This window comes from Schistocerca piceifrons, chromosome 8 (genome assembly GCF_021461385.2).
Source record: "Schistocerca piceifrons isolate TAMUIC-IGC-003096 chromosome 8, iqSchPice1.1, whole genome shotgun sequence".
NCBI lineage: Eukaryota > Metazoa > Arthropoda > Insecta > Orthoptera > Acrididae > Schistocerca > Schistocerca piceifrons.
The window spans coordinates 330,173,959-330,318,137 of NC_060145.1; the positions used below are offsets into that span (position 1 = coordinate 330,173,959).

The 144,179-nt window shown below is 41.3% G+C and overlaps 1 protein-coding gene across 1 annotated transcript; it reads left to right on the top strand.

Moving 5' to 3' along the window:
• The first annotated feature begins 13,185 nt into the window (after window positions 1-13,185).
• Window positions 13,186-121,569, top strand: LOC124712007 (CUE domain-containing protein 2). Its single transcript, XM_047242295.1, has 8 exons — window positions 13,186-13,305; window positions 13,385-13,513; window positions 15,584-15,789; window positions 21,227-21,423; window positions 40,273-40,452; window positions 82,544-82,669; window positions 99,730-99,910; window positions 120,445-121,569. Exons 2-7 carry the CDS (start codon window positions 13,422-13,424, stop codon window positions 99,874-99,876), a joined length of 948 nt encoding a protein of 315 aa, XP_047098251.1. The 5' UTR covers window positions 13,186-13,305; window positions 13,385-13,421; the 3' UTR covers window positions 99,877-99,910; window positions 120,445-121,569.
• The last annotated feature ends 22,610 nt before the right edge of the window (window positions 121,570-144,179 follow it).

Here is a 144,179-nt window from a genome sequence, read left to right on the forward strand (position 1 = left end):
TCTGTTAAATCTGAGCTCAAGAGGGTAATCAATAAGCCAAAAACTGATTATTTTAGGACACTCCTCAGACACATTCAGTGGAGTGATGTTTACAGTGCTCATGGCATGAATGAAAAATATAACATTTTTGTGAATAAAGTGCTTACCTTATTTGAACACTGTTTTCCCTCAAACTAACCAAGGTTAGAGCAAAGTCTACAAAGAAGCCATGGATTACTCAAGGAATAGAGGTATCTTGTAAAACAAAAAGAAAACTATATCTGTCAATCCGAAACAGTTCTGATGTTGATGCTATAGCACATTGCAAGAAATACTGCAAAATATTAAAGACTGTAATATGGTTATCAAAGCAAATATATTACAAGGAAAAGGTAGTCATATCAGATAACAAAATAAAGACAATAAGGGATATAGTGAAGGAGGAGACCAGTAGAACCAGACATGAAGAGGGACAAATAGCGTTAAGAGTAAATGATACATTGGTGACAGATGTGTATAGTGTTGTGGAACTTTTTAATAAACATTTTATAACTGTTACTGAAAAGATGGGATTGTCATGTTCTGTAGATGTTGCTATGGAATACCTCAGACCAGACATTTCAAGAAACTTCCATAATATGAATTTGACCCTTACTACCCCAACAGAAATAATGTCCATCATAAAATCTCTAAAATCAAAAACATCTAGTGGGTATAATGAAATATCAACAAATTTAATTAAAGAATGTGATTCTGAGATAAGTACATCTACATCTACATCTACATTTATACTCCGCAAGCCACCCAACGGTGTGTGGCGGAGGGCACTTTACGTGCCACTGTCATTACCTCCCTTTTCTGTTCCAGTTGCGTATGGTTTGCGGGAAAAACGACTGTCTGAAAGCCTCCGTGCGCGCTCGAATCTCTCTAATTTTACATTCGTGATCTCCTCGGGAGGTATAAGTAGGGGGAAGCAATATATTCTATACCTCATCCAAAAACGCACCCTTTCGAAACCTGGCGAGCAAGCTACACCGCGATACAGAGCACCTCTCTTGCAGAGTCTGCCACTTAAGTTTGCTAAACATTTCTGTAACGCTATCACGGTTACCAAATAACCCTGTGACGAAACGCGCCGCTCTTCTTTGGATCTTCTCTATCTCCTCCGTCAACCCAATTTGCTATGGATCCCACACTGATGAGCAATACTCAAGTATAGGTCGAACAAGTGTTTTGTAAGTCACCTCCTTTGTTGATGGACCACATTTTCTAAGGACTCTCCCAATGAATCTCAACCTGGTACCCACCTTACCAACAATTAATTTTATATGAACATATTAAGCTACCTGTGTAAACAGTCGTTTCAGTGGAATATTTCCTGAATGGTTGAAATATGCCACTGTTTAAGAAGGGAGTAAAGAAATAGCATCAAATTTCCGTCCAGTTTCACTGTTGCCAGCATTCTCAAAAATTTTAGAAAAAGTAATGTACAGTCGGCTTTATAACTATCTTATCTCAAATAACATACGGTCAAAGTCACAGTTTGGATTTCTAAAAGGTTCTGATATTGAGAAGGCTATCTACACTTACAGTGTAAATGTGCTTAATTCATTAGACAAAAAATTGCAGGCAGCTAGTATATTTTTTGATCTCTCAAAGGCATTTGACTGTGTAAATCACAATATCCTTTTAAGTAAATTAGAATATTATAGTGTAACAGGAAATGCTACAAAATGGTTCAAATCTTATATCTCTGACAGGAAACAAAGGGTGTTATTAGGAAAGAGACATGTATCAAGCTATCAGGCATCATCCAACTGGGAACTAATTACATGTGGGTCCCACAAGGTTCCATTTTGGGGCCCTTGCTTTTTCATGTGTATATCAATGACCTTTCATCAGTAACATTACCAGATGCAAGTTCGTTTTGTTTGCCGATGATACAAACATTGCAATAAATAGCAAATCAAGTGTAGTCTTAGAAAGATCAGCTAATAAAATATTTGTGGACATTAATCACTGGTTCCCAGCCAATTCTTTGTCACTAAACTTTGAAAAAACACACTACATGCAGATCAGAACTTGTAAGGGGCGTCCCACGAGTATATGTCTAACATACGATGACAAGAAGATAGAAGAAGTGGACAGTGTTAAATTCTTGGGATTACAGCTTGATAATAAATTCAACTGGGAAAAGCACACCACAGAACTGTTGAAGCGTCTTAACAAATCCCTACTTGCAATGCGAATTGTCATAGGTGATATAAAAATGAAAAAGCTGGCATACTATGTGTACTTTCATTCCATAATGTCATATGGGATTATTTTTGGGGGTAATTCATCAAGCCAAGCTAAAGTTTTCCAGGCAGTGAACTAATACTCAGCATGCATTGCGCTATCTCTGTGATCGCGTGTGTTGCATGTATTCTCTGTGGAAAATAGTGTTTCAACGTCAATCAGTGCCGAGTGTTGGTGGTGGACGTATTGATAACATCCGAATTCCTATCACTCCAATCATCCTTAGGTGCCCTCCATGGCTGGGATGGTGCACTCTGGCAAACACACACGTCCAGGACTGCTTCTACAGTCGCAGCACCTGTTTTCTCTGGCCTCTGAGCGTTTGCGCTGGCGGTGTACAAGGGGACGGGCGTGGTGCGTGTGGTCATCTTGGTGGTGAGTGCGTTGTATGTATGGGTGTTCAGGCATCTAGCCAGGACAACTACTAGGACTGTGGTATAGTGCTTCTCAACACACTGCAGCGCACTCTGTCTTGCAGTAGTATTTGTTTTGTTACTATCCTATCATGTGGCAGACCTTTTCCTCCTTCTTCGTCCTGACATAGTAGAGAGAACAAACTTAGGAATTCTATAGTGCTTGATAAAATAAACTTAGCAGACCTGTAATAGTCGGGAATTACACAACAGTGGCAGTATAAATTCACGCCAAACTTTTAAATTCCAATTATCACTTTATATAGCACCACTTCCAATCGACAAGCCAAATTCCCGATGCGTCAATTTATTGTTTCCAGTAATGGTACTGCGAACACACACATCAGTCCAACTCCACAGGTAATTTAAGGACATAGCACGCAATTTGAAATTGCATGACAATGTATAACCCCTCACAATGCCAATAGGATGGAGGCTTTGCTTCAGCAGTTTGTTTGGGGCACACTGCGACATCCTCCGTACAGCCTGGATCTTTCAGTATGTGATTTTGACTTCTTTGCGACGTGAAGAAAGATGTACATGGATGTCGGTTTCAATCTCACGAGGAAGTACAAGAGTTGATGTGGCGGGGCATCCGACAGTAGCTGACAGCATGCTACAAAACAGGAACTGAGTGTCTCGTTTCTCAATGAGATAAATGTCGTAACGTGCGTGGTGATTACTTTTGAACAGAACCATTCAATGGTCCTGTTGTGGCAGGTGTTCGGTTTTCATTTGACTGGCCCTTATAAATAATAGTGTAGTAAATAATACTCAGTACATAGATGACTCCATGGAAAGGAAACATATGGTACATGTATAACCGGTACGTCATCAATTACTATTTTAAACTTGAGTCATAGTCTTTCTACCACGTTCTGCCCAGAGGTAGTTGTAAAGAGTTCCCCTGTAAGGTATGACATTACTCCTTACTTCTCTAGTTTACTAAACAAATAAAAATTTCTATTTGTTTTAGCTGTCGTTTGTACTTTGATAATCATAGTTGCTGCAACTGTCTTATGATCACCACTATCAGTTCCAATGTGGAAATTCTCAAGTAGGATGGGTCTATCTTTATTTTCATCATTTGTGGGCTTCTGAACTATCTATCTCGCTAGTTTTTGCTGAAAGCCTTAAGTACTGTTTCAAAGGATATCTTGTCTGTCATCAGTCTTCTGACTGGTTTGATGCAGCCTACCACGAATTGCTCTCCTGTGTCAAGCTCTCCGTCTCATATCAGCACTTGCAACCTACATCCTCAATTATTTGCTGGATATATTCCAATCCGCTACAGCTTTTACCCCCTGCAGCTCCCTCTAGTACCATGGAAATTATTCCCTGGTAATACAACAGATGTCCTATCACCCTGTCCCTTCTTCTTGTCAGTGTTTTCCATACATTCCTTTCCTCTGTGTTTCTATGCAGAACCTCCTCATTCCTTACTATATCAGTCCATCAAACGCTTCGATTCTCTTCCAGTTTTCCCACAATCAATGTTTCACTACCGTACAATCTACGCTCAAAACGTACATTCTCAGAAATTTCTTCCTCAAATGAAGGCCTATGTTTGATACAAGTAGGCTTTTCTTGACCAGGAATGCCCTTTTTCCCATTGCTAGTCTCTTTTGATGTCCTCTTTCCTCTGGCCGTCACGTGTTGTTTTGCTGCCGAGGTAGCAGAATTCTATAATTTCATCTACTTCGTGACCACCGTCTTTCTCCAGTTTACTCTCAATCCATATTCTGTACTGAGACTTCCTGGCAGATTAAAATTGTGTGCTGAACCGTAACTCGAACTCGGGATCTTTGCCTTTCGCGGACAAGTGCCCGCCAGGAAGTTTCAAAACCAGCGCACACTCGGCTGCAGAGCGAAAATTTCATTCTGGGAACATCCCCCAGGCTATGGCTAAGCAATGTCTCACAACATCCTTTCTTCCAGTAGTGCTAGTCCTGCAGTTTCGCAAGAGAACTTCTGTGAAGTTTGGTAGGTAGGAGACGAGGTACTGGCGGAAGTAAACTTGTGAGGACGAGTCGTTAGTCGTGCTTGGGTAGCTCAGTTGCTCTCTGTAACAAACTCTCTGAGAACCTAAATGGATGTCACTGGACGTCCGCCCCGAACAAGTCCAACGAACAAAATGAGATCAACCAATTAAAAATAAATAAATAAATAAATAAAAGTTCGTAGAGCACTAGCCGGCGAAAGGCAAAGATCCGGAGTTCGAGTCTCGGTCCAGCACACAATTTTAATCTGCCAGGAAGTTTCAAAACCAGCGCACACTCCGCTGCAGAGTGCAAATTTCATTCTTATTCTGTACTTATTAGACTGCTCATTCCATTCATCAGAGCCTGCAGTTCTTCCTCACTTTCACTGAGGATAGTATTGTCGTCAGCGAATCTTATTATTGATATCGTTTCACCTTAAATTTTGATTCCACTCCTGAACCTTTAATTTATTTCCGTCCTTTAAACTTTACTTTCACTCTTGAGCCTTTCTTTTATTTCCATCATTGCTTCTTCGATGTATAGATTGATTAGTAAGTGCGAATTACTGCATCCCTATCTTACACCATTTTTAATCCAAGCACTTCGTTCTGGCCTTCCATTCTTATTGCTCCCTCTTGGCTCTTGCACATGTTGTATATTATCCACCTCTCCCTATAGCTTACCCCTATTTTCCTCAGAATTTCGAACTTCTTGCACCATTTGACATTGTCGAATGCTTTTTCCACGTCGACAAATACGGACTACTGAATAAAGGGATCCAATCCATCACTATGACCAATGACGTGAGAAGTTACCAGAGATGATATATTGCACAGATTTAACAGCACAGTCTATTTTTGAGACACAATGGGAAGCAGGACAGAGAAAACGGATAGTAGACATACATCACATAAATTTGTGTTTTGAACATAATGTTAAGTATATCGCTTCTTTGAGTCCTAGTATCCCATTCTTCAGTTAACCTGTATAGCTAAACTGCAGAATGGAGTATTAGTGCGAAAAAGAAAAGAAAAAAGGGGGACTGAAGTAACGTTAGCACGGAAGACCTCAGTTGACGTCTACGAATTGTTTCCCGAACTTCAATTGGTCTATATAGGTCAACTGCAGTATGGAATACAAATTTAATGTATGTCGACTTTTTCGCCTCCGTCAGCACTAGTATCCTATTGTTCAGTTGACTTGTGAAGATCAACTGACGTTTGGGATACAAATTTTACAGGTGTTCCTTTTTTCGCATCCGCTACTACTCGTATTCTATTCAATTGATATTAGTACTAGCGAAGGCGAAAAGAACGACGTACGTAAAATTTGTATCCCATACTTTACAGACCTATATAGGTCAACAGAATATGACACTAATGCTAGTGAAGATGGGAAACAATTTTTTTCATCTCCAACACTAATAGTATCAAGTCAAAGTTATCGTAATAGTACTAGCGACGGCGAAGGAACCTACAACAGCAAAATTTGTATCCCATACTTCAGCTGACCTATATAAGTCAGCTGAAGAATAGGATACTAGTGTTAACGAAGGCGAAAACTCGACATGCGTGCCAATGTACGTACATTGTGTCGTTTTTTCATCTTTTTGCTAGTACTAGTATCTGGTACTTCAGTTGACCTATATAGGTGAACTGAAGTACGCGATACTAATTTTCCATACGTCGGTCTTTTCGCCTTCGATAGTGCTAATACCGAGTGAAAAATATCGTAGTAATATCAGTGCCAGTGAAGGCGAAAAAAAGTGGCAACTGTAAAATTTGTATTCCCTACTATTGATGAATGTTGTTTCAAGTCTTCCATATTCATAGGAATAGATAAAATCATACCTACAAACGATACTCAAACTATCCAGGACGAAAAACAATTATTCCAAAATATCTGACTCACTAAGAATTAAAGTGAGTACCGAATGATTCTGAATGAACAAATGATTTAAATTAACACAAGCGACGAAAATCGTACACGATGTCTAGCGTTGTCATCTAAAAACACACTGATTTATTTCAATTTACAATGATGACGCCTCGCCACAGAGCATAACCGATTTATCCATGTTTCGAAAATGAAGACATTAATACCTACAAGTAAACTATGAAATAGTCAAAGCCGATGGGTTGTATCCCAGTTTTCAGTTGCCGCGACAGATCCTATTAATGTGTCTTTATTTTTCTTTAGTCTTGCTTCCATTATTAGCCGCAATGTCAGAACTGCCTCTCTGGTGCCTTTACCTTTCCTAAAGCCAGACTGACCATCTAACACAACCAAGCGAAGTGGCGCAGTCGTTGGCACACTGGACTTGCATTTGGGAGGACGACGGTTCAAACCTGTGTCCAGCCATCCTGATTTCGGCCTCCCCTGATTTCCCTAAATCGCTTCAGGCAAATGCCTGGATGGTTCCTTTGAAATGAAACGGCCGACTTCCTTCCCCATCCTTCCCTAATCCAATGGGACCGCTGATCTCGCTGTTTGTTCCTCTTCTGCAAATCAATCAATCTAACACATCCTCATTTTTCTTTTCCATTCTTCTTGTGTATATCAATGACCTTGCATCAGTAACATTACCAGATGCCAAGCTCGTTTTCTTTGCCGATGATACAAACATTGCGATAAATAGCAAATCAAGTGTAGTCCTAGAAAGATCAGCTAATAAAATATTGGTGGACATTAATCACTGGTTCCTAGCTGTCACTAAACTTTGAAAAAAAACACACTACATGCAGTTCACAACTTGTAAGGGGTGTCCCACGATTATATGCCTAACATATGATGACAAGCAGATAGAAGTAGAGGACAGTGTTAAATTTTTGGGATTACAGCTTGATAATAAATTCAACTGGGAAAAGCACACCACAGAACTGCGGAAGCGTCTTAACAAATCTCTATTTGCAATGCGAATTGTCAGACATAGGGGATATAAAAGTGAAAAAGCTGGCATACTATGCTTACTTTCATTCCATAATGTCATATGGGATTATTTTTGGGGCAATTCATCAAGCCAAGCTAAAGTTTTCCAGGCACAAAAATGTGCAGTAAGAGTTATGTGGTGTGAACTCAAGAACATCCTGCAGAAACCTGTTTAGGGAACTAGGGATACTAACTACTGCTTCCCAATATATTTATTCTTTAATGAAATTTGCCATTAAAAATATATCAGTTTTTCAAACCAACAGCTCAATTAATGGAATCAGTACTAGAAATAAGAATAATCTTCACAAGGATTTAAAGTCACTTAGTCTTGTACAAAAAGGTGTGCATTATTCAGGAACACACATTTTCAATAACTTGCCAGCAGCCATAAAAAGCTTAACAACCAATGAAATTCAGTTTAAAAGTGCAGTAATGTGTTCATCGTAAATGTGTGTGTGTGTGTGTGTGTGTGTGTGTGTGTGTGTGTGTGTGTGTGTGTGTGTACAATCTAACTTCTACACCATTTCAGTGCAGTAATGTGTTCATTGTAAATATTTTAGTAGTTGTATTACACGTTTATTACATTATAAATAAATAAAAACTTTTGTTATTTTAAATTCTGTACATTAGTATTTGTAAAATGATTTTTTCATAGTGTCCATTAAAAAATGACGATCATTCCATTTGGGACCTGTGAAATGATACATTATCTTATTTGTTTGAGTTGTAAATATTTGTCATGTATTGTTGTTTTTCTGACATGTTCTACATCCTGGAGGACCTCCTCACTACGGATCAATTGGAATGAAAGTAAATCTAATCTAATCTGTAGTATTCTTGTCAGCAGCTTGATGCATGAGCCGCTAAGTGGATTGTCTGCCAATTCTCACATGTCAGCTCTTGCAGTCTTCGGAATCGTGTGGATGATGTTTTTCCGAAAGTAGCATCGTATATCGTCACTCATACATTCTACACACCAACGTGAACAGTCGTTTTGTTGCCACTTCCCTCAACGATTTTAGAAATTCTGATGGAATGTTATTTATCCCTACTGTCTTATCCGAAGCATTCCTAGCTATTCCAAAGCACTTCTAAATTCTAACATTGGATCCTGTATCTCTTCTATATCGACTCCTGTTTCTTCTTCTGTCACGTCAGACAAATCTTTGTCCTCGTAGAGGCTTTCAATGATGTAATCTTTCCACCTATCCGCTCTCTCCCCTGCATTTAACAGTGGAATTCCCGTTGCACTCTTAATGTTACCACCCTAGCTTTTAATTTCACAGAAAGTAGTTTTGACTTCTTTATTTTTTGAGTCAGTCGTTCTGACAATCATTTCTGTTTCAGTTTCTTTCCACCTTAGCTTCCCTCCCCTTCCTATTTATTTCATTCCTCATTCTGTATTCCTGAATTTCCGTGATTATTTTTTATTTCCTTCTTTCATCAATCAACTGAAGTATTTCTTCTTTTACCCATAGTTACTTTTCAATTACCTTCTTTGAACCTATATTTTTCTTTTCAACTTCTGTGATTGCTCTCTTTAGAGATGTCCATTTCTCTTCAACTGCCTTCTGCGCTATTCCTTATCGCAGTGTCTATAGCCTTAGAGAACGTCAAGCATGTCTCCTCGTTCCTTAGTACTTACATATTCCGCTTCTTTGCATGTTCATTCGTCCTGACTAATCTCTTAAATCTCAGCCTTCTCTTCATCACTACTAAATTGTGATCTGAGTCTATATCTGCTCCTGGGTACACCTTACAAACCAACATCTGATTTCAGAATCTCTGCCTGACCACGATGTAATCGAACTGAAATCTTCCCATGTCTCCTAGCCTTTTCCAACTACACTTCCTCCTCTTGTGGTTCTTGAGCAGAGTATTCGCTATTACTGGAGAATTCAGTCAGTCTTTCTGCTCTTTATTCCTAGTTCCAAGCCCATATTCTCCTGTAATCCTTTCTTCTACTCCTTCCCTTACAACTGCATTCTAATCCCAGATGACTGTTAGATTTTTCATCTACTTTTACGTACTGAGTTACACATTCTGTGTCCTGAAATACTTTCTTTATCTCTTCATTATTGGCTTCTGATGTCAGCATGCACACCTGAACTCTCGTTGTCAGTGATGGTTGCTTTCGCTTCTGTTCGCAGCAACTCACTCTCTGCCCTACCTTCCTATTCATAACGAATTCTACTCCTGTTGTACTACACTCATGCTCATAAATTAAGGATAATGCAGATACATGGTGAAACAACTATCTGGTGGGCGGTTTGCGGGTTTAACTCACCTCGGGATCTGACGATGCGGCGCATTTGACCTGTGGTCGTCGACGGAGCTGGCAGCAGTCCACATACGAAGAGGTCTGTTGGTGCATGTCAGAGTACGGTGCAGCGAGTAAGTGTGCAGACGTTTTCTGACGTGCTAATTGTGACTGTGTGTTGAAAATTGCTAAAAGAACACATATTGATGACGTTATGAAGGGTATAATTCTAGGGCGACTGGAGGCTGGTCAAACACAGAAGGTCATAGCACGGGCCCTCCGTGTGCCACAAAGTGTGATCTCAAGATTATGGAAACGATTCCAGCAGACAGGAAACGTGTCCAGGCGCTACAGTACGGGACGTCCATAGTGTACAACACTACAAGAAGACCAATGGCCAGGCGCTACAGTATGGGACATCCACAGTGTACAACACCACAAGAAGACCGATGGCCATTGAATACTGCAGATAGCCTTGCTCGGGAACTTACCACAGCCACTGGAACAGTTGTCTCCAGACACACAGTCAACAGACAACTGGACAGACATGGGTTATTCGTCCAAAGACCTGCAAGGTGCATCCCACTGACCCCTGGTCACAGGAGACCCCATAAAGCCTAGTGTCAAGAACACAGTACATGGTCATTGGAACAATGGTCCCAGTTTATGTTCATGGACGACTCCGGGTATAGTCTGAACAGTGATTCTCGCCGGGTTTTCATCTGGCGTGAACCAGGAACCAGATACCAACCCCTTAATGTCCATGAAAGGAACCTGTATGGAGGTTGTGGTTTGATGGTGTGGGGTGGGATTATGATTGGTGCACGTACACCCCTGCATGTCTTTGACAGAGGAGCTGTAATGCGTCAGATGTACCGGCACGTCATTTTGCACCAATATGTCCACCTTTTCAGGGGTGCAGTGGGACCCACCTTCCTCATGATGGATGATAATGCATGGCCCCACCGAGCTGCCATCGTGGAGTACCTTGAAACAGAAGATATCAGGCGAATGGAGTGGCCTGCCTGTTTTCCAGACCTAAACCCCATTGAGAACGTTTGGGATGCTCTTGGTCGACGTATCGCTGCACGTCTTCAAACCCCTACAACACTTCAGGAGCCCCGACAGGCACTAGTGCAAGAATGGGAGGCTATACCCCAGAAACTGCTCGACCACCTGATCCAGAGTATGCCAGTCCATTGTGCGGCCTGTGTACGTGTGCATGGTGATCATATCCCATATTGATGTCGGGGTACATGCGCAGGAAACAGTGGCGTTTTGTAGCACCTGTGTTTCGGGACGGTTTTCTCAACTTATCGCCAATACCATGGACTTACAGATCTGTGTCGTGTGTGTTCCCTATGTGCCTATGCTATTAGCACCAGTTTTGTGTAGTGCCACGTTGTGTGGCACCACATTCGGCAATTATCGTTAATTGATGAGCAGGAGTGTAGTTTCTGCTGCTGTTCATATTACTCAACTGACCAGAAATCCTTGTCTTCGCTCCATTTCACTTCACTGACCCCATTATTTCTCGACTGAGCAGTAGCATTTCTCTTTTCAGATTTTATCACTTCCCTATAACATTCAATCTTCTGACATTTCATGCTCCGACTTGTAGAACGTTACCCTCTCGTTGGTTCTTCAATATTTTTCCCATGGGTAACATACATAATAGTTATCTGAGGTTTTCTTAAAGTTTTTGGTTATATCTGGTGTTGAGTCTGGTTGTCTTCAGAAGGACTCATTTATAAGTTCTTGCTCGTCCTTGATACCGAATCTTGTCCAAACAATCTTACATGCAGCTTCTTTAGTTCCTTGTCTACTGCAACAAATACGCCTCCATTTCCCATTACCTTATCTTTTGATGCATAGTTAGATTCTTCCCCCGCAGTCAGTTTCAGGTATTTGTCAACTTTCTGCACTTAATATCGTATGAGCCCTCTGATTTGATTTTTTCAAATTCAGAGAATTTGTTGCGAGTGCTTTAGCAGCTGGTCACTAGTATTTTTATTGTTCCATCCCTGGGTCCATATTTTTGGATTTTACTCTAGTACTCTGTTGTCTCTGGCAGCCAACATTATCTAGATTGGATTTCTAAGTTAAGAAATCGCTTAGCATTCCACTCATAGGTATCCCTCTGGGCACCTTTGATATGCATTGCGCCTCTGAACTACTGCTCTACGATTCCCAGCCCTATGGCGCAAATCTAGGAAGTCACAACCTAGCTTGTAACAGAACCTCCTAAGTCTCTGGTTCAAGCATTCCACCTGGCATAGAACCAGAGCGTCTCATTAAGTTCTGGGAACAATGCTGCAGGCTGTAACTTCTGTCAACACTTCGTGGACAAGGCTGATTTTTAATACCTTTTCTGTCAGTCGTCGGAGTGATCCAGGTATTACTGCGGATCCCAGACGAAAGGCATTTTTTTTTCCAAATTGCGCTACAACACCACCAATCCCTTTTGCACTTGCTTCTCCCTGACAGTGGGCAGGACACTGCTAGCTGCCCAGCAGGCGAAGATTGTCTCACTGGCTCAATCAGTTATGAATGTAATGATGTGGAACAAGTGATTTTACATTCGCATTCGCATTAAATATGGTTACGTGCTACCGTTTTTAGCGGAAGACAACATTTCACTACTCAACTGGATGTGCGCTATTCTGAAACTTGTTTTTGTTGTCGTCTTCAGTCCGAGGACTTTTACAATGCAGATCTCCACGCTAGTCTATCCTGTGTGATCATATCTGAATAACCACTACAACCTATTTTCACTTCAAAGTGCTTCTTGTTCATCATTTCTCCGTTAATTAAGGCTAGCTCTGCGCTGTGACCATTCCCCACGAAGGGATGGGGTTGGGTTTGAGTTCCGGTCCGGAGCATACTTGTTATTCTAGGAAATGTCGACTGGAAAATTATACGACTAAAATGTTACAATATTAGGCTATTTTTGCATTTATTTCGCAGTCATTGCGTTTTTATAAAGAATTATCTTTGTGTAATAAACACCTTCACTATATTATTTTTTAGTGAATATAGTGTCTTCCAATATTGCTTTGTAGGTCTTTCTGGTTAATCGCTGATAATTGTTTTCGTCTTGTTCGGAGCTTTTTTCGTGGACGTTGACCCTAGCAATAACATAAGCAAGAAACTGTATTTGCATAAGTATATTCCCATAACTGAACGAAAGTTCGTTTCACGAGTTCGCACGAATTCCATGTATAACAAGAAGTTTATTTCAATAATATGAATGTATTGATTGATTGCTACTTTGAGTCTAGTGCCAGTTCTTCCTCACAGATGTAGCAACTGTCGTCTGTCATTGTCAGCGAGTTGTTGTTTACCCCCGTTGTAAGTCAGTTCGCTTGTGTTAAATAAGGAGACGCCGGAAGCTTTTTATTGTTGAATTTGTACATATATTTGAGGAGCTTGTGGAGGGAAGGTGTGTTTGGATACTGTGAGCGATTGAGTTGAAAGATCTATTGTTTCTGGCTTAACCGTACGGGTGTAAACAATTTTAGGTACAGCGACCCCAGGCACTGAATTCCTACAGATAGCATGAATCGTCCGACGATTGCAGAGCAAGAAGATCTTGTTAAAGAATCCCTTTTTAAGTTCCTGAGGAAGCACATACCAAGTGCTCAGTTAAGGTATTCATAATGCAATAATGTTAAATAGCGTTAGCGATTTTGCTGCGGAAAAATTATTTATCGCTGCTGGATAAGCGGTCTGAGAAAGACATAAAAACAAAGAGGAAGTTTTCATCTCATATATTCGTTTCGTAGCTTGAATCGAAAAACTTATCCTACCATTATTATTGTTGTAAGCTGTGTGGATTCATATTTTCATTTACTAGGCTTAATTTTCCATAAAAATTACATAGATGCCAGTCTTTCGAATGATGCAGACACTTTTTTTATGATTAACATTGGTAACTAAGTGTGAGTGCTAATCTATTTTCGGTCAGTAGTCGCGTTTGATGTTTCAGTGTACTAGGTAAGGTAAGAGGGGCTGTAGTTAGTGTAGTGCCGAAATATAGGCGCACCAAATAGCCCATTTTGTTATCACAAGAGTTAGAACGTTATGAGAAAAGTAGTGTTTGAGAAGAAATTTAAGGTACAAAGGAGTGTTTAGGCCTACTCAGAATGATCATAAATATCACATTAAAGGAGCAGAAAGAGCATATCAGCTGTGTATCACAATGTAACTGCAGGAAGGTGGTGAAATCTAGTACAAGGATCTATATTGACTGACTATGCCGTAATCTGCCTCAAGATGGTATGAGTACTATCTGACTCTATTTCTCTGTTTTATTTATTGTGTTGAGTATTGTATATAAAAGAGAAGTTGAAGTAGTTAGCATCAGCATAACTCCAAAATCATTAGTAGGAAATACAGCAGTGGATTCAGTGAACCAAATCTATTGGAATCAGGTTTTCTACCATACCTTCCTGTAGTGCAAATTTGTTGCATTTTGTAAGCCACTAAGTTTTTTTTCCTGATCTGTTGCCAACAGCATGCTACTATAACCCTATGCAATGCTCTTTGTTCTTGCATTTAAACACAATCATAGAACAGGGTGTAGTTTTCAGTAGTAAATGAGAAACCCTTATTGGATATAGCTTGTTTTCTAGAATATAGCCTACCTCAAAAGTTCTTTTTCAAGGTAGTAAGTAGCATACTCTCTGATTTTTTTAGAAGTTTACAAAAAAAAGGGTGTTGTCTAGTAATAGAAATTTTTATCTCGTGAGGGTATCATTTGAGCATGCGATTGCAAGGGTGATTGGAAAGGCCCATCGTAGGTCCTATTCCATGTATGGAGATTATCACATACACAGGGAACTGAATCGTGTACCATCTGAGCCACTGTGAAACATTATATTTTAATGACAAGAAATACCTGTTGCAGGAATCGGAACCAGATTCTGATGCAGCTCTTACAATTTGCGTACCGAATGATTCATTCAGTGAAGTCAATGCCATAACAACAGTAATAATCACCCTAAAATACATTTGTAACAAAAGTAATTAGCCTTCATATTTTTTGTTGTTTGAAACTTTCACCTGAAGGTATAAGTTGTTACCAGTGTAGTCTTTATATTTGTTTGCTAGAATTAAAACAAGAATTCATTTATTACGCATTATTTTCATTTTTGGATCTAATCTGGCAGTATTCTGTTTTGGCAATGTGTCTTCCTGTATTTCATCTGTTTCCTTTCACTGTAAAGGAATTTCCTCAGAACCACATTTAATATCATCTGTGTAGCAGCATTACTAGTGCTTGATCAGTGAAATATCTTCTCATCTAAGGCATATAAATGTATTAGATTTTGCACAAAATATTTTGTTAAAGACTGTGATACTCTTTCTGAAGTAATGGGGCATTGTCTGGGAAGAGATTTTTTTTTTTTTTTCCCCAATCATGTACATTCTTTTGCTGGCTGAAATTTCTGTTAAGTGTTTTGAGTGTAGCGTACTAATAGAAAGTCTGTCAGTCTCATGAAGGTGATGCACTATGTTGACATTATCTATAGTCCTCATATCTCCAGTACCATTTCCGTAGTGAACAGTAAATGATCCATTGTAAGCAAAGCTATGTATATCCAATTGTGCTGTTCCTTTAGAAGATAATTTACTGTATAGGAGGTAAGATAAATTTTACGTGCAAAACAATCCTTTATAAAGTACTTGTTAATAATGAGATTTTTTTTTTACCGCAGTTCTATTGATGAGATTGTTTTGAGATATGTAGTAAGTATACTTGAAGACCTCGGCACAGAAGCAAGTGTGGAAGAAGCTTTTGATGTTGAAGGTTTTTGTGAGATGATGGCAGCGTATTTCCCCGAATTTTCCACAATACATCACACAGATGTCTGTCAATGGATGTTCGAGTTGGAGGCAACATTAAGCCAAAAGAAGAGAAAGGGTAATTGACACCGATTTATGCATGTATTAGATGTAGGGTACGCTCCCCTTATGAATTTTGAAAAAGTGTATGAAATTGTGTGATATGTATAGCATCAAGTTTGTGCATATTTTGATGTACTGTTGTTAATAGTTATAACCTCCAATTTTGTTTTGTCAGAAAGAGTTGGTTGTTTTATACTAAAAGATTTTGTTTGTTTTGGACACCCCCTGGATAAGGATAAGGAGGTGAACTTGGAAATGGCCCAGCCAACCATTTGTAGATCTATTATAGTTAGTGTTTGATAGATATATTATAACAATCCCACATTGGGAAGGAAATAAACAGAAATACTAGATACATTCACACCAGCTTCCATGCATGTTAGATTGATGTGGTAGCTGCCACCATCAGTTGCGAGCTCAGTGCATCTTAGCCAATGTGAGACTGGAAAAGATATTTGTTATTTGAAGTAGTAGGGGTCACATTTGTTCAATCATCTAAGAATGAGTGATAGCCTCTTCTCCTTTTGTATTTTTATGAAGAAAGTAGTCACTTGTAAGGAGGTATATTCAGTATTTCTTGACTTCTGAAAAGCATTTGACCAAGTATCACAATACTTATTAAGGAAAGTGTGGATCATGTGAGGTATCAAAAGAAATTTGTGACTGGGTGGAGGATTTACTGGTAGGGAGGATGCAGCATGTTATTTTGGATGGAGAGTTATCAACAGATGTAGACATAAATTCCAGCATTACCCTGGGAAATGTTTTGGGATCCTTGGCACTCATATTGCATGGTAGTGACCTGGTAGCAACTCCAATCATTTGCAGATGATACTTTTGTCTCTGACAAAGCACTGTTCTGAGAAAAGCTGCATAGTTATGCAGTTAGATCTTTGTAGGATTTCAAAGTGATGCAAAAACTGGCAACCTACTTTAGATGCTCATAAATGTAAAATCGTGCATTTTATATAATACAAAAATATAGTATCTAATGACTACAATATCATTGAGTCCCAACTGGTATCAGTCAGCTCATACAAATACCAGGTTGTAACACTTTGTGGGTATAGTGAAGGGAATGATCATATAAGCTCATACACAGGTAAACTAGTGAGGGATATACTACAATCTCCTACTTATTCCTTGTATAGGACCCACAAAGGCAAAATTGGAGTAATTAAAGGTTTTTAAACAGTTGTTCTGTCAAGGCTCTATGTTGTGGTCTTCATTCCAAACACTTATTTGATGCAGCTCTCCATGCTAATCTGTCCTGTACAAGCTTCTACAACCTGCATCCACTTGAACTTGCTTACTGTATTCAAGCCTTGGTCTCCCTCTACAATTTTTACTGATGTGCAGTTTTGCTCAGAGCCAGAAACCTGTTCCATAGTGGAACAACAAAATAATTATAAAAAACACTGGTATGGGCTCGAGTAACATAAACAACATGTATCAAGAATACATTTATCACTCTCAAGGCTCAGCTGCCCTGTCTAAAGGAGGAGTGTTGGGAAAATTTGTAATCACTATTTGGATTCATTTCCTCCTCTCAAGTAACATACACAGTATTTATAGGCACCAATTATCCTCTAGTATCCTGAGCATCTATCAGTACGGTGCCATATAATCTGACCCCATTATATTTGCTGAGTAACTAGCAACACACTTTGACCAAGCCCCAAAATCTGACAATTACCATCCTGCCTTCCATATCCAGAGAAGATGAGAGGAGATTATCTGTCCTTGATTCTCAACTCTGAGCACCTCAAAGCCTTGGCACTGTGCCTCAAGAATGAACCAGGCCCTGATTGCATATATAAGTAGATGCTTTGTCATTTACTCTTAGAATACAAATGTTGTATTCTTGCAGTTCTTAACCACTTTTGGCAAGAGGATGAGTACCCTTCCCTCCTCTACCCTCCCCCCCCCCCCTCCCCCCCACCCTCCTCTCCCTGATGCCTGCACAATGAAATAACAGCATTGTTTTCCCTATTTTAAAACTGGGAAAGAACCATCAAGTGGACAGTATCACCTCAATTCTCTTACAAGCACTTTTTGCAAATGGTTCAAGTGGCTCAAATGGATAGTGAGCTGATCTGGACTTCAAAGATGGACTGATGTCGAAATTATGTTATGGATTTCTGACAAGGCAAGTCTACTTGTGTCTTAGGAATCTGGTATCATAATGGCCAACACCTGGTAGCCATTTTTTCTACCTGTGAAGAGCCTGTGATACACATAGTGGCATCATTCTTACTGTTCTACTCTGATAGGTCTTTCAAGATTCTCTCCCAGTTTTTATTCAAAAATTGTATCTCAGTGGTCTGTCTGAGTTAAAAAAGATGCTTCTGACAGTCTTAAATCCTGGGCTCCATTTAGAGTGTAACCATTTTCCAAACAAGAGGCTGTGAGGTCTGCAGTCTAACAGTGTCCGTACTGTATGTTGATGACTTGCATCTACCACACTGCTTGAAACCTTAGTATTACAGGGCACCATAAGAAAAGCCTCATCTATGCCAACCATCTGTGCACTCAAAATACTTCTAAAATACGCGCCATAGTTAGTTTACCCAAATCTAGATCATAACGAGTTTCTTAATGGATTAGAGACATACTGCTTTCTAGGACAAGTGTTTGATGCTGAGCTAACTTGGTTACCTCATATACACCAACTTAAATAGAAGTACCAGGTAAAACTTCATACTCAATGTGACTTCTTCATCCTTCTAAGACTTCCTACATCGACTGCAGAAACCTGGCTTATAGATCAGCAGCCTCTCTAGTGCTACACCTTTTAGACCATAAAAAGCAATGACGGACCATCTATGTGGAATTTCTTGAGTGTTAAAAGGCAAATTTTTTTTGCCAGACTTTGGACATCATATATGATGGGTTCATCACTTCAAACTAGAAACAAAACAAAACTGCAATCCATGGAGTGGCACCACACCATCTTTCCTCTAAAGAAAATGTTGAGACACCCTCAGCCAGTAGAGTTATGGTGATGGTCTTCTCAGTCTCTGAAGGGATTATTCTGTTTAATGTCCTCCCTCTTGATGCAATGATCAACTCTCAAGTGAATTGTTCTGCTTTCCACAACAATGAAGAAATGAATTCAGCATGTTCCTCACAAAAATACAAATGAACTTCTCCTTCTTCATGACAACACATTATCTCACACAAGTCTGTGCACCGAAGAGGAGCTCACAAAACTTCATTGGACTGTTCTTCCTCATCTACTCTATAGCCCAATCTCAATGCTCCAGCTTCCATCTGTGTGGCCCAATGAGGGGTGCTTTCTGCAGGAAGCATTATGGGGATGATGGGGATGTTAGTGATGCAGTAAGATGTTGGCTCCAATGTCAGTCTGTAGAGTGGTGTTGAGGCCCTCCCAGTGAGGCTGTCGCGTGGAATGGAGATTATGTTGAAAAATAGGTTTTTGTAACCAAAAGAGTGGGGAATAATATGATGTATTGGAATCCTGATTAAAACCAACCTGCTTCCAGAAAAGTGTTGGATTACTTATTGAACGCACTTTGGGAATCTATTTACGTTTTTCTGTGACTGTTCTTATTGATCCAGAGTTAAGTCAACTGTAATCTTGATTCCACATGGCAGTGGTTTGGTTTAGATCACTTGGTGGCTATTTTAAATCATGGTACTCTCTCTTCTTTTATTTTGAAATATTTATTTTGCGGAAACCATTTCTCTCTCTCATAGGCTACTCATGTCTCTACGTACACTGGTATACATTTGAATCTTATAGGCTGTATTTCATTTGAATTTAATTGAAATTTGCTTGTTGGATATCGTGCAGTACTCACTGGAAGCATTTTACTTAACGTTACATGCAATTTTGTAAAGGAGTATGACATCGCTTTAACTAATGTGATATCTATTGTTGACATTAGTTACAATAACTTTCCTTATTAATGTTTGTTTACCAGAAACACTACAATAAACTCTTGATATCAGGTCTACAATTTCAGATATCACAACTGAACGGATATATTTGATAGCTGAAGAGATTCTTTGTTGTTTCCTGTGATGTCCTCTTCATTGTCATTGTGCTATTTCCTAGACAGCACACTCCAGTTCATCAGGCTGGAATGCAGCGGCATGAAATAACTGCTAAGCCAGCAAGTACCACAATGTATAGTAAAACTGCCATCACCAGTCTACCTCCAAGATGCAGTGCGTATGTCCATACCAGTGTACAGCCACAAACAATAACAAAAACTTCCAAACAGTGTATGATCCAACATTGCTTAACTAATAAAACTCTTCAACTGTTGCGATCATCATTCATCAGTTAGGTACTAAACGTTGTGGAAAACATCATTCTTCCGAAAGTGATATGTTGCATTATATCTGCATGATTTTTTCTGTCTGGATTTTCTCCCTGAGCTGAAAAGCCCCAGGTAATGCACTGGGAACTTGACTTTCACCCTCTTCCATCTGCTATACTTCTAATGGAGTAGTGCATTGCCCAGGGTATACATGGTTCTCACCATTGTGTTTAAATTGAAAAATGTTTTACGAACTTATCAAATGGTTGTATGTGTAGCTAAAACAAAAGTAATGGCAATGGAGGAGAAGCATAGGTAAATTCATTTAAACATCTCAAGACAGAAATATCAATATACAAAACTAATCCAGATATGGTTCAGAATATACAGAGATATAATGCTATAAATGGTTATACAAGCAAATATCTTGGTAGAACTATAGAGGAAAAGATAACACTAAGAATGTGGTGGATAAATTGTCATTTATGATAATGGCAAACTGGATCGTAAGATAAGGAGATGAACAAAGAATTGAAGCAGCTGAGATGAGGTTTGTGACATCACTTCTTGGACCAACACTAAGAGAGAGAGTGCAGAGTGAACATATGAGACAGCTAGATGTAAAAACAATAGTGACAGAAGAGATTAGATACTGCCAAGTAAAAATGTGACCTGACATCAAAAGGATGACACTTGAATTACATTTCAAACAAACTGGGAAATGGGTCAACAACCAATCTTTGGAATAGAAGAAAAAAATTCATTATTGTAGTAAACAACAGATTGACAGGACAGATATGGGTGAGTGTTGTATGTCATGAAGCACTTTGAGTATTTCCTTGCTAGGTTTGACTTTGAGCTTATGAGTATGATTTGGTAGGTTTTTGGATGGCTCACTCCACATTGTCCAGTAAACTTCAGCAAAGTTATGAAAGTGACTGCACAGCACATTTATAGAAAAAAAGTAAATTAGAATGAAATAAGTTTAAAATTTCATAAAACTGTTAACGTATTTAATTGGGACATTACATTGTAAGAGTAAAAAATAGCACCACTTGTGTGTAAGTGTGTAATATTTAGTGACATTTTTGTCCACAGATGAGTGCAACAACAGTGATTCCTTTAAAAAGGATATACCTGTGCTAGTGACTTTTTTGTCCACAGATGAGTGCAACAGCGGTGATTCCTTTGCAAAGGATATACCTGTGCTAACTCTGCAGACACTTGTACCTACTCGTAACCATGGTGACAGTGAGAGTAGTGGTGGTGGCAGTGGTGACACCACAAAACGTGTACACCAGCTCTCTGAAAACAGCGATGGAAGCTCAGACAGCAGTGGCGACTATTATTTGGGACAGGAGGTAATCTACATATTATCCTTCCATGTAATTCATGTGACTGTAGGGGGTTGAGTTCCTGTCAGGTATGCAGCTGGATCATGCAGTTATCTCAATACAGTATTTCCACATTCCATGTGGCAGCCATCTTGAGGTGACCCCCCTGCGGGTCCGGGGTAAGAATAGGCCCGAGGTATTCCTGCCTGTCGTACGAGGCGACTAAAAGGAGTTTCAACCGTTTTGGCCTTCCATGTGTTGGTCCCCCTTGGGGTTTGACCTCCATTTTTCAAAATTCTACAGAAGTACGAGCCTTTTGGGGAAGGACACCTTACGTGGTGTACCACTGGTCCTAAGTGCACTAAGACCTTGGCACTCAGTATTGTACCGGCGTTGTAACCATACCCACTATTCCTCAAATTGGGCCTAAACGCCTGATGGGTTGTCCAAGTTATGCCCATAGTGCATCTCCATCTGCCCCAGCGATCATGATGGACTTTCCATGGCACCAGAAATCCAGCACGGTAGCCAGCCCGTTGTGGTGGGGTCGTCATGTACCCTCTAGGTTGTAGCCCCCTGACAACACAGGGATCGTATTGCCGATACCTGAGCTGCACGCTCCCCACGTCGGCCAAGGAGTAGATGCCCGTCTCCTTGGGGCATCAGGACTCCCGGCAATGGTCATCCTGCAAGGTGGCCCTTGCTGCGGCTGGGTGGCGCCCGTGGGGAGAGCCCCTGGTCGGAGTGGGTGGTATCGGGGCGGACGTTTCGCAGATGAAACGTCAACACGTATCAGGTCGCTCTGCGGCAGAGTCTTTCAAAAGAAAAGGTACCGTTTCTAGTCCTGGTTCTCCTGCCCTTTCCCCCTTGGCCACTCTATGGGAGGAGGGACAGGCCCGCCGGCTTGGGGCGAAGTACTTCCCCCGCTATTTGGTCTGTTCTCGAACCGATGGGGGGACATTCGCCACCTCCAAGCCCATGTTCTTTGTTCAGCACATTGAGGACATCTTCGGGGAAATCGAGGCTCTCAGCAAGATGCGTTCAGGGTCCGTACTTATCAAGACCACCTCCGCCACACAGTCGGCGGCGCTCCAGGCGTGCGACCGCCTAGGGGACATCCCAGTATCCATTGTCCCACATCTGGCACTAAATAGGACGCACGGGGTTATTTTTCATCGTGACCTCCTGCTACAATCTGATGAGGAGCTCAGGGCCAACCTGGAGCGCCGAGGCGTGTATTTCGTCCGGCGAGTCCAGCGCGGCCCCAAAGACCGTCGCATCGACACCGGGGCCTTCATCCTCGCCTTCGAGGGGGACGTTGTCCCGGAGAAGGTAAAGGTGATGTGCTACCGGTGTGACGTGCGACCGTACGTCCCGCCTCCTATGTGCTGTTTTAGGTGTTTGCGCTTTGGGCACATGTCGTCATGGTGTGAGGCTGAGCACCTTTGTGACGATTGTGGACGTCCTCTTCGTGAGGAACATACATGCACCCCACCACCTCGGTGCATTAATTGTCCTGGCGTCCACTCGCCTAGATCCTCAGACTGCCCCGCCTATCAGAAGGAGAAGAAGATACAAGAAATCAGAACTTTGGATCGGCTCTCTTATTCTGAGGCCAGGAAGAAGTATGACCGCCTTCATCCCGTGCCATTGGCCACTTCGTTTGCCTCAGTTGTGTCCACTCCTTCCGCGGTATCCTCACCCCTATCCTGTCCCCCCTCCGCCCATCAGGGGGCTCTGCCACCGCCTCCCAAATCCCTCCCTTCCAAATCCTCCTCCCCCGTGGCCCCCACCCCCTCTGCCCCAGGGGCCACCCTTCCTCCTCCTCCTCCTCCTCCTCCTCCTCCCCCCCCCACGCCACCTGAGAAGCGATCCTCTTCTCAGGCGTCCATCAGGGAAACGTTCCGGACCCCAGCTTCCGATGTCCGGCGTTCCAAAACGGACCCCGCGCGTGAGGACCTTCTTCGGGTCCAGCCCACCATCCCTGTGCCTCCTCGGCCTTCCAAGAAGAAGTCTCTATCCCCCTCTCCACCCCGGCACGTTTCGTCTGACGCTTCATCCGTGAGTCGCTGCTCCCGGCCGTCCTCAGTTTCGCCGGGACGCTCTGCTGCCAGGCGCTCCGCCGGCCTTTCGTCGGCAAATGATGCGGCCCCTTCTACACAACCAGGGACAGTGGCCGCAGCTGGCGACGAGTCGATGGAACCGGATCCGCCTCCCGTCGGTTGTAGCGTTGTTCCCTCGCAACCTGGCCCTCCGCGGCCGTCGAGGTGACCAGCTCTTCCCCCGTCTCGTTCCCCCAACTTTTTGACTAGCGATGGCGTTGTTTCATTGGAACATAAGAGGTATTCGATCTAATCGGGAGGAATTACAACTGCTCCTCCGCCTGCACTGTCCGCTCGTCCTTGGTCTCCAGGAAACCAAGTTGCGCCCGACTGACCGTATTGCCTTTACCCACTATACCTCGGAGCGGTATGACCTCACCGCTGTGGACGGTATCCCAGCTCATGGTGGGGTCATGTTGCTCGTTCGGGACGATGTCTATTACCGTCCCATCCCATTGACCACCCCCCTCCAAGCAATAGCTGTCCGCATTACTCTTTCTGCTTTTACTTTTTCAGTTTGTACCATCTACACTCCACCGTCATCTGCTGTTAGTCGGGCTGACATGATGCACCTGATCGTTCAGCTTCCCCCGCCGTTCTTATTGTTTGGCTACTTCAATGCCCATCATCCCCTTTGGGGCTCTCCTGCATCCTGTCAAAGAGGCTCACTCTTGGCGGATGTCTTCAACCATCTCAATCTTGTCTGCCTCAATACCGGCGCCCCGACTTTTCTCTCGGACTCTACTCATACCTACTCCCACTTGGACCTCTCGATCTGTTCTACCACTCTTGCCCGTCGGTTCGAGTGGTATGTCCTTTCTGACACCTATTCGAGCGACCACTTCCCCTGTGTCGTTCATCTCCTGCACCGCACCCCATCCCCATGTCCTTCGAGCTGGAACATACTGAAAGCTGACTGGGGACTTTACTCCTCCCTGGCGACCTTTCCGGACCACGATTTTCCCAGTTGTGACAGTCAGGTTGAATACCTCACGGCTGTTATCATCAATGCTGCCGAACGTTCCATTCCTCGTACTACTTCTTCTTCACGTCGCGTTTCCGTCCCCTGGTGGAACGAGGCTTGTAGGGACGCTATCCGTGCTCGACGACGTGCTTTACGCACCTTTCGCCGCCATCCTACATTGGCGAATTGTATTGAATACAAACGTCTCCGAGCGCAATGCCGTAGAATCATCAAAGACAGCAAAAAAGCTTGTTGGGCCTCTTTCACCAGCTCCTTTAACAGTTTTACTCCCTCTTCCGTCGTTTGGGGTAGCCTGCGCCGGCTGTCGGGCATTAAGGCCCACTCCTCGGTACCTGGCCTGACCTCAAGTAATGAGGTCCTCGTTGATCCTGTGGCTGTCTCCAACGCCTTTGGCCGCTTTTTCACGGAGGTTTCAAGCTCCGCCCATTACCACCCTGCCTTCCTTCCCAGGAAAGAGGCAGAAGAGGCTCGGCGACCTTCCTTCCACTCGCTGAATCTGGAAACTTATAATGCCCCCTTTACTATGCGGGAACTCGAATGCGCGCTTACACTGTCCCAATCCTCTGCTCCGGGACCAGATGCCATTCACGTTCAGATGCTGGCACACCTTTCTCCGGCGGGCAAAAGCTTCCTTCTTCGTACCTACAATCGCGTCTGGACCAAAGGTCAAGTCCCCAGGCGTTGGCGTGACGCCGTTGTTGTTCCTATACCCAAACCCGGGAAGGATAGACACCTTCCTTCTAGTTACTGCCCCATTTCTCTTACAAGCTGTGTCTGTAAGGTGATGGAGCGCATGGTTAATGCTCGGTTAGTCTGGATTCTTGAATCTTGACGACTACTTACTAATGTCCAATGCGGCTTTCGTCGCCGCCGCTCCGCTGTTGACCACCTTGTGACCTTGTCGACATTCATCATGAACAACTTTTTGCGAAGGCGCCAAACGGTGGCCGTGTTCTTCGACTTGGAGAAGGCTTATGATACCTGTTGGAGAGGAGGTATCCTCCGCACTATGCACAGGTGGGGCCTACGCGGTCGCCTGCCCCTTTTTATTGATTCCTTTTTAACGGATCGAAAGTTTAGGGTACGTGTGGGTTCCGTATTGTCCGACGTCTTCCTCCAGGAGAACGGAGTGCCTCAGGGCTCCGTCTTGAGCGTAGCCCTTTTTGCCATCGCGATCAATCCAATTATGGATTGCATTCCACCTAATGTCTCAGGCTCTCTCTTTGTCGATGACTTCGCGATCTACTGCAGTGCCCGGCGAACATGCCTCCTGGAGCGCTGCCTTCAGCGTTGTCTAGACAGCCTCTACTCATGGAGCGTGGCAAATGGCTTCCGGTTCTCTGAAGAGAAGACTGTTTGTATCAACTTTTGGCGATATAAAGCGTTCCTCCCGCCATCCTTACATCTCGGTCCCGTTGTTCTCCCATTCGTGGAAACAACTAAGTTTCTAGGGCTCACGTTGGACAGGAAACTGTGTTGGTCTCCACATGTCTCTTATTTGGCTGCCCGTTGTACACGTTCCCTTAATGTCCTACGAGTTCTTAGCGGTTCATCTTGGGGAGCGGATCGCACTGTCCTGCTTCGCTTGTATCGGTCCATAGTCCGATCGAAGCTGGATTATGGGAGCTTCGTCTACTCGTCCGCTCGGCCATCCCTCTTACGCCGGCTCAACTCCATCCACCATCGGGGGATACGTCTTGCGACCGGAGCCTTCTACACTAGTCCTGTCGAGAGTCTTTATGCTGAAGCTGCAGAGTTACCATTGACCTACCGGCGCGACGTACTGCTGTGTCGGTATGCCTGCCGGCTGTTGTCTATGCCCGACCACCCCTCTTACCAGTCCTTCTTCGCCGATTCTCTCGACCGTCAGTACGGGTTGTATGTGTCTGCCCTGCTGCCCCCCGGAGTCCGCTTCCGTCGCCTGCTTCGACAATTGGATTTTGCCCTCCCTACCACCTTCAGAGAGGGTGAGAGCCAGACACCACCTTGGTTCCAGGCTCCGGTTCATATTTATCTCGACCTCAGCTCACTCCCGAAGGAGGGTACTCCGGCTGCAGTGTATTGCTCACGGTTTGTCGAACTTCGTGCTCGCCTTGCCGGTCACACCTTTATTTACACTGATGGCTCCAAAACTGACGATGGTGTCGGCTGTGCCTTTGTCGTCGGGGCCGCCACCTTTAAATACCGGCTCCTCGACCAATGTTCCAGCTTTACGGCCGAGCTTTTTGCTCTCCATCAGGCCGTTCAGTATGCCCGCCGCCACCGCCATTCATCGTAGGTACTCTGCTCTGACTCACTCAGTGCTCTTCAGAGCCTTGGAGCTCCCTATCCGGTCCATCCCTTGATTCAACGGATACAGCAGTCCCTCCATTCTTTCGCTGATGATGGTGGTTCTGTCAGCTTTCTGTGGGTTCCCGGACATGTAGGAGTGCCTGGGAATGAGGCTGCGGATGCTGCAGCCAAGGCTGCAGTCCTCCTGCCTCGGCCAGCCTCCCATTGTGTCCCGTCATCTGACGTTCGTGGGGATGTATGTAAGAGGCTTGTGTCGTTGTGGTGGGATGCTTGGTCATCCCTCCAAGGAAACAAGCTCCGGGCAGTAAAACCGCTTCCAACTGTATGGACATCATCCTCCCGACCATCTCGTACGAGGAGGTCCTTCTGACCAGGTTGTGGATTGGGCATTGCCGGTTTAGCCACCGCTACCTGCTCTCCGGTGACCCAGCCCCGCAGTGCCCTTGTGGTCAGGCATTAACAGTGCGCCATGTTTTATTGTCGTGTCCCCGTTTTAGTCAATTTCGTGTTGTCCTGTCCCTGTCATCTACTTTACCGGATGTTTTAGCTGATGATGCTCGAGCAGCTGCTCGTATTCTGCGTTTTATAACTTTAACTGGCTTGTCCAAAGACATTTAACCTTTTTACTTATTTTATCTGCATCTTTGTCAGGTTCTTCTGGTGTCCCCCCCCCATCCCCTTGAGTTGTAACAGATTCCATGTGCTCTAACAACAGTGACTGGGCGCTAATGACCTCAGCAGTTGAGCGCCCTTAAACCCAACCAAAAAAAAAAAAAAATCTTGAGGTGAGAAGACTATAGGCCTATGCTAATCTCATCAGAACTGATCCATACTGTAGATGACAGCCCTTTTATACGCCACAGAAGGTTAACAGTGCATGTGCCAGAAATCGTGTCTCCTGCCCTGTAGCACTAGCGAAGTTACATTGCCACCAGTGTGAAAGCTGGCAGAAAAGATGAATCTCTATCGAGTATGACTGTCGGTATATTCTGCCGGCATAAGCAATATCAGATAGAACAGGGTTCCAAATCTAACTTAATGGGTAACTCTTGTCTATATTTATAATGTTGTCCACCAGTATAATTTCAATGTATTCTTTTCAGACACATTCTATAAAGTGAGACACAGGAAATCATTTGTGTTTTATCTGTTGAGAATGGCATGGCTAATGGTCGGTATCTATGGGCCTTCATGGCCTGTTCGGGAGGAGTTTACTTTTAGTTTTTTATAACATTGTGTGTCTATTGATGCGAATAGTTTGTCCATAGATGTTTTTACCAAAATGGCAAGGGAGTTTTCTCAACTAGGTGTATAATATACACTTTAGGTATTATATCTTCTAAAAATCCATCCTACATTTGAAAATATGTGCCCCACCATATGGTAGGAAAGCCACTGATCTACATGCGTCATTGACTGTTTTCAACAAAGGTCCAAACTTGAAGGCAAAAGGAGTCTGTTTGTCTGTGTAGCCTTTCTGCTTGAACATGAGCTTAAGGCATTCCAGCTCTTGTTTCAAGCTTTGTGCATCTGAGAAAGTGTAAGCACTCTTTGCCATTGTCTGCAGGAGCTCTGTGCATTGGTACAGTGAATAACTCCTCAGTGTGTTTAAATACCAATCTGCATGTGTAGGCTTATGCTAAATACTGTGTTCAAAAGTCCAGTTGTCCTTCCTGTAGACAAATACATCTAGTAATGGAAGTTTTCCACCCCTTTTTACCTCCATTTTGAACTTTATGCTGGAATGAAGACAATTAATATGATTCTATTTTGTGTGGCCACATCGTAAGCATATTGTTTTTGGTCTGAATCAGTTCTGGTGAGAATAGCATACAGCACTTGCACCTGAAGATGATGGCCAGATCAATTTTGGGAGTATTGTGTTCCGATGATAGCACGATCTGACTGCAGACCCAACAAGAATATTTTTGTTTGTGTGTAAAAGCCAGCCTTTAATTAGGAAGATTAACAATGTAAAAAAGACAAGATTACTACTTGCCACAGAGAAGACATGTTAAGTTGCAGACATTCACAATTAAGACACTACATAAAGCTTTTGCCCACATCCTTCCATCAGTACAAAACACACACACACACACACACACACACACACACACACACACACACACACACACACATATTCGAGCACACTATCAAGCACACCTCATGCACACATGACCACCAACTCCAGCATCTTGGGCCAAAATGCCCCCCATGGGGCACACAGCTATTTCCTGGGTACATGTGTGACAAGCATGGGTCCCTGAGCTATTTCAGCCTTTATTCTTTTCCAGGCTGCTTTATCTTCCCCTTCCTGTTTTTCTTTATTCCTTTCACTTTGCCCTGCCTTTGTTTGGTTTGTTTGATTCTGCTCCTCTTTTTGGCTTTTCGTTTTTGGTCCTCCTCATGGATTTGACCTCCACCTCTAAATTTGAAATCTCTGGTATGAGCCAGATGGGGAACAACTCCCTCCCTAGCATCTTTGGCATCGATTCCTCTCCCCTACTTCTCCTCTCTCCCTCTTCCTTTTCTTCCTTCCCCTCCTTCCCCACCACAGCCTTTTTGTCTCCTCCCTAGGTTACCAACTCCGTAGCCAGTCCAGGTAGTGGGGCTATTATGTACCTATCTGGCTGCGCCCCCTGACACCATGGGGATTGCACTGCTGGTAACTGCACTGTGAACACCTCAAGCCTATGAGTGCTTGCCCATCTTATCGGGGCATCGGAACTACTGGCAATGACTGTCCTGCCAGGTGGCCGTTGCTATGGCTGGATGGTACAGCAAGGTGAGTCCCTGTTTGGTGTGGGTGGTACCAGGGCGGACATTTGGCACATGAAATGGTTAAACTCTCTGATTGCTCTTCCCCAGCCACAAGGCTTTTGCCACCACCAGAGCCTTTTTCTTTGTGGAACACATTGAGGACAAGTTTGATGAAGTTGAGTCCATAAGCAAGATGAGATCTGGCTCCCTTCTTATGAGGACAACTTCCACCAGCCATTCGGCCTCCCTCTGTGCCTGCGGCTATTTAGGAGAGGCCACAGTGAATATCACTCCTCAGAAGTCTCTCAATATGACACAGTTGTAATTTTCCATAGGAATCCTCTCCTCCAGACTGATGACGAACCTGGGGCTAATCTGGAACAACATGGCGTTCATTTTGTCCGGCATTTCCAGAGAGGCCCCAAGGGCCATCATGTAGACACTGGCACTTTCATCCTGGCATTTGAGAGGATAATCTGCCTGAGAAGGTCAATTTAATGGTATATATAATCCGTTCATCATAAGAATAAATCTGATGTAAACATTGCACTATGTATTCTTCCGCATTTGCTGGAACCTCTTCAGATTTCTGTTTCATGTGCGACTGTTGAGTACAATATAAGGGTACATTTTGTGCTGTGCGTTATGCGCCCATTGACTTAGTGTTAATATGGGGCAACAGCTTTACCGGCGCATTTACCTTGGACAGCCCTGGCCAGTCAGCTGGTACAGCTAACCTGCAGTGATGTGTCCAGCTGCAGTTCGTGCATAAAAAGAGGTGAGCAGAGGAGCAATACAGCTTTGAATGTCGTTTAATTTTCATGCAGAATGAAGTAATACACTGCAAATTCCCACAATATGCTCCTTAGATGACTAGACAAAAACTGCAACATGCTATCGTTTTTAGCTAACGTACTATTGTAATTAAAAACAAGAATGATGTAAATTCCTGACTTAACCACAGGATAATTTTTCTGCATAAGCTGTGAGTAACATAAGAGAGTTGTAGGATTTCGCTGTATAGTTAAATATTGAAGCCACTGTAGGTATTACTTAGTCAATTGCCTGTTAATCTCTTAGCTCCTTCCTTATCCAAATTCGGGAAATACATTGCAGTTCTCGAAGTGGCACCTGCTACGTTGATAACGAGCCTATCAACACCAGAATCCACGAAGCCGACCAGGCGCAGTATTTTCTCTTCTTCTTTTATGACGAGCCATTCTATATCCCACTAGCGTTCGGCAGTGACATGTGAAAAAGTTGCGTGCTTTAGTTCCAGTACATCTGACAGCTCAACAGCCTTGTTACTTCTCAGGCCAAATCCCACAGCTTGGCTCCAGATCAGCTCTGTTGGGTAGCAAATGTAAAAATTCATCATTTGTGTGATAATGTGCTCAATGCTGTGAAAATGGTTGTTTGTCACATTTATATGATACATATTTACCTCTGTGGTATAAATGATGGACATAGTCCAAATAAAGAGGATTTGGTTTTCCATTTGTGCCTTGAAAAATTAAATTGTTGTTTTTTTCTTAATTTAAACAACTTTTGTGAACAGTCTTTCATAAAACATTGATAATTAAGAATTTGTATTTGAAATGGAAACAGGAATTTCACGTCCAATATGTAATTAGAAACAAAAAGACGTGCATTATTCATAAAAAATGATGATGAGTTTTATACTTATGAGATGTAGGTATTTCAAATTGAATGAGAAGAAAAAAATGATAATGGGGAGATTTTAGCCAACGCACGAATAACCGCATTTGGTTCGCATTCCATTACGCTACCGACTGCGCTACACGTTCAGTGTGGGTTTGTTTATCCGCTGCATTATATACAACCCTGGGAAAACTACAAAGCCAATTATCTCTGTAAATTTATAAAAAAACATTCGGAACAGCTTATTTCTTGGCACTTTTTAATAGTGTTCCACGACCGTGTTTCGCTACGCGACGATCAGAGAACAACACTGCAGAGGCTGTGACTGTACATGATTTTTGAAATAAAAACTATGTGGCTAAAGTGTGAATAAGAAAAATGTTGATGGCTGTTAATACATTTGAATATCTTAGTTTCATGTAGTGTAACTTAGTGGGGTGGAGATGGTGGAGGGTTGGTGAAGGTACTTGTTGGTGCCTTTGACATGGGAGGCTAGATTATGGGAAATTGGTTGGAGATATTGATCAGTGAGGACCAAAATTCTTTCAATGGGGGCACAATAACTATCCATAATGGGTCATCCAGGATTGTTGTGTTTGTAGATTTTGGGGCATGTAGAAGGTGGGAGTGCGGGGTGTCGTAGGGGTGTGGAGGGAAATGGACTCGGGAAATATACTGGGAAGGGCCTAATGCTTTAAGCATGGATTGGAGGTTGTTTTGTACTTCGGGTATGGGGTCACTCTGGCAAAGTTTATAGGTGGAGGAGTCGGATAACTGGCAGAGGCCTTCTGTCTGGTAGACCATAATTAGCCTCATGAGTAAAGACATAGACAATGCCATGCTGTCAGTTTTGGAGAAAAGTGTAAATTTTACTCCTATACTCTGGATTCTTCCCAGCCAAGAATTTATTTTCTCAGTGGAGCATGTACTATCCAGCTTTCCTGAGGACCAAGCAGAAGATATCGGGCAAAGGTTTCCCTTCTGTTACATCAGGCTCCGGGCTCATCAAGTAATATCTCCACTGCCAGAATGGCAACAATCCGGTTCATTAGAGAAGATCCAGTTTCATATATCATACCAGCAGACAAAGGCAACACAATGGTTCTTCTTTCACAGGATGATTATGTGGGCAAAATGGATTATTTACTTAACAGCATGACATATTGAAGTTGCAGAATGGTCCTACTGAATGAATAAAGTGGGAGATGCTTTCACTTCTGAAGAAGAGTTAGTTATAATATGATGTGCTGAAAAACCTTTGTCCTTTTACTGCCAGACTCACTGCCCACAAGAAGAACGATAGGACTTCGGGATATACTGTTTATCGAAAGCTGATGCACGTGGATTAGTACCTACATTTTAGCTGTCATTCTCTATACCAATGCACAGGGGTCTTGCAAACATTGGCAAAGCGCTTGCCACAAGACCTGGAACACCTTAAGCTCATATTCAAGATGAATGGCTACACAGACAAACAGAACTGTTGAACCTTCGAGCTTGGACCTTCAGCAGAACCAGTAGAAGATATACCTGCATCTACACCCATTCTCAGCAAACCACAGTGAAGTGCATGGCTGAGGGTATGTCCCATTGTACCAGTTATTAGGGTTTCTTCCTGTTCCATTCATGTATGGAACGCAGGAAGAATCATTGTTTGAATGAATGCCTGTGTGCATCTGTAATTATGCTAATTTTGTCATCACAATCCCTATGTGAGCGATACATACGGAGTTCTGCATGTAGCTCAGTGTTTTTCATACCACGTGCTGCAGAGTATCTTAAATGGTAGGACAGCTTTTGAAAAGATATAATATCTAAAGTGTATTTTGTCTGCAAGCTAAGATAGAGAACTCCTTGTCTCAGTAAAAGGTTAGCTAAGATTGAGGAAGCCTGTCATTTATTGACTCCCTGCCATTGTGGTAAAACATGTACATGGTGAAACTGTTCGCACCAGTAGACACAGAATTTTAACTGATAAATCACTCCCCTGCCTCTCGCTTTTGCATTTGTGCTACGTCAGGTCAATTTTCTCGAGATTGGTGACAGATTGAGACTGCCACCCAAGTCTAAAGATTCAATATGTTACCTAAATTTCATATGCTGCAACATATTATGTAATATGCACCAAATGTAAAATCGTAGTGACCTTCATTTTTTATTGCAAACTTTATTCAAATTTTGTGCAGTGTCTTACTTCCACATAAATATCATAACATCTATGGCCATTAACAAAATGATGGGTATGCCATCATGAACTTGATGTATAAAGCTGTAAGTAAAGCAAAAATGATTTTTTACTGAATAGTTTCTGTAAAATTAATTGAGAAAGATTGCAGGGTGTGCGCCTCGATTCTGTCATAACCGACTGCCCAAAAGGCTTCAGACATTGTCAGCCTGCACTTCTGAACAAACGAATGAACTCACCCAGCACTTTGGATGAAAATTGGTCACTGCACATTGGCCACAGTATCCTGTGAGGACTGTACTTGCTAACGTATTTGCATAAGGACAGCAAGTTTACTTTTCTAAATTTCTTATTAATCTCTGGAACTTGCTACAGTCGTGTTGTAAGGAGCAAGTGGAAGTAGAAAATGTTGTGCTTGAAACTCGGAGCTGTGGCTGTTGTTATCTTATAGTTTTTATTAAAGAAAAACCTTGACAAAAATAAAAAGTTAAGAAATGGATGCAGAAGTATGCGTATATAAGTTTTCAGGAAATAATTTAGTAATTTCTTGTCAGCAGTTTATGGATTTTTCATATTTTGGCAGATGTTGTCTCAAAATCTGCTGCAATACTTTCTAGTGTGTTGTGCTTTATAACAGCATTCTTGAAAGCTACATCTTTGGTGGCCCACAGGAAAAGAAAGATCTCCACTTTCTGAATTAACAACTGTGCTCTTTTCCTCCCACAAGCATTTCTCACCATTTGACACTGAAATTTTCAAGGGAAAAAAATGTTTTTCAGTCTACAGTCGCAATTTGTTTATTCTGCCCACTGTCTACTAGTTTTGGTACACAGTACCATCCTCAGATTTTCCTGTGATCAAAATAGCCCAATACACAATTAAAGTAATATGAGAAACACTTACAAAATGTTTTCTCTCTGTGGTAGGAAAACTATGGTTTAGAGTGCAACCTTAAAATATATTAGTATTCACTTACCTCTTGCACACATTCTTCGCTCTTGCTTCCAAAATAGGTGTGTCAGATACCAAAAATAAAGGTCAGTGAGTCTTTAAACAGATAAATAGATGCAAACTGTGGCCAGCTGTGATAAGTGTGTCCTCTGTGTAACAAGGTTTTTCTCCCCCCCCCCCCCCCCCCCCAAATCTTAAATAAAAATATTTAAAGAATGAAAATAGCATAAAATATAAAATTTATGAAATTGCATAATAAAACAAAGAATTAAACAATCCCTACTGTAATAAAACATGAAAAGCAAAATAGCAAATGTAGATAGGCATGTTTACTTTCACATTTTGTGTACAGTTTGTTGTTATAAAAAATTGATGTCACTATGAATTATTTAATCAAGCAAGTGTCATAATAATAGCATTATACATGAAAACTGGAAATTATTTTTATTTGGAAGATATCCAGCAACCAGAGGAAATAGTGTAGTGTCCCTAAGTATTAGCCAGCAACTATCTGTTGACAATCTTTGGCCACAATTTCCCTTTCATGTTTGTCCCAACTGTGTTGATATGTAGCTTGGGCTCTCGGCAGCAGTGCACCGTGCTTGCTGTGTCACAATTAATCAACCATCCACAGCCATGGTAACAACTCTCATATGTACTGTGCATTTATGAGAATTTGGATTGAAGGGCTTCAGTATTAGGGGATGGCAATAATGCTTATTCATTCATCCATGTCATGCTGCAGATGTTATCCTGTTGAGACACTTTAACCCAGTACACAAGAACATGTGTCTAGGTGGGACCGGGTGTAATCCAGATTACCAAAAATCTAGATAATCCGAACATATTCTACTAAACATGAAAATTCTAATATGTGCTACAATATTCAAACCTTTCCTTTTGGCACTAAAAAGAAACACTCTTTTGGCACTTAAACATGAGTAGAATACAGTGTCTGTACAGTTCATTTTCATAAGTAGCCTGTAAGTTTATTTTTAAGCAGAAATCTGAAATTTCTTTTTAGTTCTTCTTCCAGCACAACACAGTTGATGTCCCTACAATATCTCCTGGAGCGATGTTTCTCAGCAATTCTCCTTTGCCTGTTCTGTTGAGTGCTTCCAACTTGTTGACCATCAAAACATCCACTTTCTTTTGACTTGAAACCATTTCACTCACACATGCTCAAAACACCGAAAGAAAAGAACAATACTGATCTGTCTTCTTAACTCTGTAAGGAATGGTGGCTGGAAGCATAGGACTGACTACCTCTATGCTACGTGCAGTGCCAACATAACTGTATATATATACAAGAGTGTGATTTGGGGGGGGGGGGGGGGGGGGTAGGTGAACAGGAAGTTCAAAGTAAAAGGCATAGGGGAAGGAGAAGCTGATAAAACTATGCAAATAATGTCAAAATTTTGAAACTGGGGGGGGGGGGGGGGGGGGGGGAGGGGAGATTATCAAGATCAGTAAGTTATGGATAAAAATTGTATCTAGTACTCAACCTAATGAATTGCTTATCTCTAAGCTCTCTTTGGTTATTGAGTGACTTACCCACTCCTCTTTGCATGTGCCTGTAGACCTCCACATCTTTTTTAACCCTTTCAGACCTCTGGCTATAATTGTTTACATGCAATTTTACTGTCTTAGTTGCAACAGAAGTATTTTTTTTTCCCCATGGAAACCTGAGGTACACATTTGTGAATGTTCAACTTTTTCACCACGTGCAAGTACTGCCAACTGTTGGGCAACACTGTGAAAATGTCACAAAGTCAATGTAGCAATGCGCAGCAGCTCATGACCACCAGAATAAAAGGACGTGGTTTGTTCGCTATATTCCACTTGTAATCTTACCCTCCCACACATCACCATTAAAATTCTCATTCCTTGCACAAATTTTGAAAGCTTCGAGAGGCGTAAGATATACAAAAGAATAACTTTTTACTTATCTTTATTATCTCGTTATTGTTGTCAATGGCTCAGTCTTGTGTAGGGGTCCATTCTTGCAGCTGAAATTTCAATTTTTTTTTTAGTTTCTTGTTGACTAAATAACTGATGAAGATTTGCCTGTATTGTTCTTGACTTTTATTCTTTTTCACATCTTACAACATCACACCATTTTTACATTTTCCACATTAAAAAAAAAAGAAAAAAACTACATATTGACATTGTTGGTGACAAACTTAGGAAACATCTACTTCCGTCAGATGCTTGCCCACCACTCCTTACCTTCTGCAGTATTCACAGTACTCAGAGAGTTTATAAAAGCAAAAGAGTTTACAAACTTCCTCGACAGGAGAATTATTTTATAAATAAATCCAAAAATAAATTTAGTCATTAGATTGTACAATTAATGATAAGAATTTTAAGTATACCGGAAATTTTATAATTTCAAATATTTTTAAAAGAAGAGTAATTTTAACTGTCAGTAAATATCGATTGTCACACATTAATTTCTTTTTTTATACATTTTAGCCTGAAATGTAATAGATTGTATACAAAATCATATGAATTCTTTTAATTAAATAGCTGAGATAATTTTAACCTATGCAAGAATTGATAGTATACATAGTATACATGGTATCAGGGTGGTTCATTATACACTTTATAATTGAATATCACAATTATTGAATGATCATTTTCATGTTTACTACTAAAGACAGTATTTTGTAATTACGTATTTTATCCGTTAAATGAAGCCAAATGTACAAAGTATATCTTGAAAATGGGTACATATTTTTGTATAAATCTTTGCCTCTAAACTCATTTTAAAAAAAGGATATCACTGTTTTGGTCCCTTTTTTGTACTGCTCGCAATATAAATACTTCATTCAGTATATAGATGAAACTTTCATAAGACATCACAAAATAAATTTCTTCATGTAAGAATAATAAAATATGCGAACTCAATTATTGCTTTTTAATCTTCAAAATGATGTCAGTGTGGGTTATTAAATGACACAGATTACATCAATGTGTGTGTGTGTGTGTGTGTGTGTGTGTGTGTGTGTGTGTGTGTGTTATAATAGAGGGAAACATTCCACGTAGGAAAAATATATCTAAAAACAAAGATGTAGTGACTTACCAAATGAAAGTGCTGGCAGGTCGACAGACACACAAACATACACACAAAATTCAAGCTTTCGCAACAAACTGTTGCCTCATCAGGAAAGAGGGAAGGAGAGGGAAAGACGAAAGGATGTGGGTTTTTAAGGGAGAGGGTAAGGAGTCATTCCAATCCCGGGAGCGGAAAGACTTACCTTGGGGGGAAAAAAGGACGGGTATACACTTGTGCGCGCGCCCACACACACACACACACACACACACACACACACACACACACACACACACACACACACACATCCATCCACATATGTCTGCTTGTGTCTGTATATGTGTGGATGGATATGTGTGTGTGTGTGTGCGCGAGTGTATACCCGTCCTTTTTTCCCCCTAAGGTAAGTCTTTCCGCTCCCAGGATTGGAATGACTCTTTACCCTCTCCCTGAAAACCCACATCCTTTCGTCTTTCCCTCTCCTTCCCTCTATATATATGTATATATATATATATATAGTGTGTGTGTGTGTGTGTGTACTATATTGTGGGCATAATGTAACTAATTATAACAGTGATATTCAGTGATTCGTAGATATTCATGTATTTACTAATGACACTGCATTAGATTTTGTATAGCCTTGGACTGTTGCAATAGATGGCTGTTGACCTGGCGAAGACTTGATGCGTACCAAATGAAGTAAAACTGTCAGCACATACTCGATCTTTGTAACAAGGAAAACATAAAATAACCACTTTGTAATTTAACATTAGATACTTACTACTGCAGAAATAATTAAAATTTATATATAACACTTTACTGGTGTATGGAATACTTTTCAAATGTCAAGGGAGCGAAAAAATGTGCAGTGGTTTTGTGCAGGCTTGTCACTACACTGGTGTTGTGCAATTTTACCCTGTGAAGAAAATTAATATATCAATAAGATGAGCTTTCACCAGGGAGGATGCTCGGAGTATCGTGCTGACTTGCAGCTGAAGACTTAAGTTCAAGCAATGCGTGTGCGGTGACAATCAGGATTACTACTGATGCACCAACAAGACTGCACTGAAATATTGTGGCAGCAAGTTGGACCTATACAGTTCACCTGAAATTTCATGTAACAGTCTGTCTCCTGAGAAAGTTCTAAATTTCACAGAAACACTCCTGTTGGTTTTGGTGTAGTGATGATACTTTTGTCTTATTGTCACATGGAGGAAAAAACTCAGAATTTCTTAATTTTGTGAATGATATTAATTCTAATATAAAGTTCATATGCAAAAAATGAAACAGTCCAAATTTCATTTTTAGCTGCACAGGTACATAGTATTACCTGATGGGACTTTAGAGCACACAGTTTGCAGAAAGCCCATTCACATGGATGGATACCTTTCCTAACATCCCAGTTACCAGCACACGTATAAAAGAGTAGTGATTAAATTTTAGGTAGGCCAGACGAAAAGAATTTGTAGGCCACAGTACTTGAAGGAAGAACTTTATCACGTAATAATTACTTTCAGAAGAATCGGTGAAGCTGGCAAAAACTAAATAGGGAAAATATCTGGAACTTCTACTGAAGAAGTTAGAGGAAGTTTTCCTCCTGTTCATAAAAAAGCTACAAATTGTATCAGCAAAGTGCTAAGAGGAACACAGTATTGACATAGCATTTAAACCAGCAAGAAAGGTATGGTAACATTTGAATGCTGCTAAGTATCTGCACTCACCAGCTGCTGCACCAGGAGTATAAAAAGTTCCTTGCACATGCAGTCAAATGTACATAGAAACTACAGAAAGAAGTAATAACATCTGGCTTAAAGAACACAAGAGTAATTTCTATCTGGGCAACATGGGCGAATCAGCAGTAGATCATCATATTCTGGGACCAAGGAACCACCAAATTTGTTTCTCTGATATAATTTTATCGAGATCCAGGCATTACAGAGAGGTCATAGAAATTCAAAAGCATAAAAACAACTTTAACAGAAAAGAAGGCCTGAAACTAGACAAGTTGTGTGCCTTAGTGCAAAACAAAGCAGACAGCACCATCTCTCCCCTACTACAAGCTCTGTAACACACATTGGTGTGACTCCACACTCTTAGGCAGTGGTCTGATGATATCACGACCCAACCGTTGTGTAGATACAAACATCTGAGCTGGTTTGTGTTTGAAACTAATATCTGACTCTTTATAGCTTCTAATGATATCTGCAACATTAGGAGGCAATACATTGTGATAGAAACACACCTTGTACTAGGATGTGATGCCCATATAAGAAAAATCCTCAGGGATACAAATACTGGCAATAGAAAGATCAGATAAATGTGTCTAATGTTCCTAGTTCTGAATGATTGATTGTTGTTCTAGTGATTAATTACACTCATTGTGAAATCAAATTGGTGAATTGTGGTACTGGAATTGTGAACACCATGGTAATTGTTTTGGAAATGAAGTCATTCTTTTAAACTTGTGACATAGCAAACTGAATGTCATTATACAGTGGAACTCCATTAGAGTAACAAAGTTGATACAGTTTCATTCTTTTTGCTGTGTCAGATGAATTTTTTAAGTGAGTGGATGGTGTGTTGCTTCTTCGATTTTGTTTTATGAAGCCCAGTTTCTGTATGCATGTGCAGGTATATACAGGGCCAATTACAAGAGCAGAAATTGTACCCAGGAACATGTGCAGGATGTCTTAATGAGTATAAAACAACTCAAACATGTAGTCCTACTTCTAACTATCAGTAATGTACGTTTAGTTTGAAACCGGTCTTATACCTGAAATAAAATTAAAAATTGCGGCAAAATTGTTTAAGATTGTGTTGTTTAATACGATTGATGTTCATGCTCAGTGTGTTGGAATTGTAAGTTTATCTTCCTTTATTGCAGGAGCCACAGTACGACGCAGCTCAAGTGCAGCTCCTACAGGAGATGTTCCCCAGCGCGTGCACTATCGAGGTGCGTCACTGCTTGGCCATTGCCGAGGGTGATGTCGGCCGTGCTGCTCAGTTGGTACTGCACCGCCAGGAGGCGGGCCAGAGCCTCACCAGCCACTCTCCGGCTATGACTGTAAGTTGCTTCTGGAGACTGACCTAGGAATAGTCTAGCTTCAGTTTTGATAGCAGCTGTAGTGTACTATTTCTTTAGGTGAATATTGGGTGAAACTGTTGTTCGTACTAGCCACCAGCTATTTTCAAGTTGTTCCCGATTTACATGGCCCCTGTAGATATCAGTTGACCCAGTTAATACTTTGATTAAAATAATTTTGTGGTTGACATTTCAGCAGGTGAAGCAGAAGCGACCAGTGGCCACGTGATTACAGTTCTTCCTAGAGCACTGAGTGCTAGTTGTGTTGCTTGTTTTCCAGGTACATGCAGAGCTTTGTCAAGTGTGGCTGGCTGCACAGGGCAGAGGGGAGAGAGCGCAGTATTGGGGGAGCTGTGATCTGTTGCACCTCTCTAAAAATATTTTCACGTAAATAAAGAAAAGCTAGATCTGTTTCTGGAGACAGTTTCACCTTTTTCGAACATTTCCTTTCTGCATAAAAATTTGAAAATTAGTATTTATAGATTCTCGTGCTTTCTTCCACATAACAGCCCTTATTTGGTACTCTTTTAAGGTCGTTTGGTTCAAAAAATTGATTTTTTTTGTACCTTACATTCTTACATTTCAGCTTTTAATGGATTAGCCAAATTTTGTCTTTAGAATAAAGCCTTGGAATTAAACTGTTGATTATGGATTTAAGGAGACAAAACATCTAAGGTCATCAGTCCCCCTCTCAGCATGATACCAGTGTGCCCCATGTATCTGCTTCTAAAATAGTCTATATGTAAGTGATAGTTTTCAAAATGAGAATTTTTCACTCTGCAACAGAATGTGTGCTGTATAAAACTTCATGGCAGATTAAAGCTGTGTGTCAGACCGAGACTCAAGTCAGGACCTGTATCATTCGCAAGCAAGTGCTCTACTGACTCAACTACCCAAGCATGACTCGTGGCCCATTCTCACAGTTTTACTTCTGCCAGTACCTCATCTCCCGCATTCCAAACCTCACAAAAGCTGTCCTGTAAAACTTGCAGGACTAGCACTCGTGGAAGAAAGGATATTGTGGAGATCTGGTGTACCCACCACTTGGAGTATGTTTCCAGAATGATATTTTCTCTCTGCAGTGGACTGTGCATGGATATTAAACTTCCTGGAAGATTGGAATTGTGCTGGATCGAGACGTGAACCTGTGCCTTTTGTGGGCAAGTGCTCTACTGACAGAGCTATGTAAGCATGACTCTCAACCTGTTCTCTCACCTTTACTTCTGCGAGTACGTAGTCTCATTCTGGAAACATCCCCCAGGCTGTAGCTAAGCCAAGTCTCCACTAGTCCTGAAAGTTTCATGGGAGAGATGCTATGAAATTTGGAAGGGAAGATGAGGTACTGGCAGAAGTAAACCTGTGAGAACAGGTCGTGAGTCATGATTTGGTTGCTCAGTCGGTAGGGCACTTGCCCGCAAAAGTTAAAGTTCCCAAGTTCAAGTCTTGGTGCGGCACGCAGTTTTAATCTGCCATGTAGTTTGTTTTCTAAATGTATGTGTTATGTATATCTGAGATAGAACATGAGTATCAACTTGGCATTCACATAGTGGGACGTGCAAAACTGCCTAAAAACCACATACAGGCTGGCCAGTATGTTGTCTTTTTTGTTAACTGCCAGGCGAATTCGAAGCTTAACTCGCACAGCTATCAAGGGGCACCTTAGAATTGAATAACCTAAAACACTTAACTTGGAGAATTTAAAGAGAGATCCATGATTGTTGGATACTTTGCTTTAAGTATACTTCAGATCTTATGTTGATGTGCATGAAGTATTGGTAATACATCAAAATTGTCGTTAAAGCAAAAATTAATTAAAATTAAACTGCCAGAAAATTAAACTGATTTTTATGTAGTGAATTCTGATTGGTTCTCTCTATAGTAATTCTTGAAAGTATTCTACAGTTGTACAACAAGTGAAGTAGAACTGACAGCTGCAGCCAAATGCATTCATTCAGACAAATGTTTTACTATAGACACTATTATGAAAAGGCTAGCTTCTACTCACCATATAAAGGAGACGCTGAGTCTCCTATGTGTGACTCAGCATCTCCGCTACATGGTGAGTAGCAGCTAGCCTTTTCATGAAGTTGTCATTATTCCAACCTGGATTTTTCATTGTTTTATTTTACTGCAGATACACACCCAAAGCTCTTTTTGTTCCCAATGCAAGCCCTGGCATGCTTAAAGGTGACTGGACTCCAGCAAAGCTGCCAAGTGTTTCGGTGGTCAGGCAGCAATAGGAGGTTCGAGGCACAGTGACAGATGGCAGCTGCATCATTGATATGACTTCTTGATGGCAGCAACTGGCCCAGACTGAGCATTATGGCATAGCCCAGCTATCCCGAATCCTGACTAGCTGGTCGCAGAGGATATAAGTGCTAATTTCTGGAACAGAATAGACAGAAGTTGCATCATTGCCACATACCTCAGTGTCATCAAACTCTCCTGCTGGAAGCTTCACAAAGGGTGGCCAGTCTTCTGAACAATCATTTACTCACAGCAGTAGGTTGGTATGATTGGCAAAAGGTGCTTCTGTCAGCATAAGTTACTGACTTGCAACGGTCATTTCCCAGAAGTTTGCATTCTGGCTACTGGCACTGCTTGATCCATTACTCTCGTCTGTCCTTAACTAAATTCAGTTCCTGAATTTCTGTTCAAAAAATGGTTACAACAGAGCACTTGAAGTAGTTACATTTAGTACACTTTGTGTCTATGACTTGAATTTTGTGAGTGCACTTCATTTACAGTCTCACTATCTCCATTGTCACACTTTAGCTAAGCATACACAGTTTTTTTTGCTTGCAATTTGCACTTTATGTCAGCCAGATCTTCTTGGGTGCCAGTACCACTGGTGTGAACCCATAGGTTGGAGGTCGGTATGGGTGGTATTTGGTCAACTCTATGCTTGGAACTGGTAGTAAGCAATATCTGTGATGGCTAGAATTATGTAGGTTGCTGAGGCTGTGGTTCCTATGGTCAAAAGATTGCGATTATGTTCTGCACAATATCTTTTCATGTTGTTTATTAGGTGTTCCATTGATATGCGGCAATTTTGTACAACTAAAATCTGATATATAGATGCAAGAAGGATCAGGTTTAACATGTTAGTCAAGTAGGTCAGGTTTACAGTGGATACAATCTCAAAGCACAAGGCAGGTAGGTAGGCAAGTTAATATATGGGTGAGATTTAGGGTTGTGGTTCAAGTGATGGTTGTGGGTAATCTGAAGGTTGGTCCAGAAATTTTACACCAGGTGCCATTGATCAGTAAACCTTGTAGCTCTGTGCTGTTTGCCACTATTATAGTGGGTACAAATGATGACCACCGGGTTTCCGCAGAAAACAACCAGTGCAGTCCAATTCTTTGGAAAAATTCTGTTTTTTTTTTGTGATTGTATCTTTAAGATAAGTCCTTACAGATTTCTGAGTGTAACAGAATGAAATTACATGGCCAGGGGATGGCGTGCACATGTTGTTTGTGGGAGGGTATAACACTCAACTCTACACCCGACAAATTAATGATATTTGCCTGATCTTACCTTTCTTTTCCTTTTTTCCATTCACCCTCCTGCTTCTCTCTTTGCTCCTTCGAAAGGTGGTGCAGCAGTGGAGGCATTGCATTTGGGGTTCCTTTAAGTGAATGAGCACACCATATGTGCACTACTGTGGTGCGCACTGGTAATTGTAATTTAACATTAGCAGGTGATGTCATTTCTACTACTTAGGAATGTGTATCAGACTTGTTGGACTTGTCTTTTGGTGCACATGGATTGGTTGGCATCACCCATCATTTCACGTGATACTTTGGTAACGTTGCTTCTTTATTATGAGTACCTTACTGTATTTCCAAGGCCTAAGTGTTCATCTTTTTAACAAGGTGCCAAATATTTTTTAACCTTTTAAAAAAATTTCTAACTGTCAACATATCTTTTTCTGGATTGACTTTCATAGCTCAAAAGGAAAGGGCATCTTTTGACTGAAAACCACCTCATACTGGGACAAGCCTGTACTCTCGTGGACTTTGGAGTTATACACCACTAATCCATAAGGGAGAAGGACTTACCTCGTTATGGTGGGTATTGATGTTGTAGCTCACAATTTTCCTGTTGCCCTGTGGGCTGTATCATTCCATCCATCTGCCTATGATTGTAATATACTTGTCGTAAGCTTTATAGTGCATAATAAGTGACACAACTGCTTTATTACATCTGAAATAAAATTTTTGGCTCAGCCTGTTATCACTATCTCAAAAACTTCATTATCCATTGAGTAACCATTGCTTCTGCCACAGTTTCTGCCTGCTGGTTTGGTATGATGATCATGGACATGAAACATGAAAAATAATAAATTATTGTTAGTATGTAAAAGTTCTCTGTTGGTGTTTGAGTGAAGGATCTGAATATGTCCATGCCACTCATTTGCTACGATCTATTTGCCTCTGGTAAAGCCCACTCTTCGTGCACATGGAATACAATTTTTTACATAACGTGTGACATCCTGTTTGTGTGTCTCAGCATTCTGTGACTGGCAGCTACTGTCCAGGTACAACTGAATCCTGAGCCTGCATCAACAACAACTCATTTCATAATTTTGCTGGTACCACTAGTCGCAAACCACATCTTGGCTTTCAGTACAGCACTCGGTCTAAACTACACTAAAGCAAACTAAACTAAACTCCATCCAAACAGGGCTTGGAATGCCCAATGGTACCGACCATTAGCCATGCCATTCTCAACCGATAGGTGTCACTGGATGCAGATATGAAGGGACATGTAGTCAGTACTCTGCACTCAAAGCCATTGTCAGTTTTAGAGACCGGAGCCACTACCTCACAGCCAGGTAGGTCCTCAGTTGGCCTCACAAGGGCTGAGTTTGTCTTGGTTGCCACTAGCACTCGGGAGACATGAATGGTCACCCAACCAAGTGCTATCCAAGCTCGACAGCGCTTAACTTTGTTGATCTGACAGGAATGAAGCAACCACCATTCAGCAGTGTAGATGGTGTGCTGTGCCAACAGCCTTGCTGCAGTGGTAACACTGACAGAAACCAGTATTACCACTGTGGCGAGGCCATTTGCACAGTAATCAGTCTACACTGCTGAATTGCAGTTGCTTTGAAAAATGCTGACAATTTGGGTCAACACCTTGTGCTTTCTGCCATTCTTGTATGTCTACACCAGCGCATTCCATGGCACGTATTTTCCTGCTTAGTCATTCTGCATTCCTATGTGATTTTCCCAGTCGATATACAACTTCAAAATCAAATTCATTTAGTCTTAGTTAAATTACTGGCTTCTTTTTGTCCCAGTAATCATTTCAATGCCACAAGATCAGTTATTACCTTGCAATATCATCCCTTAAAATAAAAGCAGAAATAAGTGAGGTCTTAGATTAGTGCTAGCATTTCCTTTCCTGTGGTTGAATAATTTTTCTGCCTTATTGTCTTCAAGCATATGCTATCTGATGTTCACTTCCGTCTGCCTTCTGGCTTAAGATGTGACCCGACTTTACAAACTCTGTTCCGCAGTCCAGAGATATCGAAATTTTGCTCCTTATGTTGATATGGTGTGAGGGGTATTGAGATTTCACTGAATTTTATAATGAATTTTCTATGAAAATTAGCTAAGACTAAATGCAAGTGCAATTCTTTTTCCATAATGGACTTTGGGCAGGTTCTCATGATTTCAACAAATCATGGCTTAGCATATACATCCTCCTGGCCAATAATATGCATGTAATACGAAATGCCAGTTTTCCAAGCTGAGTGCTTTTTGTGCTGCATGTAAATTATCAGAATTATCAGATAAATGTATTACATGCTCCTGGCCGTCCTTGGGAATGCAGTGATGTTGTCTAAGTAAACCACGCATCGTTTTTGTTGCAGTCCTCATAATACTCCATCTGATAGCAGCGATTTTAATCCAAATCGCATATGATGGTACAGATAATGGCCAGATGGTTTGTAGCTGAATGTGGTTTGTAGCTAATCTTCCAGTGATACTTCTCATTGATGATTACCACTTTGTAGGTACATAGTTGTGAAATAACAACATTGGCCTATATTATCTAAGGTCTCTGTTACATTGATATGGGGTAGCCATCTGCGAGTATCCATAGGTTCAAATACCGATAGTTGCAACGAAACCTACACTGCTTACTGCCATTTAATGACTTTTTTGGTACTGTTATTACCAATGCGCCCTAAGGGCTCGTCCTCTGAGGTGATTAGTCAGACATTTTTATATTTTTTTTATAATTGACATCTTAATGTGTTTGTTTTTCTTGCTTTGAGCATGAGAATGATGAATTTTATTTCTCTTGCGGCAGAAGCATTGCTCACCAGGTAAGTAAGTTTCATGTGACTAGGGCCTCCTGTTGGGTAGACCGTTCCCCGGGTGCAAGTCTTTCGATCTGGCACCACTTCGGCGACTTGCGCGTCGATGGGGATGAAATGATGATGATTAAGACAACACAACACCCAGTCCCTGAGCGGAGAAAATCTCCGACCCAGCCGCGAATCGAACCCGGGCGCTTAGGATTGACATTCTGTCGCACTGACCACTCAGCTACCGGGGAGGACGGTCGCTTACTAGATGAAATTCTGACAAGAAGGGGGCAGATGGGGGTAGGAAATGAATTGCAAGAAACATGAGTGAGAAGTAAATTAAAATATTTTTACCTGAAGAAAGAAAGCAAAGTAGAGTTGGGAAGGTAGAGAAATACATGGTTTGCCTAGAGTTTGCAGTAAAGGGAGGAAATGTATGTAACTGAAAAGCCTCTCCATATTCCTTCCTTGCCCCTTCTCCTCCCCAACCTGTACTAACAGCTTAAAGTATAAACATGGGAAATAATGTTCCACATTGGGAAGAGATTAATGCTCTGCTAAAAATGATACAAGATCTTGTGCCAAGTTCTGCACAAATTAGTTTCCTTACCTCTCATCTCTCTTGGTATTATGAGAAAGAAGCCTCTTTTTTTTTTTCTTTTGTGCCGTTTGAAATCTGAAACCCTTCGCATATTTAGGCAAATGCAATACTTCTTTCATGCTTTAGACATTTGGAGTTAGAGCACCCAATTAAACATAGTGACCACTTGTCATATAGATATGTTGCCTGTTGATTTTCATTTTGGCTCTTCAGCAGACATTTGCTTAGTGTCAGCTGACATTTGTTTAGTGATTTTCTGACTTTTTGCCAGCTCAAATGGCTGACATTGTCAAAGATTTACCCTTCATTGCTGCTGCATTCTGCCACCAGAAATAGAGGGTTAGTCTTTGACAATTACAGTCACTTGTGCTGGCAAAAAGTCAGAAAAATTATTAAACAAATGTTAGCTGAAGATCCCAGTACAAAAACTTTCACAAGTTGCAATGAAACTGCCAGCAATTTTTTATGTCATATGATTTGTTTCTATTGGTGAACCTTTGATGGTAATCAAACAAATGTAACATGCATACAGTGGTATTTTGAAAAAGTATTGCTAATTGCTGAGATACGAACATTGACGGTAGCTGTATTTGCCATAGGAAGGCAGAGCAACAGTGCCTGCCAGTTTATGTTCAGTAACTTTATGTATTGGTCACAGTCAACTATTTTGTTTAATGCTTGAAACAGCTTTGGCAGAAACTTCTTCTCCAGATAATGTCTCAGTATCTGGAATATACATTTCTGTTGAAAAGTCATAGCAATGTGATTGTGGTAGATAATTAAAGTTGTTGTAAAATTTTGCTGTGGAACTAAAGAATACTGCTAATTTGAACCATGTGTTTGATGATGAAATCATTTGTGTGTGTGTGCTGTGATTCACTCAAGATATACCACCTTTCTGCTGCAACTGGAGCTTAGTGATAAGTTGTTTGAAGTAATGTGGTAATCGCCTGGATACCAAACCATGGTGATATTCCAGCAGTCTTTCAGTTCAGTGCTTGGTTCTCTGTCACTTCAGTGTGCTGCTTATGAAGTGAAAAGTCTATCATTTGGCATTATTGATTTATATGTGACAGACTGTTTTTAAAGTTCTATAAACATTTGCCCAAGCAAACACTAATGTAGTCATTTAAATAATGAATTTTTTATGTAATTCCATGAAATTACTTCAGAATAAAAAATTGATACCAAACTGTATTTCTTTTTACATTTTTGTATCATTTATTTGAGAAGTGATTTAAGAATTAACTGTAGAAATAAAACTAATTACATTTGTATAATAGATTTTTTTTAGCCTATATGGCTGTAAAAGATGAGACCACAAATTCCACACCTCTGGTGTTAAAGACAAGGAAATAACATTAGTGCTGAATATAAAATGCGCTGACTAAGCAGCTGAGAGTAGAAAAGAAGTGTATAACTGAGAAGTTAAAGTAATAAATAATGTACTGTGTTACACTTCTGCAGATGATGCACATTCACATTCAGCCAAACCATAACATTTCTGTTGTTATGTTGTGTTCTTTGATGTCGTACAACTTCTTCAACTACTAGTTGCCTGAAACGCCAGTTTAGAGTTGACTCTTATGGACTGGCAGTTTTAAAAGGAGTGTCAAACATATGATTTTGCACTACGTCACTTATATATGTGGAAGTTATGTTAAGTATCATTGAAGTTTGTGCCATTCAAGGGTCAGAAATTCAGATGTTTGAAGTACTACTCAAAATTGTGTGCTGACAGGATTGTGGGCCATCACAAATACCTAACAGATTCTTCTAAATGATCTGTTGTATGTTAAGTTTATAATTATTTGTACTGTTCAAAAAAAGGTTTTACACTGCCTGCAATTGGTGAATGTATGCGGGCTTAGACTGAAAGGGAGCTGGGTATGAAGGAATTGGCCTTTTGAAATTAACTTTACTGTAAAATAAAAACAAAGTGATAACCAAAATTGTCTATCTGCTGTATCAAAATCTGCTGCTGAGTAACATTCAGTACCACATACTTCTACTATATTGCTCTACACTCAGCAAGTTTAAACTTGTCCCAAGCATGCTCAATCTTGTTAATTACAGCAGATACTGCAGGACATACCAGAAGTCAAATCAAAAACAGCTGCAAACATTAGAAACTTGGATGCCAGTATCCTCAGTGCAGCAAAGCAATTTGTATTGCACAATAAAGACAAGTCTTCTGGACAGATTTTATGCCAGTTAGGTCTTTTTCAGAGTATGCTGATACATTAGCTCTACATATAGAAATCATAAAACTGCTCACTCAGTGAAGAAAGACCTGCATCTAAAGAGTGGAAAGTTGCATAGGTCACACCAATACACAAGAAAGGAAATGAAAGTAACCCTCTGAATTACAAACATGTACCCCCTGACAATACTTTGCAGTAGGATTTTGGAACATATCTGTGTACAAATATTAGACCTGAAGAAAACTAGCTACTGACACAGTCAGCACAGATTCAGAAAATATTGTTCTGGTAAAACACAACTAGCTCTTTATTCATACAAAATCTCCCTCAGAGTGATTCCATTTCTAGATTTCCAGAAGACTTTTGGCACTGTTCCTGACAAATGCTGTCTTGTCTCATTGCCTATGAATTGTAGTCATCTAGTAAAACAGAAGTGATATTTGGTTTTCTTCAAGGAAGTGTTTAGGCCGTCTACTCTTTCTAGTCGATATAGATGATTTAAGAGACGATCTGGGCAGCCCTCTTAGATTGTTTGCAGATGCTGTTTGTTTACTTCTAGTTAAGTTATCAGAAGTTTAAAACTATTTGCAAAATGATTTAGACAAGATAGTGTTGGGTGCGCAAAATGGCAATGGACTCTAAATGATGAAAAATGTGGAGTCATCCACAGGATTACTAAAAGGAATCCATTAAATTTCGATGATGTGATAAATCACACAAATCCTGAAGGCTGCCAGTTCAACTAAATACCCAGGAATTACAATTACAAATTACTTAATTTAGAACAATCACATAGATAATGTGGAGAAGGCAATGACAAAAGACTTAGAAGATGCAGCAGATCTGCTAAAGAGACTACCTAAACTATGCTTGTCCATCCCCTTGTCAAGTACTGCTGTGCAGTGTGGCATCCTCGCCAGTTAGGTTTGGCAGAGGACATAAAAACATTCGAAAAAGGCAGTTCATTTTGAGAGCATAGCAAAGACATAATATACAAATTTGGGTGGCAATCACTAAAATATCAGTGTTTTTCATTTTGATGGGATCTCATCGTAAAATTTCAATCACCAGCAGTCTCCTCCAGATGTGAATTTGGAACTTGGACAGAAAGTTTTAAGCATTCATTTTTCCTGTGCACAGTTTGGAAGTGGAGTAGTAGAGAAGTAGCTTGAAGGTAGTTCCATGAAACCTGTCCCAGGCAATTGCGAATTGTGTAGTAGCCGTGTAAATGTAAAGTGTAAATTGTTCAGTTCTTACCTTCTGGAATAAAATATTCATGCTGTGGGTGTAATATGATCATGCATTATCATCTTAAAAGACAAACCCATCAACAAAATTTTGACTGTAGGGCTGGGCAGTAAGCTTGAGGGTGCTGTCCTGCTACTGCACAGTGATGAGAGGCATCTGATATTTTTTAAGGAGGTCACTCACCAAAACTTAGAACTTGTAAAACAAGGTATAGTGTCACTATCAATAAAACTAGTGCATAACCAATGTATCAACTGTCACCTTGGCTCAAAATGCATTACAGGGATGTAGTTTCTAGCTGACAAGGGGGATTGGTGTGTAAACATTGCCTCCAGCTGTAATTCATTATTATTATTATTATTATTGTTATTATTATTATTATTATTATTATTTAACCGTCCCAGAAAATAACTGTCACACCCCCTTGCTGAACCCATGGGCCGCTTGACTGAATTGTGCATGGGAACATAGGATTTGTCTGACACCTGACGAGACAGCTAACACCTGTCAGCAGAGAGAATCCGTTGGTTTCTGTACCACTCCAGATGTTTGCTTGCTCACAATCTTTGTGAACCACGGTGCTGAGGGTTTGTACTGTCATTTGTAATGGATGCCTAGAGTTCAAATTGGTTGTGTGGGGATGGTTTCTTATTCTCTGAGTCATTACAGCTATCCCAGTTGTCCCCAAACTGGCAGATGAAGTTACTTTGCATTCTCGCTGTGGGTACCTGCAAGCCATAACTTGTACGTTGCTCTCGTCATGTGATGGTGATATAGGAGGTGCCCATTGTCAGGTAGATTTTTGATGTTTTTTGTCTCACAATAGCGGTTGAATGTTCAAATGACATTTCTGTGGAGTACACAACTTTGGGGTGCAACTTTGTTCTCTTTTTACTCCATGAAGTGAGAATATGCTCATATTCATATCTTGTAATGATCCTTGAAGTCTTGGTGATAGACCCATTCCCAACTGGAGAACACTGAATTCTACTGAACTGCATGAAGAATATTGGTTTACCTTTGCTTGACGACACAGGTAGCTGTAGTAAGTGATTTCATCTGGTCAAAACAGTAGTTTACATTGCTTAATAATGACTCTGAGCACAGTGTTGTGTAATGTGAATGGCACACGTTAGGCACTTTCTGGTGGGATGATCTCCTCCCTACTGCCTTTCAAGAATACTGTCAGTCAAGCCTTACGTGACACGATAATGTTCAGATGGTTCCTTCAATAAGACCATGGCCAGTTCTGTTGTTATACTTTCAGTCCATGCTGATTCTAATATTCGAGAAATGTGAAACATCTTCTCCTCGTCTGTGCTGGTGCTGCAACAAAAAAATAGCCAGCAGACAAGTTTGTTGAACTTCTAAAAGTGCAGTCACAGTAGTTTAGTGATGTAAGAATTTAGATTCAGGCTGGACTGCCAAAAAATAGGAATGTAAATGATATTCTTGTCGCAATCACTCCATTGAAATGTATGTTAACAAGAGAATAACATTTCTGATGGAAGAAACTGTTAACAGTACCTGAGTAAATCAATAAGCAGTTTAGATTTTCAAACTGTTTCAGTTGAGAATCCTGCTTTGTGTGTGTCAGTCTGTTATGTGCTTGCTCTCTCTCTCTCTCTCTCTCTCTCTCTCTCTCTCTCTCTCTCTCTCTCTCTCCCTCCCTCCCCCCCCCCCTCCCCCCTCTCCCCCCCCCCCCTCTCCCCCCAGGGGGTCCACAACTCTTTTGTGGATACGTGCGTGGCGAGCACGGGGCCCCGAGCCATTGCAGCCTTCTTTCTCTCCCAGGCTGCATTTCCTTTCCCTTCCCCTCCTTTCCCCTCCATACCCCTTTCCCCTCGCCCTCTCCTCTCCCTCTATTGGTCTCCTTGCTTACGTTGGCCCCCGCTATCCTCCTGGTTCTGTTGGTTTTACACTCCGGCTTTGTTGCGTAATCATCTCCTCCTTTTGGCATTCCTTGGTCCCCCTCTGGGGTTTGACCTCCATTCCAAAATTTCTCTTCCATAGTGTGAGCCATTTGGGGAAGAGCACCTTACCTAGTGTCTCCGACGTGTGCCCTCCTAGTACATTCCACCTTTTCTTTTACGTCATTTTCTGATGCTAGGGTGCATAGCCAGCACGGTAGCCAGCCCGTGTGGTGAGGTCGCTATGTACCCTTTTGGTTGAGCCCCCTGAACACACAGGGATCACACTTCTGATACCTGAGCTGTGACCTCCTCATGCATGCCTTGGAGTGGTTGCTCGTCATCCTGGAGCATCGGAACTCCCGGCAATGGCCGCCGTGCCAGACGGCCCTTGCTGTGGCTGGGTGGCGCCCGTGAGGAGAGCCCCTGATCGGAGTGGGTGGTATCAGGGCGGACGCTATGCAGATGAAACGCATACGGGTCCAAAACTCTGGCCGCTCTTCTGCGGCCGTCTCTCTGCGTGGTACTGATTCCTCAAGTGCTGCTTCTCTTGCCCCTTCGGCCTTCCCTTCCATGGCTACCCCCTGGGAGGAGGGTCAGGCCCGTCGTCTAGGGGCAAAACCTTTCCCCCGTTATCTAGTTTGCACCAGGACTGTTGGAGATACTTTCACCAGTGTCAAACCTTTATTCTTTGTGGAACACATTGAAGACAAGTTCGGCGAAGTGGACTCCCTGAGCAAGATGCGGTCGGGTTCGTTGCTGATAAAAACTGCTTCGGCTGCGCAATCTGCGGCCCTTCGTGCCTGTACCCATCTTGGCACAATTCCCGTGTCCATTACCCCTCACCAGTCTCTAAATATGGTACAAGGTGTGATTTTTCACAGAGACCTCGTCCTTCAAACTGATGAGGAACTTCGGGAAAATCTCGGACGGCGGGGTGTTCACTTTGTTCGGCGTGTTCAGAAGGGTCCTAAAGATAATCGTATTGATACTGGTGCCTTTATCCTGGCCTTTGAAGGGGATACCCTTCCTGAGAAAGTTAAGTATAGGTCTATCGCTGTGATGTGAAGCCGTACATCCCACCTCCTATGCGGTGTTTTAAGTGCTTGCGTTTTGGCCACATGTCTTCTCGCTGTTCCCAGGACCCTCTCTGTGGTGACTGTGGACGTCCACTCCATGAGGGGAGTCCCTGTATTCCCCCTCCTGTATGTGTCAATTGTCATGGTAGTCATTCTCCGCGTTCAGCAGATTGCCCAGTCTATAAGAAAGAAAAAAATATACAGGAATATAAGTCCCTTGATCGTTTAAGCTACACAGAGGCCCGTAAGAAATATGCACGATTGCACCCTGTGTCCATGACATCTAGTTACGCCTTGGTTACATCTTCATCCCTTCCTCCCCCTTCCTTACCCCCATCCTGGACCCCTCTCCTTCCCCCCTCCCCTGCGGCTCCCACACCTTCTCCTCTGGGCGCTGCTCCCCCTCCCCAGCCGGAGAAGTGTCCCACTCCTTCGGCGTCTGCCGGGCAAGGGCGCCTCTCCCGGGATGCCCCTTCCCGGCACCTTCCAGGTCAAAGGTCTGCTGCAGCGCGGCGACCGCGAGAGCCGCGGTCTCTCGGCCCCCAGGTTGCCCGGTCTCTTTCTGTTCCTGATCTTGCTGCATCTTGCTGCAGCTGGCTCCTTTATGCCACACAGCCCTCCTCGATCTCAGCCTGAAAAGAAGAAGAAACATAAGTACCGGGACAAAGAGCCTCTGGTGTCACCGGAGGTCCCTTCCCCGACTTCACAACCGGATTCTGACCTGTCATTTATGGATGTCGCCCCCTCCTTGTCGGTGACGGGTGGGGACCCAGCGGTATGACTGGATTTAGCGTGTTCAGCCCTCATTTAAACCATCGTTCTGTGGTTCTCCAATGGAATTGTAATGGCTACTATCGTCACCTTCAGGAATTGAAATCCCTTCTTTCGTCCTACTCAGCAGCTTGTGTGGTTCTCCAGGAATCTCATTTTACTGATGCTCACTCACCGACCCTCCGTGGGTTTCGTGTTTTCTGTCGAAATCGGGTCGGACCCTTGCGGGCTTCTGGTGGCGTTTGTATGTTGGTCCGTACAGACATTGCTAGCACGTGGATTCCTCTCCAAACTACATTGGAAGCGGTTGCTGTTAGGGTCTACTTAGACTCTGCAGTCACAGTTTGCAATCTTTATCTCCCTCCTGACAGGACTCTTACACCTGCTGCCTTAACCACCCTTCTTCAGCAACTTCCTCCTCCCTTCCTCCTCCTTGGGGATTTTAATGCTCATCATCCTTTGTGGGGCAGTGCCTTTCCATCTAGACGAGGTCTTCTTATAGACCAATTTATTGCAGACCACGACCTGTGCCTTCTTAATGATGGCTCCCCTACTCATTTCAGTGCTGGTCATGGTACCTTTTCTGCCATTGATCTTTCTCTTTCTTCTCCCTCTCTCCTCCCTTCATTACACTGGTCGCCACACGACGACCTTTGTGATAGTGACCATTTCCCGTTGATTATCACGCTCCCTTCCCGCTCCCCGATGGACAGGTTACCTCGTTGGTCTTTCCACCGCGCCGATTGGCCTCTATACACTGCACAGGTCGAGTTTTCTCCCTCTTTGTCGGGTTGTATTGATGACATCCTACGTGACGTGTCTGACGCGATTGTTCGCGATGCTAACCTTGCTGTTCCGCACTCATCTGGACAATTTCGTCGTCGGCAAGTCCCGTGGTGGAGTACGGCCATTGCCATTGCCATCCGTGATCGCCGTCGAGCTTTGCAACACTTTAAGAGGCACCCATCTGTAGCCAGCCTTTCTACCTTTAAGCGCCTTCGCACTAAAGCCCGTTATTTAATCAAACAGAGCAAGTGGATATGTTGGGAACGATTCGTTTCTTCCCTTGGTTCCACTGTCCCTCTGTCACGGGTATGGGCTACACTTCGCTCTCTCCAAGGTTGCCATCGGCAGTCCACCCTCCCAGGCCTTCACCTCCCAGATGGCATTTGTACGGACCCATTAGTTCTCGCAGAACATCTTGCGACCCATTTTGCAGTGGCATCAGCGTCGGCCTCCTATCCAGCTGCTTTCCTTCATCAAAAACAGCAGGCTGAAGTTGTCACCTTATGTTTCACCACTTGTGAGTCAGAATCTTACAACGAACCTTTCACTGAATGGGAATTTCTTTCTCCTCTATCTTCTTCTCATGATACGGCCCCTGGCCCAGATTCCATTCATAACCAGCTGCTTCAACATCTCAGTGCTCCACAACGGCACCATCTTCTTCGGGTGTTTAACCGTATCTGGCTCCAGGGTGACTTCCCTTCACAGTGGAGGGATAGCATTGTGGTTCCTGTCCTTAAGCCTGGTCAGAACCCCCTATCTGTTGACAGCTATCGGCCAATTAGTTTGACCAATGTTGGTTGTAAGTTACTTGAACGGCTGGTAGCCTGTCGGCTCACTTGGGTCCTCGAATCTCGGGATCTATTGTCCCCTTACCAGTGTGGCTTTCGAGAGGGACGATCTCCAATCGATCATTTACTTCGCTTGGAATCCGCAGTTCGGCAGGCTTTTTCCCAGCGCCGCCATTTGGTTGCAGTGTTTTTGACCTTCGCAAGGCCTATGACACGGCCTGGCGCCATCACATCTTACTAACCCTTCATCAGTGGGGTCTTCGGGGCCCACTCCCGATTTTTATCCGCCAGTTCCTGATCCATCGGTCATTCAGAGTTCGAGTTGGTACTGCTTTTAGTTCTCCACGGACCCAGGAGACGGGCATCCCACAGGGTTCTGTCTTGAGTGTCCTTCTTTTCCTCATTGCTATCGATGGACTTGTGGCCTCTGTCGGTCCCTTGGTCGCCCCTGCCCTGTATGTGGATGATTTCTGCATTTGGGTTAGTTCCTCCTCGATGCCATCTGCAGAACGGCAGCTCCAGGTGGCTATACGGCGTGCCTCTGCATGGACCCTCTCACACGGGTTTCAATTCTCTCCTTTAAAATCGCGGGTGGTCCACTTCTGTCGCCGTACTACGGTCCACCCTGATCCAGAGCTCTATCTCGCTGCACAAAGATTGCCTGTGGTTCTACAGTTTCGTTTCCTGGGTCTTCTTTTCGACAACAAGCTCACTTGGCTGCCCCATATCAGACTCCTGAAGGTAGGATGTTTCCGTAAACTCAATGTCCTTCGCTTCCTTGCCCACTCCTCTTGGGGTGCGGACCGTTCCCTCCTCCTCCGTCTTTATCGTGCTCTAGTTCTGTCACGTTTGGACTATGGTTGTCAAGTTTATGGTTCAGCTGCTCCTTCCACACTGCACGTGCTGGATCCAGTCCACCATCGTGGTATCCGTTTGGCCACCGGTGCCTTCCCTACTAGCCCTGTTGATAGTCTCCTGGTTGAAGCTGGGATCCCCCCCTTTCTGTTCGGCGGTCCCAGCTTCTGGTGTCTTATGCCCTTACTATCCGTTCTTTTCCCGCTCATCCTTCCTATTCTATCCTATTCCCAGACCATGGACGTCGCCCGCCCGACTCCCGCCCTCGGGCGGGTTTACCGGTTGGGCTGCGCCTTGCGTCTCTTAACCGTGATTTTCAGCTTCCTTCTTTGTTCTGTCTTCCTCGCTCCCTCCCCTCCACCCCTCCTTGGTTAGTTCCTCGGCCTCGAATTCGGATGGATCTCCGCCGCGGTCCGAAAGATTCCATCCCCCCCTCGGTGGTGTTCCGTTCCTTTTTCCGCCAAATTTTATGGGAGTTTCGGGATGCTGTTGTTTTTTACACTGATGGCTCTAAATCTGCTGATCATGTTGGGTATGCCTTCACGTCCTTTGTTGGAACGGAAAATCATCTGCTGCCACCCTCATGTGGGGTGTTTACTGCGGAATTGATGGCAATTTCCCGGGCCCTTACCTTTATTAAACAATCCCAACACAACCGCGTTTTGTTATGTACGGACTCGATGAGTGGCCTTCTTGCTATTGACCGGTGTTTTTCGCGCCATCCCTTGGTCTCTGCCATCCATGACCATCTCGCTGATCTTCACCGTGCTGCTTGTTCCATTGACTTCCTATGGGTCCCGGGCCATGTGGGTATCCCGGGTAATGAGCTCGCTGATCATTTGGCTGGGGGAGCAGTTACTTACCCCCCGTTTTCTGTAACCCCTCCTGCAGCGGATTTACGGCTTCACATCAAATCCCACTTTGCACAGTCATGGGCCAATTCTTGGGAGGCTACTCCACTGTCTAATAAACTTCGTGCAATTAAGGTGAATCCAGGCCCATGGCGTTCTTCCTTTCGCCTCTCCCGCAAGGACTCGACCACACTGTGTCGTCTCCGCATTGGCCATACCAGGCTGACCCATGGTTTCCTTTTGCGTGATGAGCCACCCTCGCTATGTGGTTGTGGAGCCTTCCAGTCAGTGGCCCACATTTTGGTTGAATGCCCCCTTCTTTTGGCTCTGCGTGCTAAGTACAGACTCCCCCACACTTTACCTTTGATGTTGGCTGACGATTCCCGGATGGTCTCTCTGGTTCTAGGTTTCCTCTGGGAGAGTGGTTTTTATTCTGAGTTTTAAAGTTTTTAATCTCCCTCTGGTGTTGGGGCAGGGCGGTGAGTGTTTGGGTGTCTCCCACTGTAGGCAGTGTTCAGAGATTCCCGATTCACCTCCCTGACCGGAATCCTGTTTTCTTCCCCTTTTACTCTGTTTTTACCCCTTCTTTTTAAGGCTTGGTTAGTTTTTCTATTCCCATACGTACTTTCTGCATTATAGCAGTTATACCTTTTAAGTCACAGGTGGTGTTGCCTATGCTGCTTCAGCATAGTGTTGGGTTCGTTCTCTTGCCAACGTCCCTCATTTGTTTTTACTAATGACAACGTGACTGCCCTTTTACGTTTCCCCTTTTTCCGTTTTATTGTTCTGACTTTTCTGAGATGTCCCGTTAGCAGAATAGTCTATTTGAAACAAGGGACTGATGACCTTGCTGTTTGGTCCCTTTAACCTCAAACAACCAACCAACCAACCAACCAACCCCCCCCCCCCCCTCTCTCTCACTCTCTCTCACACACACACACACACACACACACACACACACACACACACACACACACACACACACACACCACCACTAACCAATGTGTGACTGCTGAAAAAGTTTTCTGTTGCACCACTACAGTGTAGCCAGTTTTGAAAGAGCAACTTTGTTGAGTTCATCCACATATTGTGATTGTGCATCTGTCATGCTCTTTCAAATGTTAGGTGGTTTGTACTCGCATGCAAAAAAAAAAAATAAACCCAGCAGCTGAATGCAAAAAAGGAATGACACAGTTTTCAGGTTACCTAGTATAGATTCATTGCAGTGGATCTGCCATTTTGTGTGCATCAGTGTCTCATTATTCAATGTCTGGAACTTTTATTTGTTTTTATCTTAACTGCTATTTACAATTCATAACCATCTCCTACATTAGATGAAAGTGCTCAGTTTTGCTGATGTTGAACAAAGAATAGTGAGGAGATGATGTTGAATAAAAGTAATTCATTTCCACCGAATTGAGATTTCATTGCTGGGAATATCCTCTCACGGTGATATTTCACAGTTGTTGATTTTCAGTTATGACATCACAGCAAGTACAAAGTTAATTAAAAGTTCAGAATTTTGTATATTATATTTAAGGTAAGTGTTGGAAGGAGTAAAAGTAACAATTGACTGTGCAGTCGAGACATCGAGCTGTTGACAGGCATGTAAACAACACTAAAAATTTTGCTAAATTTTGAAACAGCATGCTTCTTTATGCACATCCCACACTCACTCCCATTCCTGTTCTCGTGCCTCCCTGCTTCATTCATTCTGCATTCTCGCCTCTTCAATTCTCCCTCTCCATCAGTGCTACAGCCCCCAGTCCAACCCAATTCCTTGAAATTTTAGTTCTTTTTCTCATTTTATCTTTTTATTAACATCTAATTTATATTTGTACTCGATATTTCTCATTGAGTGTGGCGAGGTTGTTAAAATGGGATATGAAGAGTGCATATTGTATTTACACTATCTCTCTCCACTTTAAACTTAATATTGTATTGCATTCTTCATAACCACACTGCAAAGGCGAATTGTAACTTGAAATAAAAATGTACCTCTGATGCTAAAAATACATCAAGGCAACACAAATCACAGGAGTTTTTGCAGAACCTGAATTACACCAGGCTCGTGTAAATGGAAGATTATGACGAAATTTAAATACATTGTCAAATAATTTCACTAAAATTATTTTGGGCACATCACCAAATGATAGTGTAAGTAAAACATATTAATAAAGGAAATAAATTTCCTATGCGAGTCCATGATCATTGTGAATATTTCGCAGATAAAACCGTCTGTCACTTAATAAATATCTTTGTTTATTATGTTGTTTCTGACTGTCACCACCACATCAGCATTTAAAATTAGAGAAACACAAAGAGTGAGAGATGTTTGTTATACATTAACAACCTACAAAAGATGAAAAACTAAAAAGTTAAAATATTTAAGTAGTTCACTCACTAAAATTTAGTGTTTCTAAAACTAGGTCTTGTGTCATTATCAATAAAACCTGTGACTAACCATGGTGTCAACTATCAACTCAGTTCTAAAAAGGTATCACAAAGATGGAAATTCTGGCCAACAAGTGCACTAGTGTGGGGTATGTTACTTTGAGTGTTAATTTATTATTATTACTAGCCTTTTCTCCGTGGTTTCACCTGCATGTGCATTAGACACAATATTGCTCACACTGACTGCCCCCTGGTTCTGCCTCTGCCTGTGTCACCTTGTCCTCCCATCTCTGTCCATCCCCTCCTCACCCCTTTTTTCTGTCCATCTCCCCTGCCCTCTCTCTGTGGTGTTCATCTCCTCCACCTCCTTCAGACTCTGTCTCCTTCTCCCCCACTGTCTGCCCTTCTCCTCCCCTGTCTGCCCCTACCGCCCTTCCCCCTTCTCTCTATCCATCCCCTCCTGCCTCTCTATCTTCCTATCCATCCTTCCATCCGCGCTTGATACTACTCCAACACAACACACCTGTCATGCAGGGCAGCCTACATGTCTGGGGGGGTTGGAAATCCATTTCTTGCTCCTTACATATAGGCTGTATGCAAAACAGGTTGACAAGGCAGGCTGATACTACTCCAATACAGCACGCCTGTTGTGCAGGGCAGCCTACATGTTGGAGGTTGAAAAGCCATTCCTTGATCCTGACATGTAGGCTGCCCTGCAAAGCAGATCAGGCAGCCAGTACTCTCCTACACGTGTCTGTCATGTAGGGCAGCCTATACACCAGGAACTGGAAAAAACATGTTTCTATTTGTACCCCCGCTCTTATTGGAGCTAGGAGGTAATAAACCAGTGCTGATACTTGCGAGGCATGCTGTTTCTGTGCCAAATCTGGTTGAAATTGATCCAAGGGTTTGGGAAGAGATTCAAGACCATACACACATACTCTGAATATATACACACTACTGGCCATTAAAATTGCTGCACCACAAAGATTACGTGCTACAGATGCGAAATTTAACCGACAGGAAGAAGATGCTGTGATATGCAAATGATTATCTTTTCAGAGCATTCACACAAGGTTGGTGCCGGTGGCGACACATTCAACATGCTGACATGAGGAAAGTTTCCAACCAATTTCTCATACACAAACAACAGTTGACCGGCGTTGCCTGGTGAAACGTTGTGATGCCTCGTGTAAGGAGGAGAAATGCATACCATCACGTTTCTGACTTTGATAAAGGTCGAATTGTAGCCTATCACTATTGCGGTTTATCGTATCGCGACATTGCTGCTCGCTTTGGTAGAGATCCAATGACTGTTAGCAGCATATGGAATCGGTGGGTTCAGGAGGGTAATACGGAACACCGTGCTGGATCCCAACGGCCTCATGTCACTAGCAGTCGAGATGACAGGCATCTTATCCACATGGCTGTAACGGATCGTGCAGCCACGTCTCGATCCCTGAGTCAACAGATGGGGATGTTTGCAAGACAACAACCATCTGCACGAACAGTTTGACGACATTTGCAGCAGCATGGACTATCATCTTGGAGACCATGGCTGCGGTTAACCTTGACGCTGCATCAGACAGGAGTGCCTGCGATGATGTACTCAACGACGAACCTGTGTGCGCGAATGGCAAAACGTCATTTTTTCGAATGAATCCAGGTTCTGTTTACATCATGATGGTCGCATCTGTGTTTGGCGACATCGCGGTGTACGCACATTGGAAGCGTGTATTCCTCATCGCCATACTGGCGTATCGCCTGGCGTGATGGTATGGGGTGCCATTGGTTACACGTTTCGGTCACCTCTTGTTCGCATTGACGGCACTTTGAACAATGGACGCTACATTTCAGATGTGTTACGACCCTTGGCTCTACCCTTCATTTGATCCCTGTGAAACCCTACATTTCAGCAGGATAATGCACGACTGCATGTTGCAGGTCCTGTACGGGCCTTTCTGGATACAGAAAATGTTTGACTGCCACCCTGGCCAGCACATTCTCCAGATCTCTCACCAATTGAAAATGTCTGGTCAATGGTGGCTGAGCAACTGGCTCGTCACAATATGCCAGTCACTACTCTTGATGAACTGTCGTACCGTGTTGAAGCGGCATGGGCAGCTGTACCTGTACACGCCATCCAAGCTGTGTTTGACTCAATGCCCAGGAGTATCAAGGCCGTTATTATGGCCGGAGGTGGTTGTTCTGGGTACTTATTTTTCAGGATCTGTGCACCCAAATTGCGTGAAAATGTAATCATATGTCAGTTCTAGTATAATATATTTGTCCAACGAATACCCGTTCATCATCTGCATTTCTTCTTGGTGTAGCAATTTTAATGGTCAGTTGTGTGTGTGTGTGTGTGTGTGTGTGTGTGTGTGTGTGTGTGTGTGTGTGTGTGTGTAAAGTATTTATGAAGTGACAGTTTTTAAGTTACAAACATTCAAAGTCAAATTATAAAACATGATTTAATGAGTACAATTGCATATTCATGATGGCAGCAGTTAATCCATGTGGAGTTCACCTAAATTTGACAAGTATTCACCAGATCTGCTTTGCAATAATCATTACAACAACCACATATACTTTAGTAATAAACACACCTGGCTTAACATACTGGTGAGATTATAAAAGTTGTATTTGGTCTTATAATTTCATGTGTCTTATAACTAGCAAATCAACAGTTGAGTATGATTGAATTGCTTTCATGAAAATTTTTTCATCAATTGCAGAACCTTGTGTGTGTGACAAGGGAATTCCAATGAGAACCAAGCATGATGTACTTTTTAAAATGTTCCCCTGCTGATTACTGTTGGAATGCTGTGTAATTAAGAAGGCATATTTGAGCATACCAACACGCAAAATAAAGTTTCTGTGGTCAACCTTGCAGAATACTAGCAGAGAGAAAATTAGGAATGAAGACATCAGAGGAGGAATGCAAGTGGATCTGTCAGTGACTGAGAGACTGAGTACTGCATGCATCAAGTGGTTTCGACACGTAAAGGTGTTGAAGGATAACAGCCTGGCAGAAAAATACTTCTGTAGAAATGCGGAGGGGGAGAAGACCAATAGGATGACCCAGAACAAGATGGCTGGACAAGAGTAAAGATGTGGAGACTAGAGGAGAAAACTGCGGAACACTGTCAAGACAAGAAGTATATCAAGATAGATCGAAATGGAGGCAAATTTTTTATAAACACGCTACCCGACTCACCGGAATAATATGGAGATGATAATGAGGACTAAAAACTATGCCCCATGAACGAACACTTAACCAAACATTGCACGAAATTGTGTAGACATGTAAAACAGATTACGAAACTCAAAAAAATCTTATTATTAAATTGACAGCAGTATGACGAAAAGGATAGGTTGCTACTTATCATATAGAGTAACAGACAGGCACAACAAGAAGACTGCTATACATTTAAGCTTTTGTTCAAAAGGATTACTTTCAAAATAGAAAACACCCACTTTCACACAAGTACAATTCACACGTACATGATCTTTGTCTCCAGCCACTGTGGCTCGACTGTGGATTGCAACAGTGGCCAGAGACATTGGTTGTTTTCTATTTTGGAAGAAGGCCTCTTGGCCAAAGGTTTAAATGTATAACAGTATTTTCATTGTGACTGTCTGCAACGAAGTATCTCCGCTATACTACGAGAAATAACTATCCTTTTCATACTATTGCTGTTTCATCTTGGACTGCTCATAGTTTTATGATTATATTGAAATATTTTGAAAGACAACTCTCTCTTGCTAACATTTTAACTATATCAGAACATAGTCACACACACACACACACCCAGTAAAATTTTCCTGAAATGGACTCTGGTGCAAACGCCTTTTTTCGTATATACTACAACTACATAAAGACTACTACAATAGTTTTTATAAATGAAGGGAAAATTACAAAACAAGAACTCAGGATGGTGTTTGTCAAATATAATGAAATATAGAACTCGTGTCATAAATTAAACGTATAAAATTCATAGTACATGCAGAGAATATGTTCACATATAAAAAATGTGGAAAATAAATGAGTATGATGTGGTTTGAGTAATGTACTGGTTGAGTGTTATTAGTTAATCGTCCAGAGCAACAGTGCAGCACATGCAGCTATGTATGATGATCCAGTAAAGCTGTCCATGAAATCACTGGAAAATTAATGCCATTTTTCTTGCAATACTGCTCCTGGGATGTGGAGAAGAGTACTGCAAGCACCAAAATGTGCTATTTAAGATTCTGTTAATCAAGAGCCAGTCACATTCTGAGGCTAAAGTGCTACTTGAAACTATAGAGAATGTGATATGTGCAATTGAACGAGTTACACCTTATGGACAACCAGCATGAGGGTACACTCTAGAAATGCACCAGAAAACATGCTATCAGAGTCTTGGTATTTTGAACCAAGAAAGGCATCTGAGATGGTGATGAACAGAACAGTTGAGAACTACATGTATTTTTGAGTACTTACTGTGATATGTAGGTAACTCAGCAGGTTAGTTGGCAGAATTGACTGTGACCATGTTTTAGAAATCTCTGGTTGAAATCTCATTTTATGCAAATTTTGGCTTTTCTGCATGAAGTTGTTTTATCAGTCTGCTTGGGGTTTCGCCCCCCACCCCAGGGGACTCAACTCTTTTGTGAGTACATGTTCTGCACATGTGGGTCTCCTGCCCTTGGAGTGCTCCTTCCTTTCCCGTGCTGCATGTCTATCCTCATCCTATTCTTTCTCCCCTCCCTTGGGGATCTTATCACGTGTAGAATAAGGAAAACAAAACTTATGAAAGTATGGGAAGACTTAGGGGGATTTTGTTTGTCTTTCTCTCTTTTCTTGTTCTGACTTCTCTATCCTTCCTCCACTTCCCAGCATCTGGGCCAACAGGCAGGGCTCATGTGTACCCTCTGGTAAAGGCCAGACCCAGGGAGGGATGATTGCCTGAGCTGTTGCCTTCCCAAATGCTGATCGGTCCCTCTGCCTTAATTCAGGAGGTATGAACAATCACCTAAGGCAGGTGTGCTGCTGTCTGTGGGGGCCCCCAGAAGGAACGAGCATGCCATCGGAGATACTGGCAATCGGGGAGGGGGATTCACCCATGATGGGCACTCGACACCATCAATGCAACCTCTGTATAGTAAACAGAAATGGAATGAGGCCAAAGGCATGGTGTATATTCCAGTTGCACACTACTACCTTGTGGTATCACACTCATCTCCTTTTCCCCACTGCATCAACTACAGTGACTACTATGCCACATCATATTGGAAATGCCCTGTGTACCTTGATGAGCGAACTATTCAGGGGACCCAAGTGAAAGGAAAGGTGCCCCTCAATGGTGGTTGCAAAATGTTAACTGGATTAAAGCCTTGCATACCACTATCTGGCAATTACAGTACCATCATGAGCCACGAAAGATATGGCCACATAGACCTGTGTGACCTCCAGTTCAGTGCTGAAGTTGTGAAATCGCATAGTACCCCCGCCCAAATTTAAAAAGGAATAATCCCACGATGACTTTTTGCCCACCTTGTCAGCAAACATCTGGGTCCATGTCTGACAAAATGCAAAGGTAGTAAAGAGGTCGTCCGCAGCTCGTGGTCTTGCGGTAGCGTTCTTGCTTCCTGTGCACGGGCTTCCGGGATCGATTCCCAGCAGAGTCAGGGATTTTTCCTGCCTCGAGATGACTGGGCGTTGTTGTGTCGTCTTCATCATCATCATCATCATCATTCACCCCCATTACGGTCGGAGGAAGGCAATGGCAAACCACCTCCACTAGGACCTTGCCTAGTACAGAGGTGCGGGTCTCCCGCATCGTCCCCTACACTCCTCGGATTATGGGACCACATCATAATCATCAGTAAGAGGTCAAATAAAGACAAATGTTCTTCCCCTTCTCCAACTCTGAGATCTTCTACAGCAGTGATACCTCTGTCTTATTGACTTCCATTTCACCACTGCAAATCATCAACCAATTCTCCAGCCAGGACTCAGTGGACCAACACAGGCAAGTTAATAGTACATCTGAAGAAATAATGGAACATGATTTTCCAGCCTTAGAACCCAGTATTAATATGCAGCCAAAATCTGGCATTTGACAACCATGGGAGTAATCACCTCTTATAAGAAACATTTCTGTTATCTGATGCGACTGTTCTCCAATGGAACACTTGTGGCATCAGATCACACAGGGCAGACTTACAGTTGCTTTTTGTGATCGCAAAGCTCAATTGTTTTATGCCTCCAAGGAATAAAACTATGTGCTCAAGACAGCTTTACCTCTTACAGTTTTTTCCAATATGTTTCAACCTTCCTTCCGAGGAAGGCACTCCAGCCCACGGGGGAATCATAATGCTCATTCAGGATGACATCTATAGCTAGACCATATGTTGAACACCCAGGTACAAACCGATGCTGTCTGGCTTTTTCGCCCCAGTTGTACATTTTATTACCCCCCCCACCCCCACCCCCCCCCACCCCCCGCCACCTCCTTCCTCCGTCATCTGATCTTACCAGGCCAGACATACTGCACCTTACTGCTCGGCCCCCTCAACTCTTTTTGCTACTTGGCCCCAATCCCTTTTGGGGCTCTCTGAGAACCTGCCCGAGATGCATTGTCTGGCAGATATTCTCAACCAGCTTATTCACAGTTGTGTTAATGCTGGTGAAGCCAACTTTCTTTCGGAGTCCACACATAATTTCTTGCACCTGGATCACTCATCCTGTAACACACAGCTTACCCACCGTCTAGAGTGGTCCGCCCTCATCTGTGGAGAAGACCGCCTGGCAGCTTTCTAAAGCTGACTGGGGTTTCTACTCTTTACTGGCAACATTCGCAGTGGTTAGACACTGGACTCGCATTCGGGAGGGCGACGGTTCAATCCCGCGTCCGGCCATCCTGATTTAGGTTTTCCGTGATTTCCCTAAATCGCTCCAGGCAAATGCCGGGATGGTTCCTTTCAAAGGGCACAGCCGACTTCCTTCCCCGTCCTTCCCTAATCCGATGAGACCGATGACCTCGCTGTCTGGTCTCCTTCCCCCAAAAACCACAACCACCACCACCACCACTGGCAACATTTGATGAACAACATTTCCACAGCAGTGACGATCAGGTAGAGTACCTTACAAATGTTACCTGTACTGTTACAAAATGTCCCATACCCCGAACGTCCTCCCTACCACGACATGTCCCAGTACCGTGGTGGACTGAGGAATGCAGCGACCCAATCTGTGCATGAGGTTGTGCTCTCCGTGTCTTTGAATGCCTTCCCACAAAGGATAACTATTCATTATAAACAGTCGCACGCAAATTGTCATTGCATATCAGAGACAGGGAAAAAGCTAGTTGGATTTCTTTTACTCATTTTACTCCCATTTCTGTTGTTTGGGCTAACATGTCTGATTTCTGGAAACAAGGTACATCTCCTAATTCCTGGCCTGGCTGTTGCAGATGACATTGTGCACCCTATTGATATTTCCAACATCCTAGATTGAGAGTTTGCAGAGATCTTGAGTCCTGCCCATTACCATCCTACCTCGGAAATGAGCGGCAGAGGCTTGGGAGATATCTTTTCCCCTCTCAGAATCACAAATGCTACAATACCATTTTTATTACAAGGGAGCTCAAACATGGTCTCACCTCAGCACAATCCTCCAATCCAGGGCCGGACAATATTCTCATTCAGATATTGCAGCACCTATCTCTTGACGGCAAGCACTTCCTCCTTTGTACATATAATTGCATCTGGACTGATAGCACGTTTCCCAGATGTTGGGGTGAAGCCACTGTAATCCCCTTACTCAAGCCTGGTAATGACAAACATCTTGTATCCACCTGCCATCCAATTTCTGTCACCAGCAGTGTCAACTAGATGATGGAACGCATGGTCAGTGGTAAGCTGGTATGGTGGCTTGAGTCTTAGAATTTGCTGACAAATGCACAATGTGGATTTCATAGTCAGTGCTCTGCAGTTGATCATCTTGTCACGCCATCAATCCATATTAAAAACAATTTTCTGTGGAAATGCAAGACCGTAGCTGTATATTCAGAGAAGGCTTACGATATCTGCTTGAGGACAGGCATCCTCCACACAATGCACATGTGATGCTTCTGAAGCCGCTACCCCCTTTTTATTTCGGAGTTTTTTAAGTTATGTGAGGGTTTGGCTTTGTCAGACAGTTTTATTCAGGTGAATGGGGTACGTCAGGGCTCTGTGCCGAGTGTAGCCCTATTTGCCATAGCAGTTGACCCTACTGTGGACTGTCCTCTGCCAGGCATCTCAGGCTCTCTTTTTGTGTGGGACTATGTGATCTACTGCAGCTCTCAACATGATGCTTCAACTGTCTTTGCTTGAGGAGCATCATCTATGACTTTGTTTTCCACTGAAAACGCTGAATGTCTGAACTTCCAGTGGCGTACAAAATTTCTTCCATCGTCCTTGCATCTCAGTCCTGTTGCCTTTCTGTTTTTCAAAACCATGAAATCCGTGGGCCTCATGCTCGATAGGAAACTCTGTTGGTCCTCCCACGTATCTTATCTGGCAACACACGGTATCTGATTTCTAAATATCCTGTGTTTTTTAAATGACGCTTCATGGGGGGTGGTTTGTAAAATCCTCTTCCACTCATACTAACAACTGTGTATTTTACGCTGTCTGAAAACAATACACCATTGAGACATATGTTTGGCCACTGGAGCTTTCTATACTAGCCCACTTATGAGCCTCTCTGTAGATGCTGTCAAACTCCCACTGTCATACCGGCATGATGTTCTGCTCAGTAGATACATGTGCCGTCTGTCCTCTGTGCCCAGCCATCCATCCTATGCGTCCGTTTTTTGGTGACCCCCTTGGCCACCAGTAAAAGGTAAAGACAACTTCTTTGTTGCCTTCAGGAGTTCACTTCGTATACCACTTCGAAGATGTAACTTTACCTTATTTGCTACTTTCCTAATGAGTGAGAGTCCTTCACTGCCTTTGCTTCGCGCAGAGTTCATGTTCATCTTGTTTTAGTTCCCTTCCCAGGGACTCTACTGTAGATTTGATCTACTGCTGTAAGTTTCTCAAATGTTGCATACAAGTTGGAGACAGCACTTACGTGTACCTTGATGGCTATAAGACCAGTCATGGTGTTGGATGCGCCTTTCTCATTGGCAACAATCATTTTAGATACCAGCTTCTGGAACAGTGCTTGATTTTTTACTGCAGAGCTTTCCACCTTCTATCAGGCCAACCAGTACATCTGATGACACAGGCTTCTCAATTTTTGTATTATGTTCTGATTTACTTAGTGTCTCTAGAGCATCTGTATGGCTACACATACCACTCCTTAGTAGAATGAATCCATGAATGCCTCCACTTGCTGATTGATGGAGCCAATGTGACTTTCATGCAGGTCCCTGGTCACACCAGGGTGTTGGGGAATGAAGCTGTCAAGGCACAAAAAATTTACGATCAGTGCAAAAAATGAAAAATGACCCTGATTATGAGGTAGCAGCCTAATGCCACATTGAAGCAGTTGTCTATGAGATAATTAGTGATCGAATAAGCAGCAGGATGGGATCTGTTGCCACTGCACTACTTAATGCTTTGATTGGGTCATTACTGTCTCTGTAACACCTCTCTTTGGCAACAGGGTGTTGCACTGAAAATTAATTTCATTATTGTTTAATAAAACAGTTGTGTGGCTCATATTATGTAAGTCTATTTTCTTGTTTAAATAAACTAAGATTAAACTGTGATTTTGATCATACGTGACTCACCTTGCCAACATAAATGAAGCTAGTCTATACATGTCTACAAAGTGCTCCGTGCGCCCACTTGCGTTATGAAAAACAGTGCGCCCGCTCGAAGGTTAAATGCATCTCAATTGCTAGGACAATTTCCTCTTGGCCTTCTCATTGCAAGGATACATTTTTAGCTTGGCTGCATATTGGGCACTTTCGTTTCAGTGTTAAGTGGAGACCCTGCACCACTCTGTGCTTACTGCAATCAGCCATTGACAGTGTGCTATTTTCTGATTCAATGCTGCAGAGCATACATTTTAATGTATGTTTGTCATCTGAATTGTCATACATTTTAGCTGAGACAACACGAGCTGTAGATCGCATTTTACTTTTATTCATCTTAGTAATACAGTGAAGGAAATTTAATTTTCAATCATTTGAGCATCCTCCTCCAAGGGGAAGTGATTGTTTTTAGCTACCCCTATACTCCAGTCGATTAGGCTCTTAGTAGTTGTTGACTTGAACTTCATTCTGTAATTGACCATTTTAAATTACTACGCAGGCTCTTTTGACCTCAGTTGTTTTGTGCCCTAAAGCAACAAGGATCTAACAATAAATGCATGGGGTTTGTGGATGATTGATTTAGCTCTCTCAGATCATGGTGTGGAAGAAATTTGTGCCCAGATCACTAGTCTCCAAAACAATCTCCTTGAAAATAGGGTTATAAGCATCCTTCGAGAAAACTGAGAGTATAGCCATGAAACATCTGTGTGTAGGCAAAAACTTTATAAACAATCGAAAAATTAACGAAGATTTACTATTTAAATAATTTGGAGAAATCTTTAAGCATAATATAAAACCAACAAAATGAAAAAAGCTCTAAGCTGGTCAACACACAATGAAAACTGTTTGTCAATGGATACTAAAATGTAGCACTATAAAACTGTAACTCTCCTGGAAGTCAATTATACTTTCAAAGCCCTGTTCAAAAATAAAAATTAAAGAAGAATTGATCAGCTCCACAAAACTGAAAGAAGAATCATGAGAACTTGCCTAAATAAAAAATACCATGCAAAAGGAGTCCAGAAAAACTTCTCCACTCATACGGCTTATCAGGGGATTGACCCCATCATCGGCATAACGAAGAAAAAAAAACCTCTTACTTCTTTCATATCTTGTTGTGAATGCAAGGAAACAGCATTTTTCAACAAGTTTTGATAAAAAAATCTTAGAAAGAAGTCAGAAGGTCAAAGGATCCAAGAAATTCAGCAAGATCTTATAGCAGTTGGACTCCAGATAACAACTGCAGAAAACTAAGATAAAATGATTACTCTTCTCAAGAATCACAAAATTTCAGCAGGAGTTACACATAGAAGGCCTACAGAGGTTTTAGATGACCTGGTAAAATTGATTGGAAAGAATGAAATGGTATTGGACAGATTACGAAAACCAAACAGTCCAAGTTTCAAAGAAAATCTGAATGTGGAATGACTCAAGTGGTCCAATGTGACCAATAAAGTTAATAATAATAAAATAATAATCTATATAAAACACAAAATCAACTTGTAAGAGAGATTATATGTTTTAGGCCCTGCAATGTGACACATCTCAGCACCCTAAGAAACCACTTCAGACTGATATTCCACTTTGTTTGAGATGATGTTATAAGCAAATTAACTAAGCATGCCTCTCTCTCTCTCTCTCTCTCTCTCTCTCTCTCTCTCTCTCTCTCTCTCTCTCTCCCCCCTCCCTCCCCCCCCCTCCCCTCTATTATGAGAACAAAAATTCCAACGATAGCATGCTAACACATGCTCTTGTCTTTTCCCTACAAGGATCTGCAACCAAATTAGATGTGTAGTCAACTGTGAAGGGTGGCATAGGTAATGTTATTAGCAGTACAGAACTTTCTGGCTGTCCCCTATAATTCTTTATTTCTATGTTACACGGAATATTCTGACATGGAGGTACATTTTTGGCTTAAAATAAGCAGTTAGGGTTTAGGTTGTGCACCTAAGTTGAGTACAACACAGACCCTATCTTACAGCTGGAAACGAGATGTAAGACTGTAATAAATGATTTTTTCACACTGTTGATGGATAGTCATTGCAAATTCAAATGCTTCAAATGATGGTCTTTAAAATGATGTACGCTATAATAATTACAATTTTTATCATCAAACACCAACATAGAAATGAAGTAAAGGTCCCTCATATCATTGTTAATTGTTCTTCCAGTGCCTCGTTGAAGTAAAGGGTCACTTGTCATAGCCACCCCGTATTGCTCGTTGAACAGCAGCTTTTGCGGCCATTGTTTTCAAGGCTACCATTAATTTTATCATACTGCCACTGGAACTGACTTATGATTTATACTGAATACACCATCTCATCTATGATGTGGAAATTGCCCACATATTATTGTGTTTAATGGATGTGCTTATTGTTCTATTAAACTAAACTCTGCCCCAAAAGAACATGGAGGCCCAATGATACTGACCAGCTGTCATGTCATCCTCAGCCCACAGGTGTCACTGGATGCGGATGTGGAGGGGAATGTGGTCAGCACACCGCTCTCCAGGCCATATGTCACTTTACGAGACCAGAGCCACTACTTCTGAATCGAGTAGCTCCTCGGTTTTCCTCAGAAGGGCTGAGTGCACCCCACAATATCCTATAAGGAATAACGATAATGTCAGCTGTAGTATGTAGTGGACAAAGCCTTGATGTTAGTCATTCAGATGTAAACTCTAGAAAGTTTTAATATCTTCGTGGATTAATCCTAGAATCTTGACATGATCATTGGCAGGTAATATTCAAGTATTATTAATTATTCTGTACGTCTTCAACATTAAATGACCTGTTGCATTTCATTTGCATTGATTATGAACGGGATTTAAACTGTTTCAGTTTCAATAAACTATGTGATAAATCTTCAGAAGTATAACTGAAACTTAATTGCTGTCCGCATTTTATTATTATTATTCTAGAATGTAGGGAAAAGCTTTAAAAATATGAAAAAGATGAGAACAGCATCATCGGAAATGGAATAAGGCTCGCATAAAATAAGTCTAGAGCCTTAGCGTTAAATAAAGCAAACAGCACTAACTTGTCTGCCAAACTAGCTCCAGTACATTTCAGTGATTTGAGGCTCTATGACTGTTTTGATGAGGACATTATGCAATTAAGAATAATCTGTGCCAATGAAAAGTGATCAAAATGCAAGCTAGTGCAGAGAGCATTAAGTATATTTTTGCTGTAGTAATTGTGTAGAAATTATGAGAATGTTGGAAGTAAGTCTTGATAATGATGCTGGAAAATGACTAACATACACAGTGAAGAATATTGTATGATGTAAGCGATACAAAATGAGAATGCAATTTAAGAAAATGCCATTTCATGGTATATCTTGCTCGCACTGGCTGAAACCATGTTGGCTGTGGTAGAAAACTGATCATGTGCAAAATTTGTTGTTTGTAACTGATTTACTGAAAAGAAATAATCAGGATTCATCAGAGGCTCAGTTAGTGACATAGGAAGTGGCAACACAGTCCCTCTTTTGTGTGCAGTCAACATACTGTTTTCAGAATCATTTAGAGACGGAATAGCTCCTCAGCTGGAGAAAAGTGACGAAAGTCATTGGTAATGATCTTCCATTGAATATATTGTGTAGACATCTTCCTTACGCAGTTTAGGCAAACAGAAGGAAAAATCCGTACAGTGCGAGCAGGCCTCGCATTCTGAGGGTTCCATGCATACCTATGTATGTATATGGATGATGATGATGATGATGATTTTTTGTGACTCAATGCTAGTCTTTCTACGCAATGCCACTTCAACAACTTGTGTGTACCTAACTTAACACCCATTACCCAAGGGGGAAAAGAGGGACGTACAGTTCAATGTGGAATCTGTACCACATGCTGTTTCTGGTGACTCCTCACATCATGTAAAGCCCAGGTTGAAACAAGGACTGAAAAATCTGTGGTCCGACCAAGATAGATCTCGCAACCTCTCAGTTTCCAGGCTCACGCCTTCCAACTTGACCATCGTGCCCTCAATGCGTATATGTAGTTGTATCTATAGATTTTGATGAGAGAGTTTGCAAGTATCAAAATGTGTGGCATATATGGCCGTATCTTTTGACTACATTGACTCAGAAGCTTAAATGTTTGGCATCACCAAGGGACAGTAGGCCTAGTACATTACACAAATTTCAACTCAATACCTTTTATACCCATTCCTGTGAAAGGAGGTTTTAACATCTGTACAGACACATATGGACAATAAATTATTAAAAAAAACTGCACTATAATTACAAATTAACAATTTTTGGATTTTTTCCTCTACTTGTACGATAAAAACTTGCATCTTGTAAAATTTCATGACTCTATACCAAGAGGAAGTACTCTTTAGTTTTTGATAAGTCAGTTTGCCGATAACAAAAAAATGTGACATAAACGATCATATCTTTTAATGCATTGACTCAGAAGCTTTAATTTTTCCACCACTGAGGGACCATAGACCTTTGTACCTGGTCTAAATTTCAACTGGATATCTATACCCATTTTCAAGAAAGAAGGGGTATTACAGAAAGACAACAAGATGATCGTATAAGTGTTCTATTTTTACCAAGTGAGGTATAGAACCCTAAAAATGAATTTGAATGGCCAGCTATGAATTCAAACCCGTTGTCCTGAATTTGTCTTTGGCCTTTAACAATGCTACCCCTGTGCTCGACTGGTGAAAATAATCCAGAAACAAATGAGATGGTAAATACAGTCTAACTATAAGCAGTGAAATGGCTTGTGTGACAATGGCAGAAATGTAACTGTGCATTGCAGACTGTTGGATACCTTTGAGTTATCAGAAAAATGTGAAGGCAATAAGTAAGAAGGAAAGCTGTAGGATTGGATTGCAGAAGGTGCTGGAGCTTTAGCATGCATGTATTTATTGCTTGATAATTTGGAATGTGGAACAACCATTGCACTCTCTTTTTTTTTTTTTTTTTTTTTTTTTTTTTTTTTTTTTTTTTTTTTTTTTTTTTTTAGAACTTCATCCAACTTCATCCAATAAAATAGGTACTGTATAAGTTCAGCTCCTATATTCCTTCAAGTACCTCTTTGGACATGAACGACCCAACAGTGAATGAATGATTCTCTCATTTTCTTTTATAACTTTTTATTTCTCACAGATACTGATATTGATTTAAGTTATAAGCAATGGAACAGTTGTAACAGATTTCATAATTCTGTACGTTCTTTGCCTGCACTTCAATAATAATTTTAAAAAACCACAAATTTTGCAAATGGGAAAATGAGCAGTGCATTATATTGACTTAGCCAGCTGTCCGAAATAGAACTTAATAAAACTATGAAAATAGTATACTATGTGACTGTTTTACCATTTGTAAATTGTGGGATAGAACTGTCAGACTGTGCTGATGATGTGCGCTTGAACAGAATACTGCTGCTGCTCTTTGGCCGATACATGGTCTGGGGTACAGTGAGACCATATTGCTACTCACCATGTAGAAGTGTTGAGTTGCCAACAGGAACAGTGAAAAAGACTGCTAAAATATTTTAAGGTTTCAGATAAAGCCCTCCTCCTGCAATAAAAAAAAAACACAAAAGCATAATTTGCGCACACAAGGTGACTGTTTCAGAGCCTGAGAGGCCGAATACGACTGCATCTTAATGGAGCAGCAGTCAGGGATGGGTGGGGGAGGTAAACAGGAGCCACGGGTTTCAGACGGGGAGGGATAGCAGGTATGGGTGGGTAAGAATGCTAGTGCTGCCTGGTATAAAATGCAAGGACTTGGTGGGGACAGGATAAGGCTGGTAATTTGCAGCAGTTTGAAGGCTGTTGGGAGGTAGGTGAGAGGAGAGAAGTAGAGGAGGATAAATTACATATAGGTATTTTGGCAGGATAGATGACGTGTAGTATTAGAGTGGGGGCAGGAAAGGGGATAGGTAAGTGGGCGACAGAGACTAGTCAATGTTTAGACAAAAATGGTTACAGGAATGAAGGATAAATTGTAGGGAGAGTTCCCAACTGTGCAATTCAGAAAGGCTGGTGTTAGTGGAAAGAATCTGGGTGGCGTGGGCTATGAAGCAGTCATTAAAGTGAGGTACGTCATGTTGGGTGACATGTTCAGCAACTGGATGGTCCAGCTGTCTCTTGCCCACAGTTTGTCGGGGCACTCTTGTTCATGGACAGCTTGTTAGTTGTCATGCCCATGTAGAAAGCAGCAAAGTTGTTGCAGCTTAGTTGGTAGATCACATGCCTGCAACTTAGTTGGTAGATCACATGGCTGCTTTCACAGTGGCCTTTCCCTTTAGGGGTAGCTGATGCCTGTGACAGCACAGGAGTTGGTGGTAGTAGTGAGAGAATGTATGGGACAGGTCCCACATCTCAGTCTCTTGCAGGGATACAAGCAATACGGCAAGGCGTGGGGTAGGGACAGTCAAGGATACTGCCTAGGTTCGGTGCGTGGTGGAATTCCACAGTGTGGGAGTTGGGGAGGATAGTGGGCAGGATATTCCACATTTTTGGGCATGATGACAGGTAGTTGGAACACTGACAGAGAATGTAACTCAGTTACCCCAGTCCTGGGTGCCTCAGTATCACCCAGTCTTGTAGCTACTGTTAAATAAATTCATCCATCACTGGTTGCAGGTGATGTGGTATATAGTACAGTTTATGTTACACAGGCAATCATTCTCTGTTGGGATTTATGCTGTGTCTCTAGGGCTGCTGGCAGTGACCCATGGGTATTAATCAAATCATCATATTCTAAAAATAACTATTCCATTGCTATCTTCTCTGCTTTTTCCAAGTGCACTACCTTCTCCTGCAATGCAGCTAGAATGCTGGCTTGCTTAAGCGTATGTTCAGAATTTAATTTACCTAAATTGTCTCCCAACTAAATCTTCAAATTGGTGACCATCAATCCCTTGGGTAACTCCACATTTGTGGTCCTGAACGTATCTGTGCTGATGGACACTTCCTGCTCACTCCCTGAATTCCATACTCATAGAACACTCTCGAGTATTACACACTGTGCTTTATCTGATTTCTCATTTACCTTTTTCAACTCCACTGTACACAAAATGTTTACTGGTAAATTTGTTTGTAAAGGGACCCACAATTGTTTCCATGTATCTTGCAGTATTTTGTCTTGTAATTTGATCTAATGGACCATACTCACAGTTTAAGTGGCTTCCCCAACATCAGGTGCATACCTTGCAGCAGTATTCCTGGCAGTAGTACCTAACCAAACTGATTTACCTTCCAGCTCTTCTATGCACCATGCTAGATTGACATTACCATGCTATTTAATCAAGGAATCTAACCCTGATATTGTACAGTAACTGTTGCCTATATAAGGCAGAAATTCTATACAAACGCAAACACTTTTTGTCCCAACCTGAAAACTCAAAATCAGTGAACCCTGTGAGCACATATCATTTCCACCTACACTCGATGTGTATTGTGTTGGGTCCAACCTCCTGTTCCCCCTTTGGTCCATTCTTGCCACAGACATTTGTAAAGCCGAGTCCAATATAAACTTATGCTTCTTTCCATTTACTAAGCAAAATTATGCCACTGCAAAAGTTTTCACAATTTGCATGTACTGGGAGTAACATAGCACCTCTGGAGCCCCCATTGTTATTTAACTTTGAGGTACCATTCTCACCCCACGTTAGATTTTTGTCTGCAGTCCCATTCTAGATGCCCTGTTTGCCCACATTTCTTACTTTATGTTTCATCATATGTGGCCTGTTCACCCACACCTGAATATTCTCCATCAGTAGTGAATTTGTGTCATTGTGCCTATTTCCTCTAATGCTTTGTGGCTTCAGTTAAGTTTTTAGGGAACTCTGTCTGTACCTTTCTTGATGCTTCAGATGGCAATCCCTGCAAAAATATGTCTTGCCCTCTGCTTTGTCTCTTGCAGAAGGACCCTGTTGATATCATCATTTTCTGTTAGCTCATATGTGTTGACATTTAACTTCCTAAACCTCTCCACAAAATTTTCAGTTGTCTCTCCCTGTTTTTGTGACATGTTCATTGTAATACCTGCAGCTGTTTTTTGTTCTTCACCACTGCAGTAAGTGCGCCTTCAGAATTTCAGATGTTGGTACATTCCTTTGTAGAAGCAGTTGCTGTGCCCAGTGTCCCAGCTTTATAGTTGTCAACAAATTTTCCATGGATGCTAACAAGAACTCTTCTGTCTTATCTGAAAAAGGAGAGACTTGGTTAGTGGTACTTGCATTTTGGTTGGTTACTGACGTACTGAGACTATTGTCTCTCAATGCAGCCAACTGCGTGGACAGCTCCATATTGTGTGCCTGCATTTACACTGTCTGAATCATCTCTGCAGTCGTATCTTCCCAACTCGTAGTTCGAATACTAGCCACAGTTATTCCCTGGCATATGTCCAGGCCCCACCTATTCATACAATGTTTATGTAACCCTGTCAAATGCAAAACAGTTCATTTTCACTCAAACCACTGAAGGGTTGTCGCAGATAGTTGGTCCAAGATGTCACTTGTAGGTACTGGCTCTTATGATACCACTGCTGCAGCTAAGTGACAGGACTTCCAGTATGGCTTCTACTTACTCCAAAGTGGCTTTTGTGGAATGCTGTGGGATGGAACCTTCAGTACCACAATTAGTGCAGACTCAAAAATGCTTACTCAACAACAGTATTATTTGTTATTTAGTGCTTCCATAGAGGTGGTTGATGGGTGCAGCTGAGAACCCAGCCATAGCTATCACACTGAGTATACTGAGGCAGCAGCTTGTGTCAATGGCACCCTTGCCGATTCAAGTCGTCGGCTCCACAAATGTGTGGTACCAACAGAATACTACTACAGCTGAGCTGGTAGCATATACAGTCACTCTGGCTGGGGGTCTTATGGTAGGAGGTAGATTCCCATCATGTAGTAGACTGTGGAAATGTTGTGTTGTGCTACAGCATGTGACAATCTTGTCCACTGCTGACTGTAGAACACTGCATTGCAGAGTCCTGTACCAGCATTGTTGTAGCTTCTAGCTGCAGAATTATGTCAGTGGCGGGCCCACATACCCCTTGAATGGTTGCTGTAGCGTGCTTGAGGCTGATGCTGCAACTTTCTCTTGATCTCCTCTGCATTGAAAAAATAAAGATAACTCTTCCTTCAGCTGTCTGTCAATAACAGGGAGGAACAGAGGAAACACATGTTTATAAACCACTAGCACTCGGCAACAAGTGGGGGTTTTGATGTGTAGTGATCATTGGGGAGGAGGGGGGGGGGGAGTTCATACAATGCAATATCAGTTGCTTTGAGGCATTGGAGCATAGAGCATCATGTGTTTGGAGTTGGGAAGTTCTTTTAGAAACAATGATTCTGTGGTCGCGGTTCAATGTCTTTTACCATTAAAAGATGTTTCCATTCAAATGCATCTAGATGCTGTCCCAGATCAAACCACTATACTCGGGTGAGTTGCAGCATTTAGAAGTGCTGGATCTGTAGAGAAAAAGAAACCACCTGGCCTTCCCAAACTCTGGAAAACATAGACAGAGTGAGGGCGGCAGTTCTTGCCAGTTCAAAATGATCCACTTGGCAACAGGCTGCATCGCTGGGTATGTCACTTCATTTGATTCATTGCATTTTACATGGTGATCTCAAATTTCACCTGTACAAAATATTGGTTGTCCAGCAGCTAAGTGAAGTGGATTTTGTGCAGTGCAGAGAACTTTGTGGTGTAATGGATGCTAATCTTACAGAAGATGCAGAGTTTCCAGTATTTGTGAGTACGTGGTGTCAGGGACCCGCAAGAACTACATGAAAAACCTCTCCACAGTTCAAAAATAACAGTGTGCTGCAGTTTCTCTGAGATAGGGATTGGTGGATGTTACTTTTTTGAAGAGGGAGGGACTGCAGACGCTGTGAATCAGCGCATTACATTCAAATTTTAGCATAACAGTACTTGAAAGGCATCAAGTGGACTGAGAGAAATGTAGTTCCAACTGCATAGTGCCACAGCTCATACATCAAGAGCAGTCATGAAAGTGGTTCAACAAATATTTCAGGGACATGTCATTTCATGATGTGTGATGTTCCTCATCCCTCATGCTCACCCCATCTATCAGTCTGGGACTTCTTTCTGTGGAGCTACTTGGGATCAAGAGTGTACATGAACAAGCCCCACACAGTCCATGACCTCATGAACAAGCTTCACACAGTTGATGACCTTAAGATTTCCATTCATCATAAAATTGAAGCTGTACTGAATAAAATGTTGTTGAGAGGCCTGTGTAACTTTCAGAAGAGGATCCAAATTTGTGTCCGTAAAGAAAGATTCGCCTCTGTGACATTATTTTCTGAACCTTGTTAAAGTATGTAGATTTCAAAAATACTATTATTGCATGCAAGATATTTCAAGGAAAAAGAAAAGACAGGTTTCAAACAATGGAAAATCCAGGATGGACTGTAACAATATTAGAGAAGGAAAGGCGCTACTCACCAAATAGCGGAGGTGCTGAGTCGTGATAGGCACAACCAAAAGATTCACACAATAACTTTCAGCCATTAAGGCCTTTGTCAACAAACACTCATGCAAACGCAACCATGCAGTATGGTTTCAGTTGCTTGACACTGCAGACGTGGGTGCGAGTTGCGTATGCGTTTGTGTGTGTGTGTGTGTGTGTGTGTGTGTGTGTGTGTGTGTGTGTGTGTGTGTGTCTACGGTTGACAAAACTAGGCTTCAGTTATTCAATCATGAAAATGTTTTTTTCCCTGCTCCATCATGTATTTATTGAAGGAAAACACAATTTTCTGCCAAGGCTGTTACTATTTGCAAAAACTTCTGTTTACTAGACCAGTACGGTATGTAACTGTGATTGTTTCATAGATCGTTCAGAACATCAGCAGTTTTTTTGTCAAGTGCACATGTGCACTGAAAATCTGATTGACATACCTAGTAGCAGGTAAGATTTTGACAAGCCAGATAATATGCTGAGTCTTTGTTCTCATGTTTGCAAATGTACAGTATTATTTCATAACAAAAATTTATGACCTCATAAAGTATATTAGAATAGTTTAAAGATGTGACAGTTAGAAGAAAGCAAGTTCAGGAGTGCATCAACTTGAAACACATATGGTTGATGGTGTCAGTGTGCTGGCCAGCACTGTGTGGGGAAACATAAAGTGATGTCACAATATGTCATGACCACAGGTTCCAGCACTTGGTCAGATTACAGGCTAGCAATAGTCGAGATGCAAATGAATATGTCTTGCACTGTTGATCTTATACACCTTTTGAAAACAGTCTTCCAGTAAAGATCCTTATGTGTCCCAAACAAATTTTGAGCATCAATTCTCCTGCCCAAGGTTCAGTCTTGAATGTCTTCTTCATTTACAGTCTCAGGTGTTTCAGCTTTAATCTTCGGTGTTCAAATTTGTGCCCTAAGTAATGAAATCACATTTCATCTTCTGTGTATTCAACTGATAAATTCCTTACAGTTGTTCTAATGGCCAAGTAAATAGAGGAGACATCAGCATATTATTACTTATGCTTTGTGGTAAACTGTGTTGCATAGTCATTATGGAAACTGTCTATCATTGTGGTTGATTTGATTGGACATGCCATGAATAACAAAAACATACTGTCTATTAATGTTAACTCAGTGATTATCACTTTATGAGGGAAAGGTGGATTTTTTAAATATTTTTTTTTATTTTTTATTTTTATTTTTTATTTTTTTTTATTTTTTAGTCCCATGACAGGTCAATAAATTTTGTAAGTAGATGCCATTCTTGAATTGCTTTTGATCAGCATTCAACAGCTGTGGGACCCATGTTGTATAGAGCTTTCTGTTAGTAAATTCTGCATTTAAAATATATTGGGCTCTTTTTCTTGAAATCACCAAAGCATCATAAATTTCATAAACCTTTATTTGCAAACTATGGTATACAATATTTTAAAATTTTTTGTGTTATCTTCTTCAGTTGCAGTTTCGGAACACCATTCAGTGTATCATATTCACTTTATCCACACACATCTCAGCTGTTGAAAATTAATGAAAACAGACTCCTTAATAAACCTTCAGCAGCCCAAAGTAAAGGATTTTAATAAAGTGTGATACTCTAATTCATCCATCTGAGTGCAACACACATAATATGATGACAAAACTATTCATTTAATTGTGCTAAAGCCTAATTAAAAGAGAAGGAATTTCAGTATACTTCTGAGTTTACCCACAATGCAGTGTATAACTAAATTATGAGGCTAAGATTGTAATTAAGATGTAGACTTTATACTTTGGAAGAAATCATCACCCAGTATCCTGAAATAACTTGAGATTAATTCTCACATAATGCATTCAAATAGGTCATAGTCAATTCCTGATCCATCCTTTTTCATCTGAGAGCTGATCTTGACTTTCTTATTTGAACCATCATTGTACAATGAGCAGTTTACCTAACAGTATCATGACTTGTTTTGATACATCTGAAACTCTAATTAAATTTTCTTACTTGGTTGCAGGCATTAGCTCAGCGCCAGAAAGCTGTTGTAGATGATCAAGAACTGAAATCACGCATAATAGCGAGGTATAGCTATGTGGACAAGGATGATGATGTTCGTGAGCACAGGCCAGTGGGACCAAAAGCAGTATGTATTAGCTTTTTACAAGCAAAATTACACACAAAACATTAACTGCAGCTGGAGTGCAGACAGTTGATTTTGCATGCATTGTTCCCATTATGATAAACGAACTCGGCTTTCTTTTTTAATGTGGTTTATGAGGGCCTATGTAACTGCGTAATTGAAAGATTAATCTTACTACACAGAACATTATTTTTGCTGAAATTAAAAACTAATGACACTGAATTTTAAAAAATAATGAAAAAATTATAATAGTGCCAGTGGCTCTTTTTTTAATGCTCATTGCCTAATATGTTTTCTAGAAGATAGAGCAGTGTGCACTTTTAATTTAATATCAAATTTTGAACACAATAATAGTATTTGTTATCTTTTGCTCTTCACAAGTATTTTTATTTTCATCTCAAGCCTGTGGATCATATTCACATTAACTCGTCATGATGAGGAATGTGTTAATAGGTTCACAAGTCTACAAATAAGATCCATTTCCACTGTGAAAACATAGCTAGATACTGTCCATTTACATAAATGAACTTTTTGTTTTAATCTTAATTTACAGCACCCTTTTATAAATGTAACTCAACCTCATACATACTGATCTACTCAAAATTTGTCTGTGGAGTGAGAACAGTTGTCAGGTAGAAATGATTTCAGTTCCTTTTGAACTTTCATTATTTGCATCGCCTTTACACTGAGGCGACAAAAGTAATGAGATATCTGCTAATATCGTGACAGACCTCTTTTTGCCTGGCGTAGTGCAGCAACTTGACGTGACAAGGACTCGGCAAGTCCGCTTCAGAGTGCTGAGCCACAAAGCTTGTATAGCCATTCATAACTGCAAAAGAGCTGCTAGTGCAGGATTATGTGCACGGACTGATCACTCGATAAAGTCTCATAACTTTTTGATGTAGTTCATGTCAGATGATCTGGGTGGTCAAATTATTAATTCAAATTGCCCAGAATGTTGTACAAACCAGTCATAAACAATTGTGGCCTGGTGACATGGTACATTGTCGTCCACAAAAATTCCATCATTGTTTGAGAACGTGAAGTCCTTGAGTGGCTGCAAATGGTCTCCAAGTAGCTGAACATAACCATTTCCAGTCTGTGATCTGTTCAGTTGGACCAAAGGACCCACTCCATTCCAAGTAAACACAGCCAATGCCATTATGGAACCACCACCAGCCTGCACAGTCCCTTTTTGCAGCTTAGGTCTGTGGCTTCATGAGGTCTGCACCATGCTCGAACCCTACCATCAGCTCTTACCATCTGGAATCAGGACTGATCTGACTATGCCATGGTTTTCCAGTTGTCTATGGTCCAACCACTGGGAGAGGGGCTGCAGGTGATTCATGTTTTTAACATAGTCGCTCATGTCGGTCATCTGCTACCGTATCCCATTTAATGCCAAATTTTGTTGCACTGTGCTAACATGTGTTCGCTGTACGTACCACATTCATTTCTGTGGTTATTTGACACAGTGTTGCTTGTCTGTTAACACTGACAGCTATGCAAATGCTGTTGCTCTTGCTTGTTAAGTGAAGGATGCCAGCCACTGTGATGTTTGTGATGACAGGTAATGCCTGAAATTTTAAATTCTTGGCGCACTATTCACACTGTGGATCCCGGTACATTAAATTCCTTAATGATTTCCAAATTGGAATTAATGTCCCATGCATCTAACTCCAACTACCGCTCTGGATTCAAAGTCTCATAATTTCCGTCGTGCAGCTGTAATCACATCGAAAACCTTTTCACGTGAATCACCTGAGCACAAATGACTGTGACGCCAATGCAGTACCCTTGTATACCTTGTATATGCGATACTACCACCATCTGTATAAGTTTGTATCGCTATCCCATGACCTTTGTCACCTCAGTGTAATTCACAGGGGAGGAGCTCAGATATACAGGGTGTTACAAAAAGGTACGGCCAAACTTTCAGGAAACATTCCTCACACACAAATAAAGAAAAGATGTTATGTGGACATGTGTCCGGAAACGCTTAATTTCCATGTTAGAGCTCATTTTAGTTTTGTCAGTATGTTCTTCCACCTACGCTCAATGGAGCACGTTATCATGATTTCATACGGAATACTCTACCTGTGCTGCTAGAACATGTGCCTTTACAAGTACGACACAACATGTGGTTCATGCACGATGGAGCTCCTGCACATTTCAGTCGAAGTGTTCGTACGCTTCTCAGCAACAGATTCGGTGACCGATGGATTGGTAGAGGCGGAACAATTCCATGGCCTCCACGCTCTCCTGACCTCAACCCTCTTGACTTTCATTTATGGGGGCATTTGAAAGCTCTTGTCTACGCAACCTCGGTACCAAATGTAGAGACTCTTTGTGCTCGTATTGTGGACGGCTGTGATACAATACGCCATTCTCCAAGGCTGCATCAGCGCATCAGGAATTCCATGCGATGGAGGGTGGATGCATGTATCCTCGTTAACAGAGGATATTTTGAACATTTCCTGTAACAAAGTGTTTGAGGTCACGCTGGTAAGTTCTGTTGCTGTGTGATTCCATTCCATGATTAATGTGATTTGAAGAGAAGTAATAAACTGAGCTCTAACATGGAAAGTAAGCGTTTCCGGACACATGTCCACATAACATATTTTCTTTCTTTGTGTGTGAGGAATGTTTCCTGAAAGTTTGGCCATACCTTTTTGTAACACCCTGTGTTTATGACTGCATACCTTTTTCCTTTCTGTGCAAAGTGATGTTACGGTGTAGATAATGGAGACTACTTTTGTTCGTAGTGTTATACAGTATTTATGCATGCTGTTGTTATTTTCAAATAATGCTTTTGTTAGTATACACAGTTTTTCAAACAATTGCCTGCATGAAGTTTGAGTATAGACTCCTGATATTATCCTTATAGCTTGTTTCTGTTTAACTAATATTTTATTTATATGTTCGCAATTGCCCCAGGAAATCATTTCATACAACATAAATGAATGGAAGTATAATTTTCTAATGCTTTCATCACAAAATTTTTAATACACTGTTAGTGAAATGGTAAATGGTATGTTCACTGCAGAGGCCCTTCTGGAATCAAAATTATGACTACCCAGAATCGTATATTTTCAGTTATGTTCAGATGTTGTTAAATACGTTAACTCTTCCAATTATTTGAGGAGGAAGTTAACTGTGAAAAAAGTCAGTTTTAATGAATATCTGTCCTACTACATTTGTTGAAGATGGTTCTTACAAAGGCAACCTTAGTCTGTCTGGAAAGATAATTGTGAAAATGATGGTTAAATATATGGCTGAGTACAGTAGTTATATCAAAAGAGAATGCTTTTAATATTTTGAACAAATGTTGTCAGCCCCAGGTGAATTTTTACTTTTAAGAAAGAGAATTATTTTCCTGATTTCACTGGAAGAAGTTGAGGCTATCTTGAATTGGTTAATATGTTCACATGTACTGCAATGTTTTGTATTTTGAACTGATTATTCACATTGCTATATGCTTTGTGTCATGGAACATTTAGACATCTTTAATTACTAGGTCATCTTGTTCCCCAATAGACTTTCACATTTCCCTTCCAATTGTACTTTATATTGTTTTGATTTTGCTTTCAGTACTGAAATTTCAGGGAAACATTTGTCTAGGTAACATATTTAAGTGGTTAACAGGGCAAGATCACTGGTTAATATAAGTGAGAGATAAATCATGGCAAATTTGAAATGCTATTACATTAATAACTGGTGTAACTGCCAGAATGGTGACTGCAAACATGGAAATTTGCATGCATAGTGTTGTGCAGGTATCGGATGTCAGTTTGTGGGATGGAGTTTCATGCCTGTTGTACTTGATTAGTCTATATTGGAACATTTAATGCTGTTTGTGGATGACAGTGGAGTTGTCGTCCCTTGATGTCGCATGTGTTATCAGTTGGAGATGGGTGTGGTGGTTGAGCAGGCCAAGGGAACATGTTCACATCCTGTGGACCTTGCTTGGTTGCAACAGTTGTATGTGGGTGAGCCTTATCTTGTTGAAAACACACCCTGGAATGTTATTTGTGAATGGCAGCACACCAGGTCAAATCACCAGACTGACACACAGTTTTGCAATCAGGGCGCATGTGATAACTGCAAGAGTGCTCCTGCTTTCATACAAAGTCGCACTCCAGACCATAACTCCTGGTGTGGATCTAGTGTGTCTAGCACGCAGCCATGTTGGTTGCAGGTCCTCAATTGGCCTCCTCCTAACCAATACACGACCATCACTGGCGCTGAGGAAGAAACAGTTTTTATCAGAACTCTCTAATGAGCTCCGCTTGGCAACACTAAAGACACATAGGTGGGGGTCTGGGTTTAGTGGAAAGCATGCTATAGGGCACCTAGCTTGGAACTGTCCAAGAAATAACCAATTTGTAACAGTTTGTTGTGTCACTGTGGTGCCAGTTGCTGCTCACATTGCTGCTGCAGATGCAGCACATACATCGAACATGATGGTCTTCCCTCTCAGTAGCGCCATGTGGCCATCATGAGCCTGATTTTCTTTTAACTATACATTCTCATGGCACCTCTGCCAGCAGTCATGTACAGTAGCTACAGTCCTGCCAAGTCTTTCTGCAGATTTGCAAAAGGAACATCCAGCTTCTCGTACCCCTTTTGCACAACCTTGTTCAAACTCAGTAAGTTGTTGATAATGGTATCTTTGTCATTTTAAAGGTGTTCTTGGCTAACATCAACTCAGCACATGCAGTCTCAAAGCTAACTAATTGTCATGACCGTTACAGTGTGTATTTGATGCAAATCTGATTTCCATCTTCACAGTGGTGCTATTATTACCACTGTTATGCCACTGTCATGAAATTTGAATAGACATCGTCTTTCACATGTAGACATACATCTACAAACTTTCATTTATGTCGCACAACTCCTCCTTGGTGTCACGTTTTTTTTTTTTTTTTTTTTTTTTTTTTTTTTTTTTTTTTTTTTTTTTTTTTTGCTGACCATCCTCTGTGATTTTCTCTCTCTCTCTGCTTCATGCCTTTTGTTATCATAGTTCCTGTGATGCAACACTGGTCCACATTTTACAGTTTGCATTGGAAAAATAAGTTAAAGATTAACTAGTTATTAACCATTTTTAAAGGTATGCAACAATAGGTTGATCATGAGGGAAACAGCACAGTTTGATATGTTTTTGTACCTCACATTTTATGTGTGTACTGGACCTTTTTTTTCTTGATATGTATAGTAGCGGTACACTGCACTGATACAACATAGTGAAAAATACTAAATTGATGAGAAGGGTGGCATTGCCTTACTCGTCCATGGAAGTATGGCGTATTAGCAATTGACAGTAATGTATATGCTACAATTGTCGCTCCAACTAGCGACAGTGCATGTAAAACTACCAAGTGCCTCATATAAAATTGTTGAGTTTGCTACCCCGTGACATCAGTCACATCAAATGATATATGGTAGGAAACATTTTCACCAATCCCCGTGCACCTTCACCTTGTTGGACAAACTCAGCTCTTGATATTTCCAACTCTCACTCTCTCACTCACTCACTCACTCACTCTCACTCTCAGATGACCCCCACAGGGCTGGATCATTACTGCATTGTGATTGCTTTGATTACAAATTGGCCTCCTCCCTCAGCACTAAGATGGCTCCCCTATGACAGTGATTCATCCGTATGTTCAGGACATGTGTGGATGAACTACAACTTTTAGTTTAGTGGAGACCAATGTGTGTATTGCTACAGGAGTTACATTTTAATCTATCTGACAACACCAGACCTACGAAGCTATAATCTTCATAAAAAAGATGGCTGTAGTGGACTGAGAGATAAAGAAGGAGTAGTGGCTCTTTGCCACACTACCAGCCTACAAGAAGTCGCTATATCAGTGCATGTACATCATAGGTGAACAATACTTTCTCTCTACCTGCTCCAGCACAAAGCCTAAATAGGAGGCTCTCACCAAACTACTTACGCAACTACCCCATCCCTTCCTCCTGTGTGGGGTTTGTAAAGTGCACAAGAGCCTCGTAATGTCATCATATAAACGTCTGTGAAACAAGGGTCAGACACGCACTTCCACACCTTGTCGTTCACTGCTGTTGATCTCTCAGCATACTACACCTGCCAGATGAAAGAAAGCGACCACAGCGAATGCTCAGTAATGCAAACTGGACACTGTACAGCCACTTTGTTGTGTTTGCATATTGTGATACTCTTCAGGAATGGTGGATCATATTACCAGCACAAATCACCAATGCCACTGAAGGATCCACTCCAAAGGCTTCAGGCCAGCTACAAAGGGAGCCTAAATCCTGATGAAGCAGTGAATATGAATGCCACTCTATAGAGTCCGGCGAGTATCTGTGCATACTTTCAGATGTTGACAGACTGCATAGAAACTTGCAGTTTTTCATTAGCAACGGCAAAATGCCATCAGATTATAAGAGGAAGCAAGAAGAGATTGTGGCTGAGTATCGTAAATCACTTCACTATAGGTGCAGTTCTATATGAGACCACCAGGAGGCTTTCCAGTAGAGGTGAGAGCTGCCCAGTGGCTATTGTAATGCAGAATGGAATTCTCAAAGAAAACTCAAGACATTGTCCAGGCAGAAGTGGAGCATTTTGTCAGAGTGACTACTACTGCAGGCCAGGATTCAATTCTTCAACACTACAGAGGGGCAATTAGGACTTCACATCCACCAATACAACTACCCCTTCTCCATGTGGAGCTGGATTTGATTTTTTCTGTGGTTTGTCACACATCACTTGGGCACGATATGTCCCATTACTTTATGTTGTGGCACATCACAGGATGAAGTAATCTTGCTTGTACTTTTTAACTTCATTTCCTGACTTGTGGACAGAGTTTATTACAATTCCACTATTAAAACCTGGAAAAGACTGTATATACCTCAGTAGCTATCATAGTGTTGTCCACATCAGATGTGTAAGAAAAGCCTTGCAGCAGGTAGTCAACTGCTATCTTCTCTGTATCTTAGAATGAAACAGCTTCTTAGTTGCTTTCACTGTGGGTTCAGGAGGTATCACTCGACCTTTGAGTATGTATACCTCCTACAAGTGGCTATGACAAGTGGCTATACAGCAGGTTTTCTTACACAGGCATCATGTAATATTTGTACTTTTTGACAATGAGAGGATCTGGAATACCATTTGTCAGCATAACATCCTCCGACACCTTCTTTTTGCAATAAATTTCAAAAAATCAGTGACCCCCTATCTGATCACTTTTAACAGAAGAATGGGTCCCTCGGAGGTGGGTTTTAAATCCTTGCCATAGCTGTTAATAGCCCCCCCTTCCCCCCCGGGGGCTCACGGTTCTTTCATGAATTCGTGCATGGCGCACACGGGGCCCCCTAGCTATTGCAGCCAATTTTTCCTTCCCTGGCAGCATTTCCTTCACCCTGCCCTCCCTCCCTATCGTCGCTCCTCCTCCATTGCCCCCCTCCTACCCCTCTCTCAGTGTTCTGATTTATATCGACCTGGCCTATCCACATGATTTCTTGTATTGGTTGCAATTTTGTTCTTTTTGCTTGTTCTTTCACTCATTTTGGTGTTTAGGTTTCCACTTGAGGTTTAACTTCCACTTCAAAATTTCCTGTTTTTAGTCTGAGTCATTTGGGGAAGAACTCCCTCCCTAGCATCTATGGTGTGAATACCTTTCCCTTCCTTTTCTTCTCCCTTACCCACTGTAGCCCCCTTCCACCCTGCTAGGTCACCAGCACGTGTAGCCAGTCCGTATGGTGGGGCTGTTATGTACCCATATGGCTGAGCTCCCTGACAACACAGGGATCACACTACTGATACCTGAGTTATTCGCTCCCCATGTATGCCAAGGAGCGGCTGCTTATCTTCTCAGAGCATCAGAACTCCTGGCAACAGCCACTATGCCAGACGCCCCATGCTGTGGCTGGGTGGTGCCCATGGGGAGATCCCCTGGTCAGAGTGGATGGTATCAGTGCAGATGCTTGGTGCATGAAGGGTATCAAGCGGCAAAAATCTGGCCGTTCGCAAATGGCCATCTCTTTGAATGGTGAAGGATCATTGAATCCTGCTCCATATGACCCAGAAACCTTCCCTTCCCTGGTCACACATTGGAGGAGGGCCAGGCTCGCCGTCTTGGGATGAAATACTTTCCCCACTACCTCATCTGTACCAGGACAGATGGAGACACATTCAGCACCACAAAACCATTGTTTTTTGTGAAAAATATTGAGGACAAGTTTGGTGAAGTGGAATCTCTTAGTAAGATGTGGTCGGGCTCCCTGTGGATCAAAGTCTCCTCTGCTGACCAATCTGCAGCTCTTCATGCTTGTAATTGCCTTGGAAATATTCCGGTGTCTATTACTTTACACAATTATCTGAATATTGTCCAGGGAGTGATTTTTCGTAGGGACCTCATCCTCCAAACTGATGAGGAACTCCAGGCTAATTTGGAGTGGCATGGCTTTCATTTTATTCGACATGTGCAGAAGGGTCACAAAGACAATTGCACCAATTCTGGCACCTTCAGTCTGGCTTTTGAGGGGCAACCCTCCCAGAGAAGGTCAAGGTTGTGTTCTACAGATGTGATGTGGAGCCATACATCCCTCCACCTATGCTTGCTTTTTGGGCATATGTCTTCCTGCTGTATGGCGGACGCTCTGTGTGGTAACTGTGGACAACCTCTCCATGAGGGAAGCTCCTGTGTTCCTCCACCTGTGTATGTCAGTTATGCTGACTGCCACTCCTCTCACTCACCAGATTGCCTGGCTTACAAGAGAGACCATAAGATCCAAGAATAACAAGTCCCTGGATTGCCTGTCTTATGCTGAGGCTCTCCAAAAGTATGGGAGACTCCAACCAGCATCACTATCTTCAACTTTTGCCTCTGTTACTTCATCTCCTCCTCTTCCCTCATCCTTACCCCAGCCCTGTCCCTCCCTCCCCTCCCCCTCCCCTGCAGTTCCCATGACCTCCCATCAGGGAACTGCTCCCCCTCCCCAGCTGAAGAAGTGCCCCCCTTCTTCAACACCTGCCAGTGATCAGGCTCTCTCCCAGGACCTCTCTTCCCGGCATCTCTCAGGCTGGAAGACTCCTACCACCACTCGGCCACGAGATGCACCATCTGTGCACCCAAGATAGCCCACTCTGTTTCAGTTCCCAATCTTACAGATGCATGTACTACCTCTGTGCCCTACCCTCCTCCACCTCTGACAGAGAAGAAGAAAAAGAAGAAGAAGAAGAAGACTAAATCCCAAGACAAGGTCCCCTCCCTAGTGCCTCTGGAGGTGCCATCTCCCCCCTCGCAACCTGAGTCTGACATCTTATTTATGGATGTCACCTCATCCTTGTCAGTGACAGCTACTGACCGAGTGATATGACCTTCACTTGGATTCTTTATATCTAACCTGGACTCTTGCCACACAATCATCCAGTGGAATTGCAATGGATACTGTCATCACTTACCAGAAATGCAATGTCTTGTCTCCTCCTATTCTGCATTCTGTCTTGTTCTTCAAGAAATACATTTCTGTAATGACCACTCTCTAGGATTTCGTGGTTATCGGGTGTTCTGTCGGAACTGTGCCGGCCCGGGGCAGCATCTGGTGGGGTCTGCACTTTGGTTTGCTCCGATGTCATTAGTGACTGGATCCCACTACATACCATCCTGGAAGCAATAGTGGTTCAAATCCAAATGACTCTGGCAATCACCATGTGCAATGCCTACCTCCTTTCAGGTAGGCCTCTTCCTTACGTTGCACTGTCTACCTTAATTCAGCAACTCCTGCCCCTGTTTCTCCTCCTTGGGGACTTCAGTGCCACTACCACTGTGGGGGAGTGTCACTTCAACAGGTAGGGGTCTCCTAATTCACCAACTTATCTCGGACCTCGATTTTCGTCTCCTCAACAATGGTTCCCCTACCCACTTCAGTGCTGCTTACGGCACGTTTTCTGCTATCGGTCTCACGATATCCTCCCCTGTGCTCATGGCTTCCCTACATTGGTCATCCCATGAAAACCTTTGTGAGTGACCACTTCCCGGTGATTCTATTATTGCCCTGGAGCCGCCAGGCAGATGGGCCTCTACATAGGGCATTCTGCAGGTCCAATTGGCCTTTATATATGTCTGCTGTGCTCTTCGACACCTTCTGTGCAAGGTGACTGTGCTACTATTCTTCATGTTGCTGGCACTGCTGTCCCCCGTTTCCACAGGTCTCCCTCGTCGTTGACCAGTACCGTGGCGGACAAAGGATGTCGCAGTCACTGAGCAGGACCACCGACAGGTGCTGCAGTGATTTAAGCAACACTCTTCACAGACCAAACTCCTCACTTTTAAGCGTCTCTGTGCTAAGGCGTGTTACCTTATTAAGAAGAGTAAAAAGGAATGCTGGGAGATCTATGTTTCCTCCCTGGGGACATATTCCTCTTCAAGTTTGGTGCAAGTAGCCTTCTGGGCTGTGAGCAACAGTCAACTGTCTAGGGTCTTAACCTCCAAGGTGCTCTGTACACTGATCCATTGGTCCTCACAGAACACCTCATGACACATTTTGCTATGGCATTGGCATGCTCTTCCTATCCTACTACCTTTCTCTGGCAGAAATGCAGAGTTGAACAGACCCCCATCTGTTTCATCCCACACCATGCTGAGCCCTATAATGAACTCTTCACTTAATGGGAATTCTTGCAGGCTCTTACCTCTTCATCCACAACCAGATGGTCCAACACTTGGACATTCCTCCAAGGCAACATCTCCTCAGCATCTTCAGCCACATTTGGCTCATTGGCTCATGGGTGCTTTTCTGTTACAATGGTGAGAAAGTATAGTTATCCCCATCCTTGAGCCTGGGAAGTCTCTCGACAGCTACCACCCAATTAGCCTGACGAATTTACTTTGTAAACTGCTCAAGAGGATGGTCAGCTTCAGCTTATGTTGGGTACTCAAATCTCGGGGCCTTTTCTTACCATATCAGTGTGGCTTCCAAGCAGGACAATCCCCAAATGACCATTTATTCAAAAAGGAAACAGCCATCCGACAGGCTTTTGCTCACCACCGGCACCTTGTCATGGTCTTCTTTGACCTACATAAGGGATACGACATGGCTCGGCGCCATCACATTTTAGTTACCCTCCATGACTGGGGCTTCCGTGGTCCACTTCTGATTTTTATCCACAAGTTTTTATCTCATTTTCCAGGTTCGAGTTGGCACTTCACTCAGTGCCCCTCGAATTCAGGAGAACGGTATCCCACAGGGTTCTGTGCTAAGTGTCACACTCTTTTTCATTGCCATCAATGGGCTTCTGTCCTCTGTTGGACCTCTGGTTACCCCGTTGGTGTACATCGATGATTTTTGCATCTGTTACAGCTCCCACTCGGTAGCAACTGCTGACCGCTGGCTCCATGGTGCCATCCGATGGGCCTCCGCGTGGGCCACCTCCCATGGCTTCCAGTTTTCTCCCTCCAAAACACGGGTTATGCATTTTTGTCATCGACCCATAGTACACCCCAGTCCACAACTTTATTATGCGACCAACTCTTGGTAGTAATAGAAATGCTTGCTTTTTAAGCAATAGACAACATTTCTATTACTACCAAGGATTTCGTAGGTGCCCAAGTCATCTTGCATGGTCCATCGGTGTTTTGTGGTGGAGTTTTGAACTTCGCTCTTGCTAACAAGGATACGAATGAACACGGTAACGGCTGGGTCACCGTTGCTCTTGTACGTGGACCAAAAGTCGATAAAGTAAAAGGGCCATATAATTTCAATTCACGTGATGTCATCGCTTATCGGACATTTCAGATTTGTGAAGTGTACAACAGAGATAAGGGTTTATCGTATTACGTGTCCCATTTCTTTGGCCTTATTTTTGATAGCAAGCTGACATGGTTGCCCCACATTTGCCACCTAAAGACTACATGTATAGAGAAGCTTAACACTCTCTGCCTCCTGGCCCACACACCTTGATGTGCAGACTGTTGTGCTCTTCTCCATCTTTACCGTGCTCTGGTCTTGTCCAGACTAGATTATGGTTGTCAGGTTTATGACTCAACAGCTCCTTCTACTCTGAAACTGCGTGACTGCGTTCACCATTGTGGGGTGCATCTGGTGCGTCTGGCTATTGGTGCCTTTCGCACTAGTTGCACTGATGGTCTCCTCACAGGAGCGGGGCTTCCCCCTTTACACATGACGGAGCCAGCTCCTTGTTTCTTACGTAGTTGCCATTCTGCCATTCGCCAATTCTCTGACCGTCCCGAGTACCCTGTGCTCTTTGTCAGTGAGATATGTCTCCCTCCTAACACCTGCCCGTGGGTGGGTGGGATTGCCGATTGCCATGCATCTCATTTCCCCCCGTCAGGATCTCCGTCTCCACTCATTGGAATGCACTCCTGTGTCTTTCCTCCCATAACCCTAGACCATGGATTAGGACCAATCTATTGCAGGGTCCTAATATCTCTGTGGCTCCTAGGGTTTTCCAGTGTCTTGTTTGTGCCATCCTTGCAGAGTTCCAGGATGCCGCCATCTTCTACACTGATGGTTCTAAGACAATTGATAAGGTGGAATACGCTTCCATGTCTCCTACTGGCTTAGAGCACCATTTATTACCGGGGTCATGTAGTGTGTTCTGAGCAGGACTTCCAGCCATTCGCAGAGCCCCCCTTTTTGTTTCTCAGGCCTCCCTCCGCAGTGTTTTAATTAGTTCAGAGTGAATGAGCAGCCTGCAGGCTATTGACCGGTGCTACTCTCTTCACCCTTTGGTCTCTGCTATCCACGACTTTCTCTCTTCCCTTGGGCATGCTGCCTGTTCAGTTGTCTTTCTCTGGGTCCAAAGTCATGTGGGCATCCCAGGGAATGAACTGGCTGACCATTTGGCTAGAGAAGCAGATACTTACCTCCCATTGCCTTTCATGATTCCAGCTGCGAATATGCAGATCCATGTTAAATCTCTCTTTCCCCAAAAATGGAATGATATCTGGTGTGTTACTGCTTGTAGAATGAAGGAGTTTACTGCAGTTTGGCACTCTTCCTTCCACTCCTCTGAGGAATAGTCCACCGTTTTATGCCGTCTATGCATTGGTCTTACCAGGCTCACCCATTGTTTCCTCGTGTGCCAACCCACTCCCACAATGTGGTTGTGGAGCCAGACCAGACTGGCGGATCCCAAATATTGGTGGAATGCCCCCTTCTTTCGGCCCTTTTGCCAAATATAGTCTTCCCGATACCTTAAATCTAATATTATCAGATGATCCTCAGTTTCCTCTGTGAAAAGTCCCCCCCCCCCCTCCCCCCCCTGCCGATATAAGGTTCTACTTTAGCCTTGGAGCATGGGAAGGTTGGTTGTGGTTGGGACCTGTTTTCCAGTCTTCTCAATCTGTGACCCCAAGTTAGTCCCTTTTTTCCAGTTTTTAGCTTTGGTCTCACCATTTATGCCTTTTACTGAGTGTGTTTTAATGTTCATTATTTCATAATTTGACTCCCCTTACTGGATCCGTGCACTTTTAGTGGACCCTCTTTCTTCTATGACTAACTTCGGAATTGGAGGACCGATGTCGTCACTGTTTGGTCCCATAACACCTCTCAATCAATCAATAGCTGTTAATAGTGTAACTTCTAGTAACAGAAAGTCCTTTCCGATGTTCTGTGTTTGTGGATGACTACTTGGTCCTTTGTTCAGCTTCTATCCTTGCACGACAACCTATCAGTTGTGAATGACTGTTAAAATGTTGGAGGATGGGTGATGAAGAAAGTTTTCAATTTTTCAGCAGACAAGGGAAATTCCCCTCACACCCACCTTAGTTTTAGTGGTAAGAGGTCCCAGTGGCCAGCCTGACAAAAACTGAACACAAATCAAGCATGCAAACAGGGAGATGATGTACAGAACTGTGAAAAAAAGTGAAATAGAAACAGTGGACAGTCCAAGCTTAACAGGTGCAACATTGAGCGAAGAGCAAAAGCAAAGGCGTCATGTTTAAGTGGTCACTGTTTTGAACTGCATCGCGGGCAAACCGGGTTCTAAACCCCATCGTGCTATTTATTTTTATTTATTTATTTATTTTCGCAACTTTATGAACTGTCTGATCAGTCATTGAAATGTTTGTTCTCTTTCTGTACTCTTGGCAGGTGTCACATTATACATTGGTTATAGAATATATGTCACGTGGTAAGTATTATTACCATTGCAAGTAAATGTGACAGCAGGCGAGAAGCCACATAGATGTCTCACAGAAATGAAAACATTTAAACAGATGCGAACTATGTTATAACAGAGGAATTAGAGTGTCAAAACTTCCAAAATGGAATGCAACTTTAAAAATGTTGAAAACATATGTGTTGACAGAGCACAGAGAAACTGCATGATTGTGAAACTGGTGCGTTCCTTTATTGCAGGTTTATGTGACGAACTATGATGTTTTCATCTTTTCTCTGGGAATGATCACATTCACATTCATATGAACACCTAAATCAGGCAAGGAAGCATATCTCACCCACTCACCAGACATACAAATTAGGTCCTATCATATGACATACGTACTGCCACTAATGTCATGTATGACACCCCAGACATTCCGTTGACTTGTCATTTTGTCATCAAAGGTTTGTGATTGAAAAGCCTCTTCCTTTCGGCTGCTGATAGAGTACTTGTGCAGAATCATCTTCCACTATGGGTCTCTTGCTCACATCTTGCTGTTGCAAACAAATGTTACACCACGACACAAACACAGATTTGAATACAGTGAACAGGAAGAAAAAGTAAAATAAATAAAGGTATGAGGGAGTTTTGAAAATGGATCATCTGCTTTACAGTCCGACACCGTAACCACTCAACCACGATGCAGTTGTTTCTGTTCTTTGCTCAATGTAGCACTTGTTAAGCTTAGACTGTTCACTATTTCTTTTCTTTTTTTTCACACACACACACACACACACAATTCAGTATACCTTCTTCCTGTTTTCATGCTTGATCTGTGTTCAGATTTTGACCAGCTGTCTGCTGGACCCTCTTACTACTAAATCGGACAGTGGTGTGATGGGGAGTTTCCTTTGTGAGAAGACTCTGTATGTCCTTTTTAACTATTCACCTTCTGTTTTTAAACTCCCTGCATTTAGTATGAGGGACATTGTTTTTAATTTTAAATTGACTTTTAAGTTTTCTGGGCCTCAAATTTATTCTTAAACTTAATTGGTTGTCAAACCTTATGGACCTGAAAGCACAATGCCTAAAAACAAAACATTTTAAAATGTTGTAGCCATAGCACATGGGAAGCAGACAGAATCTGTATGCACCAGTTTTATGAAGCATTTCTGCATCTTGACTTCATTGTTGGTGCATGGTATATGGGTCTGCATGACTCTCCTATTTAAAAATGTGTGGCATACTGCACCATGTAGGATTATGCTGGCTACTGGGCCTTTAAAAGTGGGCCCCAGTCTCTGCACTGAGACTTATGAGTCATAACTTAACGTCAAGTGATGCCAGTCTTGTAAAATATGAGTGTTGATACCTAGTAAGGTTCCTGAACTGGTAAATCAACAAGCCAAGGTGTCTGACAAAATGTAGCAACACTGCCATGCTTGGTGGCTCCCTACTGTTGATCCCAACCTTCCCAGCTTCTCTTCACCATTCACTGTTTGCCTAGCAGCCACCCATGATGGAAGTCCCAATCACCACTACTGCCAAATGTGAAATTCATTCAGTTATCTGGTTCTTAAACACAAAAGGGGTTCCACATGTAGGCATCCATTGTTAGTTGTGTGAACTTTATGGCGAAAGTATTGGCCATTCAACCTGACCGTCAATCACAAACGGGGCTGTCAACAAGTTCGAGAGACTACTGCTTGAGATCAAAGGCTTACCAACCATGAACTGGCTGTTTGGGTTCTTGAGATTTGTGCTAGCTCAATGGCAGAATTTTGGCCGAGAAATTGGTGAGCCTCAAGGTGTGCACATAATGGGTCTCATGAAGACAACAAATAGTAGAATGTCAACTGTGCCCACCAATTTCTTCCACAGTCTGAAGACAACAGGGAGTAATTGTTGAAATCAATAGTTACGGCCATAGAACTTGCATGCCTTCTCTTCAGTTTGTGCAAGATACTAAGAAACTTGAAACATTAGTTTTCCACATGTGTCGCCACTGTTCTCACATATGGCTTCAGAAAGATGACAAATAGATTGTGCTGTGTCTGTTATAAATGATTTTTGATTGGTACAAGTGTCAGGGACCCTGTGACTCAATAGTGTAACTTACGTTGGAGAGTGTGCAGTTTTCAGGATATTACTTTCACAGAAATTGTTTCTGTTATAGCAGTGAAAAGGGACAGTTTCCTGTATATTATCTTAATGCACACTATTTCTGGTGTTATTCTCTCATCTCTCCTCAAAACACACCAGATTTTAAAAAAATCATATTTTACTAAATCCTTCTAGAATTTTGTGTGTGGTGTGTATATTTACCCCTTTGTTTACTGTAATGCGCAATTTCATTTTGCTACATCTCACTCTTTTCTGTCTAACCATGATATGTCTCCTGGGGGAACCTATAAAGAAATCAGTAACACCAAGTCTAATGAACAATCCATGTAATTTTTTATAAGACTTCATAGTCACCATTGACTGTAACAGCTTTTTTTTTTTCAGCATTATGCTAATTACCAAGTGGTGTACAGTAAAAGACTGTACTTTACATGACAACGAGTTAGTTCCCATGTAAAGAGTGTACAAGAATAGTGATCTATGTTAAAGATGTTAACTTTGGTAACTATAGGTTATGTATGTTGACATGTTCTTGTAGTTAAAAGACTCAATATACAAATACAATGATGACATGTGTACATGTCATACGACTTTTGGATTTGAAGTATGCTAAATCACAGTCTTCTTCAGTATACCACTTGATAATGACCCAAATGCCAAAATTGCAATATTGCAAATAAATAATTTTTTACAGTCAGTGATGACTTTGATGTCTTTTCAAAAATTTTGCCTGACTGTCTACACGAACCATGAGATGTTAATCAATTTCTGTAATGTTTCTGTTCAAAGTTTTAATGGAGTTGGTATTTCTCATTGATCACAGGAGCCTAAGAAACTGGTGAGGTATCGTGACAACAAGATTGTCAGTCTTAAAGGAGAACGTTTCACTGAAGTTAAAAAAGATGATGAAGAAGATGTGAAAAAAACATACGTGAGCATCAAGCCAGCAAGGCAGTATCGTTTCCACTGATATTCCTCCTAGAGCTTATTTGCTCCACAGAAAGGTATGATTCATGTTTAAGTTGTGGGTGGTAAATATCCAACTAAGGATAAGTGAATGTAAAATAATTTACTGTGGAAAGTTAAAAAATTCCTCAATAGAAGCTTTACAGTTATGACTCTGATAATCTTGCTGTTTTTCCAGTTTGCCATACAGCTTAGGAAAAACATTGCATTCCAGACATTTTCTCTCTCTCTCTCTCTCTCTCTCTCTCTCTCTCTCTCTCTCTCTCTCTCTCCCCCTCTCTCTCTCTCTCTCTCTCTCTCTCTCTCTTTCTCTCTTTCTCTTTCTTTCTTCACACTGACTTTGTAATCAATTGCAAACTGTTACGTGATACTTCCAGTACACATTATTCATTTATATGTCCTTCTGGTTGTTACACAACCTCTGCTGTGACATTTTTAGGGCTGTAATTCGTAGTAGTTCTGCGTAATAGTATTAAAATAGTCCAACATAAATCAAGAATATTTTTATTGATTGCTACTTGATTTTGAAAAACTGAATACCATTGTTCTCAGGACTGCTCCAAATTTTTCAATTTCAATGTTACTCTTAACTGACTGTAATAATTAAAGCTTATCACTGTTTATGGGATTGATAAGTATTTGATATGAAAAAGAAATTGATTGTTAGTCATTTGAATTAATACAAATCTGAAACATATGTAGTTCTTTTGATTTTGCATTGTGGTTGCTGTCCCTGCCAGTTGACACTGCACTGGAGGCAGATGAGCTGGCATGGTTATTGCAGTGGAATTGTGTGGACAAGTGCCATGGTGGGTGCATGCAACATGTGGTGTGGGCAGACCCTCCGGTGGAAGTGTTTACCTGCAGGTGACAGTAAACCAGACGGGGCAGTTCTAACGCAGAGTTAACAACCGTGGATCTCACCTTGTGCCTCAGGCCAGTTGCCGCTTCCATGTGCTAAGTCATCGGCCGTCCATACCAGCCATGTGTTGTGTTTATCCTTGTGCATACATCTATATGATTACAGACTTCCTATTTCCCCATAGATTCACTCAGATGGCAAATGTTCATTTCCTCTTAGGGGGTGCTGTTCCCTTGCTTGTTGTCGAGTAACTCTCGGCCTGTTTAGTACCATTGCTGACAGTATTGCTGAGTGGCATTCTCACACTTGTACAAGTGCTGAAGTGGCAACGAAGGACATTCTTACACATGTAATGCTTCCAATTTTTTCTTCCTCTTTCATAATATTAACTGAGTGCCACTATGGACATGGAATTTATACATACTAAATGATTAATGGAAAATCTCATATAAGATGTGAAACAAATACTAACAAAGAGATAGAGGGGCTGGCCAGTACTTACCTCAGCTCAGTACAGCCGATAGATACACATAAAACAGAACTGAAAATTTACATTCCTAGCTTTCGGAACTTTGTTCCTTCATCAGGGAGGAGAGAGGGGAAAAAAGGGAAGAAGGGAAAGTGGATTCAGTTACTCACAACCCAGGTTATGAAGCAACAGGGAAAGGTAAACAGGGAGGATAGCAAGGATGGAGGCATGGTTGTCAGAGGGTAGCCAAAGATATTCAGCTTCAAACCAAAGAGGATGCATACAGAAGTAAAGAGGTATATAGTATAAAGATAAACACAACTATGTAGGATGAAAAGATACGTGAATGGCTAAAGAGGAAAGGGAAAGAGGAGAAGACTGAAGAGTGAATGGGAGTGAGGTTGTTTAATGTAGGTTCAGTCCAGGGGGATGGCGGGATGAAAGGATGTGTTGGAGTGCAAGTTCCCATCTCCGCAGTTCAGAGGGACTGGTGTTGGGTGGGAGAAGCCAAATGGCACATACAGTGTAGCAGGTTCCTAGGTCCTTAGAATTATGCTGGAGGGCATGCTCCGCTACTGGGTATTGGGCATCTCCTAGGCGGACAGTTCGTCTGTGTCCGTTCATGCGCTCAGCCAGTTTGGTTGTTGTCATGCCAATGTAAAAGGCTGTGCAGTGCAGTCATGTCAGTTGATAAATGACATGTGTAGTTTCACACGTAGCCCTCCCTTGAATTGTGTATGTTTTACCAGTAGCGGGGCTGGAGTAGGTGGTTGTGGGGGGATGCATGGGGCAGGTTTTGCAGCGGGGTCGGTTATAGGGGTAGGAACCGCTGGGTAGAGAAGGTAGTCTGGGAATATTGTAGGGTTTAACAAGGATGTTACGGAGGTTAGGGGGGCGACGAAAGGCAACTCTGGGTGGTGTGGGGAGAATTTTGTCAAGGGATGATCTCATTTCAGGGGTTGACTTGAGAAAGTCATATCCCTGGCGGAGTAATTTGTTGTTGTTTTCGAGGCCCACGTCGAACACTGTTTGCCAGTTTCAACAAGTCTATGGACAAATGGGAAAATTAGCTCCACTAGTTCATGCCGCACTGCTAGGTAGGCCATATCATCAATCCAGTCAACAAAACTGCCATGTTATTGTGCCGCAGCATGGTGTTGTATGATGATGTGCAAAATTTGAAGCTCTCCACTGATCCCAAGAAACTCCTCTTTGACAAATTTTATTGGTTGCTTTCGGACATCGAACCTGTGTGTTGGTGTCTTGGTTGCAGTTTAACCCGCACTACAATGGTCTCTAACAGTCATACGTAGCCTGGATCACCAATTTGCACCGAGCGAGGTGGCGCAGTGGTTAGCACACTGGACTCGCATTCTGGAGGACGACAGTTCAATCCCGTCTCCGGCCATCCTGATTTAGGTTTTCCGTGATTTCCCTAAATCGTTTCAGGCCTTTGAAAGGGCACGGCCGATTTCCTTCCCCATCCTTCCCTAACCCGAGCTTGCGCTCCGTCTCTAATGACTTCGTTGTCGACGGGACGTTAAACACCACTAACCTAACCTAACCAATTTGCAGAGAGTCTGTATCCAAGTGTCACTTAAAAGTGCCCGAAATGTGTTGCCTTATTTGCAGACTCGCTATTTCAACTTTGTCCAGATTGCGGAACCATAGCTTACAGCAGTGGCAAGGGATGACCTTTCCAACAATTGGCTGGTGGCGCAATTAGGTAAACATGGTAAACAGCCCCCTTTGCCCCAGGTGGCCTTCCCTGTAGCCAGGTTACCATGTGTTGATGCTGTTGATGATTCTGGTTCAAAGGCATCATACTGCTGTCTGTAAGCAGTGTCAAGTTTGGTGGGTTTGCATCCATTGACTTGTCATAATTCCCTCCCAAAGTGTAAGGTCCGTGATGTTGCTCGCCTTGTGCTCATTGAGTGAACCAGCAGTCCTGCCCCGATTATCTTTTGGTACATGTTTTGCATGATTGCCCGCATGTGGAGGCCATGTGTGAGGTACGCCATCTGGTGGGCCATTGAACATTGTGACAGTTGCTGAGCCATCAGTCATCAGATGACCCTGTGTTTTCACTGTCTACAACATCCCACACAGGTCTCTCTTGGTATTTTGCTATGTTGGTAGTGAATAGGCACATGATTGAATTTCAGATAGATACTAGAGTGATACTCAGCCTCATTAGCTTAGATACGCACAGGCTCTTGGGCTGTCTGGTGTTCAGCAGCCATTATATCAGGATGTGTTGTATAGTAAATCATGTAAGAATGTGGAATGGTAACTTAAATTGTTATGGTCAATTCATTGTTGCCTCCTCTGGTGATCGGTTCGGTGCCTGAGTCTCCAGAAAAATATTTTTTAGGTAGAAGCATTATCTGTTTTTTGCTTCCATATAGTTGACATAGTCCATTTAGTGTCTCAATCGGTTCCTTTTCTGGATTTGGGCTCCTTACTACAGTCAAACAACCAGCTGTTCAAGAATTTTGAGGTCCACATTTCTCTTAAACTGTCAGCAGTGCTTAAATTTTGTCGCCCCCAACCCATTCCCTTCTCCATGCACAACAAGATAAGAGACTGCATTGCAGTGTTGGCAGGCTCAGGACCTCATTTCTCCTGTTTTGTTCAGTCGATAGGCCACCCCTTTGATGGTGATTCAGAAGCCTAGTGATGCTGTGCATCTTTGCGGTGATTTTAGACAGATGGTCATTGCGCAGTGTGTCACAGAATCATGTGCAATTCTTCTGCCGAAGGAGTTGGTGAAGTTTCTGTATGGACCATTATTTTTCACAAGTTACATTCACAATACATACTTGTAGTTTCCATTGGTTCTTGAGCTTTCTTGGAACTCAGCACCCTCTGTGGACTTTACCAGTTTACTCACTTGCCTTTTGGAATCTCATCTGGTCTGTGGATTTTCAATGAGCTTTTCAGTCATTCGAGCAGTGTTTGTGCTTTGCTCCCTGTTTATCTTCTTTTACACTGGTTAAACCCTTAATTCCTGGCATGTGACGTGTCCCAGTATGGCATTGGTACAGTTTTGCCTCATCACAACCAAGATGGTACTGAACAGACTGTTGCTTATCCATCAAATATGCTTTCTGCAGCACAGCATAATTATTCACAGGTCAAAAAGGAGGCACTCACTACTATTTTTTGAATTAAAAAGTTTCATGTTTTCTTATATGGTGCACAGTTCCCCCTTATCACCAACCACAAGCCACTGATTCCCTTATCTAGCGGTCAGTAGCAATCAATATGTGCAGTCCAGCAGCATGTTTGCAAGGCCACCAGTCACAGAGTCTCATGGATTTGTAGCATCTGAAGTCACATACTGCAGACCACCCATGGCTCATTGTATTTTCCCCTGGGATTGCTGTTTGGAGTAGGTCTTAGTCCAGCAGCAGGGAGAGCTGCCAAGTGTCATCGTGAGTGACAAAGGTTGGCGGTTGTCTGTGGTGGATGTCAGTTGAGAGCAGGTGAGGTGTCATGCAAATCAGTTATGCCTGCACATAGTCAGGTCATCACAACATGGTCTTCCAGTCAGCCAGGTGGTACGGTTGGTCACAATGTCGTTCACAATTGCAGCAGTGTGCTTTTCCATTGCTGCCCCCTTGAACCCTTCACTGCCCCTACTCCCCCATCCCGCCCCCTCCCCCCCTCTTCACCTGAGGTGTAGGGCCCCAGCGAGGCTTGCTCCTGTGCCTCCCAATGTAGAGTCCATGGACTTCGACATGCCATCCTCTTATGCCTCCTCTCTCCCCTAGCCATCGGATTTGCCCTCCCATCCGCCATTGCTACTAGATCGACTGTTGCCCACCTCCTTGCCCTTCTACCGCTCTGGCAGCATTGGCATTGTCTGCATTGGCGGCTGGTCCACTGACTGAGTCTCTGCCACTCTTCCAAGTTCTGCAGTGGAGGTGGCGGCCAAAGCCAGGCCATTTTCAGTGTTATGTGAACTTTTCAGGGGAGAGGGATTTAGTATCTTCATCAGCAGACATCGCAATGCAGGCAGATAAGCTGGTATAATTATTGTGGCAGATTTGTGTGGACAGTTGCCGTGGGAGGCAAATATAGACTTGTGGCATGGGCAGATCTGCTGATAGAAGTGTTTAAATGCAGGTGACAGTAAGCCAAGTGGCGCAGATATAATGCTATGTTCAACAACCACAGACCCCCGTGTGGCACCTCGAGCCGTATGCGTTTTCTGTGTGCTCGGTCATCAGCCACCTGCACCAGAAGTCTGTTGTGTTTAATCCTGTGTACATCCGTACACAATTTCTGACTTTCTGCTTCCTCATAGACTGAATCACACAGTAAGTTTTGATTTCCATTTTCAGGGTTCAGTTCCTCAGCTTGTTGTCAAGCCACCGTCGGCCCATTCCGTATCTTATGCTGACAGTGTTGTTTAACAGCATTGACATGCCTCTGCAGATACAAATCTAGTGTACGTGCTTCTTACATTATGTTAACTTTAAAGCCTCCATTAGTAAAATTTTCATCCTGATATATCCTTACTTTCAAAAGTACTCCAGTCTGGACATTTTATTGCACTTACAAAATAAAACATGACAAATTTTAGTGTCTATAAATTACTTTCAACAGAATAAATATAGGTTTCACAGTACTGGAAACAGTGAAATGAACTAAAAGTCTGCCGGCTGAAGTGGCCGAGCGGTTAAAGGCGCTACAGTCTGGAACCGCACGACCGCTCCGGTCGCAGGTTCGAATCCTGCCTCGGGCATGGATGTGTGTGATGTCCTTAGGTTAGTTAGGTTTAAGTAGTTCTAAGTTCTAGGGGACTTATGACTGCAGCAGTTGAGTCCCATAGTGCTCAGAGCCATTTTGAACTAAAAGTCTTTTTCAGAGAACACTACATTTTGGAAGCCGTCCTTCAAATGTTGTTGTTGTTGTTGTGGTCTTCAGTCCTGAGACTGGTTTGATGCAGCTCCCCATGCTACTCTATCCTGTGCAAGCTTCTTCATCTCCCAGTACCTACTGCAACCTACATCCTTCTGAATCTGCTTAGTGTATTCATCTCTTGGTCTCCCTCTACGATTTTTACCCTCCACGCTGCCCTCCAATGCTAAATTTGTGATCCCTTGATGCCTCAAAACATGTCCTACCAACCGATACCTTCTTCTAGTCAAGTTGTGCCACAAACTTCTCTTCTCCCCAATCCTATTCAGTACCTCCTCATTAGTTATGTGATCTACCCACCTTATCTTCAGCATTCTTCTGTAGCACCACATTTCGAAAGCTTCTATTCTCTTCTTGTCCAAACTAGTTATCGTCCATGTTTCACTTCCATACAAATACTTTCAGAAACAACTTCCTGACACTTAAATCTATACTCGATGTTAACAAATTTCTCTTCTTCAGAAACGATTTCCTTGCCATTGCCAGTCTACATTTTATATCCTCTCTACTTTGACCATCATCAGTTATTTTACTCCCTAAATAGCAAAACTCCTTTACTACTTTAAGTGTCTCATTTCCTAATCTAATTCCCTCAGCATCACCCGATTTAATTTGACTACATTCCATTATCCTCGTTTTGCTTTTGTTGATGTTCATCTTGTATCCTCCTTTCAAGACACTGTCCATTCCGTTCAACCGCTCTTCCAAGTCCTTTGCTGTCTCTGATAGAATTACAATGTCATCGGCAAACCTCAAAGTTTTTACTTCTTCTCCATGAATTTTAATACCTACTCCTAATTTTTCTTTTGTTTACTTTACTGCTTGCTCAATATACAGATTGAATAACATCGGGGAGAGGCTACAACCCTGTCTCACTCCTTTCCCAACCACTGCTTCCATTTCATGCCCCTCGACTCTTATAACTGCCATCTGGTTTCTGTACAAATTGTAAATAGCCTTCCGCTCCCTGTATTTTACCCCTGCCACCTTCAGAATTTGAAAGAGAGTATTCCAGTTAACATTGTCAAAAGCTTTCTCTAAGTCTACAAATGCTAGAAACGTAGGTTTGCCTTTTCTTAATCTTTCTTCCAAGATAAGTCGTAGGGTCAGTATTGCCTCACATGTCCCAACATTTCTACGGAATCCAAACTGATCTTCCCCGAGGTCCGCTTCTACCAGTTTTTCCATTCGTCTGTAAAGAATTCGCGTTAGTATTTTGCAACTGTGACTTATTAAACTGATAGTTTGGTAATTTTCACATCTGTCAACACCTGCTTTCTTTGGGATTGGAATTATTATATTCTTCTTTAAGTCTGAGGGTATTTCGCCTGTCTCATACATCTTGCTCACCAGATGGTAGAGTTTTGTCATGACTGGCTCTCCCAAGGCCATCAGTAGTTCTAATGGAATGTTGTCTACTCCCGGGGCCTTGTTTCGACTCAGGTCTTTCAGTGCTCTGTCAAACTCTTCACGCAGTATCTTATCTCCCATTTCGTCTTCATCTACATCCTCTTCCATTTCCATAATATTGTCCTCAAGTACATCGCCCTTGTATAAACCCTCTATATACTCCTTCCACCTTTCTGCCTTCCCTTCTTTGCTTAGAACTGGGTTGCCATCTGGGCTCTTGATATTCATACAAGTGGTTCTCTTTTCTCCAAAGGTCTCTTTAATTTTCCTGTAGGCAGTATCTATCTTACCCCTAGTGAGACAGGCCTCTAAATCCTTACATTTGTCCTCTAGCCATCCCTGCTTAGCCATTTTGCACTTCCTGTCGATCTCATTTTTGAGACGTTTGTATTCCTTTTTGCCTGTTTCATTTACTGCATTTTTATATTTTCTCCTTTCATCAATTAAATTCAATATTTCTTCTGTTACCCAAGGATTCCTATTAGCCCTCGTCTTTTTACCTACTTGATCGTCTGCTGCCTTCACTACTTCATCCCTCAGAGCTACCCATTCTTCTTCTACTGTATTTCTTTCCCCCATTCCTGTCAATTGTTCCCTTATGCTCTCCCTGAAACTCTCTACAACTTCTGGTTCTTTCAGTTTATCCAGGTCCCATCTCCTTAAATTCCCACCTTTTTGCAGTTTCTTCAGTTTCAATCTGCAGTTCATAACCAATAGATTGTGGTCAGAATCCACATCTGCCCCTGGAAATGTCTTACAATTTAAAACCTGTATCCTAAATCTGTCTTACCATTATATAATCTATCTGGTACCTTTTAGTATCTCCAGGATTCTTCCAGGTATACAACCTTCTTTTATGATTCTTGAACCAAGTGTTAGCTATGATTAAGTTATGCTCTGTGCAAAATTCTACAAGGCGGCTTCCTCTTTCATTTCTTCCCCCCAATCCATATTCACCTACTATGTTTCCTTCTCTCCCTTTTCCTACTGACGAATTCCAGTCACCCATGACTATTAAATTTTCGTCTCCCTTCACTACCTGAATAATTTCTTTTATCTCGTCATACATTTCATCAATTTCTTCATCATCTGCAGAGCTAGTTGGCATATAAACTTGTACTACTGTAGTAGGCATGGGCTTTGTGTCTATCTTGGCTACAATAATGCGTTCACTATGCTGTTTGTAGTAGCTAACCCGCACTCCTATTTTTTTTATTCATTATTAAACCTACTCCTGCATTACCCCTATTTGATTTTGTATTTATAACCCTGTAATCACCTGACCAAAAGTCTTGTTCCTCCTGCCACCGAACTTCACTAATTCCCACTATATCTAACTTCAACCTATCCATTTCCCTTTTTAGATTTTCTAATCTACCTGCCCGATTAAGGGATCTGACATTCCACGCTCCGATCCGTAGTCGCCAGTTTTCTTTCTCTTGATAGCGACGTCCTCTTGAGTAGTCCCCGCCCGGAGATCCGAATGGGGGACTATTTTACCTCTGGAATATTTTACCCAAGAGGGCGCCATCATCATTTAATCATACAGTAAAGCTGCATGTCCTCGGGAAAAATTACGGCTGTAGTTTCCCCTTGCTTTCAGCCGTTCGCAGTACCAGCACAGCAAGGCCGTTTTGGTTAATGTTACAAGGCCAGATCAGTCAATCATCCAGACTGTTGCCCCTGCAACTACTGAAAAGGCTGCTGCCCCTCTTCAGGAACCACATGTTTGTCTGGCCTCTCAACAGATACCCCTCCATTCTGGTTGCACCTACGGTACGGCCATCTGTATCGCTGAGGCACGCAAGCCTCCCCACCAACGGCAAGGTCCATGGTTCATGGGGGGCCTTCAAATGTATGTGGTGCAAAAATGAATGAAAGTTTATGTAGCATTAATAAGAAACATGATGGCTTCAAACAGCAATTACAAAGGATATTAATGTCAGATTTTGTTAATATGTTACATGTAAAGCATCTGTATTATTATATTGATTGTCCTGTAATACCACACGGTAAATCTTTCAGGATTAATGGTGTGCAGGAAGGGCATTCAGGTGGAAAACAGGAGCCTACTATATGTACACAGTTTATTTAATGTATTCAGATGTTACAGACATCCCTGTTTCATGTTCGTTGCCTGACAAAAAACGTGCTCAGAAAAGGAGTAGTAAATGAAATGAAACTTTTGGGTAGAGATGGTTCATGATATTAATTCAGCGATTACAAAATTGAGTCAGATTTACAAAGAACTTTGCATTACGAGCTCACTTACCAGTAGGACGTTGTACTTCCTCTGGCCTGGATGTGCACAATGATCCAGTTGGGATGGGTGTCATAAAGCTGTAATAGCCTCTTGAGGCACTTTGGCACACCGCGACCATAACTGGTCTCTATATCCTGGATACTAGCACTGGGCCTGGCCCCACACATTTTCTATCGGAGACAAATTTAGGTAGCTTGCCGGCCGTAGGAGTACCTCAACTCCATAGATACGTACCACATTTGGATGAGCATTGTCCTGTCAAAAAATAGCACCACTATACTGTCACATCAGAGGCAAAATGTGAGGGCAGAGGATGTCCCAGTGTACCATTGTGTCATCAGAGTTTCCTCGATCACTACCATCTGTGACCTGAAGTCGTACCCGATGACTCCCCATACCGTGATGCCAGGTGCAATGCCATTGTATTTCTGCAAAACTGTGGAAGAATGGTACCTCTACCCAGGTCGTCGCTATACTTGCTGACGATAATCGTCGGAGGTAGTGTGAAACTGCTGTTCATTGAAAATTACCGAATACATCGCAACTCACTTTGTCTGCAGCCCGGATTTCCTGATCGTGGCACCAATCCAAATGCATCTGTTTATGTTGTATTAATGACAGCCTACACATATAACGATAATTCCCTAGTTCGGCTACTACTAGTCACTGACCAGTGTGTGGAACTACAAAGCATTACTTATTCTTAGACAGCAAGTGCAAATATGGGAGGTTACAGTGTACTCAATAAATTACACAGCGATTAGCACTTGTGGCGGTCAGACGTGATCGACTAGAAACGTGACGACAAGTGTGCCTACCTTGTGTTCCCATACAGTCCACTGTCACATCTCAATGCCTTGCAAATCTGGATATTGCACAATAGCTGGCCAAATGGAGGCCCACAGTGAGGCCCTTTTGCCACTCTGGCCGACAGTGCCGTCTCACACGAGTACACGGTATCTTCGTGACCTTCACAGTGGTGACTCGACATCTGATGCAGTTCGTGCCCCTCGTATACCGTACCAGCGCTGATTATATCACTAAACAATAACACTAACACACTATGGTGGCCACTCTACTTGTCACAAGGATTGCTTGCATCCCCACTGATCGTGTGTACATGTACAGAGTTACACTGACATCTGACGATGTCATCTGGGTGTTTTGTCAGACAGTGTATATTCTTTTCTTTGAATACTGTCTGATCTGTGTCCTCTGTGTGAACGGACTTTACCAGTTTGATGTACTTAACTTCTTCGTTCTTGTGTGATTTAAGTCATTAAATAATAAATGTGTTATGGTCACATCCTTGGGTGCCTTGTGCTCTTACGCAATAATACACCAGCCTTTGTAGATTCTGTGAGGATACTGACATGACATCTGAAACAGGCACACACAAACTTCCGCAGTAGACGTTTTCAGAGAAATTGGTATCCTATGCATAATTCTCTTCAAATCAGAATGTAACAAAAGAAACATGACTTGTCAAAGTGGACACCCTGTGACTGCGTTTTGAACTAATTCACATGTTTGGTCAGTCAATGCTTTCTTCCACAGTACTGAATGTTGATGTCACAGGTCATCCCTGTTTTCAAGAAGGGACGACGAACAGATGTGCAGAACTATAGACCTATATCTCTAACGTCGATCAGTTGTAGAATTTTGGAACATGTATTGTGTTAGAGTATAATGACTTTTCTGGAGACTAGAAATCTACTCTGTAGGAATCAGCATGGGTTTCAAAAAGACGGTCGTGTGAAACCCAGCATGCGCTATTCGTCCATGAGACTCAGAGGGCCATAGACACGGGTTCACAGGTAGATGCCATGTTTCTTGACTTCCGCAAGGCATTCGATACAGTTCCTCTCAGTCATTTAATGAACAAAGTAAGAGCATATGGACTATCAGACCAATTGTGTGATTGGATTGAAGATTTCCTAGATAACAGAACACAGCATGTCATTCTCAATGGAGAGAAGTCTTCCGAAGTAAGAGTGATTTCAGGTGTGCCGCAGGGGAGTGTCGTAGGACCGTTGCTATTCACATTATACATAAATGACCTTGTGGATGACATCAGAAGTTCACTGAGGCTTTTTGCAGATGATTCTGTGGTATATCGAGAGGTTGTAACAATGAAAAATTGTACTGTAGCGAATTGATGCACGGAGCAGGGAATGGCAATTGAATCTCACTGTAGACAAGTGTAATGTGCTGCAAATACATAGAAAGATAGATCTCTTATCATTTAGCTACAAAATAGCAGGTCAGCAACTGGAAGCAGTTAATTCCATAAATTATCTGGGAGTACGTATTAGGAGTGATTTAAAATGGAATGATCATATAAAGTTGATCGTTGGTAAAGCAGATGCCAGACTGAGATTCATTGGAAGAATCCTAAGGAAATGCAATCCGAAAACAAAGGAAGTAGGTCACAGTATGCTTGTTCGTCCACTGCTTGAATACTGCTCAGCAGTGTGGGATCCGTACCAGATAGGGTTAATAGAAGAGATAGAGAAGATCCAACAGAGAGCAGCGCACTTCGTTACAGGATCATTTAGTAATCGCGAAAGCGTTACGGATATGATAGAGAAACTCCAGTGGAAGACTCTGCAGGAGAGTAGATGTAGAGACGTTCAGTAGCTCGGTACGGGCTTTTGTTGAAGTTTCGAGAACATACCTTCACCGAAGAGTCAAGCAGTATATTGCTCCCTCCTACGTATATCTCGCAAAGAGACCATGAGGATAAAATCAGAGAGATTAGAGCCCACACAGAAGCATACCGACAATCCTTCTTTCCACGAACAATACGAGACTGGAACAGAAGGGAGGACCGATAGAGGTACTCAAAGTACCCTCCACCACACACGGTCAGGTGGCTTGCAGAGTATGGCTGTCAATGTCGATGTTGATGTCGATGTGCAGTTGTTTTCTTCAATACAGGTCATGAAGGTGACTGGCATTACACTGTAAATTTTGCATTAACTGGATTTCTTGTGTGATATATGGGCCACTGTAGAATTAACACTGAATCTCTTTCAATCACTGAACTTTTTGTACAGAAGTGTTGAGTCATTGACAGGCACACACAAAAGAGAAGGAAAACTTGGTGGGTCTGGTCTGTGTCGCATACAATCATCACTGTGCAGGGGTACATACATGTGCGCACACACACACACACACACACACACACACACACACATATATATAATAGAGGGAAACATTCCACGTGGGAAAAATATATCTAAAAAGAAAGATGATGAAACTTACCAAACAAAAGCGCTGGCAGGTCGATAGACACACAAACAAACACAAACATACACACAAAATTCTAGCTTTCGCAACCAATGGTTGGATGGATATGTGTGTGTGTGCGAGTGTATACCTGTCCTTTTTTCCCCCTAAGGTAAGTCTTTCCGCTCCCGGGATTGGAATGACTCCTTACCCTCTCCCTTAAAACCCATATCCTTTTGTCTTTCCTTCTCCTTCCCTCTTTCCTGACGAGGCAACCATTGGTTGCGAAAGCTAGAATTTTGTGTGTATGTTTGTGTTTGTTTGTGTGTCTATCGACCTGCCAGCGCTTTTGTTTGGTAAGTTTCATCATCATATATATATATATATATATATATATATATATATATATATATATATATATATTAGAGGGAAACATTCCACATGGGAAAAATATATCTAAAAACATTGAAATGTCTGCTTGCGTCTGTGTATGTGCGGATGGATATGTGTGTGTGTGTGTGTGTGTGTGTGTGCAAGTGTATGTGTATGTCCCTTTTTTCCCCCTAAGGTAAGTCTTTCCACTCCCGGGATTGGAATGTTTCCTTACCCTCTCCCTTAAAACCCACATCCTTTCGTCTTTCCCTCTCCTTCCCTCTTTCCTGATGAGGCAACAGTTTGTTCCGAAAGCTTGAATTTCGTGTGTATGTTTGTGTTTGTTTGTGTGTCTATTGACCTGCCAGCATTTTCGTTCGGTAAGTCACATCATCTGTGTTTATATATATATATATATATATATATATGTGTGTGTGTGTGTGTGTGTGTGTGTGTGTGTGTGTGTGTGTGTGTGTGTGGATGGATATGTGTGTGTGTGGGAGTGTATACCCGTCCTTTTTTCCCCCTAAGGTAAGTCTTTCCGCTCCCGGGATTGGAATGACTCCTTACCCTCTCCCTTAAAACCCACATCCTTTCGTCTTTCCCTCTCCTTCCCTCTTTCCTGATGAGGCAAGAGTTTGTTGCGAAAGCTTGAATTTTGTGTGTATGTTTGTGTGTCTGTCGACCTGCCAGCACTTTCATTTGGTAAGTCACATCATCTTTGTTTTTAAATATATATATATATCTGTGTGTGTGTGTGTGTGTGTGTGTGTGTGTGTGGGCGTGGGCGCGCACGCGTCCACTTGCTTGCCTTTGTTTGTTAGTACTCTACCTCAAGAAAGTATTTATGCCAAAAGTCGAAAGTCTTCTTTCTCTTTTTTTGTCTGCCTGTCAGTGACTCAATGTTTCTGTTATTTGAGAAGTGGCCTCCTGTATTTCTAAATTATTTACATTCTACCAGAACTTTCCTACTATAAAAATGCAATATTAACTAGCTTTCAACCCTCACTTTTCTTGCACAGATACCCAAACACACTATTGTGGCTGTGACAACACTAATTATTAAAGAGCAATTACTTGAGATGATGGATGTGGGGAGGGGGTAGGGAAGAATGCATGAGCCAAGGAGGGGGTAACAGGGTAGTGCAAGGCAGGAGCGGAAAAGACAGAGGGAGAGGGAGAAGGAGGGAGCATATACCTACATGGGGGAGGAGGAAGAGTGGTGGGAGAAGGCAGTATACAGTCTGGACAGGGAAGGAATGGTATGGACCTTGAGGGAAGATAAAAGGGAAAAGGTGAGGTGAGGCAGTGGAAAATAGATTTGCAGAATTTATGTCAGAGATACTGTGAGAGTGCAGGATATGCTGGAAAGACAATTTCCAACCACATAGTTATGCAGCTGTTAATGTCATTTGAAAAGTGAAAATGTAAAACATCGGCATTTTTCCGTAAAACATATTTTCCATGCCATTGTGTTCTCCATATCTGTTGCATGTACCTAGATATAATCCAAGTGTCAAATCACAGAGAAAATCTCCAGGTGCCTAATCAAAGAGAATGTCTTTTAAACATGTTTTAGTAGCTGGTGATTGGTCTTTGTGCCAAATATGCTTCTCTGTGGAGTTCTGAAATTTAAGAAATATGAGAAATGGTTTTTGTTGACTATAGTTCTACTAGTTAAAAATCTGACGCTATATTTCTGTTTGTGTAGCACCACAAATAAACCGTAGTTCCTCAGTACTAATGGCACTTGGAACAAGAACTTTCTTTCTGCTTTTCTGTCAAAAACTGCAATTTTTGAGACCTTGATTGTGTACAAAACACAAGTTTGATGCTTGCAAAGAAGAAAACAGCAATCAGCCACTGTTAATAATGCTTTTTATTTGCACAAGTAGCGCCAATACCTTTTCCTTCCTGGCAGGTTCATCTTCAGATGGCTGTTCATGTTTATATTACATTTGTTGTTGTTTACATTAGGTGTTCCTAAAAACACAGCCAACACCAATGTAAACAACAACAAATGTAATATAACTATAAACAGCCATCTGAATATGAACCTGCCAGTTTGTAACGGCACTATTTGTGTTAATAAATAGTACTGTTTTCTTCTTTGCGTCAATCAACTTGTAGAAACTTTCTTATTGTCATTGAGACCTAGTCAGTTATGGTACTTAGAATGTTCCTAATGAAGTATTTAATATATAATTTGTCTCATTTTTTGTGGTGATGCAGTGAACAGCATAATTTAATTGTATCAAAAAAAAAAAAAAAAAAAAAAAAAAAAAAAAAAAAAAAAAAAAAAAAAAAAAAACCTTCTCAAGTTTTTAAATACAAATCATTTATGTACAAACAGACACATAGTTTTTTTTTTTCATTCTCCTGACAAATGTCAGATTTGGCATTTAGAATGTTTGCATGTGTGTTGTAATGTGCAGCATGTTTGGCAACTAAAGGGCCAAGTTTGCTGTTTGCCACAGTTTGGCAGTAGGCATTCATGCAAGTAGACAGTTAGCTACATGTCATGCCCACATAGAACGCTCCACAAAAATTGCAGCACAGCTGTTACATAACATGGTAGTTTCACAAGTGGCCTGCCTTTTAATATGTAGCAAATACCTTCGACTAGACTGTGGTAGGTGGCAGTGGGTGGGGGACAGGTGTTGCACCTGAGTTGTTCATGAGGTATCGGGTGCGGGATTGCACTGTGGTGGGAAGTGGTGGATGGGTGTACGAGACAGGTCTTACACCTGGCTTGTCAAAGGAATGACTGGTGGGGTACAGTATTGGGATGGATAAGAATATTGTTTAGGTTGGGTGGGCAGCAGAACTTTGGTGATGTGGATACTATTTTGGGTAGGCTATCCCTCATCACAGTCCACAACGAGATGTAGTCGAAGCCATGTTGAAGGATGTGGTTGAGCTTTTCATGATCAAGTTGATACTGGATGATCAGAGGAGTACTGTTTGTCAACTAGTTAACAGGTTTACTGGTGTCAGAAGAGGAAATGGCACAAGATAGATGTTAATGGATGAGTTGAATAGGATATTGTTTGTCAATAAAGCCTCTGGTAAAGTTTTCAGCATATTTCGATATTAACTGCTTTCCACTGCAGGTGTGGCATCTAGAGGTGGCAAGGCTATAACGAGGAGACTTTTTAACATGGAGTGTGTGAAGTGGAGGTACTGTTGGTGGTTGGTGCACTTTATATGAAATTAAACTGTCATTGGCAACTTGCTAAGTTTTTATTTCTTCTTTCTGAACTTTAATTTCCAAATTCGTCCAGTTCTCTTTACTACTTGCTCAGTGTACAGATTGAAAAACATCGAGTGTAGGCTGCAGCCCTCATCAACCACTGCTTTCCTTTCATGACCTTCAACTCACGTAACTGCAGTCTGTTTCTGTACAAGATGTAAATAACCGTATGGTCCCTGTATTTTATCTTTCCTACATTCAAAATTTCAAAGACTGTAATACGTTCCACATTGTCAAAGGCTTTTTCTAAATCTACAAGTGAATGTAAGCTTTGTCTTTCTTCTACCTGTCTTGTAAGATCAGCCATAGGTTAAGTATTATCTCGCCTATTCCTACAGTTGTTTGAAACCACCCCTCCCCTCCACTCACCGGGCACTGGGTGTTTGTTTTGTCCTCATCATTCCATCATCTTTCATGAAAAGTGGTGATATTGGGTTGTGCTCAGATTGGGAATGTGTAGGGGCACTGATGACCATGCAGTTGAGTGTCCGACAAACCAATCATCATCATCATCATCATCTTTAAAACCCAAATTTGAAGTGACCAGACCATGGTGCATGGAGAAAGAATGAGTATCCAAATAGACAAGTAACACTATGGGCTTTATTAGGCACAGCATAAATACACACACATGCAATAGTTGACTGGGCTACTGTCGCATTAGATACTGAAAAGCACAACTGGAATTTTTGTATTTAGTAACACAGCTACTCTCAGGAAGTTATTTGATGACAATAGGGGTCTTGATGGAAACACAATCACTGTGAATGATAGTCTAATGTCTGTCTGCAGACAGGCCACAGGCTGGACTACTGTCCGGCATACACATCTGATAAAATCTATGTGGTAGTTCTGCACCAAGTTCTCAGAGACGATAGTCGACGAGGTGAAGGCTTGTTGTCGGCCAGCTGATTGCTCAGGAGGACGAAGCAGGTGAAGTCGTCCTGGATTGGCATTTGCAGCTCGATCCTGAGTCAGCATCTGTATTAGTTCTGGTTCGGTGGCTCGAACTGAACTGGCTCACTGTGGAAGTGCAGCAGCATAAATACTGTGGCGGCAGAGGAATACGGTGCAGCCTTCTTGCGAGCATGTGACCTAGCAAGTGCGAGTAGTGCTGTGATTCTCAATTGGCAATAAACAAGATGCTTGTCATTGACAGGGGTGCTGCAGGTTGCAGTGTAGGCTGCCATAGTTTCTTGTGACATCAGCTTTCTGTTGGTGTTGGTCTGGACTGTTCTGTTTGTTCCTCGATTATGTGACATCGACAGGCCTGTAATTCGGCAACCTGCGACAACAATCTATATTGGTGGCAGATTGCATGTAGGAAACAGTAAAACTGATCTTCACCAAGGTCAGCCTCTACCATTTTATCCATTCTCCTCTAAATTATTCATGTCAGTGTTTTGCAACCATGACTGGTTTGGTAGTATTCACACCTACCAACACCTGCCTTCTTTGGAATTGGAATTATTACATTATTCCTGAAGTTGAAAGGCGTTTTGTCTGTCTTGTATATATTGCACCTCAGGTGGAATAATTTTTGCTGTGACTGGCTCTCCCAGGGATTTCAGTAATTCTGAGAGAATGTTGTCTACTCCAGGGGCCTTGCTTTCACTTAGGTCTTCCAGTGCTGTGCCAAATTCCTCTCCATAGTCATATCACCTTTGTTACCTTCACCTTCTGTTCCTATAATGTGGTTTTTAAGTACGTTCCCCTCGTGTAGACCCTCAACATACTCTTTCCACCTTTCAGCTTTACCTTCTTTGCCTAGCATTGGCTTGCCATCTGAGCTTTTGGAATCCATACAGTTGCTTCTCTTTCCTCCAAAGGTCTGTGTAATGTCCTATAGGCAGCAATCTATCTTTCCCATAGTTATGCTTATTTCTACATCCTTGCATTTGTCTTCTAGTCATTCCTGCTTAGCCATTTGGCACATTATGACAAACTTATTCCATTTCACCTGCTTTATTTCCTGCATTTTTATATTTTCTAGATTCAGTTTCTTATGAGTTATTCAGTGATTTGTACTGGGCCTTCTCTTTTTTCTAATTCTCTGCTGCCCCCATTTTCATCCCTCAGCGTTGCCCATTTGTTTCCTATTGTGTTCCTTTCCCCTCTTTCAGTCCAGTGTTGCTTAATGCTCCCTCCAAAACTCTCAACAACCTCTGGTTCTGAGATCCCTACCCTTACCTCTTCAGTTTTAGTCTGCTGTTCATAACCAATAAATTATGTTCAGAGTCCACATCTGTCACTGGAAATTACTTACAGTTTAAAATTTGGTTTTGAAGACTCTGTCTTACTATTATATAATCAATCTGAAACCTTGAAAGGTTCACAGAACTTTCCCTTGTATACAACCTACTTTCATGATGTTTACGCCAAGTGTTAGTGATTATTAAATTATGCTCTGTGCTTGCAAAATTCTACCAGACACCTTCCTCTTCCATTCCATTCCCCAGTCCATGTTCCCCTACTGGTTTTCATTCTCTTTCTTCTCTACTGCTGAATTTCAGTCACCCGTCACAGTTTAAATTTTCATATCCTTTAATTATCTGAATAAGTTCCTTTATCTCATCGTACATTCTTCCCAGATCTTCATTAGCATATAAACTTGTACTACAGTGATGGTTGGTGGTTTCTTGACTACCTTGATTACAATAATCCATTCACAATCAGTTCATCCCACCGTATGGAACTTCGGTCTGCCCATTTTCCTTTTCAGATTCTCTAACCTATTTACCTGATTAATGAATCTAACATTCTATTCTCCAACCCATAGAATGTCAGTTTTGTTTTTCTTGAGGATATCCTCCTGAGTAGTCTCCACCCAGGGATCTGAATGGGGATGTATTTCACGTCCTGAATGCTTTACCCAAGAGGACACCATCATCATTAACCCCCGTACAAAGCTGCATGCCTTGGGAAGAGGAGAGGGAGGGGGTGGGGGCTGTAGTTTTGCCTTGCTTTCAGCCATTCACAGTACCAGCACAGGAAGGCTACTGACATGTTGGTTAATGTTACAAGACCAGATCAGTCAATCATCCAGATTGTTGTCCAAGCAATTACCGAAAAACTACTGTCCGTCTCAGGAACCGTGGGTTAGTCTGTCCTCTCCACAGATACCTGATACAACTGCACATTAACTTCGCGCAGGTGGCCTGCAAGCTTTAATTCATAAAGGCACATAATGAGAACAGGTATTGCAGCTGATGTATTAATAGACTTCAGGCTGTATTTGTCATTTTATAATGAGACTAGATATTGACTTGATTTTTTGCCAGGTATTTTCATCTTTCCACAGTTACATTTCTTCTTGTTCCTAAGTTTATGACTAAGTGTGTACTGTTGTATGCATTGCAGGCAACATTTAAAAGAATGAAGACATTTAGCACCCACTCTCCATGGCCGTGGAGTTATTATCTTTCTTTCTTTCTGTACTGCCTGTCATTTCAGTGGCATTTCGCAGTCATACATATGCTTAGATTGTCATTAATATTTGGCTTCAAAAATTATAAGACTGCATATGGCTTTCTGCACTATTTGTTTGTTAGAGTTCATGTTCTATCTTGCATTTTGAACTTCAGTATCTCTGGATGTCACATTCATATTTATTGATTTGTATGTGTTTTTAAAGTCATTATCTGCTAGTTACATTTTTGTTCCATGATGGTGATTCACTGTTCTGATCTGTTCATTATATAATGATGTTTCACTCTTGTAATCAATTTACTATATAATGATAGCTCACTTTTATTATGTGTTTATAATATAAAAATGTTACAGGTATTTTAGCATCATCTTTCTGGTTAGAGGAATGGGAAATAAAAGAGAGGCCGCACAAAGAGATGTGATTTTGAAAGAAAGGTATTGTTTCAAAGAAGAGAATTTATCTTTGCAGCTAATCTGAAGAATGAAGTTTTACAGATTGGACATAGTGAAAATATTACAGAAAATATTTATGCATTCCTTTCTGTTTGAAGGCAGTTATACTTTGCGCATGAACTTTATGTGCCATTACTATTCTTGAGCTTTAACTGTTTTCTCTTCTGAAATTTTGTAATATTCTTTTTAATATACAGATCTGAAATGTGACATTTTGGAAAGACTGGACAATTTTCCCCACACTTTATAACTTGTACAAGTTTTGACACAGCACTGTCTCTGCCAAGAATGTATTTATAATTATTACTTCTTAGCGAGAATGCAACTGAACATTGCTTTTGTCGGATGCCATCACCGAAGTGTTCATTAATATTTCTGAATAGTAATAGGGTCTAACAGTATTCTTGCTGCAGTCTGTACCACTAATGCCAAGCATTAGAGACCTATTTAATGTTCCTTAGAAGATAGTTTCCTCACTATGCTTATTTTATTTGTATATACACTTATTTAGACTACATGCGCATAGTTGGAGGAATAATAATGGACACTGCAGGGTATTCTGGCATCAAGAAATTTACCTTTTTTCAGCCAGTCATCCAGTATTGAATTGCTCTGTTACATGAACTTTCATACGGCACAGCAGTAATTGCTGATATTGCAGTGCAGACATTTTATATAATTGTGTGCATAATTATTTATACGAATTTTGTTACGTGTAAAAAGTGTTGTGTGTTTCTTATACTTGTTTAATTGTATGTCACAAAAAAGACGTCATAAATTGTTTAGTACGAGACAGTTCCATATAAAATGGAACATGATATTATCAGAGTATTCTTTGTATTTATCATGTGAATTACTCAGATATTTTTCTCATTTTTAAGGCACGTTAACCTATGCTCTGGTAGACTGTATTTTTTCATTGATGGGAGTACTCTTTGTACTGGAGCATTTTTCCCTTGTTACGTGTGTGTGTGTGTGAGTGTGTGAGTGAGTGAGTGAGAGAGAGAGAGAGAGAGAGAGAGAGAGAGAGAGAGGGGGGGGGGGAGACTGAGAGACTGAGTGCTAGTATTGTTTATTTGAATGAGTGAAAGAATCATTTGTTTGATAGTGTCACAGTTATAAGTTTCTTATGTCATAGCTTGCCATTATTGATCATAGAAGTACTTTATTTATCTAATTATTTTTTGTAATTTTTTTATTTGATGTTTTTTGTTACAGTTTATACATATGTGAGTGTCATAGATATTATCCAATTGTAAAACTCAGTATTCACGACTGAGAATATAAAGCAGCTACTAATTTAAAAAAGGAAAGCTACAGAATTGTAGAATATATGAATATGCTTAAATGGTTTTGACATTTAAAAATGTTTTAAGAAGTTGAAGTACTTTATTCAGTGCATTGTTCTGCTTCATTGGTGTTATCACAAATCAAGAATGATTAAATTTATTTTAGTGTTACTCCGAAACACAAGAAGTCAACAGTAAAAACTCATGTAAAGGACAATGTTTTCATTTTCTCATTTGATAACCGCACTTCACTGTGTGTTTTTCATATTCTGTAAAGACGCTATGATACTTTCAGTTCTTGCACTAACTGGATAATCACTGGTGTTAAAATAGCGCTGTGAAACTTTCTTATTTCCTTAGTTGTGTTTAAAGAATAACTGTGTCTTGAAAATTATCTTAGAAAAAAATATGCAGAATAATCTGAATCTTTATGATGCCAGCTGTCTTTCACATTTGGTAACTGTGCAATATTAAATTTGACCAAACTTATAATCAATGCGACAAGTTTATTTGCTTGTGCATGTAAGTGGTAAACACAAAGAAGTGTTTCTACAGGTCTCTCTTTCACAGCATCGAGATAACATTTCCTTTTACAGTTCTACTGCTTATGATTTGTGACTTACAAATCTGCCTTCAGCTAAATTCTTCTACAGATGTTACTTCATGTAGTGTTAGAAGGCCAGTAAATCTGTGCTATGTGTGCCAAGTGATTTAATTTTAGTGCTAGTTTTGTATGTACTGCTGCAAGTGTGATATATTTTCGCAGTGTCTTCCTCAGTGGCCAGAGATGCTTCAGTGTTTTTACATGAAAAAATAAGAACAGTGAAATGTCATTTCAGAAGTTTTGTAAGGATTATGTTATATCTACAGATGGGTGTATGACTGAAGCCATTCAAATCATTTAATTATCAACCTCATTTCATTTATAGCTCTATTTGAGTGGATCAGGTGGTTTCAGTGGTTTGTGTGTGTTGGATGCCCATAAAGCAATGCAATATCTATGATCAGCAATGTAGTATTGTTTCCCTTTGTGATCTTCATCATAAATAATCTGTTTGGCATGTTAATCTGATATTTTAATTGTTTTATAGTATTTGCTTTTAAATCACAAACATAAGTAACTGCAGCTATAAATATATGGATGGCTGTACCACTACACTCAAAAGTTCCATTGAACTGCTAGTACTGTGCAAGAATCTTATAGCACCAGCATTGCACAAAGCTTTTTATAATGGTTTATTTCAAATCAGCATGGTTCGTTACTTCTTAAAGATTCCTTGGTTTCATTGCTGTATCTGATTTCTGTTGTACAATCTTTCTTGATGACAGTTATTAATTAAAGGTGGCACCAAAGGAGGAAATTACAGTCTCATTGGTGATCCCCAATTTACTACCATCTTAAGTTTAGTGCTGTATCCTTTATTTCACACCAGCAGTAAAATGTTGGAGTAATTTTGTGTTATCAGTTTTGTTTTGTATACGTGACAGCAGTACAAAGGCCAGTAAGTTTGTTTCCACACCATTTGTCTTTTTCTCAACAGAACTCTTGGTATAATTGTGTTCAGTATAAAATGTAAAATGACTTGGAGGAAAAATTATAATGTTGACATCACTCATTCTACGGCTGTTGTATCTTTTCTGGTGAAATTCTGTAGCACTACCATTGTACAGAGGGACACTCTTCAATACAAATACTATTTTGAGGTCGTGTTTGTTCAGTATACATACATATTCTTTCTTGTACCTGTGTGACAGATTCTGTTTTTTGCTAAAATTTAATTGTAGAATAGTCATTATTGATTCCACATAATTCCATTAACATTAATTTTGTGCTCTTCTGTTTTATTGCATTATGTTTGTCATTTTTCATTTCAGTTCTATTTTATTTAACACATGCAATACTGTATGTTTCTGCCTGTTTCTAATGACCTCATGGTTGGTGAGAAGTTACACCCTAATCTTCCTTCATTTTGTATGCTAGTAGTACAATAATTTGAAAACAGTGTGGAGAAAAGCTTATAGTTTTTCTTTGAAAAAATCAGAACAGTCTTTTTGCACATTGCTTCAATATAAAATGTCCTGTGACTTTTTGGCCTCAAGTAAATTCACTGCCTTTTCCGTACTCTTCAATTTAAAGTTGTACATTGCCATGTTTGTATTGTGCCTAGTGTGTGGTTCAGTAGGATCAAACATGCTTTTCAAAATAATGAAACCGGTGTTGCTTGGAATTTAAAAAACAGTTTAATGCTAATGGTTACTAAGATAAACAGTCGTAACCTAATTGGCAAAGCATTTACCAACTTACTGTTCACAATGATAAGATAAAGAAAATGTCTCTTCACTTTTGTATTATTACACAATAGGGTGCATAACAAACTGAAAACAGGTAATAAAAAAGAAGAAATCAACTGTATTTATCGGAAGTAGTTTCTGGTGTGAGTTTGGGGGGGGGGGGGGGGGGGGGGGGGGAGCACCTCTCAAGGAAATGGGAGTGATGAAAAAGTGATGTAGGTAGATGACTGAAAGGTTGTGAGATGTGGAATAGGGGATAGACACATGGAATGAGTGGGCAGGGAATTACAGCAAAATAGCTAACGTGAGGCCGGAGGAAAATTTGTAAATCTCTTGTTAGAGGATTAATTCTTTTTCCCAAAAATTGTAAAACAGTTTGAGTCTAGGACAGGTGTGTATAATTTGCATCTAACAACATTCATGCAATATCACTGTTGGTTAGCTAAATGCATCTGCATTTTGGTACCATCTGTCCAGGTGCAATAATTTGGACTTCTTGACAAAGAGTATCATACAGTATAGTATAATTTCTTGCTTTTATGTCCTAGCGATGGAATTGTCATTAAAGTGAACTTTGATAACTTCTGTTGTTGTTTGATCTTGGCAGTCCATTGTACACTCAGGTAGCTCACTGAAAGTTACCCCCACTGTCATTTACCAATTGAAGTGAAGAACATAAAGAGCTGAGATAAATTCCACATGGTCATGTGCAACAGAACTGCAACAAAACAGAGTTTAGCCTCTTTCTACCCCTCACATCACATTTTCTCCCAGTAACAGTCTTGACTTGGAATAGTTTGTCTTAACTGCACACAAATTAACTTCATAAATTTTCTATTGATTTGTTATTGAAGATCTGTTACCCTGATCCACTGCTGGTTTATAGTTGTCAATGTATGCATCAAGAAATTTTATTTCATATTAACGACAGTATTGTTGAAAATATTTTTCACTCACATAAATGAAAATATGATTGATATATTTCTGCCAGACATTGTCACTGCTGATGAAGTGAATGACAGTATAAACTCCAGTTGTCAGAAACTCCTTCCTTTAATTTAAATATTATGAACTATATTTATCACAGATGTTAAGGCTGAAATGTACAAAAATGCTTATTGATATCACATTAATTGGAAATGAGACTGTCATTCATTTTAAATTTACACTGGGCACTTTTGACATTGCTTGATAGGAATGTGTGAAGATGTTTAATGTGGCAAGTAGTTGGCTGAATTCACTGTGACAGTGGTGCTGGTAGAAAGTATGATTGTTTGAATCAGAGAGATTATTTCCCCAGTGGTGATGGGGGAAAACAGAGAGCAATTTTAAGAAAGAAAAGACATTTATGTTACACAGAAGTTTTCCAGTCATACTTTCATAACACTGACTTGCAGTTATTCTGCTGTTTATTACTCTAAAAATGCTTTTGTATGTGGCATTAAATTGTTCCGATGCTACATGTTAAATAGCAAAAAAATTCTTCACCTGTTATGGTAGATGATAATGGAGAGAATCACTGATTATTATATGGCTACATAATTATATTTTATGTAGTGCTTCTCTCATGTGAAAAGTTTATACATTTTAGAATGTAAAATATATCTGCACTAATTTTCACAGAATAAAAATTCATTGCTGAATGACTTTTTACTAAAGAGTTACAGTAATGTATATGGTGTTGAGCTATATTTAATATAATTGTCTGTTCATTTGCCATAATGGCACTTGTTATGCTGCTAGAGGAAATGTGTTCAGATTTACTCTGACTGTTTGATACTATGTTATTGATGTCTTGGCAAAGTCAAACTTGTGTGAATCATTGATCCTTTATGTGGACTTAATATCTTTGTGTGAAACATTTACATTTTTCTGTCTAGAGGCTTTACAATTAGTGTTATACAAATCACCATTCAATTTTGTGTAGAAAATGTAGAGTTAGAATTTCACAGTGAAATTTGTTCCACAAATGTGCACTTTTCCCCCCCAGCAACAATTTAAAGAATCTAATATTTGGTAGAAATGTAGATGATAAGATACCAGAAAGTGTATATATGTGTCTGATATTTAATTTGTAGAGTACTTCAGGCATGTTGTTGTAAATATTATTTCTAAAATTTATTATGCATGTAAATATTTTATATTAAGTAAAATGACTCTGACCTATAGGTTCAAAAATAGTTTCTTTTCTGTCACTCATCTGTTACAAGAAAAATTCATCTTTGGTGAAAACTGTATTGTACTCTGTTACATGCAGTAGAATAGCAGATTTTCAATGATCAGTAATTCATACCTCGTGCAAATTTGTATATCCCAACACTTGTATTTTACGGCATATTTTCAGGGAGGATAATGAAGACTTTGTACAAGTGTTTCTTATCTAACTATTCATAAATTCTACTGAAAATGACCAGAAGTAAACCAATTACACAGAAATTGAAAACAAACTCTTTTCATTTTTATTTATTGTGTAAGGTAGTGTGCTCAAGTTCATTATAGGCCTATTGAACTTACAATATGTTCAATTGATGTTGTTGCACACAGCAGACTGAATTGTGGTGATGCATTATACATTTTTATCATACTTAACCACTTGATAAATCAGATTTTGTAGTGAATAAGCTGATATGCAGAACTTATGAACAAGGTAAATGTGCCTATGAATATAGTTGTAACATGCTGCATGCATATTGTCATCTTCAGATTCTTGAAAGTATCAAGCCAGCTTGTTTGAGTACTTTATATTATGTGGTATTGACACTTTTTAGTACGAAAACTGAATAATTAAAAAAACTGAACCACTGTTGGGTAATTCTACAAAATATTTTGTAACAATTGCTGCTGAAAATCATTCCGTCAGATTTTGGTACATTCATTAAAAGGAATTTGTTCTTTTTTTTTTTTTTTTTTTTTTTTTTTTTTTTTTTTTTCCATTTTGGCCTTAACCGTAACATAGAGGTTCTTCCATTAAATGCAGTGAAAATTTCATATCCAGTTGGCTATAAGTACGGGGTCTAACTAATTCCTGTTTACAAACTTTAGGGACACAAGTTTATTTCTTGTTTTGGTGTAAGGACACCAAAACAAGAAATAAACTTGTGTAAACATGGACTCTAACATGCATACCTTAAGAATTATGAGCACTTGTTCATTTCCTCTACTGTCAAACACGTCTCTTCTATTGACCACATGCTCATAGCTCTTAAGGTATGCATTTTAGAGCCTGTGTTTAATGGGCACCTTTTTCCTTTGTTTTGATCCTTACTACCTCCTCTCAAAATTTGGAAAACAAAGACGAGATGTGTGTCACAGTACTGAAGATGATCAAGTGCTTATAGCTCTTAAGGTATGCTTTTAAGAGCCCATGTTTACCAGACCTTTTTTTCTTGGCTTGCTGTAAGGAACTTGTCCTCAAAATCTGTGAATGGATTTTAGTTACATGCTGTATGTCAGTGACTTTGGTTCAAATATGCATTTAAGGAAAAGCAGCATATTTTATTTTCTTTCAGAAATTTTTATATGGCTTATGACAGCAGTAGTGAAAGATGTAACTAATTGTTGTCAGTAGAAGTTGATTGGAATGATTTGCTGTGTTATAAGAATTACTTTATTGATATAGCCATGAGAGGCAGAAAGGTTGAAAAAATGCCCATTGCTAGCTAACACAGATTAAACCTATAAAGATAGTTGAGAAATTTGAACTTTCTAGATAAATGCAGAAGTAAAGTAATCAGTAGCACCGGGAATATGCAAGAAATTTGGAGCATTTTGACTTATCCTTTGTCTGAAAATCTTGGCACTATGGGAAGTAGAGAATATAAAATATTTAACGGAAAGTGTAAAATTACAGAATTCAGAGTTAATAGAGATGTTATCTTGTCTCATTGCCTCTCATTCGGGCATTACCAAATCTGCTGATAAGAGATAAGTCCAAAAGTAATGAAATTTCAAAATCTTTTTGTTGTTACTGACTTCTACAGTATAAGTGGTTATTTTGCAACAGCTTTTACAGCCCGTAGCATATTTTTTGACTTTATTGCCTGGTGTTGGAGATAAACATTAATTATAGTACTTCTGATAAGTGCTTGAGTATTTAATTATTAACAACAACTGGTGTGTCATTTTGTGACCTCTGAAGAGCCAGGTTGTAATGTAGATCACCCTCTGAAAGAAGGGCAAATAATGTACAGTGCAATGAAAAAAATGGACTGTGTGTTAAAAATGTGGAACTTGTAGAAAAGCAGAAGAGAAAAGTTAAATATGTAAAATAAAGTGAGTGCTCTGCTTCTCAAATTTTTACACTGGGATCCTGAAGGAGAAAAAAAAAAGACAAAATATGAACGCTGCAACTCTGTGTAAAACACAAATAATGATTTACAGAATTGAGATGGTATACCATTTATTATTATAACATGAAAAAGTTTGATTTTAAAATTTTACAGTTCAGCACTGTTTGAGATTTTTTGTTATGAGAATTGTTAACAGCAGCTGTACATAAATATACTGATCTAGAGAGATATAAAAGCTGCAGGAGAGAAATGTAAGATCAGTGAAATGTAAAACTGATAACAAAGTACTGCAGATAAAATAGTTGACTGCTTGGTGGTTAGAAAGTATATAGCATGTAGGTATCATGCCTGTGTTGAATTCCATAGTGGCTTGTTAATTATGAAACAAGTTCTGCTTTATCCATCTCCAAATCATAGATTCTATCATTATTAGTGTCTTCTTGCTTTTTTTGTCTCTGTTGTGATGTCTCTACACAACTTCTTTCATTACATAATTCTGGTTGTTGAAAAACTTTTCATTTCCTCCGGTATCTGTATGTCTTACACTTTCTAATTCTTATATGTTTACTTCTCCTGGTATAAAAGTGGTGTAAAAGTTATAATGAAACTATTGATGAAGTAGCAACTTGTGCAGTCGAGGTATTTCATGAAAGATGTCATTGTTTATGGTTGTCCTGTTAGAACTTTTGTGTTATTGTTAATATTACTGATTTCATTTTGGACAAATATGCACATTTTGTAAAACATTTGGTTTTTATGCACAGAAAATTATTTACTAAATGGAGGAAAAGATTGCAGGAAATTGAATTCTTCAAGGATAAAGTAGGAAAATGACCTAGAACCCCCAGTTAGTGGAGCTGTAACAGTGCAAATGAGAGCCCACCCTGCATTAAACAGAGTTGCCTGTGTCATCCTCCTAGTCAGACACTAAATCCCCCCTGTACCCATTTCTGTGCATAGCGTTCATATTCTTTTAACTAACTCTGCTGCAAGATTCAATAGTATCCTTGAGGTGAAGCAATTGTACTAGCCTGTTTGCGACCTTTGTTCAGCTTTTACGTTGGCACAGCAACAGTTAAGGCTCTTGGAGAGGATGCATGTTCAAAAACTGAAATATGCTCACTAGCCACAATCTTACTATGGGTGCAATGTGATATTATTCTTTACATGTCAGAACCCAAATATACACGGAAAGAAACTTCGTCAACAGGCTGTTCCAGAATTAATTCAAGTCATTTTTGTCAGTTGCAGTCGCCCACCATAAAAGACCTACATTCATCTATCTGTTTTCTCCCTTTTCGCTTTTCCCTGATGCTTTGTGACATCTGTTGTTTTGATTTCTTTCTTCTAATTTCCTCTTCACAAATTACTTCTTATCTCCCTTTCTTCATTTTGGTGCTCATATTTGTCTCATGTCACTTCCTATTCCACCTTAACCCAAACTTATCTCTCCCCCTCTATCGCTTAAAACAAAACCAGTCTTCTGCTGCTCAACTGGGTGTACTAAGTGCCGGTCAGGTAATACTAATTCATATTGGCTTCTCAGTGAATAATGAAATAGTATTGAGCTTCCACAACAAATAGCTCAATATATATTGCTATTGAATATTAATATATACTCTATCTTTCTTCTGATTTTCCAGAATTAATAGCCTGGCAGGACAGAATGCAAGTTCAGTATGTGGATGGCTTTATTATTACTATTATTATAATTGCGTGATGGTACTATATAGGTTATTTTGCCAGGTTTCATTACTGCATGTGTCTACCAACTTCAGCCTGATCTGTAGAAGTTGTTTAAAATGTTATTTTATTGTTGTTTAATTTTTGGATACTTTTCTTTATACACATACTCTACAGTATATTCAATGTCTGGAATCGTAATATTTATGCGAACAGATGCTGCAGATGGTGGTTGCCTTTGAAAGCTATTTTTCTTAAATATCTTTCTGACAGCATTGCAGACAAATATGTGTATTTTGCAGAAAATTTGGTAATGTAACATGCACACCAGATGATTAAGTCATAACTGTGAAGCCAATTGAAAATAAGGTTTTGTGCCCAAATGCATAGGAAGATTCAGATTTTTTTCATAGCTCCTATGAGACGAGTGCTACTTTGAGTGAGATGTGTTTTATGATTGTATAGAAGTTGCCAGAGTGTTCTTAAACTGTAAGAATGTAATGACTTTCATAAAATAGTACATCATTGATAATTATTATAAGAATTGCTCAGATATATGTTATTTGACATACTAACAATCAACAAGTGTTGGGAAGTCATAGTGTCATTAAAAGTTGTTGCCAGTAATTTGCTATTAATGTGGAAATTTGTCACTATGGAAGCAATTCCTATGATAATCTCTGTCTGAGAAGTAGTAATGTTATATGTGTGTTTTGACTGTTGTTTTTAAGTGTCAGTGTGAAGTTACCCAGAAATAAAATACAGAATGACAGTAGAATATCTACGTAATATGTTGTACATTTGTATCATCAAGATGTCAAACTAATAAAACAGAAAAAAACCTATTTATGTTTAGTAAACATTTTTGTGACGCGCGATTGTTTGCTAGTTCCAGTAATTGAAGCAAAATGCTGACTCTTTTCAAAATGTGCATTTCTGTTTTACAACACAACCAGTTCACTTTGCAGAACCTTTTACTAGTTACACAGAGAAAAAACAAATCAGTTAAAAATCATATTTGTTTTTTGGAGAACACTGTTTCTAATTCCTGCCATTACTTAGTAAAATGACATAGGAGGCATGTTCACTTATTGGCACAGTCACATACTTAGTTTGCACATGCTTCATCACTACTATTACCAATAACTGCCATAAGTTGGGAGTCAGTTGTTTCAGAATTAATCCAAGGCATCTTACCAGTTGCAGGCACGCACCATAGGAGCCTTGCACTCATTTTCAGTTCTCTAACACTTGTCATGCTAACAAAAACAAAAAATACAGTAACCACTCTGTATTGTCACTCTCTTCCTTGCAGGTGTACTAGCTTTATTTCACTGGAGTCCCAAACAGTGCAGAGAAAATAACATGTTTAAATTTTCTTTGCCCCTAAGTTGTTAAATTACATCAATGAAAATAATCAGTTTTTGAAAATATAATGTAACAAGATAGATAAAAAAAATGTACACACCAACCAGCGGCAGTAGAACACACACATATAAAGGTATTAAAATTCGCAAGCTTTCGGAGACAATGGCTTCTCCCCCTGGCAGAAGGGTTGGAGGGGAAAGAAGAGGGGCAAAGGAAAAGGACTGACAGAGTTTATGAAACGGGGAGAATTTGGAAAAGTTGCTCAGAACCCCAGGTCAGGGGAGACTTACAGGACAGGATGAGAAGGAAAGACTGATCGTAGGGGACTGCACCAGACAAGATTTGAAAACACGATAGCTTAGAAGTAGAAGATAGGGTAATACGTAAGACAGATAGGGTAACACGTAAGACAGAGATTACTGCCGAAACATCATGCACGAGATGATGAGAGTGGAAAGCTAAGTGCATTGTATGTGATGGAGTCGGGGCAGGAGGGGAATTGACAGATCGGAAAATGAGAGATAAAAAACAAAGGGAGTGAAGACAGGAATAGTTAATGTGAAGAAATGCAGAGACTGAAGAAATTAACCGTAAATTAAGACGAGATGGATGGCGAGAACCAAAGACATCATGTAACATTAGTTCCTACCAGCAGAGGTCTGAGAAATGATGGTACATGTGGTGAAACAGGCACTGAGGTCATGACTGTCACATTGTAGAGCACACTCATCAACAGAACAGTGTGTGTTGCCAGTGTACACCTTCTGGGCATGCCCATTCTTCTAATGGATAATTTCATGGTAGTCATGCCAATGTAAAAGACCAAACGGTGTTTACATAACAGCTAGTATGCAACATGTTTCGTTTCACAGGTGGCTCTTCCTTTGATAGTGTACATTTTACCAGTTACAGGGCTTGTATAAGTGGTGGTAGGAAGGTGGATAGGGCAAGTCTTATGGTGGGGACAGTCACAGGAGTAGGAGCCATAGGGTGGAGAAATTGGTGCAGAAGAAGCATAGGGTGTGACAAGGACATTGCAGAAAGATAGGGAGTGTGATAAAAAGCTATTCTAGGTGTGCTGGGCAAAATGTTGGACAGAATGGGCCTGTTTTATGAATCTAATATCAAAGAGGTTGATGTATCTACATCTACATGGATACTCTGCAAATCACGTTTAAGTGCCTGGCAGAGGGTTCATCGAACCACTTCTCTGTTATTTCAATCTCGTGTAGCGCATGGAAAGAATGAACACCTAGATATTTCCGTACGAGCTCTGATTTCCCTTATTTTATCGTGGTGATCATTCCTCCCTATGTAGGTCGGTGTCAACAAAATATTTTCGCATTCGGAGGAGAAAGTTGGTGATTGAGAAGATTCCGTCGCAACAACAAATGCCTTTCTTTTAATGATTTCCAGCCCAAATCATGTATCATTTCTGTGGCACTCTCTTCCATATTTCGCGATAGTACAAAACATGCTGCCTTTCTTTGAATTTTTAGATGTACTCCGTCAGTCCTGTCTGGTAATGATCCCACACCGTGCAGCAGTATTCTAAAAGAGGACGAACAAGTGTAGTGTAGGCAATTTCCTTAGTACGTATGTTGCATTTTCTAAGTGTCCTGCGAATAAAACGCAGCCTTTGGTTAGCATTCCCCACAACATTTTCCATAAGTTCTTTCCAATTTAAGTTGTTCGTAATTGTAATACCTAGGTATTTAGTTGAATTTACGGCTTTTACAGTAGACTGATTTATCATGTAACTGAAGTTTAATGAGTTCCTTTTAGCACTCATGTGGATGACCTCACACTTTTTGTTATGTAGTGTCAACTGCCACTTTTCGCACCATTCAGATATTTTTTGTAAATCATTTTGCAGTTAGTTTTGATCTTCTGATGACTTTCTTACTCGCTAAACGACAGCGTCATCTGGAAACAACTGAAGACGGCTGCTCAGATTGTCTCCCAAACTGTTCATATAGGGGGCCTGAAATCACTACTGTTTTACTCGATGACTTTCTGTCAATTACTATAAACTGTGACCTCTCCAACAGGAAATCGCAAATCGAGCCACATAACTGAGCCGATATTCCATAAGCACGCAATTTCACTATGAGCTGCTTGTGTGGTAGTGTCAAAAGCCTTCCAGAAATATGGAATAGATCTGAAATCCCTTGTCAATAGCACTCAGCACTTAATGTGAATAAGGAGCTAGTTGTGTTTCACAGGAGCGATGTTTTCTAAACCCATGTTGACTGTGTGACAATAGACGTTTCCTTCGAGGTAATTCATAATGTTCGAACACAATATATGTTCTAAAATCCTGCTGCATATCGACGTTAACGATATGGGCCTGTAATTGAGTGGATTACTCCTACTACCTTTCTTGAATATTGGTGTGATCTGTGCAACTTTCCAGTCTTTGGGTGTGGATCTTTCGTCGAGAGAACGGTTGTATGTGATTGTTAAGTATGGAGCTAATGCATCAGCATACTCAGAAAGGAACCTAACTGGTATACGGTCTGGACGAAAAGACTTGCTTTTGTTAAGTGATGTGAGTTGCTTCATTACTCCGAGGATATTTACTTCTACGTTACACATACTGGCAGCTGTTCTCGATTCAAATTCTGGAATATTTACTTCGTCTTCTTTTGTGAAGGCATTTCGGAAGGCTGTGTTTAGTATCTCTGCTTTGGCAGCACTGTCTTCGATAGTATCTCCATTGTTATCACGCAGAGAAGGCATTGATTGTTTCTTGCCACTAACATACTTCACAAATGACCAGAATTTCTTTGGATTTCCTGCCGGGTTTCGAGACAGTTTCGTCGTGGAAACTGTTATAGGCATCTTGCATTGCACTCCACGCTACATTTCAAGCTTCTGTAAAGGATCGCCAATCTTGGGGATTTTGCGTCTGTTTAAATTTGGCATTTTTGTTTCGTTGTTTCTGCAACAGTGTTCTAAGCCGTTTTGTGCACCAAGTAGGATTAGCTGAGTTGTTTGTTATTTTGTTTGGTATAAATCTCTCAATTGCTGTCAATATTATTTCTTTGAATTGTGCCACATCTGGTCTACACTTACATTATCAATTTGGAATGAGTGGAGATTGTCTCTTAGGAAGGCGTCAAGTGAATTTTTATCTGCTTTTTTGAATAGGGATATTTTTTGCTTATTTTTCGAGGATTTGGTGATTACAATATTCAGTCTCTCTACAACAACCCTGTGTTCATGAATCCCTGAATCAGTTTTGATGCTCGTTATTAACTCAGGATTATCAGTTGCTAAGAGGTCAAGTGTGTTTTCACAACCGTTTACTACTCGCTTGGGCTCATGAACTAACTGCTCAAAATAATTTTCAGAGAATGCGTTTAGCACAATTTCGGATGATATTTTATGCGTACCTCTGGAATTAAACATGTATTTTCGCCAAGTATTATCGTATGAGTTGGGTATGTGTTTAAAATCAAACTCAAGTTGTCTTTGAACCTTTCAGCAATTTATCATCTGAATTGGGAGGTGGGTAAAAGGACCCAATTACTATTTTATTCCGGTCGCCAACAATGACCTCTGCCCATACTAACTCACAGGAAGTATCTAAATCAGTTTTGCGACAAGTTAAACTACTTCTGACAGCAACAAACACACCACCGCCAACTGTATTTAGCCTATCTTTTCGGAACACCGTTAGGTTCTTTGCAAAAATTTCGGCTGAGCTTATATCCGGCTTTCCCTTCTTGTGTTTTCCCAAGACCCTCTAACCTAAAAAACCGCCCAGTCCACACCACACAGTCCCTGCTACTCGCGTAGCCGCCTTCTGCATATAGTGGACACCTGACCTATTCAGCGGAACCTGAAACCCAACCACCCTTTGGCGCAAGTCGAGTAATCTGCAGTCTACACGGTCGCAGAACCATCTGAGCCTCTGATTCAGACCCTCCACTCAGCTCTGTACCAGAGGTCCGCAGTCGGTCCTATCAACTATGCTGCAAATGGTCAGTTCTGCTTTCATCTTGCAAGCAGGACTGGCAGCCTTTACCACTCCTGTTAGCCACTCAAAACCAGATAGAATCTCTTCTGATCCAAAGTGACACACATCATTGGCACCTGCAGTTGGCTGTACCCTGTAGTCTTCGTGGTATCCGGAAGGACTCTTTCCACGTCTAGAATGATTCCACCCGGTATGGACATGGAGTGCACATTGGTTTTCTTACCCTCCTTGTCAGCCAAGTCCCTAAGGGTCCCCATAACGTGCCTAACATTGGAGCTCCCAACTACCAATAATCCCACCCTCTCTGCAAATATAACAACAATGCTGTACGAGACCTGTTCAAAAAATTCCAGAACTTTGTCCACTAAATTTTTATATGCTTACCTACACACACTCCTTCACAATTGATACACCACTCCTAATGCTGTTTCCATTTCCAGAAGCAGTCTTGATATGGCCCTTGCTGGATTGCATAAAGTGCCATCTGTGAATTTTCTTTTATCTCGTCTATTGTTGCAAATCTTCACCCTTTCAACAGGGTTTTCGACTTCGGAAATAAGAGAAAGGGGTGAGGTCTGGAGAGTATGAGGCAGCACAGTGATTTCCTTTTTTTGTGTAATAGTCACACACCAACAGGGATGAATGTGTGGGTGCATTATCATGATGCAAGGAACATGAATTGTATCACCACATTAAAGGGTGCTTCCTTGTCACATTTTCTCATAGATGTCACAACACGTCCTGGTAGTACCATCGATTAACAGTTTGTCCCTGTGGCATGAATTCATGATAAACTAATCCCTCAAAGTCAAAGAAAACTATCAGCATGTATTTGACATGACCTGCAATGACCTTTTTTTGGTCTTGGAGAACCTTTCCTGAGCCATTGTGAAGATTGAACCTTGGTCTCAACATCATAATCATAGGCCCACATCTCATCACCAGTTATAATTCTGTTAAGGAACATCTTGTTCTCATCTGCACAATCCAAAAGCTCTTCAGAGATTGTGAGGCAAAAGTCTTTGTGGTCTTAACTCATGAGCTGTGGGACGAACTTGGTGGCAACACAATGTATTCCAAGATGCTGTGTCAGGATTTCATGACATGATCCAACTGAAATGTTATGTTCTCCTGCAGTCTCTCGGACAGTCAGTGTTCAATTAGCACACACAATTTTGTTGACGTTCCTAGCACGAGCATCTTCAGTAGACATCGAAGAGTGTTCTTAACAAGGATAGTCTTTAACTTCCGTCCAGCTATTTTTAAATCATGTGAACCATTCATAACATGGAGTATGGCTTAAGCACTTATCACCATAGGCTTCCTGCATCATTTGTTGTGTCTCTGTAAAGGTTTTCTTGAGTTTCAAACAAAATTTAACACAGATGTGTTGCTCCTCTGACTGCCATCTCGAAATTCACAAACTGTGCAACACATTCTACTCAGTACAGCAGTGGACATAACAACAATGGAACTTCCAGCTGTTACACATTAAACACAGGCATGTGCAGGGATGCCAACCGCATTTTGCTCCAGCACACCTTTGGCACAAAAGTACAAATCTTCCAAATTTTTTTGAACAGACGTTGTATTCCACCTCATGGGAGAATACAGTCATCTGGAACAGGAGAAATCCACCCAGTGCATTTGCTCTCAGCTTCTGAGAACAAAATGTCACAGCCACCTAGATGTGAAATGAGTGTATCCAAGTGCTAAGCAGATTAATCATCAATGGCATATCTTGTAATAATATACTTAGATGAATGTGAGGGGACAGTTTGTTGACAACTCCACTCACTCCAGTGGGAAGTATGTAAAGCTTATTCATTGAGCATTATTATTGATAAACTCAATGTGCGTGCACGTGTGTGTGTGTGTGTGTGTGTGTGTGTGTGTGATGTTTTGCTGTATCATCCAATACATGATGTGCACGGTGACTAAATCTACACAGGTTAACCAAGCAATAATATATCACTGCTTGGATATAACTAACACTGCCAGACACAAAGCTTGAGCTGGGCTGAGCAGTAATCAATTGAAGTCAGAGGGCAGACAAGAAAGTATTTAACATGTTGTCAGCAGCAAGTACGACAAATACATAGGAACATTATTATTGACAAATGGCACCCTTTCCTAGTTACATGCATCTGCACTACTGTGTGTACTTCTCAGTGCAGTACATTCACAAAGATAACTGAGGAGGAGGAGCGAATGGGGGGGTTCCAAGATGAACAAATACTTGGCAAACAATCCTGATGAATCTTGGAAAGTTCAAACTTACCTTTTATACTACTCCGCAAAGGAATGTGCAGGGTATAGTAAATGACATAGCATGTCATTATTTCTTATTCAATTGTTGTTGTTGTTGTGGTCTTCAGTCCTGAGACTGGTTTGATGCAGCTCTCCATATTACTCTATCCTGTGCAAGCTTCTTCATCTCCCAGTACCTACTGCAACCTACATCCTTCTGAATCTGCTTAGTGTATTCATCTCTTGGTCTCCCTCTACGATTTTTACCCTCCACACTGCCCTCCAATGCTAAATTTGTGATCCCTTGATGCCTCAAAACATGTCCTACCAACCGATCCCTTCTTCTAGTCAAGTTGTGCCACAAACTTCTCTTCTCCCCAATCCTATTCAATACCTCCTCATTAGTTACGTGATCTACCCACCTTATCTTCAGCATTCTTCTGTAGCACCACATTTCGAAAGCATCTATTCTCTTCTTGTCCAAACTAGTTATCGTCCATGTTTCACTTCCATACATGGCTACACTCCATACAAATACTTTCAGAAACGACTTCCTGACACTTAAATCTATACTCGACGTTAACAAATTTCTCTTCTTCAGAAACGCTTTCCTTGCCATTGCCAGTCTACATTTTATATCCTCTCTACTTCGACCATCATCAGTTATATTACTCCCTAAATAGCAAAACTCCTTTACTACTTTAAGTGTCTCATTTCCTAATCTAATTCCCTCAGCATCACCCGATTTAATTTGACTACATTCCATTATCCTCGTTTTGCTTTTGTTGATGTTCATCTTATACCCTCCTTTCAAGACACTGTCCATTCTGTTCAATTGCTCTTCCAAGTCCTTTGCTGTCTCCGACAGAATTACAATGTCATCGGCGAACCTCAAAGTTTTTACTTCTCCATGAATTTTAATACCTACTCCTAATTTTTCTTTTGTTTCCTTTACTGCTTGCTCAATATACAGATTGAATAACATCGGGGAGACCCAACCACTGCTTCCTTTTCATGCCCCTCGACTCTTTATCACTGCCATCTGGTTTCTGTACAAATTGTAAATAGCCTTTCGCTCCCTGTATTTTACCCCTGCCACCTTCAGAATTTGAAAGAGAGTATTCCAGTTAACATTGTCAAAAGCTTTCTCTAAGTCTACAAATGCTAGAAACGTAGGTTTGCCATTTCTTAATCTTTCTTCTAAGATAAGTCGTAAGGTTAGTATTGCCTCACGTGTTCCAACATTTCTACGGAATCCAAACTGATCTTCCCCAAGGTCCGCTTCTACCAGTTTTTCCGTTCGTCTGTAAAGAATTCGCGTTAGTATTTTTCAGCCGTGACTTATTAAACTGATAGTTCGGTAATTTTCACATCTGTCAACACCTGCTTTCTTTGGGATTGGAATTATTATATTCTTCTTTAAGTCTGAGGGTATTTCGCCTGTCTCATACATCTTGCTCACCAGATGGTAGAGTTTTGTCAGGACTGGCTCTCCCAAGGCCATCAGTAGTTCTAATGGAATGTTGTCTACTCCCGGGTCCTTGTTTCGACTCAGGTCTTTCAGTGCTATGTCAAACTCATCACGCAGTATCTTATCTCCCATTTCGTCTTCATCTACATCCTCTTCCATTTCCATAATATTGTCCTCAAGTACATCGCCCTTGTATAAACCCTCTATATACTCCTTCAACCTTTCTGCTTTCCCTTCTTTGCTTAGATCTGGGTTGCCATCTGAGCTCTTGATATTCATACAAGTGGCTCTCTTCTCTCCAAAGGTCTCTTTAATTTTTCTGTAGGCAGTATCTATCTTACCCCTAGTGTGACAAGCCTCTACATCCTTACATTTGTCCTCTAGCCATCCTTGCTTAGCCATTTTGCACTTCCTGTCAATCTCATTATTGAGACGTTTGTATTCCTTTTTGCCTGCTTCATTTACTGCATTTTTATATTTTCTCCTTATTCAGTTAGTGAAGCAAATATTGCTGTTTAAGTTCCCAAATTTGCACTAACATCTCTTACCTTGTAATCACATTTCTTATGTATTATATACTGGTACTCTGCAATTAACTTACTCAACTGCTTACATGAGATGGGTATCAACCTTTCTCCTCTCTGGAAATTTACATTGCATATTTCTCGAGCATGTTAGAAAGTCATTTGTAGTACACCTCTAAATTCCTTCAGCCTTCCCTTACAGTGCTACGAAACAATGATTTTGGTAAAAGTAGCTCATTTTTATTACACAAAATATCAGTATGACTATATGTACGCAGTACACAACTCGCGCATTGGAAATGCATGTGAGATGTAGGACCTCCATTACATGCCATAGCATGATTTTGTGATTTACAGTTTCTCATATATTGTGCACCATGGCATCCTACAGTTCAGAGTTATAAATGAATGTAGAAGAGCTATATACATACCTAATAGATCAACAGACTCATAAAATGCAACAGTGTGTCAGGCTCCAGTGTTTACTACCGGATACCAGTCAGTCTAATTCGCTGGTAAATGTGCCAATTACATCACTGAAGTTTAACATGTGGTGTTCTGTGAGTTCAAACAATCCTCCAGGAATGTTTGCACTTAGCTATTTGATTATGTAAGAAGACTAACAAAGAAACTAATTTTGCTGTGTTTGCTTGACTTCTTATTTGATGTATTTTAGCAATAAAAATTCCTTCTCCTTGAAAACTTACCTTATTTTTTCTGAATGCTCTATGTCTTTTTGATGACTTCATTAATCTGTACATTGTATTTCATCCACCACATTAGTATGACTGTTTCCCTTGTGAAAGTGAATTCCCTTACTTCACTTGATCCTTTAGCAGTCAATCTCTAGAATTTTAATTCTTGTTCTCCATTATCTGTTTGGGATCTGATGTCATACTCCCTTCTGTGAAATGTAAGCATCTTGTTACCTCACCTTACCTTACTCTACACATTTTCGCCCTAGAGTGCACGAGACATGCACAGAACTAGTGAAATTTCTGTTTGAGACAACTAGGGATGCTGGTCCCTTTCTCTCCAAACCAACCAACCAACAGCTAAGGATGAATATTGCACCTGTGCAAGTATCCTATGAGTTGGAGCTATTTGTTTCCACAAGTAAAGGAGGGTATCAATGATAGTCTCGCATCCTTGGTAAAAAACACTCTGGGTTCCAATGTGAGAAACATAGTCTTCTTTAGAAAAGAAAAACAAGCACACTGGAAAAGGTGGGCATGGTACGTGTGTGTGTGTGTGTGTGTGTTTGTGTGTGTGTGTGTGTGTGTGTGTGGAAAGCTTCAGCCAATAGCTAAATGTGCAACAGTCTTTGTGTGTGTGTGTGTGTGTGTGTGTGTGTGTGTGTGTGAGGAAAGCTTCGGCCAATAGCTAAATGTGCAACAGTCTTTCTGTTGTGCCTGTCTGCAACTTAGCAAATCATTGTTATGGTGAGAAGCAATATCCCATTTTCTTAATATTGGTGATATTCCAACCTGCATTGTTTCATTATGTATCGAACTTCTTCAGCTAGCAGCCCATTCTTTTTCCTCTGCGGCCACCCAGTATTTGAAAAGGGATACACTGCTTGCTGATGAACAGAATACCCTCTCATTCACTCGCGACTCACTGGCAGACAATAACTCAAACCTATTTTACGTATATGTAACAGTAGCCTCTTGGCACTTTCCGTGTTTACCTTATCCTGTGAAAGAATTTGATCATAAACTCCATTCACATTCCAGTAGATGCCAGTTGTAGGAATAGCTTGCTATCTCTGGGATGTTTGTGGCTGAACAGTTACTATTGTGGCACTCTAGTCTGCTATGAAGCTGGTCAGTACTTACCAATGTGCCTTCTGGTTGACCACAAACAGGACCTTACAAAAGCCATTGAAATGCATCTTTTTGAAAGTGTAAGTATCAGCTTTTATTTATTATTTGGCTGTAAAACAAACTCAACTAATAGGACACACTAAAAAAAACACAAAATGACCGGTGTTAGAAAATAACACATACAAAAAATGATCATAGGGCATAATGGGCCAGGAAATCCCACCTGGGGTTGTTTGGCCATCTGGGGCAAGTCTTTCTTTTTGATGCCACTTAAGCCACTTGCTTGTCAAAGAAAATGAGAAGAAATTATTTGGACAACACAAACACCCAGTCCCCAAATGAAGAAAATCTGAGACCCCACTGGGAATCAAATGTGGGACACAAGAATCTAGAGGCAGTGATGCAAACCTTGGACTGTGAGGTGTGGACACAATAGATACACGAGCAACTAACAAGACTTTTATATATATATATATATATATATATATATATATAAAAATGAACCGATATACAAAGATAACTGAGGACTAAAATCACATTGACACTGAAAATCAAGCATTTTTCTGTGAGTTGTAGTCATCACAGTGGTCACTCTCCAAAGAAATTTCACAGTTTGGAAACACATACCTCTATCCTTTGTGTTATTGAAGATGTCATTATTGATTTTGTATGCAATATAAGTAGGGACAGCAAAATTTCACAAAAATGATGTTGTTGTGGTCTTCAATCCAGAGACTGGTTTGATGTAGCTCTCCATGCTACTCGGTCCTGTGCAAACTTCTTCGTCTCCAAGTAACTACTGCAACCTACATCCTTCTGAGTCTGCTTAGTGTATTCATCTCTTTGTCTCCCTCTACGATTTTTACCCTCCACGCTGCCCTCCAATACTAAATTGGTGATCCCCAGATGCCTCAGAACATGTCCTACCAACCAATACCTTCTTCTAGTCAAGTTGTGACACAAATTCCTCTTCTCTCCAATTCTGTTCAGTACCTCCTCATTAGTTACATGATCTACCCATCTAATCTTCAGATTCTTCTGTAGCACCACATTTCAAAAGCTTCTATTCTCTTCTTGCCTAAACTATTTATCACCCATGTTTCACTTCCATACATGGCTACAATTTATACAAATACTAATGTTCATCTTATATGCTCCTTTCAAGACACTGTCCATTCCTTTCAACTACTCTTTCAGGTCCTTTCCTGTCTCCAACAGAATTACAATGTCATTGGCCAGTCTTAATGTTTTTATTTCTTCTCCATGGATTTTGATTCCTACTCCAAATTTTTCTTTCGTTTCCTTTACTGCTTGTTCAGTATACAGATTGAATAACACTGGGGAGAGGCTACAACCCTGTTTCACTCCCTTCACAACCACTGCTGCTCTTTCATGCCCTTTGACTCTTATAACTGCCATCTGATTTCTGTAAAAATTGTAATTAGCCTTTCACTCCATGTATTTTACTCCTTCCACCTTCAGAATTTGAAAGAGAGTATAACATTGTTGAAAGCTTTCTCTAAGTCTACACATGCTAGAAATGTATGTTTGCCTTTCCTTAATCTATCTTCTAAGATAATTCATAGGGTCAGTATTGTCTTAGGTATTCCAACATTTCTACGGAATCCAAACTGATCCTCCCCGAGGTCAGCTTCTACCAGTTTTTCCATTCGTCTGTAAAGAATTTGTGTTAGTATTTTGCAGCCGTGACTTATTAAACTGATAGTTTGGTAATTTTCACTCCTATCATCACCTGCATTCTTTGGGATTGCAATTATTATATTCTTCTTGAATTCTGAGGATATTTCATCTGTGTCATACATCTTACTCACTAGATGGTAGAGTTTTGTCATGGCTGGCTCCCCCAAGCTATCAATAAGTCTAATGGAATGTTGTCTACTCCCGGGGCCTTGTTTCAACTTAGGTCTTTCAGTACTCTGTCAAATTCTTCGCATAGTATCATATCTCCCATTTCGTCTTCATCTACATCTTCTTCCATTTCCATAATATTGCCCTAAAGTACATTGCTATTGTATAGACCCTCTATATACTCCTCCCACCTTTCTGCTATCCCTTGCTTACTCAGAACTGGTTTTCCATCTGAGTTCTTGATATTCATGTAAGTGGTTCTCATTTCTCCAAAGGTATCTCATTTTCCTGTAGGCAGTATCTGTCTTACCCCCTAGTGATGTATGCCTCTACATCCTTACATTTGTCCTCTAGCCATCCCTGCTTAGCCATTTTGCACTTCCTGTCGATATCGTTTTTGAGATATTTGTATTCCTTTTTGCCTGCTTCATTTACTACATTTTTTATATTTTCTCCTTTCATCAATTAAATTCAATATTTGTTCTGTTACCCAAGGATTTCTACTAGCCCTCGTCTTTTTACCTACTTGATCTTCTGCTGCATTTGCTATTTCATCTCTCAAAGCTACCCATCCTTGTTCTACTTTATTTCATTCCTCCTTTCTTGTCAATTGTTCCCTAATGCTCTCTATGAAACTCTCTACGACCTCTGTTCTTTCAGTTTCTCCATGTCCCATTTCCTTAAATTCCCACCTTTTTGCAGTTTCTTAAGTTTTAATCCACAGATAGATTGTGGTCAGAGTCCACATCTGCCCCTGGAAATGTCTTACAATTTAAAACCTGGTTCCTAA

What these genes read in the sequence shown, in the direction of transcription:
- LOC124712007 (XM_047242295.1), top strand. Translation starts at nt 13,422, where the DNA reads ATGAATCGTCCGACGATTGCAGAGCAAGAAGATCTTGTTAAAGAATCC. An exon ending in ACTATTATTTGGGACAGGAG is followed by an intron (nt 21,424 to 40,272) that starts GTAATCTACATA and finishes CCTTTATTGCAG; the next exon opens with GAGCCACAGTACGACGCAGC. An exon ending in GGCCAGTGGGACCAAAAGCA is followed by an intron (nt 82,670 to 99,729) that starts GTATGTATTAGC and finishes CATTGATCACAG; the next exon opens with GAGCCTAAGAAACTGGTGAG.